We start from the raw sequence: 127,857 nt of genomic DNA, 5'->3' as shown, positions 1-127,857 counted from the left end.
CATGATCAGTTATTAGCATATATCTTTTCCACAATGAATTTTAACTTCATTATAAATTCTTTACCCATCAAAAAGCATTTTAAACTAAGCATTTGACAAAAAAATAATTAACAGAGACATTTCTAACACTTTCCCAGATTTAAGAAGTGCCATTTTGAAAGTTCAAGATGCCCCAATTTGCAGAGGAAGTTTACTAACTAAACCTAGTGTCTACTAATTTGCCTGTGGTTAATGAGCATCAGAAACACACACACACACACACACACACACACACACACACTCATTTGTTATTCCAGCTTCCTAAATATAGAAAATCTTTTCGGCCATTAAATTATCTTATCATAGAAAAAAAATTAAAACCCTCTGATTAAAGAGAAATTAGGTTTGCTTTTTCCTTCTCTTTTTCAACATACTTATTTGAAAATATTATTGTAATAATCTTGTGATTGTGATTGGAAAAATTAGAATTGATTTTGACCCAGCTCTTTCAAAAAATTGTGTGTGTGTGTGTGTGTGTGTGTGTGTATTTAATATTAACCAAGCTCTCAGGTAACATATGTATTATGACTGTGTATGCATATCACCATAATACTTAAGAAAAGTAAAGCAAATTGTTGGCCAATGAGTGTACAGATAAGTCAGTAGGGATGCAACAGTGCAGAAAAGCTTTCCATTAGTCATTCCAATACAAACCTCTCAAACTTTCTTACACTTGATCATGGACAGTGTGAACTTGGAAAAACCATGCCATTTATTAGAAGAAAGAAAATGAGACCATGGGCAGATAAACACATAGAAAAAAACCATAAAAAATACAGATCTTCTTTAGGAGCTGGAATTATGGGTGACTTCATTTTTCTTCTTCATGTGTTTCTGTGTTTTCCAAATAATATGTAATGGGTCTCCAGCATGATGCTTACATGAGTGGACACTGGAGCCAAGCCACCAGATTGGGAGCCTGGCTCTGCGGCTCATTGGCTCGTGCAAATCACTTTCCACCTTGAACTCTCAATTTTCTCTCCGCAGAATGGAAGCCATTATAGTAACTACTTCACAAAGGTGTTATGATGCTTAGTGAGATAATACTCACAAAGTATGTAGTGCCTTGCACATATAACTGCAATAAATGTTAACTACTTAAGGGAAGTCCTTATGCAGCCCACGTCGGTACTTGTTCTTACAGTAACAGAAAAAGTGGAAATCCTGAGTGTCATTGATAAAGTCAATATAATTTTCATATGCCACATTGCTGGATCGATCACCGGGTGTAAACAAGCACCCTCCAGTTCCTTCTCTGCCACACTCCCCTCTGTTTTTTAATTTATAACACTCATTGCAACCTGAAATTAGTTTATTTGTTTATATTCTAGAATCAGTCACCATGGTTGATTTTAAACTCTGAACGGTTTAACAAATGGCTTGGTAAACTCCTGAATATGTAACAACCGGCTCTCACGAGCCAGCATACCCCCAGCTAATCTCCTCTGACAATTTCAACATTTTAAATGGTAGTTTGGGTTTGACAATGAAGGAAAAGAACCCCCTACCCATGTCCTCAAGCCAGCACAAATATGACAATTAATTTGTAAGCAGTATCATCAGTGGGAGCTGTTAGCTGTAACTAAACTTATAACCAAGTGGACCATTTTCTGGGTTGATTTTTTTTTTCTTGGATTTTATTTTATTTTTTATTTTATTTTATTTTTATTTTTATTTTTTAATTAAATCTTTATTGTTCAGATTATTACATTTGTTCCTCTTTTTTCCCCCCATAACTCCCCTCCTCCCAGTTCCCGCCCCACCCTCCGCCCTCACTCCCCACCCACTGTCCTCATCCATAGGTGCACGATTTTTGTCCAGTCTCTTCCCGCATCTCCCACACTCCTTTCCCCCCCAAGAATAGTCAGTCCATTCCCTTTCTATGTCCCTGATTCTATTATAATCACCAGTTCATTCTGTTCATCAGATTATTCATTCACTTGATTCTTAAATTCACTTGTTGATAGATGCATATTTGTTGTTCATAATTTGTATCTTTACCTTTTTCTTCCTCTTCCTCTTCTTAAAGGATACCTTTCAGCATTTCATATAATCCTGGTTTGGTGGTGATGAACTCCTTTAGCTTTTCCTTATCTGTGAAGCTCTTTATCTGACCTTCAATTCTGAATGATAGCTTTGCTGGATAAAGTAATCTTGGTTGTAGGTTCTTGGTATTCATCACTTTGAATATTTCTTGCCACTCCCTTCTGGCCTGCAAAGTTTCTGTTGAGAAATCAGCTGACAGTCGTATGGGTATTCTCTTGTAGGTAACTGAGTTTCTTTCTCTTGCTGCTTTTAAGATTCTCTCTTTGTCTTTTGCTCTTGGCATTTTAATGATGATGTGTCTTGTTGTGGTTCTCTTTGGATTCCTTTTGTTTGGAGTTCTCCGCGCTTCTTGGACCTGTAAGTCCATTTCTTTCACCAGGTGGGGGAAGTTTTCTGTCATTATTTCTTCAAATAGGTTTTCAATATCTTGCTCTCTCTCATCTTCTGGCACCCCTATAATTCTGATGTTGGTACGCTTGAAGCTGTCCCAGAGGCTCCTTACACTATCCTCGCATTTTTGGGTTCTTTTTTCATTCCGCCCCTCCGGTTGGGTGTTTTTTGCTTCCTCGCATTTCAAATCATTGACTTGATTCTTGCGCTCCTCTGGTCTGCTGTTGGGAGTCTGTATAGTATTCTTTATTTCAGTCGGTGTATGCTTAATTTCTAGTTGGTTCCCCATCATAACATCGAGGGTCTCATTAGTTTTCTTGTAGATCTCATTAAGTTTATCGGCGGCTTCTGAACAGTTCTTGAGAGACCTTAAAAGTGTGGTTCTGAACTCTATATCTTCCATTGACAATTTTGTCCTGTTTCTTTGTCTCCGCATTTTGTTATGCTTTCTTGGTGCACCCCCTAGTGGTCTTTGTGCGCAGTCTTGTAGTTAAGCCTTGATTGTTGTAGCTAATACCAGGGAGGGTTTGACCTCCAGGCCAAGTGGCTGTGAGAATCAGCTGTGTCTGCAGTGAGAGAACTTCTGTCCTCTAGGGAGGTGCTAATCTAGCCTTTGCCTGAGGCTATCCGGCAAATGCCTCTGTGCAGGGCTTGGGCGGGGCGGGTCGCACAGGATCAACAGGGTGGGCCAGAGAGAGCAGTTATGGCGGCTCTCAGTCCTGTCCCCAGGGGCTCTGCCTCTCTGAGTCCCAGCAACGGCTGCAAACCTCGGAGAGAAAGCTGCACTCGCTCTGACCGAAGCCAGACAGTCCCGCTTCTCCCGTTTGAGTCTGGGTCCCTAAAGACTCGCCTGTATCTGGAGCTCAGAGTCTGCGACTCCCTCCCGATTGAAAACACCAACCGCGCCCTCCGCCGCCAGCCTGCTCCGTGCACTCCGCACCTCAGAATTTGACTTCAGCACTGCGCCTCCTCTGAGTGTCCGTATGCATTTCTCTTTCCTCCTAGTTGTATGACTTCCACTCAGCCAGTGTTCCTGTGGTTCTGGGTGATGTCCATTCCGTTTTTTAGTTTCACTTTTGAAGTAGTTGTTCAAGGCAGCAAACTCCGGCGTTAACCTATGCCGCCATCTTGGTTCTCCAAGGGTTGATTTTTATTATAGTGGTGGTAAATGTTAGATTCTTTGGAAACTGATGAAACTGCAAAAATAGTATACATTGTTATTTTTCCAAATAGCTCCAGCACCCTAAGGAAATGAGCAAGATTGACATTTTTGGAATTAAGATCCAAGTATTTTCTCTTTCAATTCATTTTGAAAATCAAAATAATTTTAAAAGGCATACATTAAGATGTCTCTCTCCTACCTCTGCTCTCATTCCACCCATGCTCTCATTATTGACTATAGGCCCAGTGCATGAAATTCATGCACGGGGGGGTGGGGGGCAGGGAGTCCCCTTCAGCCCAGCTTACACTCTCTCCAATCTGGGACCCCTTGGGGGATGTCCGACTGCTGGTTTAGGCCTGATCCTGGGGCAGTTGGACATTCCTCTCACAATCTGGGACCATTGGCTCCTAATCGCTCACCTGCCTGCCTGCCTGATCACCCCTAACTGCCTCTGCCTGCTGGCCTGATCATCCCTAACCGCCCCTCCTGCTGGCCTGGTCACCCCCAAATGCCCCCACTTGCTGGCCTGGTCGCCCCCAACTGCCCCCCCCCCCCCGCTGGCCTGGTCACCCCTAACTTCCTCCCCCACCAGCCTAGTTGCCCCTTACTGCCCCCCTCTGGTGGCCTGGTTGCCCCCAACTACCTCCCCCCGCCCCCCATGGCCTGGTTGCCCCACACAGCCTGATGTTTGGTTGTTACTGTTATTGTGATGGCGTCCTGGACAATTTGCATATTCCTCTATTATAGATAATCATTTGTTTGATTTCTTGTGTACATTCTTCTTTTTTAATATTTTATTGATTTTTTACAGAGAGGAAGGGAGAGGGATAGAGAGTTAGAAACATCGATGAGAGAGAGAAACATCGATCAGCTGCCTCCTGCACACTCCCTACTGGAGATGTGCCCGCAACCAAGATACATGCCCTTGACTGGAATCGAACCTGGGACCCTTGAGTCCGCAGGCTGACGCTCTATCCACTGAGCCAAACCAGTTAGGGCTTGTGTACATTCTTTATAAAAATAGAAGCAAACACCATAGGTATTTTTATTCCTTGCTCCTGTTTTGCACAAAATATTTTGTTCACATTGTTTCATACTTAGCTTTTTTCACTTAACAAAACTAATGTTAACCATGTCAGTGTATAGAGAACAACCTCATTTTTTTTTTTACAACTGCATATGTTTTTATTATATAGCACATTTAAGATGACCCCAAATTCTTTGCTCCTCTTCCATTCAGAGGTAGATTCTAGTTCCTTCCCCTTGAGTATGTGCTGGCCTCAGTGACTTGCTTGACCAGCAGAGAACAGTGCAACGGAGGCTATGTCAGTAGGTCAGGCATGAAGAGGCTGGCTACTTGTACTTCCTGCCACTTCGGACACTCCCTGGGGCAAGGAGGACAGATGCTTGGAGAGAAAAGAAGTCTTACTCCCCTGAGACCACCATGCTGTGAGGAAGTCCAAGCTAGCTATGTAGAGAGACCTTGGGCAGAGGGATGCCTGACCAGCCCCCAGCCATTTCAGCCATGTTGGCCTTTGCACCAGGAATGGCAATGAAGACAGGGGAGGCTTCAGATGATTCCAGCAAGCCAACATCTGACCGCAATTCCATGAGAATTCCTAAGTGAGAAGCACCTTGCTAACCCACAGAACTATGAGAGAGAATAACCCACTGCTGTTCTAACCACTATCTTTTGAGGTCACTTGTTACATAGAAATTGATAACCTGAATACATTATGAAGATACATATAGTTTGTTTAATTAGCCCTTTATAGATACACATTCAAGTTGCTTCCAATCTTTTGTTATTTCAACCAATGATTTAATGAATAATCTTGAGTATAAATTGTTTTGCACAGTTGCAGATATATACATTTCCAGAACTATGTTAGTCAAAAGAAAAATGCAATTGCATTTTGGTGTACTTCCATTCATTTAGTGCCAATTTCCTTGCTTATTTTTCTATTGGCTTATTCTTTTACTTCTCAGTTTCTAGAAAATTAGTTCTTTGTGACATGAGGTACAAATATTTTTTCCCAGTTATCTTGTCTTTGGATTTTGTTTATGATGACTTTCCATGAAGACTTCTATTTTTAAGACTCCTCTATATTTTCTTCATTACCTCTATCTTTTAACATTTAATTTTTGATCCATTTGGAAATTGTCCTGATGAATGCATCTAACTTTATTTTTTTCAAAATTGCTATTTAATTGTCTTTAAATCATTTATTTAATTAATCTATATTTTTGATACTGATTTCAAATGCTACTTTTATCACATACTAACTTTTAGTATGCATGAGTCTATGCATATTTCTACTGATTATCTATCTTAATTTCTTTATGTTGAAAATATATTTTAACATGTGAGATGGCTAGTGTATGCTTGTTATTCTTGTTTTAAAGAAGTCTCCTGAATATTTTTCCTAATTTTCTCATATGAACTTTAGAATCAACTTGTTGAGTTACAAGAATATCCTGGTAACGCATTAATTGAAATTACACACAAGGAGATTTAACATCATTATGATATTCACTCCTTTTATCCAAAAATATGGTATGCTTTTGCATTTAAGACTGCTTTTTTTTTGTAATCCTCACCTGAGAATATGTTTTTTATTGATTTTAGAGAGAGAGTGGGAAAGAGAGAGGGAGAAAAAAAACAAACATCGATGTGAGAGAATGTGAGAGAGAAACATAGATTGGCTGCCTCCCACATGTGCCCTGACTAGGGATCAAACCCACAACCTGGGTGTACTGGCCAGGAATCAAACCCGTGACCCTTTGGTGCGTGGGATGACACTGCATCCAACTAGCCACACCAGCCAGGGCTGTTTAAGACTGCCTTTTGTCTTTCAGGATCAATTTAAAGCATTTCTTATATAGATCTGGAATAATTACTAAGCTTATTCTTGGTTATTCTAGCTTTTTTAAAAAATTATAAGTGTGAAAGTGTCTTTTCATTTTTTATATCTTCTAATTATTTGTTTAAATATATGAAAGCTTTTGAAATTTATATATTGATTTAATCTTAAGCCACCTTACTGAATTCTTATTTTTTAACCTTTTTCAGATCATTCTCAGATTATTCAAGTATAGAAATAGGTATTTTGCAAATAATGATAATTGTGCTTCTTTTCAATTTTTGTATGTCCAATTTCTCTCTTTCCTGTTTATACATTTATATTTTATCCCTGACTTAGTAGGAATGCTATTGGAATTTCTCTTTTAAACATAATGTTGATTTTCAACTAGTTTTATGTTAGGAAAGTAAACATCTATTGTTTTTTCATTAAATTTTTTTAAGATCAAAAATGGAAGTTACATTTTACTAAGCATTTTTAAGCATCTAAAAAGATAAGTACATATTTTTTGTAGTTATTAATATGGTGAATTCATATAGACTTCCTAACATTGAACCACCTTTGCATTGAATAAATCTCACGTTGTTACACTGTATTATTCTTTTATTGAGTTGCTTGGGTCTATTTTATATATTTATATATATTATTATTATTTTATTTTTTAATTTAAATTCTTTATTGTTTAAAGTATTACATAAGTCTCCTTTTTCCCCCATTGACCTCTCCCTGGCCGCCCCCAACCCCCAGCATATCCTCCCACCCCTGCCCCCGTCTGTGTCCATTGGTATTTTATATTTTGTTTTGTATTTTTGCATCAGTATTTTTAAAGTAACTTTGATTTTTTAATAGCACAATTATTACTAGGTTTTTCTATCAATATTATGCTCTTTTTGAGTCTTTCCTGTTTAATAAATCTTTCTTATATCCATTTCATTTTGCTTGGTCTTCTCATTTTGATCCTCTAAGCTCCTTCCTGTGTTTTTATTATGGTCTATTTCCCTTCCAATTCCTCCTGTTTCTTTGATGTTTTATATTTTCTCCCAGCTCTACCCTGAATCTCGCCAGCTCACACATTGTCTCTTGTCTCACTATCACTGACAATGGCCTCTTTGCTTTGTGCCCAGGCTTCGTCGAGGTAACTGATTCATTAAATATTTTATATTTGTAGTAAAATACTTTTTGCTATTTCCACCTGCTATTTGGCAACATTTAATCGACCATTCAATTTTCCTAATCTTTTTCTTGTTTTATTTGTTGAATCTTTCAAATGACTTGGGTTGGTACTTTTTGATGTCTCACCTTTGAGACAAGTAAGTTTGTCTTGGACCAAATATTTACAGGTCCACATCCCAGACTAGTAGGAATCCTTTTATGGGCCAGGGCTTTGTGCATGAGTTTTAGATCCATTTTTCCCCAGCCAGTAAAGATAGGCAGCTATGAGGTTTTTCAAAACCCATCTTTTTTTTTCCTGTTGCTTACCGAGGGGGCATTCCCTACAAGTGTGTGATTTTTTTTAACCCCATAACCTCTACTTTTCACAACTAAATTAGGTTCAAGAGATTCCTACTTCCTTATTTGTATGTTGTTCCTTCTGTAGAAGCATGAGACTTGGATTCTGTTCCTCACCCCATTTCTCCCCTTTAAACATGTTTTACTGACTTATTCTGATTTCTGCAGTCATGTGCTCATCTCTCCTCTTCCTCCTCCTGTATGCTCCCTTGCTTTCCGTAGCCCTTCCATCTACTTTGTTCTTTGTGGTTTTAACTCCCTCCTAGTTTTGCTGAATATGAAAATTTTGTTTTAATTTGTTATTTTCCTTTTGCTTTCCACAACTTCCAAGAGGAGAAGGGGAAAGACAGATTTCCCACCTTCCTCTTCAAATAAAGAAAGTACATGGGCACCAATATTTCATATTTCAATGTGAACAGTCGAAAGGATTGAAGTAGCGAATGCTGGAAATATTTTAAAGAAAACCAGTTTGGGGTTCACTCTCCAGAGCATATATTTTGAAGCTTCAAAGTGAATTTAGGTATTCAAGGTCTTTTCTCAGCTTGTCCCTTGGGAAAGTTATCTTATCTCTCTGCACCTCATTTTTCTAAAGAGGGGAAAGGATCTCTAAAGCCTTAAGGCAGAGTGGTAACGCCAAGAAATAAATCACTGGTGGTGGAATTTAGCTCAAAGATACTTGGATGGGAAAGAAGTATGAGACCCTGAAGTGGAAAGAGGAGACCTACCCTGTAGAGAATTACCTTGTATCGGCCCTGTGCTAGGAACTTTACATACGTTAATATACCTGAAAGACAGATATTACCGTGAGCTCCATTTCAGCCATGGAAAATGAGGTCCTAAGGGGTTAGATAACTTACTCAAGATCACAGTCAGGATTGGAGTCCTGGCCTTCCTACTTGGGGAGCCCAGTGTTCTTTCCCAGAGCAACTCTCCTAGGTGCCCAAATGCAGGGGCGGTGGTAACACTCCGGTTCCCATGGCCCACACTTCCCTGCCTTCCTCACCTCCTTGGCAATTAATTAAAAACCAGGCTTTAAAAAATGTTTATTTTTCAATTACAGTTTACATTCAGTATTATTTTGTATTAGTTTCTGGTGCATAGCACAGTGGTTAGCAATCATATGCTTTACAAAGTGACCCTCCTCCCCCCGATATTTCAAGTACCCTCTGGCACCATAGGTAGTTATTACAATGTTGACTATTATTGACTTAGTCTCTAATCATGAAAGCAACCAAAATAATTGTATGCACTCTGCTATTCATCTCCTGATGATCAAATCCAGGCCGTGTAAAGGCAACCATTTTCTGCCTGTTCAGGCTAGTGTTCTGGAAACTACACTCTAAACAACAGGATATTCATTTACTAAAACTTAGATACAATAATTTTAGGCAAATCATTCATTTAAAAAATAGACCAAATGGAAAAAAAAAAAAAGCTCTGGCTGGTGTGGCTTGGTTAGTTGGATATTGTCCCATGCACAAAGGGGTTGCTGGTTCAATTGCTGGTCAAGGCATGTGCCCAAATTTTGGGCTCAATCCCTGGTGGGGGGCATGCAAGAGGCAGCCAATCAATGTTTCATTCTCACATCAATTTCTCTCTCTCTCCCTCTTCCTTCCTCTCTCTCTCAAAATCAGTTTTAAAATTTTTAAAAAATAAGGAACTATCTTTTGACCATTTTCCATTGTTCACCAATGAAATCAATGCAGATAACCATTCATGTGTGTTAAAAGAAAAAAGGTAAACAATTCATTTCCTAAAAGTACATTTGCTTAGAAATTATTTTACTTTCTGAATTTCCTTGGCCTTATGAACAAGTCAGCGGAGCAAACTAGGAGCTCATTTCCTGCAGCCATAAACCCCACCACTCTTTTTAAAAGTCTCTACCAGTGATGGCAAACCTTTTGAGCTTGGTGTGTCAGCATTTTGAAAAACCCTAACTTAACTCTGGTGCCATATCACATATAGAAATTTTTTGATATTTGCAACCATAGTAAAACAAAGACTTATATTTTTGATATTTTATTTATTTAAATGCCATTTAACAAAGAAAAATCAACCAAAAAAATGAGTTCGTGTGTCACCTCTGACACGCGTGTCATAGGTTCGCAATCACGGTGTCTAGTCTTTGGAAGTGTAAACACTTGTGTTGAAAAGCATTCACTGGGAAGATAAACGAGCAGCAAAATGATTAGTGTCCACTTAGTGATTAATTACCCCTGGTTGGCTTGTTAACAATGAAAAACGGACATGATGGGCTTTGAAAGCTGACGCCTTTCTTCACCCCTGGGTAAAGGAGGTCTCCTGACTTTGTTCCTCCCTGCCTGGGCCTGCCAACCGCGGGGCCCTGGACAGGCCGAGTCCTTGCAGGCCTGTTCAGTCAGCTTCTGTGGAGTCAGTCTCCTTGAAGCTGAGGTTCTAATCACAATTTAGCTTGGAATTCTACTGCAACCTGTAGGCCACAGCGCCAGGCCGAGAAAAAGTACAATTATATCCTAAAGAGATTCTCCAGCCTCCTCCTGAGTTCTACTCCCTTCTAGGTCTGAGTAGGGAAGTTGGGGTGCACGGGAGGTGCATGAGCTGGTAACTCCCTTTACCCTCTTGGGTCACACCTGTCTAAATCCCAGTCATTCCAGCTCAGGCCAACCTTCTCCATGGAGCCCACCCTTCTATACCTGGCAACCTCTATTCTCTCTCTCTCTCTCTCTCTCTCTCTCTCTCTCTCCTCTTCCACTCTGAGAACAAAACATTTCCATTTACTAAATAGATAACCTTACCTCATCCAATTATTAGCCACTGCTCCTGGATTCCCTGAGCAGCCATGCAGGTGCTACAAAGGAGATAGATCACAGCTCTGCCAATTAACAGCTGATGCATCTCAGAGTCCTGTCTTCCCTAGAGAAGGGTTAAAATGGAAATGGGTGTGCTCACATTTATTGGAGGGGGAAGCATCCCTAAGACAGTAGGTAACAGATGCATCTTCATCATTGCTAATGAGCTCTTACCAAATATTCAAAATAAAATTAATGAACTTCATCTTATATATAAAGTGAAGTGTATATTGGGGGTGGGGAGGGCGGGGCTGAGTGGTGGTGTAGATTGCTAGTCATCGTTAAAAACAACATTCTCAAGAATGACTTTGTTCTGCACCACAGGGATGTTCTTACCAGTGACCTTTCTGAAATTGGCCTCCTTCTTATACTGTTCAGATAAACGGTGTTATTTCCTACTCTTATCAGTGTGCCTGCCTAGTAGCTGTGAGCCAGGAAACCAGAGTGGAAGCCTGTGAAATATGATTGTCAAAGGCGGGGATTGGATGGTGCTGGAGGGATGGCGGGTGGGGGTGTCAGCAGGGGCTGCACAGTGAAATCCCTGTGCCCAGACTAATTATATCAGAATCTCTAGGGCTGAGGCCTTGCATCACAATAGTGTGGTGAAGGCCTAGTGGGAGGGGAGCCAAGAGGAGGGGATCAATGGGGGGTGGGGGCGCGGGGAAGGGGGGAAAGCTGTAATACGTTCAATAATATTTCCAAAAACAAAAACAACCTTCCAGGTGATTCCCAATGTGCCACCAAAATGGAGAAGCACTCACTGCTCTGAATACTGGGTGTCACTATACATGGAACTGGCCAACACTGCAGGGTGGTGGGGTGGGGGAGGGGTGGGCAGGAAAGCCAGGGCAACCTCCTGTGGGAGAGTGAAGGTCCTGCCATCTCTCCACCCCTCCCCCAGCCCAGATACAGATTCATCTTCGTGAAAAAAAATTCTGATAGGCTTTGACCTACTAGATTTCCTGACTTTCTTTTTTTTAATTCTGCCTTTTTCAGAAGTATGTACATTCTTTATTTGGGTGATTAGGATGTAGTTGATAAATAATAGTATTTCTTAGTTCTGTTGAAAATTTCCACAGGACATATTTCGCCTTAGTCCTCAGATCATTTTCATTTTCATTTCAACAGCTAGGTAATGAACCACTTATTAAAGGTCAAATACTGTACAAGGTTCTGGGGATATGATGGCGCAGTGAGGGTCCCCAAGACCACTCCCACGCTTGAATGCCTGCTCTAAGGAGTCTGTGGGAGTCGGCACATAGTTATATTAACAGCTAAGATTTACTACAGTGGTGTATGTAGTAAGGATACACAGTCAAATCATAAGAGAAAAGACATCAGTGGAGTCTGGAGAAATCATGCGCAAGCTTCCTCACGCTCCCTCCTCCTGTGAGGGCCACAGAGTGCACCTCAGCAGCAAAGTGCAGCAACATGCATGCAGTGTTTCTGCCCAGGGCCCATTCGAGACTCCAGCCTCAGGTTTTCACGGAGGCCTGGTCACACTAGCACCCTCTGCCTAGCACGTTCCAAATGTCTAGATCCCAGAAGGAAAGCAGGTGTTCAGCATAAACCACATTGTTTGTATAAGCAGTTTAGACACAGTGGGCTACTCAGATCATATCAGTGTAAAGAGATGTTCACCAGCCAAGTTCTCAGGCCAAGGGCCAACCTTGCAAGCAGGCAATGACAGCCGTCTCAGCCCCGCTGTGTTAACTCTTCTGCACGAATGGTAAGCTGAAAGGGTCTCTGCCTTTTTGAAGTTCTGCTCTGTGAAACTGGGGAGAGAAACTTTCATCCAATCACTATCCCTGCAGACATAAACATGTCTCTGTGACCGTTTCAGGAAGAGAGGTGCAGGGTGCCAGGACAGCTCACACAGGAAGGTCTGCCCTGGCTGTGAATTTCAGGGGAGTCTCCCTAAGCCTTCCAGATGGTGGACCAGGGAAGATGAGAGGCGAGGGAAGAGCAGGGCATAGGGAATCAGCGAGGGGCTTGAAGAACAGCACAGTCTAACAGCCATAAGCCAGTCAGAGAAAGACAAGTATCACATGATCTCACTCATATGTGGAATCTAATGAACAAATAAACTGATGAACAAAAATAGATCCAGAGACATAGAAGCATGGAACAGAGTGTGGAATCTCAGAGGGAAGGCAGGGGAGGGCCAGTGGGAAGAGATCAACCAATGAACTTGTATGCATATATGCACAATCCATGCACACACACACAGTAGGGTGGTGAATGCCTGGGGTGAGGGGTGAGGGGTGGGGGTGGCCTAGAAGTCAATGTGGGAAAAAAGGAGACTTAGGTAATACTTTCAACAATAAAGATTTTTTTTTTTTTTTTAAAAAGGCAAGTGTGAGAAACTGTCACAGCCTAGAGGAGCCTAAGGAGACATGAGGATTAAGTGTAATATATCCTGAGTGTGATATGGTAACAAAAGTACCATCTTACTAATGTAAGATGTTACTAATAGGGGAAACTGGTTACAGAGTATATGGGAGCTCGTGTTCCCAATTTTTCTGTAACGCTAAAACTATTGTAACATAAAAAGGCTTATTATAGAAAAAAATAAGTAAATCAAGGCCATGCAGCCAGAGTAGGCAGGGTGCAGCGAGGACCTAAAAGGTAGTGTGGCTCTAACAGAGAGGAAGGCTGGAGCTCCGCGTGGCACGGCACAGAGGCCACGGGGCGGAGGAGGCTTCCGCCGAGAGCAGGAGGAGCCACTGAAGGTTTCACGGGAAGCTGGTATGTGTGCGCGCGCGTGCATGTGTGCGTGGCGACTCAGTTATTGTTATGAAGTTGAACAGTTTCGTCACTATCTGCTAGAAGGAAAAACAACAGCAAAGGCTGCATAGTAACAAATGTGAAACCTTATTTCCTGCTCTCTTCCTTCAGTCCTGTTTTTTTTCTCACCTGAGTTTTACAGGAACAGTACTTCTCAGGTATGGTGGTGAAATACCCCAGAGCATTTGCAATGATCTCTAAGGCTCTTAGTAAATCTTCAAAGCAAAATTAATAAACTTCACCATTTATACTCATGTCAAACACACACAATTTAAAGCAAAACACATATTTTTGACCAGGAAAGGGAAGTCAAGGAATCAACAGCAGGGGTCTGGAACCTTTAAGTGTCTGAGGACAGAAGAACAATTACTTGATTACTGGTAGTACTTGGTCAGCATCCGCTTGAATACCAAGCACAGAACAGTAAAACATAGATTCTTCCTCCAAGAAACTTACTAAATCAGAAGACTTTTTTAAATTATAATTTTGAGAAAAACTATTGACATAAATTAACTATTTTTCTGTATTAACATAATAGTATGTGTTTATCATGGGAGAATCCTAACATCAGAGAGAGGCAGGCAGAGGGCTGACATCGTTGATAAATGGAGCCTGTAGAAGATGCAGGACTGTCCCAGCAAGCCCTCCTCAAACTGGGGGAGCCTCAAACATGTGGGAGCATGGTGTCACACCAGGGTTTCCCAGAGTTAAGTCCTCCTGGAGGAGGGAGATAAGGGACAGCTATCACACTAGCAGCTCTCTGCCTGAGATGTGGTCCTGAGAGGCTGACCAATTTGCTTACGGACACACAACATACTGAGCAGGAAAACTCCAGTGTTGGCAGTTGCTTTGGGCCAAAATATACAGACACCTGCAAGGGCAGTGTTTGGGGCTGTGCAAGGTGAAGACAGAACAAGCCAAATTTTAACTCCACATCTGTATATAGAACTATGTGTCAGGCTTTTGATTACGCAAATGGCCTGGATTTGAAACAGGTAATTTCTGGGGAGTGCTCCCTCTTGAAAGCCTGTAATATATCCTGAATTCCACAACTGATTTCCTAGAATTGGGTTTTTGGAGAAGAGAATTCACTTATCAACTATAGAAGCACGGAATGTTAAAAGTCCCTCCAGATTAAAAATTTCTACGTGTGAAAGGAGGTGTGTAAAAAAACTACAGAGTACTTTCCAGAACCAGGTCCTACCACCTGATGGTGTGAATAATCAGAAACAAAAATATTTCCCGAAGAAGAGGTTTGGGATCCCGTTTAAATGCAGGACGATCACGGCACGGCTTCTACTCCATTCCTCTTGCATGTCAAGTGGATGAGCCAGCTCAAACAAACCCCTGAAGATGTCTGCACAACCCCCACCCCCCACTACCCCCTAATACATGTTCACTATGTGTCAGAACTCCCCACACTAAATTACTGTTTGGTATCTACTTCCAACTTTCCCCCCATATCTTATGCCCTCACTCTAAAAAGTAATACTGCACATACTGGATAAAGCTTTTAAAAATGAAGCAATGTTTATAACTCCAGCAGGTAATAAAATGCACATGTTTGGTATTGTTATGAATTACAAGCAGCCATTTAAAAAAATACGCCATTTATCAGTTCATCAAAGCTTTTAGTATAGAATCTAGCACTTACAATCACCAGGTATGCATGGTCACACATGGTCACCACACATCCACCACATGCTCGCCTAAGCCCAAGAAAGCAGCACAGGCCAAGGTGGTCAGGCTTAAGAAATGACCTGAATTTCACAATGAGCCTTCTTCTCCCAATGTTTTGAAGTCTGAAGCACTGTACTGTAAAAATCCACACCTTTATGGGACAGGTCTGGGGCAGAGGGGTGATGTGGCTTAAATTTTAAGATTACAGACAGGCTCACACTCTGGGAGTGCCACTGCCTACCTAACCATGCAGTTGATCAAAGAAATAGAGCATTTGTGGTTAGGTCTTTAATGTACATGTTTGGCATCTGGTGATTTTCTAGAAAGTGCAGAAGTAAAAGCTGTAGCCCTTTGGGAGAGTCTTAAATTACACGCGCAGCAGCCGAGCCTTGAGTGAACTTGCTGTCACTTGTTCCTTTTCTGTCTTTGTGCTGCCACCTATAGAGAAAAGGAAAACATGTTGTATCGCACAGAACGAGTCCCCTGAAGTCCCAAGCACCATCTGCACCTCCTAGAACAGAAAAGCAATGCTGGCTGGTTTAGTCCTCTAAGAACCAGCCGTGTATTTTTGCTCCTGAGAGAAGACCTCAGGTGAGGGAGGGGTTTTGGTGGTGGCCAGCCTTGGCGATTTTCTAGGGCTCCTATAGAGTGGATTGGTAAGAAACATATTTTTTCCCCCAGTGTTTAAAGGAGTGAAATACAAAATAATGTTAAGGTTGCCCCAAAGTTATGGAGCAAATACCATCATTTTAGGGGGGGGGGGAAGAAAGAAAATACATGAAACACACAAAAAGGAGATTCTAACAAATAATTCTTAAACCATTTTTCTCTTTTCCTTTTGTTTTCTTTTTAAAAAGTGGATCCTTTTTTTTAAACAGTAGGACTTCCAATGTATAAAAAGTATAAATATAGACTTGCTGAAGTAGTAGTCCCTAATATCCTCTGAAGAATGCCACCGAATTAGGATAATCACTATAAGCTGACTTCTCACTAAGTACAAAGTCAAGCATACTTTATTCTGAAGCTAAAAGTTACCAGGGAAAAAGTGGATGGAAATCAGATTCCTATGCCATAGTGCAGATAAGATGTGACAGAGGTTAGACCTATCTGACCACCCACACCCCCAGGGCTCTGTCCACTTCCTGGCCCAGCCCTTCCCCACGGCCCCAGCACTACCCGACATGTCCATCTACCTGCTCTCTAGAACAGAAACTTCCTGAAGGCAAGTAGATTGTCTGCCATGTTGACAGCTGCATTCCTAGTGCCTGGAACATTTGGCACATAGCAGGTGTTCTTAAAGCAACTAATGGATCTAAGCCAGTGGTTCTCAACCTTCTGGCCCTTTAAATACAGTTCCTCATGTTGTGACCCAACCATAAAATTATTTTCGTTGCTACTTCATAACTGTAATGTTGCTACTGTTATGAATTGTAATGTAAATATCTGATATGCAGGATGGTCTTAGGCGACCCCTGTGAAAGGGTCGTTCAACTGCCAAAGGCATTGCGACCCACAGGTTGAGAACCGCTGATCTAAGCTTATTCTTTGTTTTCTTTTGAAAGAACTAATAACATGACTAATTTTCACATATTCTGATTAAAACAAGTGTAAGATAACAATTCTTTTAGTGTCTGTGAAGAAGCTGACTCCTCTGTAAATCACATTTGGTGTTTTTCCCTTCTCAAACAGGCTGGATTAATGTGAGGCCATCAAAATACATGTATTAACGAAAGCACAGTAAATGCAAAGAAGCTGACAGCTGAATTAAATATTTGACATGTGAATGCACCAGCTAAGTAGAAGCTTTACTGAAATTCTGCTCACCACTGCTGAGGATAAACTGACCTGCAGAATTCATTGTGAATAGAGCAAGAAGATGAAGCAGAAGAAATTTGAGTTTTCTTTCTTAAAATAAAATTCACAATTAAATCAGACTGCTGAACAGTAAAAGGCCATGGAGCCACATAATCAATGGCATGGATAAGAATCCTGAGGAGGCAAAAAGGAAAGGGGTCTGGACCTGAGGGGGATGGGCAGCACAGCACTGCCACCGCCAGTGTGTGCGAGACCTCACTGTGACCATCTCTGAAACAGGAAACTCCTTTGTGGTCTGCCTTAAAGGGTTGTTGTGAAGATTAATCTAGCTGCTGATGTGGGACAGCGGCAAACACTGTAAAGTACTATTAAACATAAGGTAGGAAACCTTGTTGTAAGCCTAAGGGCTCTGAGGACTGTATAAATCTCTGTATAAAAAGTGTATAAATCTGCCAAAACTGGTTTGGCTCAGTGGATAGAGCGTTGGGCTGCGGACTGAGGGGTCCCAGGTTCGATTCTGGTCAGGGGCATGAACCTGGGTTGCGGGCATATCCCCAGTGGGAGATGTGCAGGAGGCAGCTGATCGATGTTTCTCTCTCATTGATGTTTCTAACTCTCTATCTCTCTCCCTTCCTCTCTGTAAAAAATCAATATATTTAAAAAAAAAGTGTATAAATCTGAAAATTTCTTCCCATTATTCAGACAAGGTCAAAGCCTGTAGACATCTTCCAAGGACACCAAGGAAATAACCCTCACTCGGCCTTCCTACACAGGGAGCTCTCTGTCTTCCATGGAGAGGTTTGATGCCGCTCACTTTGGAAATCGCCACATTTTTTATTAATCCTGGAGAAAGAGCTGTTTGGGAGAAAATATGTGATACATGGCTGCTAGTCAAGCAAGATTAACTTTAAGAACAGAGAAAGTCAACCCTCACCTATGGGAAGAGGCTATCTTTCAAATCTGGTGAGGGTGGCTTTCCAGGATGTAGCCAAAGTTAGAGCCTCTGAGAAGGGGAATTTGGAGCAGAGAGTCTGGGAGTCTGAGGTCCTGAGTTTAAGTTCTGGCTCAGTTCTTTAGTAGCTATGTGACCACAGGCAAATAAACTGACTTTACATTTTCAACTGAAATAATTCAATAGTAAAATAAGTGTCATATGGTTTCTGGAAGTATTAAACACATAAGGTCATGTGGAAAATGCTTAAAAATTGCAAAGCATTTTGTCAGTCTTTATTATTTTCCAATAATTGTGCTCTTTGTATTTCTTTCCACTGCAAAGTAATATAATCTATGGGAAATAAAGAAAAGAAATATATGCCCTGAAAAACACAAGAGCCAGTATGGGCATGCTGATGTATTTCCTTCAGGAGAAACATATGAGATAACCCATCTAGAGTTAGAGGGGGACCTGGTACACAGTAAGCCCTGGTGGATGTTAACTCTAAAAGCATTTTCCTCACAGGTGCAAAGGAGATGATGCTCCCCCAAGTAGCGACTCAGGGAAGGACATAAACAACTCAATGGTCAGGTCTCATCTCACACAGATGACTGCTGGCCAGCAATGCTGGTGACTTGTTCATGGATCAGGGAATTAAGGTGGGCCTGGGACTACTGCCAGGTATAATCCAGCTAATTTAAATTGGCCTTTTTAGACCAGTTACTTCTTCCCTCCCTCCCTTCCTCCCCCTCTTTTAATTTTAGAGAGAGAGGGAGAGAAACTCGATGTGAGAAACATAGATTGGCTGCCTTGCACACACACCCTGATTGGGAATTGAACCCGCAATACAGGTATGTGCCCTGGCCGGAAATTGAACCCAAAACCTTTTGATGTATGGGGTATACAATATAGACAACACTGTACATTTAGTATGCAAACAGGTACATTTTAGTTTCTCATTCCAAATTGCCTTTGTGCACTGCTAAGGCCCCAAGTAAGAGAAATATGATCCTGGGAATGGTCTGCAGCACACTAAAAATAGACCCTGATCAACAAAACATAATTCCACTTAACATTCACATTAAACCTGATGGAGGAGCATGTCCTTGGGAGTGCGGAAGTATAAATCTTTGAAGATTAAAGAGTCTGAGCTAAAATACAAGGAAAATTTAAATGGAAAATAATCCAGACTGAAAAAGTAAAGAATATTGGTAATCTGAGATTAATTTCAGAAATATATACTGTTTGATGAAAAAGACGGGGGCTCTTTTATATGTACAGTAGTTTTATACTTTGCAGATAGTTTTTGAAGCTTTCCCCAAACTCAGCACAATCCTATCTAATAAAGAGTAATATGCAAATTGATCATCACTCCAACACACAAGATGGCTGCCCCCATGTGGACACAAGATGGCCAGCAGGGGAGGGCAGTTGTGGGCAATCAGGCCAGCAGGGGAGGGCAGTTGGGAGGGACCAGGTTGGCAAGGGAGGGCAGTTGGGGGGAACCAGGTCTGCAGGGGTGGCCAGTTGGGGGGACCAGGCTGGCAGTGGAGGGCAGTTGGGGGCAATCGGGCCAGCAGGGGAGCAGTTAGACGTCAATCAGGCTGGCAGGGGAGTGGTTAGGGGGCAATCAGGCAGGCAGGCAGGCGAGCGGTTGGGAGTCAGCAGTCCTGGATTGTGAGAGGGATGTCCCAGATTGGAGAGGGTGCAGGCTAGGCTTAGGGACACCTCCCCCCATGCACAAATCTTGTGCACCAGGCCTCTAGTTAATAATAAAAAAAATGATGTAAGAGAAGCAAAGGGCCAAAGGATTTGAATAAGCTCAAGAGTCCTTATGTTTGGTATGATAAAGTCTAAAAAGGCGCTAGTTTGAAATTCCTTAAAGAGTTTGAAAACATGGATATATATGCGCCTGTGTATATGTGCATTTATATGTATATGTTTGTGCATATAAATGTTGGGTGTCACTATCCTGGCTTTATGGCACACTTCCCTACAACTATAGCTGTTTTGGGAATTAAATAAGTTATTACATGTAAAGTGCTCATAATAGTGCCAAACACATAAATGCTATATAGTGTTAGTATTATTAGTTATTGATATTATGAAATCAGCACATGAAAAATGGGAAGTTAGCATAGTTTCAAAGTATCTCAAAAAACTGAGGGGCATTTTACAAAATAATTGGCCTGTATTCTCAAAATGTCAAGGTCATTGAAAGACAAAGGAAGATTAAGAGACTCTGACACATTAGAAAAAAGAGAGGAGCTATGACAAATAAATGCAATATAGGGTAATGGATTAGATTATGCAACAGAAAAACATTAGTATAAAAACAAACAAAAATCAAATAAGGTGGAAAATTAATTAATAGTATTGCATTATTGTAAATTTCCTGGTTTTGATAGTTGTACTATGCTTATGTAAGGTGTTAATGTTAGAGGAAGCTAGATGAAGGGTATATGTAAACTCTATGTTGTTTTTGCAATTTTTCTATAATTCTAAAAATATTTCAAAATAAAAAAGTAAAGAGAGAAATAGGCCCAGAAATGAGAGAGATGATGAAACTACCAAGCAAGGACATTTAAGCAGCTATTATAGTTATAATGAAGTATTTAAAAGAAAGTGAGTATAATGCGGAAAGAAATCGGAAGACATACAAAATAACCAATGGGTGAGACCCAAGATGGTGGCCGACAGGACAGCAGGCTACAAGATAGTGTGTGAGTGAAAGAGCTAAAGGAGAGTGTGTGGACGTGCAGGGAGTGTCTGTATTTGAGAGGGGCAGCTATATTCCACAGGACTGTTGGGGACTGGTGGACAGGCTCCCCTGGACGGGCAGCCTCTACTACTGCTGAAATCTCTCCCAGAACAGCAGGCTCTGCCACAGAGACTGCTCCATCTTAAAGGGGAGAGCGGCTGTAATTGGAAGCCCAGCCTTACCTTCAACCGGGGAGACCTCGGGTACCTCCCAGGACCCTACAATCACATCGCCCAGGGACCAGCTGCCTCAGCTGCGAAACCACAAACACCGAGAATCCAGCCTCCCTAGCTATGGGCACCTAAAAAGAATGTCCAGGGGGAGACAAGGTGGCGGCTGAATACATGGATGGGTCCTGCGCCTTCTCACAGAGCAGATAGAAGGAACAGCTGAATCAAATATCATCCACCTGGAATTGTCGAATTAAACACAGCTGGTGAGGCAATCTGTGGATGGAAAGGTCAGAGATCCCCTAGAGCAGTGGTTCTCAACCTTGGCTGCACAGAGCATGATTTCTGTTTCTTTGTTACTAATGTTGTGGCCTCACCCCATAACAAAGAAACAGAATTTCTGGAGGATGAGGCCCAGAAACCAGGATTTTAAAAAAATTCCCAGGTGATTCTAATGTGCAGCCAAGGTTGAAAACCACTGGCCCAGAAAGAGGTGCGATCTGGGATCCAGGCCGGAGGGAGAAATATGCACAGCAGGGACTAGAGTCTCAGAGGGAGACTGCGCCCCACCAAATCCATGGCCCTTGGGGTCACTGTAGCCCTTGAATGTGGAAGGAGGTCCATAGGGCTGCTGGCAGAGGGGGACTCTAAATATAAGCCCACAGCTGTAGGAGACTGTGCCAAGAAAGGCAGCCTGAAGTTCTATACTGGCCACGCAGTGCCTAGTGGAGAAAGACATGAGGAAGTGCGGTTGTTTTGTCTTTATAATTTCCTTGCTTTTATTTGCAAAACCCAGTGCATAGGATCTTTCCATTAAAAACACTCACTGAGACTGAGGGGAAAGTTGTTTTTGTGGAAACTGGGGATCAGAATAAGGAGAGACAAGCAGGAAACCAGCTCTGGGTCAGTCCGTCCCTCCAACCCAGTATTAAGTGTGGCAAGGAAAGAAGAATCTAAACACTAGGTTGAGGGTCCATTTAATCCCGGAAACTAATACAAAAACACCACCACCCAGGGGTTGTGTCAGAAATTGATGCTTGTGTAAATAAAACTGAAGGCAAGCAGAGAAACAAAGTGAGCAGAGAGATCCCTCCTGCTTGAAAACAAGGTTGTGGCTTATGACACAGAGGAGTGGTGGATCGCAGGGAACTTCAACACTGTGCCGACTACCTGACAGGAAACAGATGTGCCAGGCAGAACATAGAGAGGGGGTCTTAAAACAGCCCCCATAGGTCACTGAAGCTCCACTGAAGTGAACGACCTTCACTACTTCATTTTTATTTTTATTTTTTTACTTAAGAAACTAAATTTTTTTCTGTTGATTTTACTTTTTATTATTATATTGTTATTTTTAATTATTATTATTATTATTAGAGGCCTGGCGCATGAAAATTCATGCACTGGAGGCAAGGTCCCTCTGCTTGGCCTGCCCCCTCTCACAGTTCAGGAGCCCTTATGGGTCAGAGGCGACCCGACGATCAGGGGAAGGTGACACCCCTGTCACACCTCTGCTGCTGCCACAGCCAACAGTGCAAGCCTCTGCTGGCCTTGGTTACCTGAGCCTCAGGTGGCCCTGGGTGGCTGGGCAGCCACTATCCAAGGCTTACCTGTGCCTCGGGTCGGCCATGGGTGGCTGTGAGGCTGAGGGGACTGGGGGACTCCGGAGGCACGGCCACGTACCTGCTTCCCTGGCGGGGCTGAGGGAACTGAGTGCCGCCATCTTGTGGCTGTGGGCACCACCATCTTTGAGGGTGTGGCAGTTAGCATATTCCCTCTTTATTAGATAGGATTACTATTATTTTACTTTTTAAGTTTTATTTTATTTTTTCTTTATTTTTGGATTAGTGTTCTACATATTATTTTTATTTTTACTTTTCTTTTAGCATTATTTTACAATATCTCAATTTTTCCTTTATGCCAACACTTTCTTCCCCACTTTTCCCCTTTTCAGTCCTGTTTCTCTTACCCAGTTCCTGCTTTAGTTTTTCTCTATCCTTTCTTTTTACTCCCAATTAAAATCTGATCTTACTCATATATCTAATTTCCTCTCCCTCACTCCAAGTCCATACACACTTCTTTATTCTCTTTCTTCACTAGCCAAAAAAATTTTTTCTTTTTCTTTTCCTTTTATTTCCCCTTTTTCTTCCTTTGTCTTCTTGTTGTTGTTTATTTGACTGTTCGTTAGTCTTTTTTTCTGATTTTCTTTTTTTTTTGCTTCTGTTTTTCCTCTCCTCACTTGTTTTCTTCTACTAACAGCTTAATTAGTTTCAATTACGAACTCAGGCCTATCTACTCTTTATAAATTTTCATATATATATGAAATTTTCATATATATATATATATGTCTTAATATATATATATATATATATATATATATATATATATAATCTTTCTTTTTATTTTTTTACTCTTCTTCTTATACACTCATTCTCATTCTACGTCCTCTATACTGAATTGTGGCCATTTCCCCATTCATTCAATTCCTTGACCTTACCTTCTGGAAATAAACTCTGCCTCTTCAGATTCATCTGGGTGTTTGTTGTTTGCATTTTTTGGATTAGTTGTTGGTTTTTTGGAATTTTATCTGCATATACATATATTTTCCCCCTTCTTTTTTCTTCTTTCTTTTCTCTCTTATATTTTTTTCCATTTCTCAATATCATTTTTGCACTCCTTTCTCTCCCCTAATTCTCTTTTCTCTGGTGGTCACCTTTATTTGGGGTTATTGGTATCGTCAATACATTTGTGTTTGGTGCCCTGTGTATTGTGTTTTGTTGTGTTGTAAAGAGAGAAATAGGCCCAGAAATGAGAGACCTTTAAGTCAACACAGGAGAGAGAGAGCTACATAACCAGACACCCTGAGGAGAGAGAACATAAGGAGACAAAGAAACAGACCCCATATGGAGGAATCACAGGAAAAGGAAGTAAACGAAATGGAAGCAAGCAGTATGCCAGAGAAAGAATTCAGAGCAATGGGCATAAGGACGCTGAAAAAAAAATGCAAGACAAATTCAAAAATATGCATAAGAACCAAGAGGAAATGAAGAAAAACCAAGAAGAAACGAAGAATGACATTGCTGCAATAAAGAACACAATAAAAAGCATCAACAGTAGACTACAAGAAGCTAAGGGCTTCATCAGTGAGCTAGAAGACAAGGTAGGAAGAAATACCCAAGCAGAGCAGCAACTGGAAAAATTTAAAAAAAGAAGGAATGCCTAAGGGAACTTTGGGACAACACGAAACAAAACAACATCCGCATAATAGGGATGCCAGAAGGAGAGGAAACTGAGCAAGGATCAGAAAGCCTGTTTGAAGAAATAATGACAGAAAACTTCCCTGATATTGGGAAGAAAAAACTCACACAAGTCCAAGAAGCTCAAAGACTTCCAAAGAAGATGAACCCAAAAAAGTTGACACCAAGAAAAATCATAATTAAACTGGCAAACACCAATGACAAAGCAAGAATCTTAAAAGCTGCCAGAGAGGGACAGGGAGTTACCTTCAAGGGAAGGTCTCCTATAAGACTATCAACTGATTTCTCAACAGAAACACATCAGGCCAGAAGGGAATGGAATGAAATATACAAAGTCATGCAAAGCAAGGGTCTGAATCCAAGAATACTGTACCCACCAAGGCTACTGATCAAAGTTGAGGGTGAAATCAGGAGCTTCACAGACAAAAAAGGACTAACGGAGTTTATTACCACCAAACCAGCAATGCAAGAAGTGCTAAAGGGACTGCTATAAAAAGAAGAAATAGAAAAGGAAGAAGGAACACAGGCATAAAGAATAAAAATGGAAACAAACAAGTACTTATCAATAACTTTAAATGTAAATGTTTTAAATGCCCCAATCAAAAGACATAGGGTAGCTGATTGGATAAGAAAACATGACCCATATATCTGCTGTCTACAAAAGACCCACCTCAGAAAAAAAGGACTCACACAGACTGACGGTGAAGGGATGGAAAAAGGTTTTTCAGGCAAATGGAAATGAAAAAAAAAAGCTGGGGTAGCAATACTTATACCTGACAAATTAGATCTCAAAGTGAAGGACATAAAAAGAGATAAGGAAGGCCATTTCATAATACTAAAGGGAGCAATCCAACAAGAAGAAATAACTCTGTTAAACATATACGCACCCTATGCAGGAGCACCCAAATACATAAAAAAAACTGGAGGATATCAAGGGAGAGATTTGACAGCAATACAGTCATAGTAGGGGACTTTAATACCCCACTATCACCACTGGATAAATCCTCTAAACAAAAAATCAGCAAAGAAACAACAATCCTAAATGACTCACTAGATCAGACGGAATTAATTGATATCTTCAGAACATTACACCCCAAAGCCACAGAATATACATTCTTCTCAAGTGCACATGGGTCATTTTTAAAGATAGACCACATATTGGTACACAGACAAAGTTTCTTCAAATTCAAGAAGATAGAAATGATATCAAGCATCTTCTCAGATCACAATGACATAAAATCAGAAATCAACTACAATAAAAACGATGTAAAAAATCAAATACTTGGAGGCTAAATAGCATGCTATTAAACAATAATTGGGTTACTAAAGAGATCAAAGAAGAAATAAAAAGCATCATGGCAACAAATGACAATGAAAACACAACAATCCAAAATCTATGGGACACAGTGAAAGCAGTCTTGAGAGGGAAGTTCATAGCTCTACAGGCCTACCTCAAAAAAAATGAGAAAAAAATGGTAATAAATGATCTAACCCTACATCTCAAAGAGTTAGAAAGAGAGCAACAAGAAAATCCCAGAGTAAGCAGAAGGAAGGACATAATAAAGATCAGAGCAGAAATAAACAACATAGTGACCAAAACAAACAATACAAAAGATCAACAAAACCAAGAGCTGGTTCTTTGAAAGGATAAACAAGATTGATGAACCTCTAGCCAGGCTCACCAAGAAGCAAAGAGAGAGGACTCAAATAAACAAAATCAGAAATGAAAGAGGTGAAGTAACAACTGATCCAATAGAAATACAAAGGATTATGAAAAAATACTATGAACAACTATTCCAACAAAATGAACAACCTAGACAAAATGGACATATTCTTAGATAAATTCAAACTCCCAAAACTCAATCAGGAAGAATCAAAAAACCTGAATAGTCCAATAACTACCGAAGAAATTGAAGCAATGATCAAAAATCTTCCAGCAAACAAAAGCCCTGGTCTGAATGGCTTTAAAGGGGAGTTCTACCAATCATTCAAAGAAGAACTAAAACTTATCCTCCTCAGATTATTCCAAAAAATTCAAGAGGAAGGAACACTTCCAAGCTCTTTCTATGAAGCCAGCATTTCCATAATTCCAAAACCAGATAAAGACACCACAAAGAAAGAGAACTATAGGCCAATATCCTTAATGAACATAGATGCTAAAATCTTCAACAAAATCCTAGCAAATCGGATTCAGCATTACATTAGAAAGATCATACACCATGACCAAGTGGGATTTATTCCAGGGATTCAAGGATGGTACAATATCCACAAATCAATAAATGTGATTTATCACATAAACAAATTGAGAGGAAAAAAAAAATCACATAATCATATCAATTAGTGCAGAAAAAGCATTTGACAAAATCCAACACCCTTTCTTGATAAAAACTCTCAGCAAAGCAGAAGTAGAGGGATCATACCTCAACATAATAAAAGCTTTATATGACAAACCTACAGCCAACACCATACTCAATGGGCAAAAACTAAACTCATTTCCCCTAAGAACGGGAACAAGATAGGGATGCCAACTTTCACCACTCCTGTTTGATATAGTACTAGAAGTGCTAGCCATAGCAATCAGTCAAAAAGAAGATATAAAAGGCATCCAAATTGGAGAAGAAGAAGTAAAACTGTCCTTATTCACAGATAACATGATACTATACAGAGAAAATCCAAAGACTCCATAAAAAAACTACTAGACTTAATAAGTGAATTTGGCAATGTAGCATGATACAAAAGCAACATCCAGAAATCTATAGCCTTTTTATACACCAATAATATCCTTAATGAACATAGAATCCTTAATGAACATATACACCAATAAACTCACAAAAGAGAAACTATGAAAACAATCCCATTTACCATTGCACCCAAAAATTTAAGATACCTAGGAGTAAACTTAACTAAGAAGGTAAAAGACCTGTACTCAGAAAACTACAGGACATTGAAAAAAGAAATACAGGAAGACATAAACAAATGGAAGAACTTACCATGTTCATGGATTGGTAGAATCAACATCATTATAATGTCCATACTACCCAGATTCAATGCAATCCCCATTAAAATATCAAGGGCATATTTCAAAGATTTAGAACAAATTCTCTACAAATTCATCTGGAATAAAAAAAGACCCCGAATAGCCACAGCAATCCTGAGGATGAAGAACAAAGTTGGATGGATTATAACAGTAGATATCAAGCTGTATTACCAAACTACGGTTCTCAAAACTGCCTGGTACTGGCACAAGAACAGACATATAGACCAATGGAAGAGAACAGAGAACCAAGAAATTGACCCATGCTATTATGCTCAGTTACTGTTTGACAAAGGAGGCAAGAGCATACAATGGAGTCAAGACAGTCTTTTCAATAAATTTTGCTGGGAAATTTGGTCAGATACATGCAAAAAAATGAAACTAGATCACCAACTTCCACCATATACAAACACAAATTTAAAATGGCTAAAGGACTTAAATGTAAGACGGGAAACCATAAAAATCCTACAAGATTCCATAGGCAGCAAAATAGCAGACATATGTCATAGCGATATCTTTACCAACACAGCTCCTAGGGCAATGGAGACCAAGGAGAAAATAAACAAATGGCACTACATCAAAATATAAAGCTTCTACACAGTAAAAGAAACCATCAACAAAACAACAAGAAAGCCACTGCATGGGAGAACATATTTGCCAATGTTATTTCACATAAGGTTTTAATCTCCAAAATTTACAGAGAACTCACACAACTTAACAAAAGTAAGATAAACGATCCAATCAAAAAATGGGCAAAGGACCTAAATAGACACTTTTAGAAAGTGGACATACAGAAGGCCATGAAACATATGAAAACATGCTCAAAGTCACTAATCACCCAAGAGATGCACATCAAAACAACAATGAGATACCATTTCACACCTGTCAGAATGGCTATCATCAACAAATCAACAAATGACAAGTGCTGGCGAGGATGTGGAGGAAAAGGAACCCTCATGCATTGCTGATGGGAATGCAGACTGCTGCAGCCACTGTGGAAGACAGTATGGAGCTTCCTCAAAAAGTTGAAAATGGAACTCCAATTTGACCCAGTAATCCCACTTCAAGGACTATATCCCAAGAAAACAGAAACACCAATCAGAAAGGATATATGCACCCCTATGTTCATAGCAGCACAATTTATAATAGCTAAGATTTGGAAACAGCCTAAGTGCCCATCAGCAGATGAATGGGTTAAGAAACTATGGTACATATACACAATGGAATACTAGGCTGCTATAAAAAAGAAGAAACTTTTTCCATTTGCAAACATCATGGATGGAACTAGAGAGCATTATGCTAAGCAAAATAAGCCAGTTGCAGAAATATAAATATCACATGATCTCACTCATATATGGGATATAATGATCAACATAAACTGATGAGCACAAATAGATCCAGAGACAAATGGCAGGGGAGGTGGTGGGGGGCTTTAGAGAGCAACCAAAGGACTTGTATGCATGCATATTAGCATAACCAATGGACACAGACACTGGGGTTGGGGGGCTTGCCCGGGGTGGAAATGGCTGGAGGGGCAGTAAAACTATAGACAATAAAAAAAAAAAGAACCAATGAAACATTTAGAACTAAAAATTACAATTTTTAAAATAAAATTCACTCAGGTTAACAGAAAATGAAACACTACAAAAGAGAATTAACCTAAGTGTTCATCGACAGATGAATGAATAAGATGTGGTATTATAAATATACAATGAGATTTGGAAACAGGCCAAGTGCCCATCCACAGATGAGTGGATTAAAAACCTGTGGTACAAATATACAATGGAATACTACACTGAGGTAAAAAAGAAGGAATTCTTATGATTTGCAACAGCATGGATGGAACTGGAGAGCATTATGCTAAGTGAAATAAGCCAGTCAGAGAAAGATAAATATCACATGATCTCACTCATTTATGGAATATAATGAACAACATAAACTGATGAACAAAAACAGATCCAAAGACAGAGAAGCATTGATAAGGCTGTCAAACCTCAGAGGGAAGGTAGTTGAGGGGAGGGGTAAGGAGGAGAGATCAACCAAAGGACTTTTATGCATGCATATAAGCCTAACCAATGGACACAGACACCAGGGGGGTGAGGGCATGAGTGGGGGCGTGGGGGAGGCAGTTGGGGGGATGAGGACACATATGTAATACCTTAATCAATAAAGAAAAAGATAAAGAAATAAATATACAATGGAATACTACTCAGCCACAAAAAATAATTAAATATTGCCATTTGGGACAACATGGATGGATCTGGAGAATATTATGCTAAGTGAAGTAAGTCAGATGGAAAAGGACAAAAATAAAGTAGGATTTCACTTATACGTGGAATATCAAACAAAAAAGGACCAAACATACTAACAAAATAAACAAAAACAAACTCATAAAAACTAACAACAGAATGGTGATTCCCAGAGGGAAACAAGCCTGGGGAGGAATAATAATTGGGCAAAGGGAATCAAATATATGATGATGGGAGACTAGACTTTTGGTCAATAGACTATAAAAATATTGAAATATAATGTACACCTGAAATTTATAATGTTATTAACTACTGTAACCTCAATAAATTTAATACAAAAGCAAAGCAAAAAGAAATAAGACATTGATAAAAACGATAAACTTAAAAATATAAGCAAGAGAAACTGTCTACAATGGAATATTAATAAAAAAAAAACAAAGTCAGTGAAAAGACCTGTGGTCCAGGGTAAAATTCCCAGAAGCTGATGGGGGGAGGGAAAAAGGCAGGGGAGGAAGAACAGGAAACCACTTGAAGAAATATTGGACAGAAATTTCAAATTTCTATGAAAATTATAAATTCAAGATTCAAGAAGTTCAATGAACCCACAAACTAGATAAACACAAAAGCACATCATCAAATCATAATCAACTTGCTGGGAATTAATAATAAAGAAAGAAAAACTCGAAAGAATTCACGGAGGAAGGAGACACATTATATAAAGTAGAAGAAATACAAGAATTATGACATATCTCAATAAATATTATACAAGCCAGAAGAAAATGACTATTTAAGAGTAAAAGAAATTAATAAATCTTTATCTGGATTAATCAAGAAAAAAAAAAAAGAAGACACCAATGACCAATATCAGATATAAAAGAGGGAACATCACTACAAAGCCACAGATATTAAAAGGATAATAAAAATATGAGGAACAACTTCTGACAATAAATTTGACAATCAAGATGAAAAAGACACATTTCTTGAAAGATGTAAATTACTAAAACTGACACAAGGAAAAGAAGAAAATTAGAATAGCTCTGTATCTATTTAAAAATAAATTAAAAACTTTCCCAGAAAGAAAATTCCAGGGTCAAATGGCTTCACTGGTGTATTCTGTCCAACATAAAAGGAAGAAACAATACTGATCTCACACAAACTCTTCCAGAATATAGGTGATGAGGGAATAATTCTCAAGTCATTTTATAAGGTCACTTTACTCTGATGCCAAAGCTAGACAAAATCATTAAAAGTAATGAAAACTACAGGCCAATATCCCTCATGCAGAGATATAAAAATCCTTAACAAAATACCCTCCTATATAATAAAAACCTAACAAGCTAAGTGTCCGGTCATCCGTTCAGCCAATCAAAGTGTAATATGCTAATGATATGCTGAGGGAGCTCAGCCACTTGCTATGACGTGCACTGACCAGCGGGGAGCAGACGGTCGACTGGTCTACCAGTTGCTATGATGTGCACTGACTTCCAGGGGGCAGATACTCTGACTGGTAGGTTAGCTTGCTGCTGGGGTCTGGTGATCGGGACTGAGTGAGATGGGCCAGACATGCCCTGGAGCCCTCCCATGGTCCCTCCCAGGCTGGCTAACATCCCGTGTCCCTCCCCGGCCCTGAGATTGTGCACTGGTGGGGTCTCTCAGCCTGGCCTGTGTCCTCTCACAATCCAGGACCCCTTAGGGAAGCAGTTCTCAACCTGTGGGTTGCGACCCCTTTGGCAGTCGAATGACCACTTTCACAGGGGTCACCTAAGACCATCCATCCTGCATATCAGATATTTACATTAGATTCATAATAGTAGCAACATTACAGTTATGAAGTAGCAATGAAAATAATTTTATGGTTGGGTCACAACATGAGGAACTGTATTTAAAGGGCCAGAAGGTTGAGAACCACTGCCTTAGGGGAAGTTGGAGAGCCGGTTTCAGCCAGATGCCACAGGCCAGGCCGAAGGACCCCACTGGTGCATGAATTTGTGCACTGGGCCTTGAGCATACAATAAAAGGCTAATATGCAAAATTTCCCCACGGGCAGGAGTTCAATGTGCGCTCACCACCAGGGGCTGCGCGGAATGATGGAAGGCCCCAGCAAACAGCTGGTAGCCAGGGGAAGGATGGTCCCAGCTGGCAGTTGGCAGCCAGGGGAAGGAAGGCCCCAATTGGCCCTGATCGCTGGCCAGGACTATGGACCCTACCCATGCACAAATTTCGTGCACCAGGCCTCTAGTTAGAAAATAAAACACAATACTACCTATGAAAATAGTAATACACTGTGACCAAGTAGGATTTATCACAGGAATATAGAGTTAGTTTAACATTAAAACACCAATCATTACATTGCACATATTAAAAGTATTCCTTTATTGCCCTAGCCAGTTTGGCTCTGTGGGCTGAAGGGCCCCTGGTTCAATTCTGGTCAAGGGCACATTCCTGGGTTGTGGGCTCGAACTCCAACAGTGGGCATGCAAGAGGCAGCTGATCACTGATTCTCTCTCTCTCTCTCTCCCCCTTCCTCTCTGCAATCAATCAATATGTATATATACAATATTCCTTTATTAAAAGAGAACTACACGATCATCTCAATGGATGCAGAAAAACTGACAAAAGTCAATATCCATTCATCATAAACATTCTCAGTGAATCGGGAATAAAACTTCCTCAATATGATAAAGAAAATCTACAAAAAACTCATACATAGATCAATAGCAATGAGCATGCTTAAATACCATTCTCTACTAAAAGGAACCTAAAACATATAAGAGGAGCCTGAAATAGCCTGTCATGGAACAAGGGAGTATGAATGAATGATAGCAAACCAAATGACATAGGAACCAACTTGAAGGGGCTCTCACTGTCCCTTTTGGGACAATATAAGCATCAAAGTAAATAACAAAATAATATAGTATGACCCACTGGATAAAATAAAAGAAACACCTAAGTCCATACTGATAGAAGTTCATATATATCAGGTAAATAAACAAATGAAGGGAAAGCTCTTCCTTATAGGAAACTAGAGGCCCGGTGCATGAATTCATGCACATGTGGGGTCCGGCCAGCCCCTCCCCGATGGGGGCCATCAGGGCCGGGCTGGCAGGGGGGAGGGGCTGTGGGAGGTTGGCCGGCCGGTCCTTCCCCCGTTGGGGGGTTGGGGGCCAATCTAGGGTGGGGCCAGCCAGGGGAGGGGCCATGGGCGGTTGGGGGAGCCAATCGGGCTCTGATCAGGCTGGTCGGCCTCCCTAGTGTGCATCATAACAACCGTTCATTCCAGTCATTTGGCTTTTATATATGTATACTAGAGGCCTGGTGCACAAAAATTTGTGCATTAGCGGGGGGAAGGGGGTGTCCCTCAGCCCCACTTGTGCCCTCTCACAGTCTGGGACCCCTCGGGAGATAACAACCTACTGGCTTAGGCCCACTCCCGGGTGGCAGAGGACTGGCCCAATCCCTAGGTGAAGCCCCTTGGTGGGCTCAGAGCAGGGCCGATTGGGGAGTTGGGGCGCCACCCCCTGTCATGCACAGAGCAGGGCGGATCGGGAGGTTGTGATGCCCCCCTCAGTCATGCTCAGGGTAGGGCCGATTGGGGGGTTGGGGCGCTGCCCCCTGTCACACTCAAGGCAGGGTTGATGGGGAGGTTGCAGCACCACCCCGTCACGCACAGAGCAGGGCCCATCAGGGGGGTTAGGGATCTGTACCCTGTCACAGAGCAGGGCTGATCAGGGGGTTGGGGCGCCTTCCTGTCACGAACAAAGCAGGGCAGATAGGGAGGTTGTGGCCCCACCCCCTGTCATACACAGAGCTGCAGGGCAATCAGGGGGTTTGGGCGCTGCCCCCTGTCACTCTGCTCCAGGGGCCAGGAGGCCTCGTGGCTCCGCTGATCCCGGTGTTGGGAGGCCTCGCAGCTCTGCTGATCCTGGTGCTGGGAGGCATATTACTCTTTTATTATATAGGACAGAGGCCTGGTGCACAGGTGGGGGCCGGCTGCTTTGCCCTGAAGGGTGTCCCGGACCAGGGGGGATGATGGCTGTTCGCAGCTGGTCATATCCCCTTCAGGGTGGGGGGTCCCCACTGAGGTGCCTGGCCAGTCTGGGTGAGGAGCTGAAGGCTGTTTTCAGGCTGGCGGGTGATTGTAGCTCCCAACCTCTCCTTTTTTTCTTTTCTTTTATTCTGGGATTTATTTACCTTCTATGGCTGTCACTGGAGCTGAGAGCTGGCATTAGCTCTGAGGCTTGGCTGCAGCTCTGACACCTCGGCTGCTGAAAGCAGGTATCTGGGTTTGTTTGGGTTCTATAATTGTAACACTGTTGCGGTCCTGCTTGCTCCAGCTCTGATGGCTGAAAGCAGGTTTCTGGGGTTTGTTTAACTTCTATAATTGCAACATAGTTGCTTAGAGTGCAAGCTCAGGGGCCAACAGTGGCAGGCGGGGAACCTTGGCTTCCTCCATCACTGGAGCAAGCAAGCCTCCTGTTCGCTTCAGCTGCCTGGCTGCCGGCCGCCATCTTGGTTGGCAGTTAATTTGCATATCTCACTGATTAGCCAATGGGAAGGGTAGCGAAATTATGGTTAATTACCATGTTTCTCTATTATTAGATAGGATAGAAGATACAAATGATCAGTAAACATGAATATACAAGAAACTAAATATGTGAGAAAAACAGAAGAAATGATGGAGTTAGAAAAATCATCAATAGATTCTAAAACTTGTAGGTGAATGTTGGATGAAGAATAATTCTTCCAGATTAAAGACTAACATTAACAACAAAAAAGAGAAGGCTCAGTGCTAGACAATTTTAACACTTAAGTTCTTTAAAACTTTCCAGAAATAGAATTTTCCTATGCAATGTCATTCCTTCCAGAACACGGGAAAGATGAAAAGCTAGAATAGTTCTGATATTAAAACTTAACAGCAACATTTCTTTTGAATATAAGATGAAACATCCTAAATAAAAGCCTTGAAAATTAGATTTGACTGTGGCTAAACCAGATAGGGAAATCTATGCTGTCCTTGATCTATTGTCAGGTAGGAACTAGTAAAAAATACTTCTTAGTCCTAGGTGCCAAAGAGATAGTTAATACAACATACCCAATTACTAATTTAAACTTTAAAGAAACTATAAGTATTGAAAGTAAATATAAAAAATTTGATATATTTATCATCTTAACAGCTAGTGTCAGAATTAGTGCTAAAGTACATTAAAAAATCACAAATTAGACAAAGATGACCACTATTATTATCTACAACACTATCCTAGCTATTCTTATCATGGTAATATGATAGAAAACATGTAAAAGAGTAATAACTATTAGAAGGAATTGCACACCATTTTCTCAGAGTAAGATTGTAAACTTATGTATTATAAACTTAATATGAATATGAAAAAACTTTAGATTAATAGTTTAGTAAATTGGTTATTTAAAATATCCTATCTAATAAAAGAGAAACACGGTAATTAGTGTATGACCGCTACACTTCCCATTGGCTAATCAGGGCGATATGCAAATTAACTGCCAACCAAGATGGCGGCTGGCAGCCAGGCAGCTGATGCGAACAGGGAGGCTTGCTTGCTTCAGTGACGGAGGAAGCCAAGCTTCCCCGCCTGCCTTGCCAGCCTCTCAGCTGCGCTCTAAGCAACATTGTAACAAATATAGAAGCTAAACAAAACCACGGGCTTCAGCCAGCAGGACTGCAACATTGTTTCAAATACAGAAGGTAAACAAAGGCCAGAAACCTGCTTTCAGCAGCGGAGGTCTCATAGCTGGAGCTGAGCCTCAGAGCTAAAGCTGGCCCAGAATTAAAAAAAAAGGAAAAAAGGACAGGTTGGGAGCTTCAGTCACTCACCAGCCTGAAAACGGCTCTCAGCCCCTCACCCAGGCTGGCCAGGCACCCCAGTGGGGACCACCACCCTAAAGGGTGTGTGACCAGATGCAAACAGCCATCATCCCCTCACCCAGGCTGGTCAGGCACCCAAGCGGGACCCCCACCTGATCCAGGACACCCTTCAGGGCAAACCAGCAAGCCCCCACCCGTGCACCAGGCCTCTATCCTATATAGTGAAAGGGTAATATGCCTCCCAGCACTGGGATCAGCGGAGCTGCAAGGCCTCCCACCACCAGGATCAGCGTGACAGGGGGCAGCGACCAAACCCCCTGATCGCCCTGCGGCTCTGTGTGTGACAGGGGGCGGGGCCACAACCTCCCTATCCGCCTTGCTCTGTTCCTGACAGGGGGGAGCTCCTCAACCCCCTGATCAGCCCTGCTCTGTGCGTCACAGGGGGGAGCTCCCCAACCCCCTGATCGCCCTGCAGCTCTGTGTGTGACAGGGTGCGGCGCCCCAACCCCCTGATCGGTCCTGCTGTGTGTGACAGGGGGGAGCTCCCCAACACCCTGATCGCCCTGCAGCTCTGTGTGTGACAGGGTGTAGCGCCCCAACCCCCTGATCGGCCCTGCTGTGTGTGTGACAAGGGGGAGCTCCCCAACACCCTGATCGCCCTGCGGCTCTGTGTGTGACAGGGGGCGGGGCCACAACCTCCCTATCCACCCTGCTCTGTTCGTGACAGGGGGGAGCTCCTCAACCCCCTGATCGGTCCTGCTCTGTGCGTGACAGGGGGGAGCTCCCCAACCCCTTGATCGTCCTGCGGCTGTGTGACAGGGTGCGGTGCCCCAACCCCCCCTTCCCCCCCCCATCGGCCCTGCCCTGAGTGTGACAGTGGCGGCACCCCAACCCCCGGATCCATCCTGCTCTGTGTATGACGGGGGGGTGCCCCAACTCCCCTATCGGCCCTGCTCTGTGCCTGACAGGGGGGAGCTCCTCAACCCACTGATTGGCCCTGCTCTGTGTGTGACAGGGTACGGAGCCCCAATCCCCCTGATGGGCCCTGCTCTGTGCATGACGGGGTGGCGCTGCAACCTCCCTATCGACCCTGCCTTGAGTGTGACAGGGGGCGGTGCCCCAACCCCCCAATCGGCCCTACCCTGAGCATGACTAGCGGTGGCATCGCAACCACCCGATCCGCCCTGCTCTGTGCATGACAGGGGGTGGTGCCCTAACTCCCCAATCAGCCCTGCTCTGAGCCCGACCAGGGGCTGCACCTAGGGATTGGGCCTGCCCTCTGACACCCGGGAGCAGGCCTAAGCCAGCAGGTCATTATCTCCCGAGGGGTCCCAGACTGCAAGAGGGCACAGGCTGGGCTGAGGGACCCCCTCTACCCCCGAGTGCACAAATTTTTGTGCACCGGGCCTCTAGTAAATATATAAAAACTAGAGGTCCAGTGCACGAATTCATGCATGGGGGTTCCAGCTGGCCCACCCTGATTGGGACCTATTGGGCCAGGCCAGCTGGGGGGATGGGTCGTGGGTGGTTGGCTGGCCCTACCCTTGATTGGGGCAGGAGGCCGATCAGGGGTGGGGCCGTCCAGGGAATGGGGCCTCAGACATCTGGGAGAGGGGCCACAGTTGGTTGGCTGGCTAGCTCTGCCTCCAACCAAGGGTGGGGCTGGCCAGGGGAGGGGCCACTGTCAGCCAGGGGAGGGGCTGTGGGTGGTTAGCCAGCCAGCTCCGCCCCCTGGTCGAATTTCTGGTTGAACTCCCGGTCGAGGGGGCAATTTTCATATTAGCCTTTTACTATATAGGATGTAACACTTACCACAAAATAGCCAGTTAGTAGATCTAATTAAAAAAATATTCAATTATAGCAACAAAAATACCCAGAAAAAAAAGTATCTGCAACCTATATAAAGATGAAGAACCATATGTTATTAGTGAAAGATATGATTAGGATTTTAGTAAATACAGAGAAATACTATATTCCTGAATGAGAACACTGATTAATAAAGATGTCTGTTTTTCCCCCAAATTTTATGGGTTTAACAAAAATATCAATAAAAATCCCATTGAAACTCTTAGAATCCTACAGAACTAGTGGAAAAATAAGCAGGTGAGGAAATAAAATTAGAGCTTTGCTCACAGCATACTTAAATATAAATTCTCTAGATGATTTAAATAATTAAATATAAAACAAAAATAACTGTTAAAAAAGTAGAAGTAATGACTAGTACATTTTCCTGTAAAGAGAAACATCTAAGTATAATATTTTACAATACTTTTAGAGTCAACTAGAAAAGTACTGACACTCCAATTTAACACAGGGATAAACAGATAATTCTCTTTATAAGATGACAAATGATCAGTAAATGAAAAAACGTTCAATATCTTTACTAATCAGGAAAATGTGAATTAAAACTACAATAAAATGACTATTCCTCACTCATTTGCAAAGACAATATTTAAAGCTAACAAGGTGGCATTGAATAAAATAAGAACTCTCATCTTATTAAACTTTAATAAGATGAGAGTTCTTATCTCATCTATAAACTTTCTGTGAAATATATTCCCACAAATATATATTTGCAAAACTTAGTTACAAACCAGTAAGCCCACATCCAAAAATCCATTCTAAGGAAACAATAAAAGATGTGGACAATTATTTTCATACTAGAGGCCTAGTGCATGAAATTCGTGCAGGAAGGGGGTGTGTCCCTCAGCCCAGCCTAGACCCTCTCACAATCTGGAACCCCTCAGGGTATGTCTGACTGCCGGTTTAGGCCCAATCCCTCTCACAAAATCGCTCACCTGCCTGCCTACCTGATCACCCCTAACCCCTCTGCCTGCCTGATCATCCTAACCACTCCCCTGCCTGCCTGATCGCCCCTAACCACCTCTGCCTGCCTGATAGCCCCTAATCACTCTGCCTGCCTGATCACCCCCAAGCACTTTGCCTGCCTGCCTGATCACCCCTAACCACTCCTCTGCCTGCCTGATCACCCCTAATCACTCTGCCTGACTGCCTGATCACCCCCAAGCACCCTGCCTGCCTGCCTGATCGCCACTAACCCCTCTGCCTGATCACCCCTAACCACTCCTCTGCCTGCCTGACCGCCCCTGCCTCTGCCTGTCTGCCTGATCGCTTCTAACTGCCTCTGCCTGCCCGATTACCCCTAATCGCCTCTGTCTGCCTGCCTGATTGACCCTAACTGCTCTCTCTTGCCAGCCTGATTGCCCCTAACCGCCTCTGTCCCCACCACCGTGGCTTTGTCCAGAAGGACATCCGGAAGACATCCAGTCTAATTAGCATATTACCCTTTTATTAGTATGGATAATCTGATTCTTTAAATAGTGAACAGTTGAAAATAATCTAAATATTCAAAATAGGGTCATAGTTATTAAATAATCAAATATCCAAATAATTAAAAATTACTGTAATTAAAAGAGCATGTTAATAGCCCAGATAAATGCTCAGAAAATGTCAAGGAAAAAAAAGGTTATAAAATTATAATTCCTTTAAAAATTTATTTGCATCATATTATCTCTAGGTTATGAAAACTTGGAAGACTACAATTTTTGTTTTATACTTTTTTCTATTTTCTACAAAGAACATGTTTTCATTAGAAAACAGAAAATGCCATTTTTCAAAGCCAAAAACTAAAGGCTTTTAAAAAGTAGTTTTACAGATAGTTTTGCTATCAGATAGCTATTTCTTCTCAGTATACTGAAAACCGTATTGCTATAGCTACCATTTGGCAAAGTTGCATAAAATAACAGGCACACACTCAAATATTGTCACATGTCAGTTTATTGGGGAAATTGAGATGCTAGAGGTGGACTCTAGTCACTTGATTACTTTTCAGTATGTCAAAAAAGACTCCACAATTACTTTTTCATATTTTGTTCAGGAACATAAAATTCAAATACAAAGAAATGTTCAAGTGAATCTAAAAACTGCTCTTTTATTTTATTTCAAAGGATGGTGATTAAGGGTCAGGAAGTACAGTGACATGGAGGAAGGACAAAAGTGGAACTGTAAAAGATAAAACATTTTTGCTGGATTTCATTTTTCATTTTCAAAGTTTCAAATCTTTCCAACTTTTTTTTTATTTTTTGCACCAAAAAAGGAATCAATACTTTTCATTCCAGTCTTGTCAACTTTAGCCAACGCCTTTTGAGCTGCAGTCATTTTGCTATTTTTCTGTTTATGAAAATAAGAGAGAAAAACTGTTTCAAATGCAACATTTATAAATCACACATGCAAATCAAACCAGACCATGCATGTCTCAAGGTTCATTAAGGGAGGTAAGCATTTGCTAACATGCTCCATAAGGGAGTGTTGATTTTTAAAAAGTTCTGATTTCAATTCAGAATTCAAACCTAAGAGACAAAATATGTTAAAAGAGGCAGGAGATAAACTGCTGCCTTCTCTGAGGTGGAATGTCACAACCAATGGTTTACTATAGGGGAATAATTCTGGAGGGTGCATTAAGTACAATAACACAAACAATGGAACTGACACAGGCAGCAATTACCAGAGGAAGGAATTACAGCCCTATATTACTACATGATGAATAATTCACATCAATTTGCCATCTGATTTTATTCAGAGGCTCTAGGGAAACCAAGAACATATATGGTGATAGAAGGAGACTTGACTTGGGGTGGTAAGCACACAGTACAATATACAAATGATGTACTGTAGAACTGTATATAATTCCCTAAAGCTATATAATTTGATTAATCAATGTCACCCCAATAAATTCAAAATAAAATAAATTTAAAAACATGTTACTATATTCAAAAGATAACCAGCTAGCTGGCCCATTTTTTCCCTCTAAAAATAAAATACTTTCCAAAAAGCTGACTGCAAATATCTCTGCCTTGTAAATTGCTCTCTCTTCCTGGTCACTATTTTTTTGTTTAGTTTTGTTTTCTTTTTTGCCATGTCCTAGTAGAAGGTAAATAGCAGCTGATTTTATTTTGATGCATCACAACTTGTTCAACAGAAGCATAAATGGGAATCAGCAAAGAAAAAAATCAGCTGCCTCTCTGGGAACTATGAGACAAAGTTGTTGCCAAAGTATCTTTTAGGACACAATACATGATCCCTGAAATTTTGCTTCTTACGTTCTGTCACTTATAATTTAGTAGGGTTAGTGAAAAGTGACAGTCTCTGAGATAAGTCATCCCTGCATTTAACTGACATCCTGTTATCTCACTGGTGCTATGCCCTAGAGCAGCGGTTGCCAACCTTTGGGACCTCACGGACCACCCACGGGTTGGCACCTGCTGCCCTAGAGGATACAAGGGACAGTTAAAAGGGTGGGGCAGAAATACTTCTCACCAAGAAACTCAAAAATATCCCTGCTCACAGAAACCATGGAGATAGCCAGGTATTTAGCCATATCTCAAATTGGATTATCCCCTGATATCACATGCCCAGATAAATTATATGTAAAGAATAAAATTTATTTAAAAACTTTAAATTATGCCGAAACCGGTTTGGCTCAGTGGATAGAGCATCGGCTTGCAGACTGAAAGGTCCCAGGTTCGATTCCGGTCAAGGGCATGTACCTGGGTTGCAGGCATATCCCCAGTGGGAGATATGCAGGAGGCAGCTGATCGATGTTTCTCTCTCATCGATGTTTCTAACTCTCTCTCTCCTTTCCTCTCTGTAAAAAATCAATAAAATATATATATAAAAAAACAAAACAAAAAAAAAAAACCTTTAAATTATAAGTGGAGTAAATGTGAAAATCTAAGTGGAAGTTAACTCCATTTTGGGATAGGCAAGGTCTTTCTAAGCATAAAAATAACGAGAAAATCATAAAGAAGAGCAATTTCTATATTCAATCCTGAGAAAAACTTAAAACTATTTAAAAATGAAAAGGCTAAACACAAATTTGAAAATTCTTTGTACTTTCCTTATATGTCATGAAAAGTATGAATAGCCTTAATTTAGAACAGGCTCTTACAAATTAACAAGGAAAACATTACTATCCTAATATAAAAACAGGCATAAATGCAAATGGCCAAGAACTTTCTAGTTAAAGAAATGTAGCTTAACTACACAGGCAAACATTTTCAAGAATAAAAATAATACTCAGTGTTGTCAAGAATGGAAGATGAATACTCATCAGGAATAATGGTTAGGAATACAAATTTCTACTACATGTTTGGAAAGCATTTTATATATATCAATAATTATGGAAGGAGCTCATATTTTCTAAGCTCTTACTCTTAATTCTAAATTGTGTCTAATGAAATAATCAGATGGAGACTACAAATCAGAATGTGTATCACTTCATAAAAACAAAAAATTAAGTTAATTATGTGTTCAAAAATAGGGGAATGAATGCATAAACTATATTTCATATGGTAAAATAACACACGAGTGAATATGATAAAAAATTAATAAATTTTCAGAGCATGCTTAATAACAAGTAAACATTCTCACAATATAGTGATAAATGAAAAGGCAGAACCCAAAACTATATATCAATGCCAATTTAAAAACCTATATAAATTTATAATGCATGTATAAGATAAAACAGTAAGAAATGTTATAAAAGTATTTGTCTAGGTCAGTGGTCGGCAAACTCAGTCAACAGAGCCAAATATCAACAGTACAACGATTGAAATTTCTTTTGAGAGCCAAATTGTTTAAACTTAACTATATAGGTAGGTACATTATTATTAACTTAATTAGGGTACTCCTAAGGCTTAGGAAGAGCCACACTCAAGGAGCCAAAGAGCCGCATGTGGCTCGCGAGCCGCAGTTTGCCAACCACTGGCCTAGGTGATGATTAAATGGTGGACTTACTACCAATTTTTGTCATCATCATTGCTGGGACGCTTCTGGACAGTAGAGTTGAAAAAACATTATCTGTGGCAGCACCCCTCCCTCCCCCCACCCTACCCCTCTGAATACATGAAAAGATTAGGCACACTTTTGCCAAGTACATTGAGCCTTTCTTAGATTCCTAAAGGCTTCCTTGCTAGACATTTTCATTGTCATTCATAATTGTGAATTGATGTTTAAGTCACCGAAATAAATTTAAGTCACAAGTTAATAATTCTTCATGGTTAAGATTGTAAAATCAGCCCTAGCCAGTTTGGCTTAGTGGATAGAACGTTGGCCTGCGGGCTGAAGGGTCTTGGGTTTGATTCTGGTCAAGGGCATGTATGTTGGTTCTGGTTGGGGCATCTGCCTGAGGCAACCAATCAATTGTCTCTCTCACATGATGTTTCTCTCTCTCTGTCTCTCCCCATCCCTTTCACACTCTCTAAAAAATCAATGGAAAACATCCTCGGGTGAAGATTAACAAAAAACAAAAGAATTGTAAAATCATAATAGCATGCAATTGTTCCCAGATGTCCACATGCAGCATCACTCACTGAGTCTAAGTGTATGCCACTATGTCTGGACACACATACCTTTTCTGTCTTCATATCTTTGGTATTAAACTTAGTGTAATCTTCTTTTGCTTCTACAGGCTCATCTGATAACTTTACCTTCTGCAAACATTAGAGCAGTGAAATGGTGTAAAACGTTCCCTTGGCATATCAATCCTTTTAAAAAGAACCAATGCGCAATCTGGACCCACACTAAGGCCAAATGAAGCAGGTGACCCTGCAAATGGCTTTTTTCTTTAACAAGCTCCTTTACATTTTGATTATCTAGAGAACTAAGCCACACAGCCCTTCTGAGGAATAGTTTTGGTGATGGGGGATATAAGTAGGAAAATCCTAGCCCCAGCCTCTCGGGGTATTAATCACATACTTTGCATGCACCAGGGACAGAGACTGCTGAATTCCAGGACAGTTTAAGGGGGTGAATGCAGGCACAAAAGCAAAGACTGAAATTTCCTTTGAGGTCCTCAGCCAGAATCTCCACTTCATTCACCTCCTGGGCTGGCATAATGTCCATTCAGAAACAGCACTTATTATCATCTTTATATAGTTTCATGTTGTTACCTCCTTTCAATTCAATAATCTCATTTTATCACATAAGAACAACTTCAAAAAGCAAGCAGCCAGAGGAAGAAGGAAACACAGAGATGTTAAACAAGTAACTTAAGGCCACCTAGCAGAGGACTTAGGGTGAGATCTCAATTTTTGTACAAGTGCTCTTTCCATTAGGCACAATCCAACTAAGTTGACCTTTACTTCGTGTTTTCCCTTTTCACATTAGCATTTTGCACCAATGAGTGTGGGAATCTTGTCAATAGCTAAACTTAGCCTTAATATTCACATTATAGAGGAATCATGCCACATCCTATCTAATAAAAGGGTATATGCAAATTAACCACCACTCCATCACTCCGTCACAAAGATGGCGGCAGCCACAGAGCTGGAGCGAGCAGGAGGCTTGGGGTACCCCTGGCGATGGAGGAAGCCAAACTTCCCACCTGCCATGGCTGGACCTGGGCTCCGCTCAAGGCTACAAAGTTTCAATTATAGAAGATAAATAAATGCCAGATACCTGCCGAAAAAAAAAAAAAAGAAAAAAAGGACAGGCAGGGAGCTTGGGTCGCCGGGGGGCGTGGCCAGCCTGAAAACGGCCCTCAGCCCCTCACCCAGGCACCCCAGCGGGACCACCCCCACCCTGAAGGGGCTGTGGCCAGCATGAAAACAGCCCTAGGCCCTCACCCAGGCTGGCCACACTGCCATGGGGTGAGGTTCCCCACCGGAGGGCTTGACCAGCCTGAAAACAGCCATCAGCCCCTCATCCAGGCTGGCCAGGCACCCCAGTGGGACCCCACCCTGATCCGGGACATCGTTCAGGGCAAACCAGCTGGCTCCCACCTGTGCACCAGGCCTCTATCCTATATAATAAAAGGGTATTATGCAAATTGACCCTAACAGCAGAACGACTGGGAATGACTGGTCACTATGACACACACTGACCACCAGGGGGCAGATGCTCAATGCAGGAGCTGCCCCCTGGTGGTCAGTGCGCTCCCACAGGGGGAGCTCTGCTCAGCCACAAGCCAGGCTGACGGCTGCCAGTACAGCGGTGGAGGCGGGAGCCTCTCCTGCCTCCTCAACAGCGCTAAGGATGTCTGACTGCAGCTTAGGCCTGCTCCTCGCTGGCAAGTGGACATCCCCCGAGGGCTCCCGGGCTGCCAGAGGGATGTCTGACTGCCAGCTTAGGCCCAACTCCCTGGGGAGCAGGCCTAAGCCAGCAGGTGGACATCCCCTGAGGGGTCCCAGGCTGCGAGAGGGCACAGGTTGGGCTGAGGGACCCCCCGAATGCACAAAATTTTGTGCACCAGGCCTCTAGTTTATTATATAAGGGGCAGACAACAGGGCTGATAAGTTTTTAGCATGGAGTATTGAGTACACAGAGATCCCAACTTAGAATTTTACAGATCTTCAGTTATAGGGTGAAGAAAAAAAATAATAAAATAAAGACAAGGAAAAAAAATAATTTTACAGATCTTCAAACTCTTTGTGGACACCAGGTTGAAAAGACCCAATATGGATCTACCCTAGGAAATACATATTTGTTCCCAGCTTCACTCTTCGCACCCCAGCTTTTGCTAAATACATAACTGGGAGGGCGTTAAAAGATGCCACAGCACATGTATATCAGGGGATAAAACAACATCCTTGAAATTCTTCACTGAAACAAACAGAGGGGCATCTGGGAATATGTCACATAATGGGGAAAACCTTCTCTTGGCCACACAGTAACCTCTAGCAAATGAAATCTTCAAAAGAAAAAGACTAGTTTATCATATATGAACTATGTACCAGCAAAGTGAATGTAAGTGATCAAGCAACTTTCTTAAGAATACATGGTTCTACTAAAATTAAGACGTGTTTAGGTGATGCACATTTTTACTAGGAAAGTATCTTCAACTGGGAGAGTAGAACGCATAGGTGATGATGAAGGCTATAATAATTTCACAATGAAAAAACTTAAGATTCTGAGGATGTTTGCTTTTCTCCTATGCCAAAATGTTCTAATGCAGATGATGTCATAAACATATGGGCTTATTTGCTTTTCACTGATAAGTCAAATAAAAATGGCAAGAGATGAAGACGACAGATGTTTCTTATAAGTATTAAACATATAAAAAGATGACTGACTTGTTTAGGTACTTTAACAGCTCACTATCGTACAAGACACAAGTTATAAGTACTTATAAAAAAGGAAAATGATGGTGGTAGTCTCTGCACATAACTAGGTTTCATGTTATTCCCAGCACACTGTTGAATATATTGAAAAACCAAACAAGCCCATAATTGTTATATTGACTTATTATTTTGTTGTTGTTGTTATTTAAAAGACTGGAGTTGAGTAGTTGCAACAGAGATCATTTGCTTCATGAAGTCTAAAATACTAACTGGCCTCTTGATTTGGGGGACTGTTTCCGAAGGAAAAAAAAGTGACTCAGAAAGATGTATACACACTAGTAACAAAGGGTCTGACTAAATGGGTACAGTTCTGGAAAGAAAAGAGCAAAGGGCAGAGGACCACCAGAATTAATGCTAGGATGGATTGGTCTTATCATTCTTACAGATGATTTGCAAGAAGAAACTGAGAAACATCTCCAAATCCACTGATTGCATTAGGCTCTGCTAGCTGACAGTGTTATTTTAAAAGATGGGAGAGGATGAGGGTTGGAAGCTGTTTCAACATAGGCACACATATGATAGTAAGAAAGTAATGCAAAACATGGCTCCATGCTATCGATTTACAACATAGACACAGATACCTATGAGCCATTAGAATGAATTTTCTGAAAACAATATACTAAATTACGTAAAAATCAATCAAATCCTAGACAGGAGAGCTAGCAGAAGACATTGTCCTATGCTTGTTTAAAATGTGGTACTTCACCCAATGCAGTTTGCACTGTGCACACTGGAGCCCCAGGAAGACCCAATAGAACCGGAGACCTCAAAAAGCAGCTAAAATAATCCAGGAGGCAAGGCTGAAATTTAAGAGAAGCAGGATGCCAAGACCTAAACAGGGATTGGCAAACTACTGTCCATGCCAAATCCAGCTGGCCACCTGCTTTCATTAATGAAGTTTTTCTGGAACACAGCGCACTGGTTCATTCATGAATTGTTTGTGGCTGTCTTTGCACTTTTAACAGCAGAGTTGAGTAGCTGCGACAGAGATCATCTGCTTCACAAAGCCTAAAATACTAACTGGCCTTTACAGAATAAGTTTGCTGACCCCTCACCTAAATCATAAGTAAAGAAGTCACAAACAACTTACATTTTGGAAATTAAAATAAGAAATCAGAAAACTGGATCCAAGAAGAATAAACTTATGAAACACATCACCCAGAATCAAAGGCTAAAAGCTTCAAGGATCGGTTTAGAGCCATTCATAAATAATCTCTTAGTTACCAAGGAAGATGGATATTTGGGAGAAAGATATATGCTTCGTTTTTGGAGAGAGAGAAATAAGAAAGACACCAACACACCTATCCTCTCAATTAGACAATTATGTCTCTGTCCCCAGTGCCATTGTCAGAGACAGGGGACCACTGGACTGGAAGAAGTGTGTTTTGACTTCTGCCCAGTGCTATTCCCCCAGAGAGTGAAAGAGAAACCTCCTTTGATAATCAGCTGAAAATGGCCTACAGACGCACTGTAAATTTCCCATCCTTTCTAAAAATCAAAGTAATAAATGTTTTTAGAGCTACCACCACCTCCAAACAGGACATGATACAAAAAAGTCCCAAGAATGTTGCCACCTTGAAGGCAGGGAAAAAGGAAAGTTGTTCAACATCCACAATATGTCCACTTTACATTCTAAGGCATTTGCTATTTTGCTGGCAAGAGAATGGCCCCACTGATAGGCTGGCATGTGTGTCTATTTCTCTGTCTCGGAGGTCAGGCTGGACTGGATGCCACAGTGTGCCACCAGGTGTGGTGTGTGACTGACTTCTCTACTCTCCAATCTGGAGACAAACACAGCTGCAGTCCATGGTGCAGAGGAGCTATGGGTGGCAGTTTGAGAACATCTGAAAAAGGAAAAGGCTTTCCACTAACAGATAAATATTATACATAAATTTTGTTGATCACTTCAAGTACAGGAAAAAAAGTATGGTCATCCTTTCTCAAAGGAGTCTTTGTGTTACAGAAATCATACTCTGTGCACCTTTGTATCAGTAACAACTAGACTTAGGAAAATTTTAGTATTCCTGGTGATTAATAAAGACAATTACAGGATCTGGCTAAGAATATTTAATTATAATTATACTAGAGGCCGGTGCATGAAATTTGTGCACTTGGGGGGGGGGTGGTCCCTCAGCCTGGCCTGCACCCTCTCACAGTCCGAGAGCCCTTGGGGATGTCCGACTGATGGCTTAGGCTGTGGGGAGTGGGCCTAAGCCGGCAGTCAGACATCCTTAGTGCTACCGCGGAGGCGGGAGATCAGACATCCTTAGCACTGCTGCAGAGGCAGGAGAGGCTCCCGCGACGGCTGCTGTGCTCGCCAGCGTGAGCCTGGCTTCTGGCTGAGCAGTGCTCCCCCTGTGGGAGTGCACTGACCACCAGGGGGCAGCTCCTGCACTGAGCATCTGCCCACTGGTGGTCAGTGCACATCATAGCGACTGGTTGTTCCACTGTTTCATCGATTTGCATATTAGCCTTTTATTATATAGGATATCTACTCTATTTTTATATAGGTACCTGGTTAACCAACTCTTATTTGGGTTTTGACAGTACTTTATTATTCAGGTAAAATCTACAAAAAATAAAAAAATTGATGGTGAGCCCAGTACAATCTTTATTCCACATAACATCACTCCATGCAAGATGGATTTAGAATGTTTTAAAATATACTACAGCAAACTAAATGTATATGGTAAAAGTGTAACATTTTTCCACGTTCCCCAAGATATCTTAGTCACAGCTTCTTACCTTTGATGGAGGTTTTGGCAATGAAGTGGAATCTTCTGGAAGCCTATGGAGTGAAAAATAAGATTTTTAGTCTTGGTTTTTCCTAGACAAGCAAACAGAAAAGCTGGGCCAATTTAAGATTCCGTAAGTCTTCTTTCTTCTGACAGCTTCAGCTCTATATACTTTAATGTACAATCATTTCAGTGTAAAGAATGAAATTTGTCTAAATGAATAAATCTTCACCCTAGCTGGTTTGGCCCAGTGAATAGAGCATTGGCCTGCAGACTGAAGGGTCCCGGGTTCGATTCTGGTCAAGGGCAAGTATTGGTTGCAGGCTCCTCCCCGGCCCGAGCTCTAGTCAAGGCACATGCGGGAAGCAATCGATGTGCTTCTCTCACATTGATATTTTTCTCTGTCTTTCCCTCTCTCTTCCACTCTCTAAAAATCAATAGAAAAATATCCTTGGGTGAATAATAAATAAATAATAATAATAATAAATAATAATAATAATAATAAATAATAATAATAAATAATAAATAAAAAATAATAAATAAATAAATAAATAAATAATCAATTACAAAATTTAAATCAATCAATCAATCAATAAATCTTCATTTCACTAATTCCTTGTATGGGAATTGTCTGAACTAAAAAATAAAATTAGAACTCATTTGTTGAAATCAAATTGCTTTTCTTTAGCCTCTACAAATTTGCATTTTTGGCATTATAGTATTTCTTCTTCATAAATAATGAATCTAGCACATATTTAAAAGTTAAAATTATATTAACTGCTGACAAAAAGCCACACAAAATTTACTTTTTTTTCCACCAGAGAAAAGTTTAATTGACATATCTTTCTCCCCAAATCTTTAACCTAAGCTTAAAAATTTTAGTAGAAAGAAAGGAATGTGAAATATAATGGAGTACAAAGACATAAGGTATCTAACTAGATAAGGAGCAACTAAGTAATCCAGGGAAATATTAAACAGAAGGATATGGTTATCAATTTAAAGGAGGCTTTCAACACATTTTAACTACCACAAAAAACAATTTCTGCTAGTTGTTTTTTAAAGGAGGACCTATGCAATTTGCTAAAAACATCAACTAAAATCTATTAAAAAGTCATTTTATCTTCATGTATGAGAGGAAAATGTAATTATAGGGATGAGAAAGTACATTAACTTATCACACACATAAAATCGGAAAAAGTTACCTAAATCTAGAAAAAAAAAATTTTTTTAAGGTAAAGTCTTATATTATATTAGAAGACCAGTGCACAAAATTTGGGCACGGGGGCAGGAGGGGGACGAAGTGGTCCCTTGAGTCTGGTCTGCACCCCTCACAATCCAGGACCCCTCAGGGGATGTCCGACGGCTGGTTTAGGCCCGGCAGTCGGACATCACTCTCGCAATCCAGGACCGCTGGCTCCTAACCGCTGGCCTGCCTGCTTGATTGTCCCTAACCCCTCTGCTTGCCTGCCTGATCGCCCCTAACCACTTGCTTGCCTGCCTGATTGCCCCTAACCACTCGCCTGCCTGTCTGATCGCCCCTAACCACTTGCCTGCCTGCCTCATCACCCTTAACCGTGCCTCTGCCTCGGCCCCTGCCACCATGGCTTTGTCAGGAAGGTCGTCCAGAATGATGTCCGGAAGGTTGTTCGGCTGTCCGGTCTAATTAGTATAGTATGCTTTCATTATTATAGAAAGGAACACAAATGAGGTTATTCTTAAACCCTTCTGTCCTTAAAGACACAAGACTCTATTTTTTCCTTTTTTGGATTCCAAGTGCTGGGTGTAATAAAGTTACTCAGTGAACATCTTCTTTTTTAGTTCAGACAATTCCAATTTCAGTATCTACACTAATAAAAGAGAAACACGGTAATTGGCATACGACCGCTACCCTTCCCATTGGCTAATCAGCGAGATATGCAAATTAACTGTCAGCCAAGATGGCGGCCGGCAGCCAGGCAGCTGAGAACAGGAGGCTTGGTTGCCCCAGCGATGGAGGAAGCCAAGGTTCCCCGTCTGCAGCTGCGGGGCCCTGAGCTCCTGAAGCAACAACTCCAAAAGATACAATGTTTCAATTATAGAACCTAAAATACGCCGGTTAATTTGCATATTCAGGTTCCAAGCAGAGCGAAGCCAAACAGCCCTGAAGCGGCAGGGCAGAGAGGCCTCAGGGACCCGGGATCAGCGGAGCCCACAGGCCTCCCTCCCGGGATCAGCGGAGCTGCGAGGCCTCCGGCCCCCGGATCAGCGGAGCTGAGAGGCCTCAGGACCCTGGGATCAGCGAAGCCGAGAGGCCTTCCTGCCCGGGATCAGCAGAGCCAAGAGGCCTCCCAGCCCCGGGATCAGAGGAGCCGAGAGGCCTCCCGGCCCTGGGATCAGCGGAGCCGAGAGGCCTCCCGGCCCTGGGATCAGCGGAGCCAAGAGGCGTCCTGGCCCCTGGATCAGTGGAGCAGCAAGGCCTCCCAGCACCGGGATCAGTGTGACAGGGGGCAGCGACCAAACCCCTGATCACGCTGCGGGCTCTGGGTGTAACAGGGTGCGGAGCCCCAACCCCCTGATGGGCCCTGCTCTGTGAGTGACAGGGAGTGGCGCCACAACCTCCCCATCGACCCTGCCTTGAGTGTGACAGGGGGCGGTGCCCCAACCCCCCAATCGGCCCTACCCTGAGCGTGACTGAGGGTGGCATCACAACCTCCCGATCCGCCCTGCTCTGTGCATGACAGGGGGCGGTGCCCCAACCTCCCAATTGGCCCTGCTCTGAGCCCGACCAGGGGCTGCACCTAGGGATTGGGCCTGCCCTCTGCCACCCGGGAGCAGGCCTAAGCCAGCAGGTCGTTATCTCCCGATGGGTCCCAGACTGCGAGAGGGCACAGGCCAGGCTGAGGGACCTCCTCTCCCCACCCGAGTGCACAAATTTTTGTGCACCGGGCCTCTAGTCTAATATAAATGGTACAAATCTTTAAATGTAACTTTCAAAAATATTCTACACAACACCTACTTTCTTTGCCACTTTTATTTCTATTAAAATGATCAAAAGAACCAAATTTATTAAGTCTAAGGAGGGATAAAATATTAATATAGTTCACTGTCTAAATCACACCAACCCATACTTCCAATCCTAACACAAGTTCTCCAATCAGTATCCACTAAACCAATTCATTTCAATTAAGGAATGTCCATTAAAAATCAACTCCAAACCATACAGTTTATAACATAACTCTAAAATAATCTCTTATCAGAAACAGTGAGATGATAAGTCATAAAGAAATCATATTGCTGGAACACCAAGAAGTGAAAAGGTACTTCTTAATTATGACTGAAGATGAACAATACTCACTTTAAATATTTAGATAAGTCATCACTTAATTCTTTAGTGATGTAATCAGATATCAGGCCATGGGCATAACGAATATAGTCCTCTGAAAGAAACAGAAGAGTAAAAAAAAAAATTATAGTAATAATTATGAAAGATTTAAAGTCAAGTTGACCAGAATTCAAATTCTGACTTTATATGGTCTTAAAAATTCAAGCTTCTCACCCATTTTCTCATGTGTAAAATGGGGATGCTAATGTATATCTGTCAGAGTAGTGAGGTATTATGATGGATGAAGATATAAGATATCCAAGATATGATCATATAATACAAGTACAACACAATAGATGCCCACTAAATGACAGATAAAACCCAAATTCAGGGTTGTTTTCTTAGTTGAGGCCCTTGAATACAAATAAAGTTCAAAAATCAGTTATAACAATATGAAATATTGTTAGCCCTTTGAAAAAGACTAATTGTTTCTCTAGGTCTGTTTCAATATAGAATACATCTAATTATTTAACAGTAATGAGTATGCTCATTTAACTAATAAGCTCTTGCTTTATAAGAGTCCTGAACATTATATTATATATTCTTCCAAACTAATAAAATGAAAAAAGAAACAACACTAAACTCAGCAGAGTGTATAATCATTAATTCTAAAGCATTTGGATCCTTGGTACTGAGTATTAATTAAGTGCAGTTACATAACACAATAAAATCTGTTTTAAAGCCCTGTTCCTTAATTCAGTATTTTATGCAGGGGATAATCAAATTTAATCATAAGATAGGATAATCACATCGGGATATAAACTATCAATATCCCAGGTTTGTTGCTAAGATATTTATTAGCTTATTTTTTTCTTTCTCTTCTACCTTCAAGTTAAGATAACAATTTGCCTCAGTATTTGTTAGAAAGTGTTTGCTTCTTGGATCACCTGATCTCAAAAAGTCTTCAGTAAGAGGTTTTTACTGCCAATGTAGAAATGGAACATTTCTCAAAATGTGCTCATGGTTCTGAGCTAGCAATTATCCAATGAGTCATGAATGAACAAAATAATTTTAAGAACGTCATTTTAAGAATTTTAAGTGTTTGCATCTTTCGGTAGCATATCAAGCTAAAGATCTTGAAAAAGGAACTAGCATAAAGAGTGGCTGGGACACTAAATGGCAATATACACTTTTATGTAGAGATTAGCAAAAACACTGGATTGGGAGATGACCTGGCCTCCTAGCCAGGATGGTGACCTGGGACAGTCGTCCATTTCTCTGAGGCCACAAATTCTCATTTTGTATTTATTTATTTTTTAAAATCTTTATTGTTGAAAGTATTACATGTGTCCCCTTTCTCCCCCATTGACTTTCTCCACCACACCCACCCCAGGCCCTCACCACCCCACTGTCTGCATCCATGGGTTATGCATATATGCATACAAGATCTTTGAATGATTACCTCCCACCCACCCACCCTCCCCTGCCTTCTCTCCGAGGTTCCACACTCATGGTTCCATGTCTCCAGATCCACTCAGTTCATCGGTTTATTTTGTTACACTCCATATATAAGTAAGATCATGTGATACTTGCCTTCCTCTGACTTATTTCACTTAGCATGATACTCTCCAAGTCCCTCCATAATGTTACATAGTATTCCATGGTATAAATGTACCACAGTTTTTTATCTAATCATCTACTGATGGGCACTTGGGCTGTCTCCAGATCTTAGCCATTGTAAATTGTGCTGCTATGAATGTAGGTGTGCATACATTCTTTCTGATTGGTGTTTCTGATTTCTTAGGATATCTTCCTAGAAGTGGGATCACTGGATAAAATGGCAGTTCCATATTTAAGTTTTTGAGAAAACTCAATACAATTTTCCATAATGGCTGCACCAGTCTGCATTCCCACTACAGTATACTAGGGTTCCCTATTCTCAACATCCTCACCAGTACTTGTCATTTGTTGATTTGCTGATGGTGTGAAGTGATACCTCATTGTTGTGTTAATTTGCATCTCTGATGATCAGTGAACTTTGAACATTTTTTCATATGTCCCTTGGCCATCTGTGTGTCCCTTTGGAGAACTGTCTATTTAGGTCTTTTGCCCATTTTTTAATTGGATTGTTTGTTTTCTTTCTGTTAGGTTGCATGAGTTCCTTATATATTTTGGATATTAACCCTTTATCAGGCGTATCATTGCCAAATACATTCTCCCATACAGTGGGCTCCCTTTTCATTTTGTTGATGGTTTCTTTTGCTGTGCAGAAACTTTTTATTTTGATGTAGTCCCTTTTGTTTATTTTCTCCTTAGTTTCCTTTGCCCTAGAACAGTGGTTCCCAATGTGGGGCACATGCCCCACAGGGGGCAATCTGATTTTTAAGGGGGGCAATTTGAGAATGAGTTAACAGTGAATTTTTTGCATTTCTTATGGTTCTAGGGGCCTCATATACAGTATATGAATACATAGTGTCATATTTATGCATTTCAGTTATTATATGTTTTGAAACTTTATTTGCTATTTTTTCATATCACTTTATATTGTGGTTGTTTGTTTGTTTTTTTAAACAATTTCTAGGTGATTTCTTCCTCAGTACTTCAACTGTCCTTTTGTTCTTTTATTTTTCTCTTTCCTGGATGCCATGTTCTCTGGAAGCTTGTTTAGACCAAGTTTATGGCCTTCTAGCCTTCCTCCACCATTATTCACTCTTTGAATAATGAGAATTATATGTCACAGGGGGGCATCAGGATTTTAGAGATGCTTAGGTGGGGCATTGCCAAAAAAGGTTGGAACCACTGCCCTAGGAGATGTATTCGTAAATGTATTGCTATGAAAGATGTCTGAGGTTTTGTTGCCTATGGTTTCTTCTAGAATTGTTATGGTTTCTTGACTTACATTTAGGTATTTTATTCATTTTGAGTTTATTCTTATGTATGGTTTAAGTTGGTGGTCTAGTTTTTTTTGTTTTTGTTTTTTGCATTTACCTAATTTTCCCAACACCATTTACTGAAAAAACTGTCTTTCCTCCATTGTATACTATTGTCTCCTTTGTCAAATATTAATTGAGCATGATGGCTTGGGTTGATTTATGGGGTCTCTGTTCTGTTCCATTTATCTATATGCCTGTTCTTGTGCCAGTAACAGGCCGTTCTGATTACGGTGGCTGTGTAGTATTACTTGATATCTGGTACTGTGATTCCTCTAACTCTGTTCTTCTTTCTCAAGACTGCTGTAGCTATGGGGGTCTCTTTTGGTTTCATATAAATTTTTGGAGTATTTGTTCTAGATCTGTGAAATATGCCATTGGTATTTTAATAGGGATTGCACTGAATCTGTAGATTGCCTTTGGTAGTATGGACATTTTAGTGATGATTCTACCAATCTATAAACACAGTATGCTTTTCAACTTGTTTATAACTTCTTCTATCTCTTTTTCAATGTCCTGTAGTTTTCTGAGAACAAGTCTTTTACCTTCTTGGTTAAGTTTATTCTTTAGTATCTTAATTTTTTTTGTTACAATGGTAAATGGAATTTATTTTTTCTCTTTCTGAGAATTCATTATTGGTGTATAAAAAAAGCCATCCATTTTTTAGTATTGATTTTGTATCTTGCTACACTGCCAAATTCATCTATTAAATCTAGTAGTTTTTTGGTGGAGTCTTTAGAGTTTTCTATGTACAATATCATATCATCTGTGAATAATGAGAGTTTTACTTTTTCCTTTCCAATTTGGATGCCTTTTTTTTCTTCTTGTCTGATGGCTGTGGCTAGGACTGCCAGTACTATGTTGAACAGGAGTGGTAAAAGCGGACATCCGTGTCTTGTTCCTGTTCTTAGGGGAAACGGTTTTAGTTTTTGCCCATTGAGTATGATGTTGGCTGTAGGTTTGTCATTTATGACCTTTATCATGTTGAGATATGCTCCCTTTATTCCCACTTTGCTGAGAGTTTTTTTTTATCAAAAATGGTGCTGGATTTTGTTGAATGCTTTTTTATGCATCGATTGCTATGATCATGTGATTTTTGTGTTTCATTGTGTTTATGTGATGTATCATGTTTATTGATTTGTGAATATTGGACCAGCCTTGCATCCTTGGAACAAATCACACTTGGTCATGATTATGATCTTTTTAATATATTGCTGGATCCAATTTGCTAATATTTTGTTGATATCTCTATTTCATTTATCTTTTCTTCTGGAGAATTCTCTTGTTCTTTCATTTGGGGGTTGTTTCTTTGTCTTCTCATTTTTGCTGCCCGTTTGGGTTTGTGATTAGGTATTAGATAGATCTGCTACGCCTCTCAATCTCTAGTGCAGAATAGTGTCAAGTGCTATTTCTGACTAATTAGATCAGGTAAAGACTCAAAGACTCTAGAGACTGCCTCTGCCTACAGACTTAAAGGATTTTGTTTTGAATAGCCTTCAGGCAATCGTCCACAAGTGTAGTGAGAATTTTTTCAACAGGGAAGGGCAACTGCTTCTGCCTGGAGGCTAATTGCTATTTTCAGTCTTTTAATGGGCCTCAGATACTTTGCACCTTAAGGCAAGGTGTTTTCCAGTAGAGTGGGTCAACTTTCTTCCCCCCTCACCCCTCGAGGCAAAACCATTAGATAGCCATTGTCTTTGTGAGAAAGATGATCTCCTCATCGCAAGGGAATGACAGCAGAAGAAACCAGGGTGTCTGCCTTCTGGTTTCTAACCCCAGAGACCCTGATCCTGTCTTCTTCTCACACAGCTCCAGTCCACTATGTTCTCCCTCTGCCAGAGTACAAGGTGAGTGGCTCCAGAGGGAATTTTGTCCGTTGGCCCTTTAAATGTGTTGCATTTCTAGCCATCTCTCCCTGGTAGACAGCAACCCCACTGCTTTTCACAGTCAGATGTTACGTGGGTACCCTTCTCAGTTCTGGGAGGTCCAGCTTGGGGATTAGACCCCAGAGTTTCAGGTGGCAATCCCACATGCTGAGATATCTCATGTGAGAGCCTGGGACTTCATTGTGGGAGCCCAGCCAGCCCTTTTGTGCCTCTGTCCCTCCTACCAGTCTCTATGCAGTCTCCACTTTCTATCCTTGGTTTTCAGGGTTCTCTCCAGTGAGTCTTCAGTTGATTATTAAGGAAGTTTTTCTGTATTTTAGTTGTAATTCCACTTTGGTCCTGGGAGCATGTCCGTGCAGTATCTACTTACTCCACTGCCATTTTTACTCTTCCAATTTTTCATTTTTTAAAATGACATCTGCCTAAATAACCTCTAACATCGCTTCTCCTACTTAAAAAAAAAAATGCTATGGTTTTATCCATCTATCCATCCACTTATCTGACTGCTACAACCTTTCCTTTTGTTAAAACCAACCAAAGAACCTGACTGCAGCTGGTATAGTGAGGGTGCTGTCCACCATTCCCAGAATGGCTGGAGCCAGCTATCATCTGTCTGTACTAGGTGTTCAAGGTATATTTCTGCAAACCAAAGACTGCCTCAATTATGATAAATCACAAACAGGGCACTGTCCCTACTTTTACTTTTTAATGACTAAAGTCAGGTGTTTCAGAATTGTATACCCAGAACAGGGGAACACTGTACTGAAGGTTAAGGTCAGAATAATTTCTGCCCCACCATTTGAGAATGTTAATTGCACTATATAGCTGTTTTTATTCAACATCTATATATACATGAGTATACTACACTGGAAAAAGCACCAAAAGAATGCACGTTAATAACCCCAAAGAATAAAAAATTGCTAAATGGATCAATTTTTATCTAAAATTGAAGTACTGAGACCTAATGTAGGACAGATGCTTCTTTAGAGAAAGATGCAAACAGATGCAGCTCACTAGACAGCCTGTACCACACAATAATACAACAAGAAGCTTGAATGTGGGCTTAGGACTAAACCAGCTCCTTAGTAGCTTAGCTTCACCATTTTACCAGCAATGCAACTTTGGACAAAGCCTCAAGAATGAGACTTACTGGAGTCAGGTGAGATAATGTGTGTATACTGGCAACTTAGCAAAAGGCTTGGCATATGATACACCCTCAGTAAATGAAAGGCAGAGCTGTTAGGGTTGTTATTATTAGTGCAAAATAAATATTTGCTGAATGAATGATTTAAAAGTATCAGTTAGTGACAGATGTGACCTATGGTAGAAACATTACGTGTTTCTGAAATGAAATGCATACCTGTCACAAGATGAGAAGACATGGTAAGAATGCAAACTTCTGAAACATTAAGATTTTAAAATCATAAGATAGGCATTTATAACATAAGCAACATACTCCAGACAAAAATAATTTCTGATGAATCTATTTACTTACCTTCCTTGTCACTGGAAATATGGTGACCGGAGAAAAATGTAGTTGACTGTACACGGGCACCGACATTTATGTTATTGGCTTTTAATGCTGCCACGGTCTGATTAACCTATGAAATAACCAAAAGGGGAATATTAGGGTATTTTGAATTAACTCTAGAAATCCACAACTTTCCAGATAAGTCTTCAATTCATTTAAGATCCAGGAAGAAATATTTCTTCAGCAGATATCAAAGGAGAGACAGCTGCATATTTGGAGAAGGTTGAGCAGCAGCCATAGCATTTCAGGATGATCTCCATATACTTAAGGGCTACACAATAGAGAGCACTGACTCTGGAACCAGGCTGCTTACTTGGTTCTGCCCTGTGACCACGGGCTAATTACTTAACCTCTCAGTAAAATGGAGATAAAAATAGTATCTACCTCATACGATTGTTATAAAGATTAAATGAGTTAATATACAGGGTGGGGCAAAAGTAGAGCTACAGTTATTTGTATGGAAAATAATACAAGTTAATAAATAATAACACAAGAATAAATTCTGCTTCACATATTCATAACTGCAAACTTACTTTTGCCCCACCCTGTATGTAAAGACCCTTAGAACAGAACCTGGCATAAAGTTTATATGTAATAATTTTCTAAACAAAATAAATAATGTAAATTTCCCAAATCCTAAAATCTACGAAAGAAAACACAATAAATATAAATTTCACTTTGTTATTCATGTCATTATTATTTGTTAAGAGCAAAAACTAAACGTCAAGATTCGGTTCAGTACTTACACTCATTCTTCACTAATAGTAGACTATTACTAAGGTGAATGAAAAATGAAACATAGAGGCACCTTTAAAATTTTTTCACTATGCTGTACAGTAGGAGCCTAATTAATTTTACTCTTATAAGTTCATTTCCATGCTCCCAGGCTCCTAATATGCCCAGTAACATATAATAAACAGGTTTTTCACAAGATGGAAGACAGTAGAAGAGAATTCTAGGAATCAGTACTGTAACTGCTGGTATCACTGATTTGCAAAAACTCAGCAACAGATATCCTCTGGTAAGATTCTTAACCGATGTCAAAGTGCACTGCATCCTTAGACTAATGGGTTTCAAAGTATTTTTTGTGTTGTTGTCTTTTTAGCCACAACCCACAGTAAGAAATATACAGCAACCCAATACTAAAACACATATATAAATATGTTTCATGGAGCCATACTTAATACTTGTCCTTATTTTGTTAAATTTTAACACATCCTGCCGAAACCGGTTTGGCTCAGTGGATAGAGCGTCGGCCTGCGGACTGAGGGGTCCCAGGTTCGATTCCAGTCAAGGGCATGTACCTAGGTTGCGGGCACATCCCCAGTGAGAGATGTGCAGGAGGCAGCTGATCGATGTTTCTCTCCCATCGATGTTTCTAACTCTCTATCTCTCTCCCTTCCTCTCTGTAAAAAAACAATAAAATATATTTATAAAAAAAAAAAAATTAACACATCCTATCTATCCTATCCCATTCCAATACTGATTGTGACTTACTAAATCCAATTTGGAAACACTACCAGACCTTACATGCAGTCAGTCTACTTCTTAGGATCACTAAGTACACAGTGCGCCTGGAAGATGACTCCTCTTCAGCAGCGAGATACAGAGTGGGACACACATCCTCTAAGCCTGAATCCAGTCGGCCTCAGGCCCCTGCCTGGCTGCGTGTGAGCAACACCCACCTCTCAGACAACTGTAGGACCAACCGCAGCAAATACACATCAGGCCTGGTATTGTCTAGCTTGGAAGATTCAAGTCTACACCAACAAAGAGCAAGAACTTCTTTCATTCAGTGGTGAAGATCATGGGAAAATGGGGATGCAGGTCAAAACAAAACAAAACAAAACAAACAAACAAAAAACCCATCTAGCAAACTCCAGAGACATGAGTTAGGATGAAAAGTAAAAGATTTCTTCTCATATTGGATATCCTTACATAGTTTTCCTGTCTTAGTTAGAAATACGAGATAGTCTTTTGTTTACGACTTACCACATTCTCTAGTTTTAAAAAGATGTACTGAATTCATTCTGCCATAGGCACTGGAGGGGTACTATACCTTTTTTTCCAGCCACTTTAATGTCTTCTCTTTGCTGTACTTGTAATATTTCTTTTTGCCTATTTCTGGATTAAATTAAAAGAAAAAAGAAGAAGACTGAGCATAGTAGAGTAAACAGAAATAAAATGCATAAGGTTATGTCATATACAACAGGGGTGGGGAAAGTCTGGCCCCAGGGCCACATAAGGCCTGTGAAATAATTTGGTCTGGGCCTGTCACGGTATTAAGGGTGAGTTAATTAAATGTTTGACCAAACATAGCAGGCAAATTTTTAAGTTGATAATTTTGTATGGCCCACAAATGATGTTATAAATATACAAATGGCCCTTGGCAGAAAAAAGGTTCCCCGATCCTGACATACAAGATAATTTTAAAGTATTTTATATTAGTGTATATTCTTGAAAAACTCAATTTGCAAACCTGTGAGTGTACTTGAGACATTAAAAAAATTCCAGAACAACCCTGGCCAGGGGGCTCTGTTGGTTGGAGCGTCGTCCCATACGTAAAAGATTGTGGGTTCGATTCCCATTCAGGGCACATACCTAGGTTGCTGGTTAAGTCCCAGTCGGGGTAAGTGTGGTAGGCAACCTATCGATGTTTCTCTCTCATATCCATGTTTCTCCCCCATCCCCAATCTCTAAAAATCAATAAGCATATCCTTAGGTGAGGATAAAAAAAAAATTCCAGAACAGAATTTGGTAGGAAGTATCCAACCATTGAAGGAGTGGGAATTTAAACAAATCAGATTATACACACAAATCTGTAGAAAAGGTAATTTTTAAAACAGAAAATTAGCAAGTGAAGAAAATTTCATTCTTTGCATAATTTTAAGCTCACTTCCTTCAATGTTTTCAATGAAAGACTACTTTTCTAAAATAAAAACAAAATTCCCATAAGAGAAAATTGAAACTAAATGCAGATGCCTATGAACATTCCATTATCAAATATATATTGTTAACTACTCAGTACTGTCATGATGGGATTAGTGGAGAAAAAAAGAAAAGATAGAACTCTCTTTCACTGTATTGCAGTATAACCATTGCTATTTTGGGGAAATTTAGATTTATGATATGTTCAACCTGGCCCTTTTATATAAGGGATAAAAGTTCCATGTCTTATAAATTATACTTCCTGTCCTCACAATCTACCTAGCATTACCTACCACATCACTGAACCACTATTTCCTTGGTATCTCTTCATTCATGGGGAGTCTTGGTTTCTGTGCAATCGGTGCACTCCCACTTCCTGCCCCACACAGGAGTTATCCTGTGATCACTGGATTAGGGCAGATGCAAACACCAGCTTATGGCTCTGTCAGAGACATCCTAGATTACATAGAATGACATTTTCTCTTTCTCTCCTCTGTAATAGTAGCAGGAAATGGAAACTACCCTATTTTTTCCAGGTATAAGACACCCCCATGTATAAGATGCCCCCCACTTTGCCAACCCCAAATTAAGAAATCAGTATTTTAAACATTGTGCTGGTTTTCCTCTTAAGGCCTTCTTCTTTCTTGGCATCTTAAGGAGTTGTTCTTCCTGTTTTCTCCACTGTCTAATCATACACTCAGTGGGAGGAGGTCCAAATTATCTCTCTGCAGCTCTATTTCCATGCTCTTTTGCATAGCTGATTACATTCAGTTTGAATTTTGCAGAGTAAAACAATTGCTTACCAGTATTTATCTTTTTATTTTTGATATCTTTATGGGTTCAGAACGCTCTGTTCCCTGTTGCATCTGTGCGCTCTCCACCTCCACCTCCAATTATGGCATCAGCTGATGTCAGTAATAAGGCTCCTGATTGGAGGAAGCCTGTTTGACTTGTCAGTTTGCCTTTGTAGCTGGGATATATGAGGCACTTCATATACCCCAGCATGGCTCCCTCCTGGGCTGACTTCCATGGATAAGATGCCCCTCGATTTTCAGTCTAATGATTTTAGAAAAAAATAACATTTTATACGTGGAAAAATACGGTACTTATTCAGGGATCACTTTACTGCAGTCTGTTAATTGCTTGCGTTCCACTAAATCAGTGGTCGGCAAATTCATTAGTCAAATATCAACAGTACAACGATTGAAATTTCTTTTGAGAGCCAAATTTTTTAAACTTAAACTATATAGGTAGGTACATTGTTATTAACTTAATTAGGGTACTCCTAAGCTGGCCTTTGCTAAAAACGTCCTCAATCTGACTGAGGTATGTTCGCTGAGGTCGACCCCTTCCAACTCTCCCATCCATACTCGTCTTGTATACTTGTTTCGTCTATCTCCTTTCGTTCATCCTCTCTATATGTCCAAACCATCTCAACATACCTTTCTCAATCCTCGACACTACATCTTCTTTCACTCCACAACGTTCCCTAAAATAAGCTTAATAAACTTTAAAGTTTTAAGTCTTAGTTAAACTATAGGTACGTTGAATAAAACTTGATAGCATACTTAATAATGATATTATTTATTGATAAAATTAAATTCCTTACAATTTACCTTACAATATCGATAAAATTAAATCATGACAACAACTGACAAACACTAATGTGAACAATGGCCTTGCAACTCCTTGGAAAGTTTGGGTAAGTCAGGTTTGTTGTTTTTAATTTTAGGCACGATTCCAGGTTCTCATCAATAAGACGACTTCTCAATTTACTCTTGATAAGGTTCATGCTTGAAAATGATTGTTCGCATAAATATGTAGACCGGAATAAGGAAAGAACAGCAAACACTAGTTTTTCAGTTGATTATATGAGTCAGGAATACTATTCCAGGTGTTAAAAATCAACATATCTTCCTTCTCCAGGTCTTTCAAAGCAGACCACTTGTGCTGTGGACGAAGGACGCTAACCACTGCACAATGAGACTACTGACTGACTGGCTCACTCAATTGGTGCATGAATCAAGTGCGCCTCCCCCGCGCTGCGTATACTGTGGCCCACCTGCACCCTCTCTCCCTTCGCCCTACTGACCCACACCTCCCACTTCTTCTAACGCCACTTCTTCAAAACAGACTCGCCCAGGCCGAAAACCAACTTCTGCGCATGGGCCACGAAGTTTCAATCGCACTGTATGTGCACGCCCACATGTGGTATTTTGTGGAAGAGCCACACCCAAGGGGCCAAAGAGCCACATGTGGCTTGCAAGCCGCGGTTTGCCGACCACTGCACTAAATCAGTGGTTCTCAACCTTGGCCCAGAAATCAGGATTTTAAAAAGATTCCCAGGTGATTCTAATGTGCAGCCAAGGTTGAGAACCACTGCACTAAATGGTTTGCATGGGGAAGGGCTGGCAGGTCCCTGGCCCTAGCACAAATACATTTCCTCCCCATTTCAGCCTGTGGTTGTCAACATTGTGGGCACTAGAAAGCAGGATAGAGTGGGGAGCCACATCTATGCTCCCCTCTCCTCAGGACCTGTCAACAAATAACAAAAAGGAGGCATTGTTACAAATGGTATCCTGTCAGAAATTTGAGAATTTCAAGGTGCAAGGTCTGCTGTCCCCAGAGCTAGGATTGCCTGGGGAAACAGCCTGCTGTAGAACCAAGGTAGAGGAGACTGGACCCATCTTCCCTGGAGACAATGCCCCACCCACATACATTAGGGGAATTCTAAGAGCAACGCAGCAATCACTCAAAAATGTACACCGTTCAATGGACTTTATAAGTGCTGTTCATTACCTAAGACAAATAATCACTAAAGAAGCTCAGGTCTCTCTTAAGAAATCTTACTTTGACTACTCACTTCCCTCTTACCTCTATCTCCAAATTCCCTGAAAGAATGTTCTACAATCTGCCCATCTCCTTCCTTCCTCCCACTCCCTGTGCCCCTTGCAGGCTATTTCCTTCCCTCTTGAAAATGCTCTTTCAGAAGAAGAGTCAGTCTCTGAACCATATTTCCTGGGTTCCTATACTCGCAGAGCACAATTCACCTTGGGAAGTCACCTAATAAACGGGATGATCCATACAAATCTGATTGCACAACACCAGGCACATGACAAATACGTAATATTAGTTAAGAACAAATGAGAACTGACCACCTGTTCACGATAATAGCATCTAAAACTAAGTACATTCAGGCCTGTGCTACATTCTTTTTTCTTTTTTTAAGTATTTTTATTGATTTTTAGAAAGAGAGGAAGAGAAAGAGAGATACATTGATGTGAGAGATTGAAACATCAATTGGCTACCTCCTGCATGGCCACTACCGGTGGGGCGGGGGTTGAGCCTGCAACCCCGGCATGTACCCTGACCAGAAATCGAACTAGCAACCTTTCTGTACAAGAAATGATGCCTAACCAACTGAGCTACAATGGCAAGAGCGGTGCTGTGCTCATTATACACATTTTTTCACTGAATGCCCAGAATGAATGGCTAGTTCAAAGGCTTATTTGTCCCCATCTTAATGGACTGGGTGTGAGTGAAGTTCAATAAGTTGTTCAGAGTAAGCAGGAGCATCAGGATTCCTTTTCAAGCTGGCTGCAAGTTGTGGGTCTGACGCTCATTTTACCAAAATCAATTAGCTATTCATTCTACTGCCTCAGTACTTGTAACCCTGTTATTTGTGGGTAAAAACCTCTCCTCCAAGGTTCTATAAAACCTTTCTCTCAGTTATTCTACATCTCTGAGGACTTTTCCTCAGATTCTTTTCTAGCTCTACTTCCTCCTCCTCTGAGGCCAATTGTACCTTTCTCCTGGAGTGACTTAATCCTATCTCAACAACACTAAACAAACCCAACCAGGAAACCCACAGTCCTGAGATGAGTTCCTGAGTGCCTAAAGCCAAACTGTGCACCTTCCTCACAAACTGCCCTCCTGGACACCCAGCCTCGAATCTCAGCCAGTATTCACTCCTGCCTTCCTCCCCACATTCCATCCCTAGACTCCACAAGAGATGGGAAGGAGCCAACATTATCTTAGAGGGGACAATGGGGAAGGAAAAGCAAATAAGAAAAAAACTATGTCAGAAATAAGCAGGCTTAGCTTCTTGTGCTGGATCAGTAATCACTTCATTTAAAAAAATATTTAGTAATAATGTTTATATGATAAGTACACCCATTTTAAGTACATAATTTGAGAGTATGGACAAATGTATACATTCAGTCATGTAACCATCACCCAGAAAGTTCCCTTGAGCCCTTCTGCCATCAGTTCCCCCATCCCTACCCAGACCTCAGGTGACCACTGATCTGCTATCATCATAGAATCATTGTTGCTTTATCCTAGAACTTCATAGAAATAGTACACGGTGAGTACTTCTTTATGACCATCCTCTTTTGCTCAACATCATTTCTTTGTGAGTCTTCCATTTTGTTGCAGTTGGCAATAGTTCCTTCCTTTGTATTATCAAGTGTATCCTGTGTATGGATTCCCACATTTTGTTTACCCACTCACCTACTAAAGAACATTTAGGTTGTTTCCAATTTGGGGCTATTTTGAAAAAGTTCCTCTGAAATTAAAAGGCTGCTCTGAACATTCTTGCACAAGTCTTTGCACAGATCTGTGTTATCATAAGTCTTGGATAAATATCTAGGAAGAGAATTACTGAGTCATAAGAAATTTCTAATTAGTTATATATCATTTTATGCTTCCCCTAGCTAGGTAGGGGACTTCCAATTATTCCTTAACTTACCATATTTTTTACTTAGCCATTCTGTGAATACCGATATTTTTTTGTGATTTTATTTACATTTTCTTGGTGACTGATATTGAACATCTTTTCATGTGCCTATGGGCTATTCATAAATCTTCTTTTCTGAAGTGTCTGTTCAAACTGCTTGCTGATTTTTTACTGGGTTGTATATCCTCTTATTATTGTGTTAAGAGTTCTTTATATATTTGAGATACATATTTTTTATCAGATATGGCACGTAAATATTGTCTTCCAACTGTGGCTTTATCTTTTTTATTTTTCCCCTCAGTGGTGTCTTTCAAAAAGCAGAAGCTATTAATTTTGATGAAATGTAATTTATAATGTTTTTCATTTTGTACTGGTTTCAGGTATATGACTTAGTAGTTAGACAATGATATACTTTACATAGTGTTCCCCTTGATAATCCCAATACCCTAAATGGCGCCATACATAGTTATGGCAATATCATTGACTATATACTTTTTTTATGATTAGTGGTTTTTATGTCCTAAGAAACCTTTGCTTCTCCACACAAAAGTTTTCTATTAGACGTTTAAGTTTTTGCTTTTGCATTTAAGTTAGTAATCCATTTTGAGTTCATTCTTTTGTATAAAGGTGAGGTGAGGGTCAACGTTAATTGTTTTTCATATGGAGATCCAATTTTTCCAAGTCATTTGTTGAAATAACTATCCATGTGCCCATTTAATTATCTACTTCTGGATTCTCTAGTCTGCTTCATGTATCTATATATTTACCTTATAGCAATAACACACTTTCTTGATTATTCTAGCTTCACAGTAAGTCTTAAAATCAGGTTGTGTAAGTTCTCCAACCTTTTTCTTCTTCTTCAAAATTGTTTTGGCTATCATAAGCCCTTTGCATATATAAATCCTAGAATCATCTCATTAATTTCTGCTAGAAAAAAAATGGCCATCTTAATATTGAGTCTTCTAATTCATAAACATTATCTATCTCTCCATTTATGTAATTCCTTAATTTCTCTCATCAATGTTTTATAATGTTCAGTGTATTGGTCTTATACATTGTGTTATATTTATTCCTGGAACTTCATGATTTTTTGATGACATTATAAATGGTATGTTTGTTTTGTTTTTTAAATATATTTTATTGATTTTATAGAGAGGAAGGGAAGAGGAAGAGAGTTAGAAACATCGATGAGAAAAACATCGATCAGCTGCCTCCTGCATGCCTCCTACTGGGGATTGAGCCCACAATCAAGGTACATGCCCTTGATCAGAATCGAACCCAGGACCCTTCAGTCCGCAGGCCAATGCTCTATCCACTGAGCCAAATTGGTCAGGGCTAAATGGAATGTTTTTATTCCATTGTTCGATTATTCACTGCTAATATACAGAAATACAATTTATATCTCTATATTGACCTTGTATCCTGGTGCCTTTTTTATTAGTTCTAATGATTTTTTATAAATTCTTTTGAGATTTTAATATATATGATCATATTGTTTATGAGTAAATTGTTTCATTATTTACTTTGCAATCTATACACCTTTTAAATTTTTCTTGTCTTACTGAAACTGTTAGGACTTCCACTTCAATGGTGAATAGAAGTGGCCATCCTTATCTTGTACCTAATCTTAGGGGAAAAGTGTTTCTTTTACAATGAAGTATGATGTTAGTCTAGGTTACAGACGCCCTTTACCAGACTGAGGAAGCTCCCTTCTATTTCTAAGTTGCTGAAAATTGATATTATGACTGAATTTTGTCGAATGCTTTTTTTGTATCTATTGAGATGATCATACAGTTTTTCTTTTATGATGCATAAATATGGTGAATTATATTGACTGATTTTTCTAATGTTTAACCAACTTTGCATTACTGCAATAAACCCTACATTTTTCCTTTATCTTTTTAAATAAAATTATATATATGTTGATGTAGATAAAAATACATAAAACAGACACAATACAAGTAGAAACTGCTGTGTGGTTACTCCCAGGTCCCTGGCACCAGGAAGAACTCTCAACTCCTCCCCATGTGCGTTCCACTCAGGCCTGACTCTGCATGCTTCGGGGAGAAAATCTAATCTGTCAGGTAAGGAACTTCTGAGGCCAGTGTCTGATACCACCTGCCCCCATTACCTCCCACAAGAGCATAAAGCAGAGGTTAAGGCTTTATAATAGCGAGTTTCCCAGCTAATATTTAGTTAAAAATTTTCTGTCTGTTATCATATGAGATATTGGCCTAGTTTTTATGTATTTATACCTAGTTTTCTTTTGTAATAATTTTGATTTTTGGTATGGAGTAATTCTGGCTTCATAAAACTAGTTGGGAAATATTCCTGCTGTATCTAATTTCTGGAAGAATTTAAGTATGATTATTATTATTTTAGTATTATTTCTTCCTCAAAGTATGGTAGAATTCACAAATGAAACCAGCTGGGCCTAGAGTTTGTTTTTTTTCTAGGAAGTTTTTAAGTTAAAATTTATTTTAAATGAGACATTCCCTGGACAAGAAATATCAAGGAGAAAGAAGCAAGATGGTGGCATAGGTAGTACTTGCCACCTCCCATAGCCACATCAAAATTACAACTAAAATACAGAACAACTGTCATTCAGAACCATCTGAAATCTGGCTGAATGAAAGCCCTGCAACTAGAGAAGTAAAGAAGAAAGCACATTGAGACTGGTAGGAGGGGCAGAGGCGAGGAATGGGCTGGTCCAACACCCACATATGGCGGGTTTTTAATTAGGAGGGATATCTTGGCTGCAGAGGCCTCCTGTGAGGAGCAAGGGTTCCAGTGTTGGGAAGAGAGAAAAGCCCCCATAACTTCCAATGGGCATTGGGGCTGAGTGACACAGAGCTGCCAGAGTCCCAACAATTCCTCTTAAAGGGCTGGTGCATGAACTTACTTGGACTGGCTCCCTCTGAGCTCTGTTGCTGGGCAGTGGCTTGGGGAGATCCAGGTACCTACAGGGAGGAACTGGATTGTCTGGCATCAGAACAAGAACTCAGGGGCAGCTTTCTCCCAGACAGAGGTGCTTGCAGGGATCATTATTCCTATGCTGAGACATCCCCCATCACAGAGCCAACTGGCAGGTGACATATCTGAGTCTCTATCAACCTTAGTCACACTGTTGGCTCTGCCCTGGTAATTCCCTGAGACCCCCCGCCCCACCCAATTTGCAGCCCCACCCAAGCTATTTGCAGCAGCTTTTCCAGCTTATCTTGGCTCAGGCTTCAGACTTTTCTAAACTCTCTTAAACAAGCAACAACTGGTGACAGCATGTCCCATACCTCTCAATAAGAGGCCCCAGGCACGGCACTGGTAGCAGTCAGCCTTGCTTCACAGCTTGGCCTCTCCTGGGCACTTCTAAGCCCAACACAAGTAAGATTATCTTCAGATCCCTCTGCAGCTGCTGACAGATGGCCATAGGCAGGGCAGAGACAGTGGCTGACTTTGCACCTCCAAAAGGTCCCCAGAGCCTGTGGACAGCTTCAGACCATGCCAGATTACATCTCTACACATCCACGAGCAACACACTTAAGTGGAAGACTCAGTGAGCACCAAAGCCCCACTGAATCAAGTCTTATTCCATAGGATGTCTCCTGCGCAGCAGCTCTTCCATTGTAGTCACAGATGCTCCTCACAGCCAATTGGCCTGGGTATCAATTCCTCCCAGTGACACCAACAGCAATCAAGGCTCAACTACAATAAGACAGTGCACACAATTCACACAGGGACACATCTAGAGTGCCCAGCTCAGGTGGCTAGGGAAGCTGAGCCCCTGGGCCCTACAGGATACATATTACACAAGACCACTCTACCAAGTCTGGGAGACATAGCAGCTCTACCTAATACATAGATGTTTACAGGCATCAAAAATGTGGAGACAGTCTCTTCCCATATCTCCCACACCCCTTGCACCTATGGATGAGGACAGTGGGTGGGGAGTGAGGGTGGAGGGTGGGGTGGAAACTGGGAGGAGGGGAGTTATGGGGGGGAAAAAAAAGGAACAAATGTAATAATCTGAACAATAAAGATTTAATTAAAAAAACGTATAAAAAAATGTGGAGACAAACTTGTCACAAATGAAAGAACAGAAGAAATCTCAAGAAAGAACTAAATGAAATGCAAACAAGCAAACTATTAGATACAGAGTTCAAAACAATGGTTATAAAGATGCTCAAGGGTTTAAATGAGTTTCAAGGAAATTAGTGAGAACATCAAAGACATGAAAAAGGACCAGTCAGAAATGAAGGATATACTAACTGAAATGAAGAATCATTTACAGGAATTAACAGTAGAGTACAGGAGGCTGAGAATCAAATCAGCAATTTGGAATATGAGGAAGCAAAAACACCCAATCAAAACAGCAAAAAGAAAAAAGAATCCAAAAATATGAAGATAGTGTAAGCAGCCTCTGGGACAACCGCAAGTATACCAATATTCGCATCACTGGGGTGTCAGAAAGGGAAGAGAGAAAGATATTGAAAATCTATTTGAAGAAATAATGACAAAAAACTTCCCCTATCTGGTGAAAGAAATAGACTTACAAGTCCAGAAAGCTCAGCAAGTTCCAAATAAGAGAACCCAAAGAAGGCCACACCAAGGCACATCATAATTAAAATGCCAAAGGTTAAAGACAAAGAGAGAATCTTAAAAGCAGCAAGACAAAAGCAATTAGTTACCTACAAGGGAGCACCTATACAACTGTCAGCTGATTTCTCCACAGAAACTTTGGAGGCCAAAAGGGAGTGGCAAGAAATATTCAAAGTGATGAAAAGCAAGGGCCTACAATCAATATTACTCTACCCAGCAAAGCTGTCATGTAGAATTGAAGGTCAGATAAAGAGCTTCACAGACAAAAGAAAGCTAAAGGAGTTCATCACCACCAAAAAGATGAACAATAAAGTGGCAATAATTACATATCTATCAACAATTGAATCTATAAATCAAAATAAACAAGGAATCTGATGAACAAAATAAACTGATGAATAAAATAGAACCAGAGGCATGGAAACATGAAACAAACTGACCAATCACAGAGGGAAGGAGGGAGGGGTGGGGTGGGAAGAGATTAACCAAAGATCTTATATATATATACTAGAGGCCCAATGCACGAAGATTAGTGCAAGAATGGGCCTTCGTTCCCCTGGCTGCTGGCACCGCTTTTGCTCCGGCCAGAGCCGCCTTTCTGCCTCCGTTCTGGCCTGGAGCCACTTTTCCGCCTTCCCACGCTGCCCAGGGGCCCGGAGCAGCTGGGGTGGTGCGGAATGCCTGCATCATCGCCATGGCGACAACGCAAGCGTCCCGTTCTGCCCCTGGCCTCTTGGTGCCTGTGTATGCAAATTAACCCGCCAGCTTTGTTGGATTAATTTGCATACTCACTCCTGATTGGCTGGTGGACGTTGCAAAGGTATGGTCAATTTGTATCTTTTTGTTTTATTAGTGTAGATATGCATTACCTATGGACACAAACAATACGGTGATGAAGGCCTGGGGTGGGGTGGAACTGGGTGGAGGGGGGCAATGGAGGAAAATGGAGGACATCTGCAATACTCTCAACAATAAAGATTTTATAAATACATACATATATAAATATCAAGCTTTAATATCCATAATACTACATAAGGACCAAGTCAAAAACTACAGCTCACCTTTATTTGTTTGTTTGTTTGTTTAGTCATTCATTTATTTTACATTCCATGCTTTTATTTATTTATCTATCTTTTTTTTTCAGTGTTTTTATTAAATCTATTGAGGTGACATTGGTTAATAGGATCATGTATATTTCAGCTGTGGATTTTTATGTTACAAGATCTGTATATTACACAGTGTACCCACCACTCAAAGTTAATAATATTTCATTACTATGCTTAACTTTAAAATTCACAAATTTTTATAAGGTTTAAAATACTCATGAAGGCCACAGATTACCCATAATTATGAAAAATACCACATCTTTTCATGTCCTAAATTTCATACTTATGAGAGTTAGTGATTAGATAATATGCACATATGTTGGAAAGGTTTCTTTCCCTAATGTGTCTGGTACCTATAAAACTGGTTTCAAAACTTCTTGAAAGATTGGGCTTACAAAATAAAGACAGAATAAAAGTGAGCTCACTTTTAAATAACATGTTCAGCAACTGGGTAATCTGTTCACAAACTTGAATTTTCCTGATAGATTGTAGAACAAACTGCCTAGAGCACATTTTTACATCTACTTTCTCAATGTTTCCTACCACTGAGAAACTCATATGGCCTCTTTTTTCCCTGCCTCCTGGGGAAAGAAACTTGGCAACTGTACTCGGGACATTTTAATCAGGTAAGTTTTCCTGACTTCCTGTTAATCACACTGGACAGCACAGTGTAGCTTTTGCTTGAAGTATGAAACAGTGTTTACACTCAAGACGAAGTTCATAACCCTTTATTAGTCTTTTCCCCTGTCATCTCTCCATGACTGTGAGCTTCTTTGGCAAGAAATGTGCTGAGCCTCAGAGCTAGCAAACAGAAACACATAATTTCCTTCACTAATAAAGCTGGTGGTGCTAACTAAGGTCACCGCCATCATCATTCAGGATACAAACAACCGTAGCAAGGTTTATTTGGCAAGGAGAAGGCAAGGGAGGAAGGTTTTCATAAAACTAGAAGATGTAACCAGATCTTTAATGACATAGTCTTTTAAGACAGCATCTGGAGTCCAATATCAAAATAGCTGGCTAGGTAATTCGAGTATTTGAGCTTTTACTCTATCTGCACAGTGCCTGTGGAGAGGATGGAAGTTAAAAAACAGCAGTTTTCCTCTTTATCTTTGCTCCTTGTCATGGACATTACCTGACCACTCTTGGGGCAGTCTTCTTTGTTTCTTATTTAAAAATCCTAGCAATAAAATACAAAGAATGGAACCAAACAACTTATAAGTGGACAATCACCCCAAATCAAATAAGCAGCCAGCACCCAAGGCAATCACTAAAACAGGCTAATACAGTGCCTTGAACACAGAAAGCTCATTGCTGGGATTAGAAAAAATGCCTTTCCATTAAAGTTCTGTCTCCTCTCCTGTCCCTCTCTTTTTGCCTCACAACGGGAAATTAAGAGGGGATACAAGATTTTTTAAAAGTTTCTATTTTTACATATGACAATACCTACATTCTAACAGAGCATTATGGAAGTGTTAACACAGTTGTAAGAAGAAAGGTTGGGGAGCAGAAATAAAGAATTCACAAGTTCTCCAAGGACAAAGATGAAGGAATTTATTCACTGATATATTTTAAGCTCCTAGCATAGTCCCTGCCATAGGATAAGCTTTCAGAGAATATTTGTTAAATGAATGAATGATAAATAAATTAAAGAAAAAATGCTATTTTCACATACAAATTAACCTAATCTGGACAATCTGCTGTGATTTTGCTTTTCTGTGTTTGTAAAGAAGTTGATGACCTGATGCCAAATAAATGCATATAAGGAGGCACCTTTAAAAAATAAAGAAAAAAGGGAAAGAGTTACTGTCATACAGACGTGAATTCATATCTCAATTCTATCACTTCAAGTTCTATGATGTTAGTCAACTTACACCCTGTGAGCCTCAGTTTCCTCATTTGTAAAAATGCAGGTTATAAAAACAATGAAAGGAGATTACTGTAAGGATTAAATAATATATATAAATTAATAAGTATAGATATGGTATAGAATAATTTCTTAATATATGGAAGATATTTTTATTATCTGACTAGAGGCCCAGTGCATGAAATCTGTGCACGGGTGCAGTCCCTAGGCCTGACCAGCAATCAAAGTGTGAGCGTCTGGCATGGAAAGGCAGGTCCCAGCTGACCTCTGGGCCCTGGGCAGCACCTGGGCCCCCAGGGCCCCCACGCACCCCTCTCCACCTGTGTTATTGGGCCCCTGCCTGGCTCCCTCAGCACCTGGGAGATGGGCAGCAGCCCCGCTCCCCACGCCTGCCACTGGTTGCCGTCTGCAGGGTGATCAGTGGGGCAATCCAGCCTGCTTGCACCGGCCTTGGCCTGGAGCCGCCCACTCACCTGCCTCACCATCCCACCATGGTCCCGCTCTCATCGGGGCCTATCGGGGCTGGCAGCACCTCTACTGCCGCCTGCTGCCAGCGCCGCGTCGCCAACACCCACCATGTTCTGTGTCGCCCCCTGGAAGTCAGCACATGTCATAGTGAGTGGTCGCACTCCTGGTCGACCTCCCAGGCGAGGGGACAATTTGCATATTAGGCTTTTATTACATAGGATTATCCTCACTCTCCTATTTAAACCATTTATATATAAAAAAGCCTAAGCGACAGTTCAACCATTAGCTATGACGTGCACTGACCACCAGGGGGCAGACATTCAATGCACAGGCATGGAAACATGGAACAGACTAATGAATCTCAAAGGGAAGGAGGAGGGGGGTGGGCGGGAAGAGATTAACCAAAGATCTTATATACATACTAGAGACCCAGTGCACAAAATTTGTGTGGGGGTGGGAGGAGAGGAGGGGAGCCCTTAGCCTGGCCTGCACCCTCTCTAATCCAGGACCCTCGGGGGATGTCTGACTGCAGGGACCAGGCGGAAACCAGCAGTCCAACATCCCCCAAGGGGTCCCAGATTGGGAGACGGCGCAGGCCAGGCCAAGGGACCCCACCAGTGCACAATTCTGTGCACCGGGCCTCTAGTTTGAATATATAATAATAAATGGACCATCAAATGTGTATTGGTCACCTACTGTGTACCCAGTACTTAGACATCAGCAAAGAATTAAAAATTTCTAATTTAGAAGCCTTAATAGTACTAACATTTATTGAGCATTTACTATCTATAACTAACACTCTCTGGGCATCCATTTAGTTATATTATTTAAGTCATGAAGCATCTGTTCACGGCAGACACTAAATACAGTATAATGCAATACTTAAATAATGTTCAGATGTTGGTCATTCATAAATCTCAACACTTTGAAGTTAAGAGAGTGAAAGTTTTATTTTATGATTTAGAACAACTCTGCAGAATACTAATTATAATGTGTGACAGAATACAGAGGATACTCTCAACCATTCAAACTCTTCATGTGACAGATAAAGGATGCTGAAAAGTTTGAATGATTTGTTCAAAACCATATAGCATATACATTTTTAATTTTCCTTGCAGGACATCAGATCCTGAGATCAGATTACTCAAGAGATATGAAGCAAATATAACAAAATATTAACTTTTTTTATTATTGAGGTTAGTACAAATATTTATGGTGTTTTCCTCTGAGTTTTTCTGTACCTTTAAAATTTTTAATTAAAAAATTGCTTCAGCTGCTTATGTACTTTCATTTTCAAAGCAGATATATTATCAACCTTTATATATACCAGATTTATAAAGACTCTAGGTCTCAAATTTTTCTTTCTTTTTTAATGACAGTACGGCAAAGCACAAAGTAGTTCAAACAATAAAAGATGCATACAATTCTCTAGAAGTCTTGGCAGTTTTCTCCATAATCAAATTCTTTCCCTAATGAACTACAGTCTGCAAATCTTAAAATAATAGAAGGTTTAAGAACAAAATCAAAACAAGAAGAAAAAGAAATATCTTTCATGCCTCATACTCAGAAAGGCATCTTCATCATAATATACATAAGCAATTCCACATTACTTGCTTCAACCCTTGACCCAAAACACAAATATGTACAGTATTTTTCTTTATGTGAGTTCTATATTCAAGAACAGCATGAAGCTCCAAAAGAAGACACACAGTATTTTGAAGTGTACAACTGATTATTTAGAGCCAGTCAAACAGGGTAAATATAGCGTATGCACTTCCAGTGCAGCAGAACTTCCAAACCCAGGCAATGTTGAGAAGTGAAAGACATTAGGACACGAAATTCAGATAATGATTCAATAAGAGGCCAAGGATTTGGTGTGCAAGAAGGAAGGAATGAGAAAGGCGGAAGCTCTTGCTTTGAAATGGAGTCTGTAAGCTAACAAATGCCAGTGCATTAGCACTCTTTCTGAATCTGTGTTTCTGGATTTGGGTTTAGCTGTTCATATACAGCTAACACAAGAATTTTGGATAATAAGAGTTAATTGTATTTTCAACTGTGTTAACAAAATTAAAATGAATTGTAATTATTCCTCATTACTTTAGCTTTCAGAAATGGTTATGAGCTACACATTTGTCACCAGAAAAAGACTGCTATCTCCTGCCAAACTCAGCATCAGGGAATGTGTTTAATGGACTGCTTTGATAAAGCCTTGGCACCACACATACCTCAGATACAAAATGGAACGTTAGGTCTGGCCAAGTGTGAATTTAGTAGACCCCTCAAATGTAAGATGCAATCAATGAGGTTCTCCTCTTTCCCACTGTAAGCTTACACTTCTGGGAATCACCACTTTCTTGGTCCCAGAACTATCATAGTTGGCCAAACTGTCTGTGACCACAAACAACCACAACTTATCAGCCTGTTGTCGTGGTCCCTGTACGGTTTCAACATTCACCCTGAAACTACTTGGGGCACTGATGCTAAATTTGTATAGTATTTCTAACTGTTCAAAACACATTCACACACACTGCCTCACTTCTTCCTTTCAAAATTCCAGGGAATAATACCTAAAATTCAACTCTTCATTACCCCCAGCCTGCTCCTCCCACCATGTTTCCTGTCTCCAGGATGCTACCACTACACAACCTGCTGGTCAAGAGACAAAACCAGAAGTCATCCTTGCCTCCTCCTTCTCCTTGATTACCATCCAATTACCAAACGAAGTTGGTTCTACCTCCAAATTGCTGATTATCTCTAGTTCCATCTCGTAAAGTCAGGCTACAATCATCCTCTGCTTTGGATCACTGCACTGGCCTCTGTGAATCTGGCCTCAGCTTCTCCAATATACTCCACATTATTGTACTTTCTGCTTAAATTTTTGCTGACACTCCAGTACCATTAGGTAAAGTCCAGGCAAATAAAATGCCCTTCACCATCTGAACCCTTGCCCAATATTCCACCCCATTTCTTCCTTACTAAATCCGTCCCTGACATCCTATAGTTTGGCCACACTGAACTCCTTGGAATTTCTTGATTGTGACACATTTTCCATACACCCATGCCTCTTTTTTGCTGCTACTCTGATGGGTGTCCTTCAGGACTCCACTTAGAGGTCATTCCTTCCAAGGAGAGAAACACAGTACTCACTGACCTGCATTCCCACCCAGCCCAGGCCGGGTTATAAATCTGTCCTGTACATCCCAGACACCCCAGAGTTCACTTCCATTAGTCCCTATTGTTTGCTTTACTTGTCATTTGCTGCTATCAAACTCAAAGCTAAATGAGAGAAAGAATAATGTCTTATTTATAAGTAAGTATTGCCAGAGCCTAGCACCAGTGCTCAATGTATGTTTCTTAGTAGATGCTCAATAAATGCTTCTTGAATCAATAAAAGTATAGATATTATGTCATTTTACAAATTAGAAAGCTGAGTAACAAAGCAGTTAAAGTCACAAACTAATTCAAAGAACTGAGACCAAAGCCCAAGCCTTGCGAATCCTGGCCCTGTAAGAGACAAGCCACCACATTTTGCCTGTTGGAATGTTAACAACTGGGAGCAAAATCTGAATGATAGTTTCCCCTATGACCCACACAGAGTAAGCATTACACTCAGTGGGCCTTCACACAGCTCCATTCTCAGACAGGCGCCCGCCTTTGCAGTAGCCATCAGCCTGATTTCAAAGGCTATATACTACCTTTTCCCTCTGTCACATGTTGAAGTAACTTCTCAAGTTCAGGAAGTTTCAGCAACAAGATGCAATTCGGAAACATATCATCCACCACAACTTGATCTAGAGGCTGGAACTTTCCCTGAAAAAAAGACTTTAGTCGGTAAGAATGCAAGCACACCAGTCAATAAATCCACACATTAAAAAAAAAAAAAAAGATGCATTACCTCATAACTGGACTTTTAAACTAAGTTCAAAGTCACTTGTTCACCTAAGGAATCCCTAAACTGGGACAGGCTCCAGAACTGACTCTCAGCTCCCTTTAGGAAGCCCTTAAAAGAGTTTCTACCTCATGAGTACAATAACTGGATAAAACTGGGCAACAAAATTCTGGAAAAGTACTGGAAGTTATGGAAACTTGCAAAGATGGTAGATTACCTGGGGCTGGTCTAACCCATTTAATTTGAAAAAGAACCAGCTGATGTTACAGAGCAGGAGTCCTGACCATAATCCAGAAATAAGCCTAGATCAAGCCCAGCACGTACATCTCCTCTCCCCTCCTCACATCTCCAGTGCTTTAAATACAACAAAAAAAAAGAAACATAGCACAAGTGAATCTACTCCTGTCACGGCTGTCTGACAATGCTTCCAAATTTAGACCATAAGGAAAGAAGAGATAGGAGGATGAATATAAGAACTTGCAGACACATTAAATCAGGCTCAGCTTGATAAGTGTATGTGGCCTGGTAGCCAAGTGCAGGACACAGAAATCCAGATCCTCCTTCTTCTCAATCAGATTTAGTTTTTCTGAACTTCACTTGTGGCCTGGAGAGAAGTCTAAGTTATTAGTCACCTGACTTAGGGATATCAGACTTTGTAAAGGTATATGGTTTTGCTCATGTCCCACAAATACAGCTTTCTTTGTTTTAAGGGTAAAAGCTTCTCATTCATTCAGTAGCATGTGTGATAGTTTGTCATGCTGTCAGTTAGGTTAACAAGTGGCAAGAAGTGCCTCAATTTAAATGTCCTCTTCTTCTTTCAGACAGTAAAAATAATTCACAGATTTCCTAAGTCGTACTGTCTTTAGATTTCTATCTTAATTTATATTCTTCCATGATCAACATTTTAAATATTTACCTTAAAACAACATTCTACATATATAGAATGGACTTCTACACAGTCATAATATAATTTCAAAATTAATGTTTCATTTCTTTACCATCCTATATAATAAAGAGGTAATATGCAAATTAACCCTCATGCCATCACAAGATGGCTGCCTACGACCAGGCCAGTAGGGGGGTTAGTGAGGGACAACCAAATGACTGAACAACAGGGGGCAACCAGGCTAGTGGGGGGGGCCATGAGGGGCGACCAGGCCGGTGGGGGGGGGGGTAGTTGGGGGCCACAAGGCCAGCAGAGGGGGGCAGTTGGGGGCAACCAGGCTGGCAGGAGGGGGCAGTAAGGGGTGACCAGGCTGGCGGGGGGGGGGGGGGGGGCAGTTAGGAGTGACCAGGCCAGCAGGGAGAGGGCAGTTGGGGGCGACCAGACCAGCAGGGAGGGCAGTTAGGGGCGACCAGGCAGGCTTCGGAAGGTGAGCGATTAGGAGCCAGAGGTCCAGGATTATGAGAGGGATGTCCGACTTCTGGTTTAGGCCCGATCCTCAAAATTGGGCCTAAACCAGCAGTCGGACATCCCCCAAGGGATCCTGGATTGGACAGGGTGCAGGTTGGGCTGAGGGGACCCTTCCCCCATTCATGAATTTTGTGCACTGGGCCTCTCGTCTATATATATACTAAAAGCCTAAGTGACTGTTATGACCGGTCAACTGAATGACCGGTTGCTATGACGCACACTGACCACCAGGGGGTAAATACTCAATGCAGAAGCTGCCCCCTGGTGGTCAGTGCACTCCCACAGCCAACCTACCTCCCATGGTCCCTTCCCCCAGACAGCCAGCTGGCTCCACTCAGCCTGGATTGGGACTGGATGAGACAGCCCTGATGCCGGCCAGGCCAAGGGACCCCACCCATGCATGAATTCGTGCACTGGGCCTCTAGTATATACATAAAAAGGAAATGTAATAAGTAACTTGCTTTGAATACTTGCTTTGGGATAGCTAGAATAAAAAAGTATTTCTTCTGATGCTAAAATAAATCTTATGATTAAAAAAGAATAAGTCAACATTTTAAAAGTTTTTACCAATATATTTTTTTAGTAAAATAAGAAAAGATCATGTCTAAAATGTAGGGAAGAAAATGCCTAAACACCTCATTGGTTACTTTAAAAGGCATTTTTAGTATTTGAGAAAAGATAGTTTATAATGAAAGCCATAAGCATTTAAACTATATGTAAACATTAGAGTGAAAAAAAACACACACAACAGATTCTTCTAAGCAGTTTAAATAACACTTATTCCTTAAAATTGTTCAAAGACTTTCAAATTGAGGGTTGGTAGAACCCTGGGAGTCCCCTGTATCCTTTCAGAGGACACATAAGCTCAAAGCTATTTTCATAATATTGCTACGATGCTATCTGTGTTTCCACTGTGTTGACATTTGCACTGAAGATTCCAATGCAAAGGTGGGTAAAACTGCTAGCTCCTCAGCATCCATTGGTTAGGGTGGTGAGAACAAACTATCCTGGTAACCACTAAATTCTTCACTGCCGTACACAAGCAGTTAAAAACTGGCCAGTTTCACTTAAGGACATGCTCGATAAAAAGTAGAAGCTTTTATTTAAATCTTGACTCAAGTGCAAATCTTTTAAATACTTGGTGTGATGAAAGTAAAGTTTTGGTAAAGTGCTAAGGCTGCCAGGGAAGGTGCAGGACTGTTGCAAGCTGAAGTAGCTGCTTTTTTCATGGATACCATTTTTACCTGAAAAAAACAACAACAACAAAAACCCGCTACCAACTATGGTGATTCAGATTTGGATATTTGGTAGAACATAAATGAAGTGAACCTGTCACTTCAAGGGAAGGACTGACAGTACTTGTAGCCAATGATAAAATGTTAACTTAAAGCAAAAATTGGAATTGTAGAAAATTTGTATCTGCCATTATGACAGCTTCCCAATACCTAAGTTTTCTGATAAGATCAGTGATGCTATCAACAAAGGTTTATGTGTGCGTGTGTGTAATGAGATGTGTCAACATTTGGAAAATCAGCATACTTCAGTGAAACAATACTTTCCAAAGTTACACATGAGTAAAAGATCCATTCTTAGTGCAAGACAGACCAATAGCTTTTCATGTAACAGAGCATGGAGAGTTACTGACAAGGTTTCAGATTCCACACTGCAACTGACTTTTAAGAAATTATGCCTTGTTGATTTCTAGAAGAGTGTCAAAGAAGAACAGCCACAATGATCTGAAAAGGCTAGTATACTATTTGTCCCTTTTCTGACTACATATCTGTGAAAGGCTGCATATTCATCATATACTTCCACCAAAAGAATGTAACAGAATGCAGAAGCAGATATGAGAATCCAGTTGTCTTCTTTTAAGCCACACATCAAAGAGACTTGCAAAAATGTAAAATAATGCCACACTCGTCACTGAATTTTATTGAAATTGAAATTTTGTTTGTTTCATTGAAAATGTGTTATTTATGTTAACATGTACTGGGCTTGTTATTTTTATTTAAAAATAAATTAATAACATTATTTTCTAAATTTCTCAGTTTTAGTTTCTAATTTTTTAAATATTAATAGATAAAACCCACAGGAACAAAAAGCTCTTTGGTATCCTTAATAATTTTCAAGAGTGTAAAGGCATCGTAGATCAAAATGTTTCAGAACCTACGGCTGAAATTATTACTATTAATAAACCCTGTCTCAAGGTAAATTTTAAGGTAAATCTGAATTAAGTCTCAACTAGAGTTTCCCCATTAACGAGGTTTTTTACTAAACATGCCCCAGTTCACCTAATTCGCGGTCTCTCACAAATAAGAAAATGAAAAAAGCTATTATCTTCTTTCTTCTCTTAAGACTTGAGATCAATTTCTTAACATTTGTACTATGTTTAAAAACTACTGAGTACTTAATAAAATCTTCCATTGCTAGGTTGTGCCAAACAAGTAAGGCACACAGACAGCATTAGAGGGTCAGGCAGTGCTTAGAAATCCCAGATATACTGGTCCAAGATTAAGGTAGCAGTTCTCAGGTCTTGCTAATCCATACCAGCACACGTGATACACATGTTCTATATCAACCTATCTAAATCTGATTGTGAGGAATCTACATTTTGATCATTAAAAGGAGAGAGAGGAGATCAAGCAAAAAAAAAAATCTATTCTGTTTCCTCACTGTTATTTTCTCAAACTGGGAAACTTACCTCTTTATCAGCCTTTATAAGGTAGTGGAGGAGCAGAAATAGAGGGTCCATGGGTGTAACAAAGTGGAGAAGACCTCCTATAGATTAAAAAGAGAACAAAGGAAATTCATGTTTGAAAAAACAATTTAGTCATTTCACCTTAATCCTAAAGTAGAAACGATTTATTGAAAACTATATGTGAAATTCTAAATATAGAAGCTCTTCTTACACAGGCCCAAGATTCTATGTGTCTCTCAAAAGACAGAACGTGGCCCATAAAATTTTACTCTAAAGACCTTCAAATTTCTGTGTGTAGATGAGACCCAAGACACTGAAATCAATCTTTAACTTTCCATTTCTCTTTCAAAATAACTTTTAACAGAGGTCCTCCCCACTGCCCTCAAAAAACAAGGATTGGGGGAAATATAAATAGAATATGAACCATGCAAACATAGGAAACCTATACAAGTCTATTTGTAAAGCTGCAGTAAAATGTAATTTCCTGTGCTTCTGAGGATAAAGCCATGGGAAAGCAATATTCTCTCTATACAGAGCTTCTTCTCTGGTCTGTGGACTCACTGCTCTGCATTGCTAATGACTCAGAGCTCAGAAGGTTGTAACACACCCCAGACACTACGCCATCCCTTACTCCCCCCCCCCCCCCAAAAAAAAGGTAAGAGGGCAGGAGTCTAACAAGATTGCACACCAGAAACTGGAAACTCCAGTAAGATTAATGGTGCTCTCCAAGCTGAAAGAAAAAGGCAAATCACTCAAACTAGCATAATTACTCCTTGCTTGTCTTTCCTCTATCACACTCCTCTCCAAGATTCCCCAACTTCCTCTTCCACAGACATGAATCAGAAGAGGAATTTCATCAAATGGAACAATAAACAATTCATTATCTCCTTACTTACTATTTTGGTTTTAGGAAATACAGGTACTTACTTTTATTCTCTAACAGAGCAATCTAACTATACAGACAAGAAATTCTAACCCCCAATTATATATATATGAATCCATTTCATAGTAAGAAAAAATTAAAGAAGTAATTTCATATTATGATATTAGTTGACTATTTTTTTAAAGTAAAAGTTTATAAAAACAACCCATTGGGTTCTCTAAGTTCATTTTATGAGTAGGTTTCTAGATCCAAAACAATATCCTGGTGACTATTCTTAAAAACAGCTCTTTAAGGTTAAATTTATAAAGAAGACAATAATGAAAAAAGCAGGTATTTTTGCTGTGAACCTAAAACTACTAAACAAACAAACAAACAAACAAACAGGTTAACAACTCAGTCTAGGGGAGATGAGCAATATTTTCCAGTTTTACCTGGATACTACTCTGTCTATCTAGCTAGACCCAACTGCAAATATATGTATTACATTAGAAATTGGAACTCTCATATACTGCCAAATGAATAGCATAGCAGCAACAACAGAAGGGAATACCTATATTCCAACTACCAGACTATACACAGACTACCATTGCATTTTGGCAACTAAAAACCACTTTAATTCTTCTCATACACATAGGTACTTGAAATTTATCAGCAGCATGAAACCCTTTTTTGGAATGTCTTAGAAGAAAGGCAAAGTGACCTTTCTACCTTAGCAAGGCGTAGCCACGTACACAGTCAACAGAAAGCAGCACTCTCTGGAAACGATGAGAGAACAGGCAGGGAATGCAGAGTGCCTCAACTATCCCATGGCTCCCCACACCACTCCACATCCTCCCTCTCAGAACCATCAAAAAAACATGTGGTATCCTTTTTCCCTCTGAGTCAATACTACTCCAAATTAAAGGAACATTAAAAAAATATATAACTTTGGTGTTGGGTGTGTGTGTGTGTTTGGGGGGAGGGGTGGCAGCAGTAATTTATATAATAAAGCATTAAAAAAACTTTGTTAGATTCTATCCTATTTTAGAAGCTATATCAGTATCCATTTTCAAGGAAATAAGATGTTAAAAACTCGAAAAGCCACAAATGTGGCTAAGAGAAGAGCAAAGAGTTTCTGGTCAAGACAATGTGCACTCCATGGTACAAAGGTCACCTACCTTCTGAAAAGATGTTAGTGTTTTAAATTCGTTGGGTAAAAAGTACCTATCATTTAAGATACATAGGTATTGATATAACTTGCTCAAATTATCTTTCCTTTCTCCTTGATTAAACCCTGCTCTGGTGCCAAAAAAGAAAACAACCATTGACCAGACTCTAAAACAGGAGGACAGACTTGTTCGCCTGTGAAGGATAAAAAAGCTGAAGTATATTGTTTAGTTAAGGGAAATATATACATTAGTCACTTACCTGATTGAACTGATTGATTTATAAACCAAGAATGGTGTTTTTCCTTGAAAACTTTTATTTCAAACAGCTGTTGTAGACACATATTGAACAAGTAAAGGGCTCCTTCCCCTGTTAAGACAAATGTTTTTTATTTGCACGTTTTCACAAAAAAAAAATCAAAAGACTACCCAATTGTTTTGAGGAATGTCCCTAATATAAACATAAACATACATAGACATATATTCTATACAAACTGACTCCAAGGAAAGCTTACACTATTATATACAAATGCTTGTTTTCCAGCCTTATAATCCTTGCTGAACTTAAACCAATCCTATATAATAAAAGGCTAATATGCAAATCAACTGGTCGCTATGACATGCACCATGCACTTACCACCAGAGGGCAGACGCTCAACACAGGAGCTGCCCCTTGGTGGTCAGTTTGCTCCCACAGGTAAAGTGCCACTCAGCCAGAAGCCGGCTCACAGCTGGCAAGCGCAACAGCGCTAATAATGTCCGATTGCTGGCTTCGGCCCGCTCCCCCTGAGGGCTCTCCGACTGTGACAAGGCACAGGCCAGGCTGAGGGACCTCCCCCCGAGTGCAAGAATTTCATGCACTGGGCCTCTAGTAAATAATAAAAGGCAAACTATTTATCTTAAACTGTTAACCAGCCTCTTACTGAATCCTCCATTGGACCAGGAAGGAAAATCCATTCTCAAACTACCCAAATCTAATGGTTCAGCAGATGAACTGAGCTGACACACTGGTCCCAGACTCTAGGGCAGCGTGTGCCTTACATTACACAAAGGGACCAAGAGTGGGACTGAGTCTGCCGACCCTGAAGGCCAGCTCTGTGTGAGAAAGGCAGAGGCCCTTTAATGCATGAAATTTTTTTTCTAAACACAAAGAAATCAAGGACTTTGAATCTATCTCTATCACATGCTGGGCCTGTGCCCTTGGTGAAGTTATATAAACCTTTCTGCACTGCTGTTTCCATATCGGTTAAATGGGAGCAACAGTGAGCCTACCTCACAGGGTTTTTTATAAGGATTAAAAAGGTAATACATGCGAAGCTCTTAAAACAGTACAGTACTTAGCACAAAATAAATGCTCAACAAGTCTTAGCCTTTCTTTTTCCCTAGTCAATGCAACAAATACAAACATTGGTTCAAACTTCTGTTGTCTATGCACATTTAGATAACAAAGAAATTTTACAAGAAGCCTGGAATTTTTGAATCTTTACTTTTGTTAAATGCTTTAGAACTTTTGCTACTACCTAAAACTTCTCTTGAAAAAATTGTTTCTCACCTTAACTTATGCATAATAGAGAGGAAAAGTTATATTCAATTTCACTTTGAGAAGAAAAGAAAACTGGAGGAAGCCAGAAATTTTTTCCTCTCTTGTTGCTTCTATCTTATATTTTTCCAACAACAATAACAACAGCAAAGTACTATCCACTGGTTTCCCCTTTCTTTTACTTTTATATTCAGTATTACAGTCACTAGGAGAATCCTCTAATTTACTAGGTATCAGGCATCTACTCAAACATAAAATTAACAATAACCTTTTAACGTAAATCTTATAAAATACATTAATGGAAAAACAATTCCATATAGAGATAAAAAATATGGTAAATTTTACTACACATCTATTATATAGTTTAATATTTTTGCCTAAAGATTAGAAGATAAAACAGAAAGTACACTGAATATAAAGTTAAAATAAAATTACTTCTGATAAAATATGTATCTCTGTAATATATAATTGTTTTGCTACAAAAAAATCAACCCTTGACAGGAAAAAAAAAAAGTACTATTTTCTGGTCAGAACAAAATAAAGAAAGTACAGCTAAAAATGAAACCACTGTAATCTTGGCATTTCAGGTAAAAGCCTTTTTTGAACCCCTATATATTTTACTGTATAGGAGCCTAACTACTCTAAGAAAAGTTCAGACAGAAATCAAATATGCTACTATGTTTTGCCATCATTTCTGATAAACAGGTCTATGGATTCAAATTATAAGGATAAATAAAAAATGTTTAGGTCCAGTGAATCATCTGGGGAAGACTAGTAATGTCAATAGTTTACTTTGGTCACGAGGTAATGCCATTTTACATTAAAAAGCTATTAAGTTAGAACAAAATACAAAGGCAAATAAGTACATACATTTTTTGTCAATAACTTACTTTGTTCACAAGGTAATGCCATTTTACATTAAAAAGCTATTCAATTAGACAGTGGTTCTCAACCTTCTGGCCCTTTAAATACAGTTCCTCACGTTGTGACCCAACCATAAAATTATTTTCGTTGCTACTTCATAACTGTAATGTTGCTACTGTTATGAATCATAATGTAAATATCTGATATGCAGGATGGTCTTAGGCGACCCCTGTGAAAGGGTCATTCGACCGCCAAAGGGGCCGTGACCCACAGGTTGAGAACCGCTGAGTTAGAACAAAATACAAAGGCAAATAAGTACATACAATGTTAAAAAAAACACACAAAAAACATTCAAGTTACTATTATTGCAGGGGAGGGAAAGGGAGCTTACCTGAACATGGGTTAACCAATTTTACAAACATAAGCCCACTTTTCATCTTCTTGGAAGCATCTTTTAAATATTCTGAAAAGAAAGGGTGAGCTTGTTAAATAAGATATTTGCTTTTTGTTCTTCTAATTTACTTCACCCTGATTTTGTTTCTTCTATTTACATCATTTTTCTTTCTATTATTTATAACTCAACTAGAGGCCCAGTGCATGAAAATTCATGCACTGGAGTGGGGGGGGGTGCCCCCTCTCACAGTCCGGGAGCCCTCAGGGGTAGGAGGCGACCTGGCGATCAGGGGAAGGCGACACCCCATCACACCTCTGCTGCTGCCACTGCCAGCAACGCAAGCCTTAGGCAGCCCTGGTTACCTGAGCCTCGGGTGGCCCTGGGTGGCTGGGCAGCCACCATCTGAGGCTTGCCTGCACCTCGGGCCGGCCCTGGGTGGCTCAGGGACTGAGGGGACTGGGGGACTCTGGAGGCAGGCGCACAGAGCGGCTGTGCCCACCTGGGAGCAGACCCAGCATTGCCGTGTGCCTGCTGCCCAAGTAGGTCTGAGGGGACTGGGCGCCGCCATCTTTGAGGGCATGGCAATCAATTAGCATATTCCCTCCTTATTGGCTGTGGGCACCGCCATCTTTGAGGGTGTGGCAATCAATTAGCATATTCCCTCATTGGCTGTGGGCGCCGCCACCTTTGCGATGGCATGAGGGTTAATTAGCATATTCAATCTTTAATAGATAGGATTCTATTGTTTAGGAGCTGTGTGATCTTGAGCAAATTAACAATTTCTCTGAGAAGTGCAGTGGGGTTTTAGGTCATTTTAATTTATTTCTTTGAGAAGTGATGAAGAACAGGACTCTAAGTCAGATGGCCTGAGTTATAACCTTGACGCAACCACTTGATAACTTTGTTGCTTTGGGCAAGGTTCTTCATGTCCTGTCTCAATTGTCACATTAATAAAATGATAACATATATACTTGCCTTTGAATGGATTAAATTAAACTAATCTGCTGAAAGCTCCTAACATATTCAAACAGAAACATATAATATAGTTATGATAATTATTATTTTAATTATCATTATGAAATAAAACATTTTAAAAATAAATATTTCCTGAACATTTATATTTTTTGCCCCTAATTGTGATTACCTAACCTTGTCCTCTGCCCACTTTTCTATTGGGGGTACTCATCTTTCTTCTACTACTTTATGAGGAGTCTTTATACAGTAAGAACAGAAATTCTGTTTATGTCATACTTAGAAAGGCCTTCTTGATTTCAAGATTATATTTTCTTTCTTTAACATATCTGGAACATATCTGGGTATACTGGTAAGATATGGGAAGGAGATCCAAATCTAATTTTTTTTCCATGAGTTATTCAATTATAGCAACACCATCTACTGAATGACCCACCATTAAAATAATTCCTTTATGCTAAAACACATTTATAAGTCTGTCAATGTATCTTCTATTTTGATCCATTAATTTGTTTCTATATTAACATTAGTACTTCAACATTTTAATTATCATAGCTTTAAAATACATTTTAATATCTTGGGAGGCATCAGGCTCCTCATTATGTTTCCTCTATAATGTTTCCCTTCAAAGTTTTAATCATATAGTCCTATCTAGTAAAGAGGGAATATGCTAATTGACCCTCACATCAATGCAAAGATGGCAGCACCCATAGCCAATAAGGAGGGAATATGCTAATTGACTGCCATGCTCTCAAAGATGGCAGTGCCCACATCCACAAGATGGCTGGCAGGGGAGGGCAGTTGTGGGGAATCAGGCCAGCAGGGGAGGGCAGTTAGGGGCAACCAGGCCAGCAGGGGAGGGCAGTTGAGAGCGACTGGGCCACCAGGGGAGGGCAGTTGAGGGCGACGGGGCTGGCAGGGGAGGGCAGTTGGGAGCAACTGGGCTGGCAGGGGAGAGCAGCTGGGGGCGTCTGGGGCAGCAGGGGAGGGCAGTTGGGGGCGTCCGGGCCAGCAGGGGAGCAGTTAGGTGTTGATCAGGCAGGCAGGAGAGTGGTTAGGGGGTGATCAGGCTGGCAGGCAGAAGCGGTCAGGGGCAATCAGGCAGGCAGGCAGGCGAGCGGTTGGGAGCCAGGAGTCCCGGATTGTGAGAGAGGGATGTCCGACTGCTGGTTTAGGCCTAAACCCTTGTGGGATCGGGCCTAAACCAGCAGTCGGACATCCCCAAGGGGTCCCAGATTGGAGAGGGTGCAGGCTGGACTGAGGGACACCCCCCCCCCCCAGTGCACAAATTTCGTGCACGGGGCCTCTAGTTTAAAACATAAAGACCATGACAACTTTATTTTTAACAGCCTCTACACATTTCGAAGGGCATATTCATAGAACTAATTTAAAGAATCTCTCTCCAAAAGAAACCAGAGGCCTCTGACGATTAAGGGAACAGAACTACCTACCAAAGAGCAAATCAGAAAGCTTTGGGTAAGGAAGGGAACTTATAGTCACTTTTATTCTATGGCCCATTCCCTTCACCCTGTTCAGATCTTCATAAAATCATATAGAGCAAGCATGTTTAGAAACTGGCTTACCCAATAGTTAAAATAGAACATTTTTTCTGAAAATAATAGTGACATTAAATATATTTCTTAAAAAAAACAACACCCAAATTTAGAGATTCCTACTTACAATCAAGTGAAATAATAGGAACCCTCCTCCCACCTGATGCAACAACACCAAAATAAAGACAAAATATACAAAACAACTACTTTCAAGAAGATGGACATTGAGCCATGCAGGATGGTGGTCTCTGAGGGATGGGAAACAAATAAGGTGAGCCCTGTGATTGCCCAAGCTTACTGTCTTGAGAGAGTTTCCAGGCCATGGAGCAGAATAGGAGAACCCAGGTGAAGCCTGGTGGACTCCCTGAGCTGAACAGAGGAAGCTGAGAGTTCTGGAGATACCACGGTTAGAGTTCACAGGTCATCTACAGGAAAGGAAAGAGCTACAAAGAAAGAAAACCCCAGAGGTCTGCAAAGGGTGCTGATCAGTGCATTGCATATAACCACTTGAGGGCTGGGAGAAAAAACAGCTGAACTGATTAGATGGAGAAGTACCTCACATTCACTCAGGGCCTTGAATTGGGCCTATCCCCAGACAGACTGGAAAACCTCATAATTCAGAGAGCATTGGGTAAAGACCTCAAAAGGGTCTTGCCTCAATAATATGGAACAAATAACTGTAGACTAAAAGCTGCTTGGGTTCCACTGAACTGATTATAAAAATAAGACCTAAAGAATCAAACTGTTTCAAAGGACTTTCACTGTGTCCCAGAACAAAGCTCAAGATTATTCATAGGAATACAAAAATATTCATCAGCCAAAAAAGTAAAATTCACAATGTCTGGCATCTAATCAAATATTACTAGGCATTCAAAGAAGCAGCAAAATATGGCCTAAAATGGGAAAAATAGAGAAATCAATGACTGAGAAATGGATATTGATATTAAACACAGATGTTAGAATGAAAAGATAACATTAAATACAAAAAGTTAAGTAGAGACATAGTCAAAAGAAACAAGTTGAGACAGGATTAATGGCAGAAGATTAATGAACTTGAAGACATAGAAATAGAAACTATCTAAAATGACAACATTTATAAAGTAAAAAAAAGAGTATCAGTGAACTGTGGGACACTTCAAGCATTCTAACAATGTATATGTAATTGGAGTTTCGAAAAGACAGGGATGGAGACAGAAAAAATATTTGAAGAAAGTATGGTTGAATATTTTCAAATGTAATGAAAGCTATAAGTAAGCCCACACATCCAAGAAGTTTAATAAACCAAAGATACATCAGAATCAATAGTTCAAAAGTAGTAATAAAGAGGAAATCTTAAAAGCAGAGAGGAAAAAATGACTTTATGTACTGAAGCATAAGGCTAACAATGACAGTAAATTTCTTATTGGAAACAATGCAAGCCAGAAGACAATAGAAAAACATCTTCAAAGTACTGAAAGAAAACATGATGAACCCAGAGAAAATACTCTTGAACAATGACGGTGATAGACTTTTTCAGACATATAAGAACTGAAAGAAATAATCACCAACAGACCCACACTACAAAGAATGTTAAGGGAAGACCTTTTGTAAGAAGAAATATGGCACCAGATGAAAATATGAATCTAAACAAAGGAACACTGGTAATGGTGACTGCAGGGGTAAATAAATAGAATTTTATTATTATTTAAATCTCCAACAAAAATAATAATAACTTAGTGCAGGGTTTATAATAAGTATAAATAAAATGTATGACAACAATAGCATAAAGATCAGGAAGGGAGAAATGAAAGCATGCCATTTTAAGTTTCTTATTCAATATGTGAAGTTGTGTAATATCACTTGAAGGTAGATGTGATTTAAATATGTGGACAATAAAACCTGTAGCAGCCACTAAAATTCTAAAACAAAAAAAGCTGTCACTAATAAGACAACAAAAGAGATGAAATAGAATCATAAAAAATATGCAATCCAAAAAAAGGCAGAAAGAGGGTTACAGAAGTACAAGGAACCAATGAGAAAAATAGAAAACAACCAGCAAAATGAGACTCAAACCTAACCATGTCAATAAGCCTATTCAATGTAAATTGTCTGTACACCCAATTAAAAGGCAATAATTGTCAGGTTGGATAAAAAAGTAAACTAAGCCCTAACCGGTCTGGCTCAGTGGATAGAGCGTCGGCCTGCGGACTGAAGGGTCCCAGGTTTGATTCCAGTCAAGGGCATGTACCTTGGTTGCGGGCACATCCCCAGTAGGGGTTGTGCAGGAAGCAGCTGATCAATGTTTCTCTCTCATCGATGTTTCTAACTCTCTATCCCTTGCCCTTCCTCTCTGTAAAAAAATCAATAAAATATATTTTTTTAAAAAGTAAGCTAAAACTACAGAATGGGGCAAAAGTAGCTTTACAGTTGTTAATATGGAAAATAATAATTAATAAAAATAATCTATACTAATAAAAGCCTAGGTGGCCCTCGTGTGACACCCTCAAGTCATCACAAGATGGCTGTCCCCATGTCATCACAAGATGGCTGTACTCAAGTCATCACAACATGGCCAGCAGGGGAGGGCAGTTGGGGGTGACCAGGCCTACAGGGGAGTGCAGCTGGGGGCGACCAGGCCTGAAGGAAAGGGCAGTTGGGGGCAACGAGGCCTTCAGGGGAGGGCAGTTAGGGGTGACCAGGCCAGCAGGGGAAGGCAGTTGGGGACCATTGGCTTGTAGGGGAGGGAAGATGGGGGCAATCAGGCTGGCAGGGGAGCAGTTAGGGTGCGATCAGGCTGGCAGGCAGAAGCGGTTAGGGCAATCAGGCAGGCAAGTGGTTAGGAGCCAAAAGTCCCGGATTGTGAGAGGGATGTCCCACAGGGATCGGGCCTAAACAGGCAGTCGGACATCCCCTGAGGGGTCCCAGATTGGAGAGGGTGCAGGCTGGGCTGAGGGACACCCTCCCTCATGCATGAATTTCATGCACCGGGCCTCTAGTCCTATATAATAAAAGCCTAATATGCAAATTGACCAAATGGCGGAATGACCAGTCATTATGACGCACACTGACCACCAAGGGGCAGACACTCAATGCAGGAGCTGCCCCCTGGTGGTCGGTGTGTTCCCACAGGAGGAGCGCCTCAGCGGTGGCAGGAGCCTTTCCTGCAGACCTAAGCCTTTAGTCAGACATCCCCTGAGGGCTCCCGGGCTGCCAGAGGGATGTCTGACTACCAGCTTAGGTCCAATCCCCCAGGGAGTGGGCCTAAGCTGTCAGTCGGACATCCCCCTAGAGCTCCCGGACTATGAGATGGCGCAGGCCGGGCTGAGAAACCCCACCAGTGCATGAATTCGTGTACCGGGCCTCTAGTATAAGAATAAACTTTTGTGCACTCAAAACTGTAAACCTACTTTGCCCCACCCTGTATATTCTGCCCATAAGAAACACACTTTACATATAAAGACACAGTAGATTAAAAGTATAGTATGCTTATCATGCTAACAGTAATTAAAAGAAAAATGAAAAGGCTGTCAATAACAAAGATTATTTCCAGGGATAAAGAAGGTCATTTCATAATGATAAGAAGGCTAAAGAAATAATCATAAATTTATGCTCACAACTACAGAGCTTCACTATGTACAAAGTAAAAATTAATAGAACCCTCTGCCCCACCTCTAACCCCTGGCAACCACTAATTTGTTCTTCATTTCTATAATTGTCATCTTGAGAATCCTATATAATAAAAGGCTAATTAATATGCAAATCAACCAAATGGTGGAACGACCAGTTGCTATGACCCACACTGACCACCAGGGGGCAGACGCTCAATGCAGGAGCTTCCCCTTGGCGGTCAGTGCGCTCCCACAGGGGAGGGGGAGTGCCTCTCAGCCAGAAGCCAAGCTCATGGCTGGCCAGCACAGCGGTGTCTCTCCCGCCTCTGCAGCAGTGCTAAGGATGTCCAACTGCTGGCTTAGGCCCACTCCCCATGGCCATCAGTCCCCCAAGGGCTCCTAAACTGTGAGAGGGTGCAGGCTGGGCTGAGGGACCCCCCTTCCCAAGTGCACTAATTTTGTGCGCTGGGCCTCTAGTGTTATATAAATGAACCATACAGATTCAGTTTTAAGAATCTTTTAAGACTTTCATTTCTGCAACTTATAAATATGTAAAGGATAAAGTTTAACTCTTTTAAAAACTTTCCCCTAAAACTAAAACAGGTTCTGGTTCTCTCTCCTTTTCCCCCTGGCTGTTTCTCACATATCCAGAATCACATCTTCATCATTCAAGGCATAGAAAAGGGGACTTCTCTCTTCTTCAGCAATACACTATTTTATTTTGGTACTACTGTAAATCTTTGAACTTTAAATTGGTAAATTATTCATTTTTGTTTCCCTTTTTTATTTTGGTAAAAAAATTTAATTTTAGTGATTCTTGCCAGTTCTCCTTCAGCATTCCCATTCCTCCACAGCTTAAAATAATTAAAATTTATAAATGCCCAAAGTCTAAAAATATTTTTAATAACTACACAAGAAAAGCAGTGTTTCCATTTTTCCCAGGAAGAGCAATAAATCCAGAGGATAGGCGATAGCCTAAAATGTCAAATTCTAATAACTTTAGAATTACTAAGTACAAATAAATATTGACATTAATGTGTTCTGCTGTAAATGCCAGTGTTCTCTGAAATACGCCTAAAGATACGTTAGTGTAGGTAACACTGAAATGTCTATGTAGTAGGGGGAAAAGTCATCTTTCTCACATTGTGCTGACAAAAGAACATTGGACTGAATCTTTGAACACAGATTTTCTAGTGAGATACTATACTCAGATTGTTTCTGCCTCTCTTTAACTATAGAATGCATTTCAAAATTACTCTCCTGCCCACTTAATTAATTAATTACTGATTAGAAAATATATAACTATCCGTTACCCTTGGGGAGCTTTTGGATGGATATTCCATGGTAGAGCAGATATTGAATTAAATAATCACACAAATGTAGTCTTGCCAATGTAACAACTGCTATGAAGAAAAAATACATGGAGTATGAGACCTTATGACAGAGGATATAATATAGATGAGGAAGTATGGGAAGCCTCCCTATGCCTAGCATTGGTTAAGTTCTTTGCTTTGATGTTAAGGAGTCAAGGGAATTATACATTCGTTTCATTCCTGAGCCAAACTCAGTCCACAGAAGGGTTTTGTTTGATGTGCACATTTTAAAAAATTTGAATTAGGTGCCAATATTTGGAAATCGGTTGGTTTTTACATAAAGTACAGACTGCAAGTATATTTCCCTAAATATGAAACACAATTAGGCAAAGATTTTGCCTTGCACAATCAAAAAACGTGGCAACAAATTCACTTTGTCCAATAATAACTACCACTCTCTAGTTGCACTTAGTCCTATAGCATCTTGTATGCTCAGCTTATGGTTGGATGATTATCAAATGCCATGTCTGTCCTTACCAAACTGCCTCCTCACTTGCTACCTTCTAGGTACCCACTTGATCATGGTGTATAATCCTTTCTCCATACTCCTGGGTTTGGTTTACTAGTTGTGGAAGATATTTGTATCTATGTTCATAAAGGAAATTGGTCTGTAGTATTCTTTTTTTTAATCATGTCTTTAGGGATGAGGGTAATACTGGACTCATAGAATGAGTTTTCTTTTTTTAGGAAAGTTTGTAGAGGATTGGTAGTAATTTGTTCAATGGTTAGTAGAATTAACCAGTGAAGCTATCTGAGATTGAGTTTTTTCCTATGGAAAGATTTTATTTTATTAATGTAATCTCTTTAATTGTTATAGATCTATTCAGAGTGTCTATTTCTTATTGAGTCAATTTGGTAGTTTATGCCTTTCTAGGATTTTGTTCACTTCATCAAAGTTATCTGTCATTCATGATTTTAATAATTTGAGTCTTCTCTCTTTTATTTAACAGAAATGAAATGCATTCCATAAATGTGAGCCACATATGTCATTTAAAATTTTCTAGGAGTCACATTACAAATAGGTCAAATAAATTTCAATGCTATATTTCTTAACCCAATGATAAATTTCTTGAGTCTTCTCTCTTTTATTCATGGTCTAAAGATTTGTCAATTTTGTTTCAAAAGGGTCAACTTTTGTTTCATTGATATTTCTCTGTTGTTTTACTGTCCTCTGCTTTATTTCTGCTTTAATATTTACTTCCTTCCACTTGCTGTGGATTTGGTTTGTTCTTTTTCTAGTTTCTTAAGGTAAAGATTAGGTTATTGATTTGAGATCTTTCTTCTTTTTTTACTATAGGCATGTACAGCTATAAATGTTGTCCTAAACACTGTCTTACCTGTGTCCTTTATGTTTTTGATATGTTTTATTTTCACTCATTTCAAAGTACTTTCTAATTTCTCATGTAGTTTCTTCTTTAATCCATTAATTATTTAGGAGTGTATTATTTAATTTCCACTTACCTGTGAATTCCCCAAATATCCTTCTATCATTGCCTTCTAATTTTATTTCACTATTATTGAGGTTTGTTTCATGGCCTAAAATATGGTCTGTTCTGGAGAATGTTTCATGTTCACTTGAGAAGAATGTGTAGTCTACTGTTGTTGAATAAAATGTTCTATAGATGTCTCTTAGGTTTCTTTGGTTTAGGCAGTTGGACATCCCCCAAGGTGTCCCAGATTGGAGAGGGTGCAGGTCAGGCTGAGGGACACCCCGCCACCCTGCAAGAATTTGTGCACCGAGCCACTAATATATATATATATATATATATATATATATATATATATATATATATGCCTAAGCAACCGTTTTATCATTCAACCAGTGGCTATGATGCGCACTGACCACCAGGGGCAGATGCTCCAACTAGTAGGTTAGCTTGCTGCTGGGGTCCGGCCCATTGGGACTGGGCGACACGGGCAGGCCGGACACGCCCTGGAGCCCTCCCGCAGTCCCTCCCCGACCCCAATCAGTGGGGTCCCTTGGCCTGGTCTGCACCCTTTCACAGTCCGGGACCACTTGGGGGATGTCCACAAGCTGGGCTAAGGGACCCCACTGGTTCACAAATCCGTGCACCGGGCCTCTAATATGTTTATAATTGTTATATCTTCCTAATAAACTGACTTTGCTATCGTTATAAAATCTCTCTTTATGTCCAATAACAATTTTTGTCTTACAGTCTATTTCATCTGATATTAGCCACAATTACTGTTTGCATAGTATATCTTTTTCCACCTGTTTATTTGCAACCTATGTGTGTCTCTGAATCTAAAGTGTTTGTCTTATTGATAGCATATAGTTGGATCATGTTCTCTTCCCCACCATTCTGCCAATTTCTACATTTAATAGGAATGCTTAATGCATTTACATTTTATGTAATTACTGGTAAGGTAGGATTTACACCTGCCATTTAACAATTTGTTTTCTATATTCATATATTTTGTTCCTCTAGCCCTTTACTCATGTGTTCTTTTGTATTAAAAAGATAATTTCTAGTGTACCATTTTAACTTCCTTGTTTCTTTTACTATATTTTTGGGAGAGTTATTTTCTTAATGGTTGTCTGGGGAATTACAATTAACATCTTAACTTACAAGTTAGTTCAGATTAATACTAACTTGAAAATTTCAGTAATATATAGACACCTGAAATATATTCCTTTTCTTCCTACCTCTTTGTGCTATTATAAATTACATCTTTATATAAGCCCATTAACAGTTTTATTATATTGCCTTATGAAGTTGTATTTTAAATCAGATAGGAGAAAAGAGTTACAAACAAAAATACATTGTACTGCTTTTTATATTTATCTAGGTATTTACCTTTATCGGTGCTCTGTATTCTTCATGTGGCTTAAAATCACATCTAGTGTATTTTCTATCTGAAGGATTCACTTTATGATTTTTATGGGTGGGGTCAGGTCTACTAGTCATGAATGAATTCTCTATGTTTCTTTATCAAAAACGTCTTTGCTTCTCCATCAGTTTTGAAGAAGAGTTTTGTCATATACAGAATTCTTTGTTAAGTATGTTTTTCTTTCAGCATCTTGAATAACTTCTGGCCACTATGGTTTTGAATGAGAAGTCAGCTATTCATCTTACTGAGTATCCTTTACTTGATACACCATAATCTATTGCTGCTTTCAAGATTCTCTCCATTGTCTTTCGCTTCTGACAGTTTCGGTATGGTGTATGTAGGCATGGATCTCTAGTTTATCCTACTTGGAGTTTGTTGAGCTTCCTGGATGTGTAGATTAATATTTTTCATCAAATTTGGCGAGTGTTTGGCTATTAATTCTTCAAATATTCTTTTTGTCCTTTCTCCGTGTTTTGGGACTCCTGTTATACATGTGCTGGTGTGCTTAATGGGGTAGTACAGGTCTCTGAACTATGTTCACTTTTCTTAATTCTCTCTGTTCCTCAGGCTAGATAATCTCAATTGATCTATCTTCAAGTTTGCTATTTCTTTGCTCTGCTAACTCTTGAGTTAATAGTGGATTTTTCACTTCAGTTATTGTAGTTTAACTCCAGAATTTGTATATTCTTTCATCATTTTTTATCTCTCTTTATTGATATACTCTATTATGTGAGACCTCATTGTCATACTTTCCTTTCATTCTTTAGACAGGGTTTTTTTGAGTATACCTATAATATCTGATTAAAATCTTTGTTGAATAAGTCCAATATCTGGGCGTCTTCAGGAACAGTTTTATTGACTCTTTTTTTCCCCTGTGTATGAGCCATACTTTCCTGTTTCTTCACATATCTCATACTTTTCTTCTGAATGCTGGACATTTTAGATAGCATAATAATTAATGTAATAATTCTGGATATCAGACTCCCCTCCCCCAACTCACCAATATTTGTTGTTGCTGCTTATTGTCATCACTGCAGTGGCTGCTGTTTGTTTAGTGACTTTCCTGGACTAAACCTATCGTCTGTATTCCCTGTAGCATGCAACCACTGATGTCTGTTATTTTAGTGGTTAGCTAGATCTGACATAGGTCAGACATTTCCTTAAGTGTTTTGAAGCAGTAAGTCTCCCAACATTTGCTGAGGGGTTCTGCCCCTGTGTTAGGTCATACCTTCAACACTGAATCACTTTAAATTTCTGCCTTAGCTTTTAAAAAAATAAAAATACTTTATTGTTGCGAGTATTACAGATGTCTCCCCTTTTCTTCCTATTGCCCCCTCCACCCAGTTCCTGCCCTGCCCCAGGTCTTCACCACCTTATTGATTGTGTTCATAGGTAATACATATATGCATTTAAATTCTTTGGCTAATCTCCTTCCTCCCCCCTTAGCTTTTAATTATTGCTTGCCTAGGGCCTCAAAGTCAGTCAGAAATGAGTGATTAGGGCCCTCTCAGGTCTTTTCTGGGCATTCACATAGCCCTGCATAATTCCCTAGGAATATGTCAGAGCTCTTCAAAGCCCCTTGTGAGTATTTTATTGTCTTATCTTCCTATTAACTATTGTCCCCTCAGCAGCTGATATGTTAAAAAATTGCCACTGATTGTTTTTGACAAAGGCCCCGGGGACAGGGCTTTCTCTGCAAAGGAAGTTCTGAGCTCCAAGGAGGGCCAAGTGATAGCAATACCCTGTTGAATGGGGCTTTTCCAATGAGCTGTGAGACAGTCAAATAGGGACGTGTACTGAGAATGGGACTTTTTTTGAAGAGTTCCAAGCAAGGCCTGCCCCATCCAGTGGTTGCAAGGCAGCTGGTTTTTACAAGCAGTACCATGTTTTCAAAACTGCTGGTTTTCAAGGCTACTGCAGACCTGAGCAGAGGGAGATGGGAATAGTTCAAGTTATATGCCACAAACCCTGCTTAATGAGATTCAGAAGTTTTTCTTGAATAAATATTCCTAAGATTATTGGAAGCCTTTGGCTAATATCAAGAGTCTGAAAAAGTTGATTTTGGCCATCTTTGTCAATGTTTTCATTACTTTTATGAATTTAACCCTACCAGATTTTGAATGCTTAGTATAAAAAAGAACTCAGATTGCTAAAATACTTCTGATAAATTTCTTAGTCTATACTTGGCCTTAGACACACAAGATTACCTGTGATTATAAATTAAAGGCTCTATGAAAAAGCTTTTAATTTTCATTTAAATTTTGGAAATCCTGGGTCATCCCACCAGACTTGGAAGTGCCATCTTTTTTCTAACTTTTATCTGCATTAATTAGGGAAGAAAAAAATCTGCTTTTAGAATAATGAGAAAGAATCAGAAAAGGAAGAGAATGGGAGTGTGGAGGGGAGGGGTCTCCTCTATAAGTTTACTTTGAGCTGATGCCTATTTCTTTGATAATATCAGCACAGGAAGTACATAAGATCTAGAGTCAGACAGATGCATAATCCAATCCCAGCTTTTCTCCTTACACAGCAGATATCCAACCTTTCTGTCCCTCAGTTGTTTCATTTATAAAATCGAAATAACAGTAATTATTTTATAGGCTTTTGTTAGGCTCACTTCCGGGAATGTTAATTTCAGTTACAACTATATGCCTTCTCTTCCTCAGATGTTAGCACTGCCACATGGTCTGAGTCATTTTCCTGACTCTGAAGCTCTCAACTTTCTCAAACATGACAAGAGGCAAACCAAGAAAGCTAGAGAAAGGCATACCCTAGAATAATAATTCCCAAGTAATAGGTTCTTCTACGAATATCTTTTTATTCTGAAGCTTTGAAGAAAAAATAAAAACCGGCCTTAATCAAGACCATAGAAGATAAAATCTCCATTCTTCCAGGGCTGTCCCTATCAACAGATCAACAGCTTTATTTCTAGGAATGCCCTATACCAGGGGTGGAGAATCGTCTGAGGGCCATATAAGGCCCACAAAATCATTGGGTCTGTCCCTGCCAAGGCATTAAGAGTGAATTAATGAGATGTTTGACAATATACAGCAGGCTAATTTTTAAGTTGATCATTTGGTATGGCGCATGAATGACGTTATAAATATCCAAAAGGTCCTTGGCAGAAAAAAGGTTTCCCGCCCCTGCCCTATACAGTCAGAGAACGAACTGATGAAAAACTTCAGGTTTGCAGCCAACTCAGAGCCACAGAGACCAGCAATATTAGAGATGGCACGAAGGCCTTGAAATATCTGGGAAGCAGGAAAATTCTGAAAAGGTAGAAAGGACAGACCTGACTGGCGTGTCAATAACAACCGAGGCTGGCTCCAGGAAAAGTGTGCCCAGTGCCTGGGCATTGAACAGAGGGAACCCCAGCCCTTTCTGATCTTCCTACCTCTCCAACAGTAGCAACTACCACCTTCCATTCAGCAGAGTGGCCACTGGCACATAGGAGTTCAGGAGGACACAGAAGAGCCACTTAATTCCTATTGAGTGTTGGACAGATTATTTGATTTCTGTGAATCTTGTAGAATGGTCATAATAAAGTCTGCCTTAACTACTTCCCAAGGTCAAATACAATAACTTACACCCACATGCATTGTAAAAGTATAAGAGCTAGATGATGGGCTTCCTAAAACTTACATAAACCCTGGCCAAATGAAAGGGAGTATAAATTACAACCAAAATAAAATTCTCCCAACAAATAAACCTCTTCCATAACTGCATGTCACCCAAAGAAACCACCAATAACTGAGAAACGCAGAATGCTGGGCTGAAACAGGCCTGGTCATGAGTGGCTCAAGCTTTTGCCCGGAGCTCAGTCACACTGGTAACTAACTGAGCACAGTGGCTGTCTGCTGTGCTGTCTATTCCCACTCTTCCAGGAACACTCTCCACTCTTGCATACAGCTCCTTCTGCTCCCTCCCACCCTGTGCTTGCAGTGGAGTCTGCTCCTCCCTAGATACAGGTAACAGGGGGTCCAGGGTGGGGTTCATGTGATCACAGTAGGGCCATCAGAAGGCTATTTTGAAAAGGTTAAAACTAGAATTAAAAGAAGAGGGGCAGCTTCTCCCAGCAGACACCAGGAGATTTGAAGCTTGGGTGCAGTGTGCAGCCAGGTTTCCACTAAACAGAGGAAGTTGGTTTGAGAAGCAGTTAATGCTCAGAGAGGCAAAAACCCTGGACCTTCTGGTGCTGCAACACCTGAGTTCCAGATGTCTCTCCCACAACACCCGTCCCGTCCCGCCGCCCACCCAACCCTGCCCCCAACACACAGCAGGCTCTTCTAGGAATATGTTGATCCCACTATGGAACTCCTAACAAAGTGTTAAGTCAGGTTTTGTAACACAATCAGGACTCACTGGCCACACATTAAAGCAGTGGTTCTCAACCTTCCTGATGCCACGACCCTTTAATACAGCTCCTCATGTTGTGGTGACCCCCAACCATAAAATTATTTTCATTGCTACTTCATAACTGTAATTTTGCTACTGTTACGAATCATAATGTAAATATCTGATATGCAGGATGTATTTTCATTGTTACAAATTGAACATAATTAAAGCATAGTGATTAATCACAAAAACAATATGTAATTATATATGTGTTTTCCGATGGTCTTAGGCGACCCCTGTGAAAGGGTCGTTCGACCCCCATAAGGGTCACAACCCACAGGTTGAGAACCACTGCATTAAAAAAATACTATGCAGACTCATGGTCCATTCAAACTGGCATCCTATTTATTCCAAGGGCTGTTTGCAGGAAGCCATGGTTGTCCTAAATAACTTTAACCTCAAATGCCTTTCAAAACACCCTAGCTTGCCATGTGTCCACTATAGCTCTGTGAATTTATCTTTCCCTGTCTTGCATCTATTTGTATTTTCATTCTCAATCCACTCTTAAAGATAATCCATTCTAAATATGTAGTCTACTCTGTGAAAGCAATGCTTATGTGGTATATTTGTTACAATATAAATAAATTCATAATAAGCCTTTTGAATGAAAAAAGTATGACCTACAAATCTCTTTGTCAACTTTGTTCATATGGCTATGTGAGTTTCTATCTTTCCTAAAATTAAGAGAGAAAAAAAAATCTCAGTCCTTTACCTCTCCATTAAATCAACTTAAATGTCTTTCTCTAATTCCATGATTAAGTATAGCAAATAAAACTATATAGCACTCTGGTGAAACTACAATATCCCTGAGAATTTTATTGAGTGTTAATAGTAAATAAGTAGAAAGAGTAAATAGTGAAACAGAGGCAGAAATACAAAAATCAGGAAACAATTTAAGAACACGTAATTCATTCTGTGATACATACAACATAAAAAGACTGGAAAAATATATTTCCAAATTGTTATCTCTAGGTGGTAAAATGGACAAATTCTTTCCTTCTTTATATATTTTTTGCATTACTAAAATTTCTTGATGGAGTATTGCTATTCTGATAAAAAAATTTTTAAAAATATATGGGAGAAAAATGTGTAAACAAAGAGATAACTAGTCAAAACTGAGCAACTGATCATGGTGGAGCCTCACCAAATGTTGTTGGGACTTTAGGCCCTCTGCAGGGAAATCAGCTCTGGCCAGAGAGACCTCAGCCAGCTGGGCTCTCCTTGTTTCAGAGGCAGATAATGAAACAGGCACCAGAACATGCAGATCTGACCCTTTTACCAGGCAGAATGGGCTACTTTCGCAGACAGAATACCTAGAAAAGAAAGTCACTTTTAAAGATATTTTAAAATCAAATATAAAGGATCTCTGAACAAAAAGGCTGAAAAGTCCTAAGTAGCATGCTCTAGTTTCAGAGGCACTGAGCAACTTTGGGCTCTGAAGCTTAAGGCCAAGGCTCCACCACTAAGAAGCTAAAAGTGGCTACTCAGAGAGAATGGACCTGGATTCTCCCCAACCACTGGCATGTATTGGGCATTCAATACATACTTATACAAAAATGGTACAGTGAACTGAATAATCATGAGGAAATGTGTAGGTGACTGCAGAGGTACCATTAACTTGCACACTAACAGGAAAGGCCAAGAGGGAAGGCTTCCTGGAGGAGGTGACATTTGCATGTGTTTACCAGCAAAGGATAAACAGGCATTTGGCAGGTAGAGAACACGGAAGAGAGCTGGCAGGTAGGGGTCCAAGCAGACACAAAGTCAAGGGTATTAAGAGAAAAAGAAGTTGGATTGGGGCAAATGGATTATCTTCAAAGGAAATAAAGTTGAAGCGAGCCTTGAAGAAAGAGTAGAATTTGGATAGAAGTGAAAGAAGAAAAAGGACGGTGTAAGCAAAGAACACTGCAGGAAGAAATGAAATGTGAGGCATTTGTTCTTTCAATAAATGTTTATTAAATGCCTACTCTGTCCCAGACCCCAGGCTAAGAACTTGGGGTGCAAAAAAAGAGCTTCTGTGTAACTCAAACCAACAGACAGCAAACCCATGAGACTGGTACTGCTCTCCCCAGTGTAAAGATGAGGAAATTGAGGCTTAACACTGAGAACACAATTTCTCCAAGAACCTAAAGCTAATCAATAGCAAAATCTAGTTTTAGGTGTGTGTTTTTATAGTCAGGCTTTACAGAACACTGGTGAGTTGTTTATTTCTTATCATAGTTAAAACTGAGGATATGGGGAAAACCCATGTAGCTCCTATTCTGCTTTCCAAATAAAAAATTACGAATGTTGCTTACTTTCCTTTTATGATTTCTCTTCTGCCCTGGAGGATGAACATGAGGGACTCACAAGTTCTTATAAAACGTACTTGGTCATTGGAACAATTACTAGCAGGGCAATATCAGGCTCCGGAAACAGCCTAATTACACCAGCTGGCAAATATTTAAGTCCATCCACTTCAGAACGTGCTCAGATAGCAAGGGGAGCAGATCCAGTGGCCTTCTGAGAAAGGTCAGTCTGGTTCCCACCAAAACACTTTCATAAAGGCAAAGCCAGACTCAGTATTTGCGCGGAAAATATTACACATGCCCCATGCTAGAAAGCTCAGAGACCCCCACTGCTGAAGGCCTACAGACCACTATTCAGTAAATGTCATATTTTCCCAGAAGCTGAGCTTAATTATTCAGAGGTTTTCTAAAATCAGCACTTGAACTGGCCAGACCGCCCCATGCCTCCCTGATCCCCTCTTCCCACCTCCCCGCAAGGCTAGCCAAACTATGCAGGTTCCTCTCATGTGAATAAGCTCTTCTGAAAGTAAGGAAGCTTTCAGCCCACAAGGTATGTTTCTAAACACAAACAGACAACCGGTGCATGCAAACAGTTTGACAAAGAACAAAAAACCTGCTTAAATATTCTTTCTGAGATTAACCATGTGCACTTATGGAGAAAAAATGAGTTTTTGTATTTTGTTCATTTGTTTTCGGGTCACTGAAAACTCATTTAGGTGTATAGTAATTATTCTTTCAACACATATTTTTACTTTTTTTCAAATAAGAGGTGTTCTTGGGGGCTTATTACAAAGCTACACGCCCTAGCTGGGTTGATCAGTGGTTAGAGCATCAATCAGCCTGCAGACTGAAGGGTCAAGGGTTTGATTCCCAGTCAAGGGCATGTTGCAAGTTCAATCCCTGATTGGAGCACATGTGGGAGACTACCAATCCATGTGTCTCTTTCATATCTATGTTTCTCTCTCTCTCTCTCTCTCTCTCTCTCTCTCTCTCTCTCTCTCTCGCTCTCTCTCCCTCTCCCCTCCCACCCTTTCTTCCTCCTTTCCACTCTCTCTAAAAATCAATGGAAAAATATCCTTTGGTGAGGATTTAAAAAAACACACAAACTACAAGACTCTAATCAGTAATAGCACTGATATGAACTTTCTCCATCATTAAACAGGAAAATGAGTTCTTTTAAAGTTTATTTCTCTTTAATTTTTAAATTAAGAACATAGTTCTAAAGTTTACATTCACACTATGCTTTCAAATCTATCTTTGCATTCCATTTGGAGAGGCCTATCATTATTTGTGATTGTTGTGGTGCCTCACATGAAAGATTTCTTACTGTATTTGGAGTGTCTAAGGTTGGCTGGCAAGCCTGGAATTCTTATCTCCCAAAGTCTATCTTCTACCACCCCACCTCCCCCCACAAAAAAACTGGCATTACTTATGATGGCTGTGGGGAAATAAATAATACAACCCTTCCTAAAATACTTTTTAACAAGTATATGCATAAAGGGGAATTACTTTATTGCAAAACTTGTCTATGGTTGAAGTCCAGTTTAATCAGAGGGCTGATTAAAGGACCTTTTCAGCCGAAACCGGTTTGGCTCAGTGGATAGAGCGTCGGCCTGCGGACTGAGAGGTCCCGGGTTCGATTCCGGTCAAGGGCATGTACCTGGGTTGCGGGCATATCCCCAGTGGGGGATGAGCAGGAGGCAGCTGATCGATGATTCTCTCTCACCGATGTTTCTAACTCTCTATCTCTCTCCCTTCCTCTCTGTAAAAAATCAATAAAATATATTTAAAAAAAAAAAAAAAAGAAAAAGAAAAGGACCTTTTCAGCTTAAGTAGACCCAAAGGAGTTTCTTAACTGGTCCTGAGATCATTTCTGTCCTTGCTTTCCCCCCTCACATTAGGGTTCCCCAATGCTTTAACATTTTCTTGGAGATGGCTAAGTAACAGGGTTCAGCCACATTAACAATAAGCGCAGTCTTCTATCCTACACTTAGTGAATCTGTTCCCGGCTGGTCTTTTACACTAGAGTCCATTCAAACTTAATAGAACTGACAAGCATACAAAACTTGGACTCAAGAGAAATATTTAAAATATGACTTAAACATTTACTTTTAGGGTAGCAAAGAGGGATGAAAACTTCTACCATATTCCAAAAAGTAGAGATGTTAACAATCTCTCATAGTAACTGAAACTGCAAATACGTAGACTAGTATTCCCAGGCCATGTTTGAGAAATGTTTAAGACCGTCCTAAACTACAAGACATGCTTACTCTGCTGAAAAGGAAGGCAGTTCAGTCTTCACCAGCGTATGAAAACGAGACTCCAAGACTGATTGCCTCACAAGTATCCCTTCTAAGTCCCAGCTTTTTTGGGGGGGAGGGTGTGGAGGATGTGGGGGGAAGATAATCTACTTCTTCAGGAAAATGAGAGGCAAAGATACCTAAATAGTACTTTTAAATTTACCCTCCAACATGTAACACAATACTGTGGTAGGCAACTCCATAAGTAAAGTAAATTAAATGTTGTGGGGAAAAGAGTCATCTCAAGGTTTCGGTGCCTGTACATTTGTCTCATGGATAAATCTCTAAAGTTTTGTTGGCCTGATTATTAACTTGCTCACTTTTTTGTATGTAGAGTAAGCGCTTCAAATCCTTCTGCCAGAAGTTTTCCAAAACTGAGCACAGACTGCTTCCATCTAATACTTTTGAAAAATTTCATACAATTTTTGTTTCTTTTACGAAGGGCCCAACTTTACTGTAGCTAATGGTGCCCACTCAGCCAAGGGTACAGTCTCCTCCTTTCAAATGCATAACTTACTAGAGCTGATTTCCTAACAAATACCAGGACATGTCATACCCTGTGCTTACACGCACTCCCCTGACCATGCACATTCTGGCCCACTCCAAAGAGAGAGAAACCTCGAGATGGCCATTCCTATCTCCCAATCCAGCTCTCAAGGGCTGGTCTCACTGCAGTGGTTCTTTGTGTGGTCCCAGGCCAGCAGAATCAGCATCACTTGGGAACTTGTTAGAAATCCACATTGTCAGGCCCATTCCAGGCCCACTGAATTAGGAACTCTTGAGGTGAGGATCAGCTCACCTGGTGACAGATACCCCCAAGTCTGAGAAGCACTGTTGCACTGCAGTAATTATCAAGCACCAGTGTTTGTACCCTCAGAGCCTGCAGGTGGCACTAAAGGCCGGCTAGAAGAATTACATGAGCAGGAAGCTGAAGTTGTGTTACAAAACCTGCTGGTCTGACAGTTCCTTCTAGCAGTTCCTGAACAGCTGCCTCCAGCTCCTCCAGTGAGTCATAGCACATCTCAGTTTTGAACAGGAACAGGACTGAAATTATTCTCACAGCCCCAGCAGTAGATATAGTAAACCTGCAATTTTATGGGATGCAATCAATACTTAATTTTTCTGAAGGTCTTGTGTTTAATATAATGAAGATACAAACAGACTTTAAGAATGAATGTCAATACTGATTAAACAGAAAAAAATAAGAAACTTACATTACCCTCAGCCATTGTGTGTCTCTGAATAAAAATAATGCATTTGATTTGAAAAAATAGAGTCCCTACCCTTAAAATCTCATTGAATTGATGTAACAAAAGTGAGAAGATGATTTTTCTAACGTAAAGCATGAGCACAGGTAGCCCTTTATTAGATTCTGTCAAAACCTGAATTTTGCATTACCTGTTTTACTACACAAGCATCTCTAGTGGGGATGTGGAGCAACAGGAACTCTCACACACTGCTGGTCGTAATGGAAATCCGTACAACCACTTTGGAAAACTGTTCAGCAGCATCCACTAAAACTGAACAAACAAATACCTAGGACCAGCAATTCCACACCCAGGTACTGCACCCTACAGAAACAAATTCCTCTGTCTGTCCTAGATGTGTAATTCATAATAGTTACCAACCGGAAATCCAAATGTCCATCCACAGTAGAGGTAAACATTATGGATATGTATACAATAAAATATACACAGAAATAAAAACACAAATCAACCAACAAACTGCTACACCCAATGGGGATGAATCTTACAGGCATAATTCTGAGTGAAAGAAGCCAGACACAGAGGAGCACACACTGACCTCAACAACTGAAATGAACCTCTGGTGACAGCAGAGAGGTTACTGGGTATCTACCAACAGGCATGAGGAGCTTGAATAAGTTCTACATCATGACCTGGAGGATGGTTACAGGGGTGTATACATACGAAAACCTCATTTTGTTGCACACTTAAATATGTAGATTTTATACTTTTCAATATCCACCATAAAACCTACATAACTGGACAACTATATCGTCATTAGGAAATACTTTAGCATTTGCTGAACTGAAATTCAAACACAAACAACGTATTTCCCTTATTTTCTGTTGTGCCATCATATCAATATATTCTACAGAAGTGCCAAACTTTCCTGGCTTTCACTTCTTGTCCCAAACTCCTCCTTTTATTCTGCCATTTCAGGGGCCCATCACCTGTGGCAACTGGCCACCACGCCAAGCCCCTGCGGGCCTGGATGGCTGATGGTCAGGGCGGGGCGAGGGCGGGGCCGGGAGACCTGCCGCCCCCACTCCTGCCCTCGCCTACCCAGCGGCACCTCCCCACCCTGGTCCTGGCCGACCACCATCCAGGGTTTGTCCCAGGACAGGGGCCAGTGCAGGCCTCCTGGACCCTAGCTTCCGACCCAGGAAGAGCCCGGACCTGGAGCCAGCTGCCGGGAGGGGGGGGGGGACTTACACCCGCGGGCAAGACACCCCCGGCGCCGCCCGCTCCCTAAGGCCCGTGGATCCAAAGAGAGTGCGAGCGGGGCCGGGGGCGGGGGCCGTTTGGCGCTTCCGGCCGGGGCTTGGGAACCCGCGCTGCCGTACGTGACCAATACGAGGGACGATGTGCTCCGGGAGACCATCGGGTCTGGCTCGGGGCCCGGGGGCGCAGCGCGGGCCGTGGGTCCCGCAGGGGAGCGCGGGGGCCGCGGGCGCGGGGGCGGCGGGGCACCTTCCGGCGGGACGCTCCGCGCGCCGGGCCGGGCCGCGGGGCTGCGGCCGGGGGCTGGCGCCGGGCGGCCGGGTTACCTGGAAGCAGGAACACGTGCTGCCGGGCGCGGGCGCCGTCCCCGCAGTCCTCGCGGCGCGCCATGCAGCCGGCCTTCTCCGCCCAGCGCGGCGCTGCGGGCCGGCGGGGGCGGCGGGAAATGGCGGGAGCGGGCTGGTTCCGGTGGCGCGGCGCCGAGGGCCCGGCGGGGCCCCGGAGGCGGCCCGCGGGGCGAGTTTGGTTTCGTTTCCGGTGCCAGCCGCTGTCACGTTAACTTTTTAAACTTAGCGCCAGGCGGAGGCGGAGGCGGAGGCGGCCTGAGCACCGGCGCCTCGCCGCCCGCGGGGGTGAGGCCGCGGCCGCTCCCCCCTCCCGTCCCCGCCCGTGGAAGGTGCCCAGTTTAGGCGCCGGCGGCCGCTCCGGGGCAGGACGCGGAGCGGGCGGGGTCGCCAGCCCCTGCGGCCCTCCCACCCGCTGGTAGCGCGGCCGGAGGACCCCCTCCGCGCGGGGGCGGCGGGGCGGCCGGGAGGGGACGGGCCCCCACGGGAGACGTCCGCCGCCTCGGGAGCAGGTCCGTGTCAGTGACACCCGCTGCCACATCGGAATCCTCTGCCCTCTGAGCTGTCAGTGTGTCTTGACCCTCAGTTGCGTTCTGCGCAGGAATTAATGTCAGAATAGTGTGCGCTCTGTGAATCATAACGCATGCAACAAGTCCGCACATTGGCGGAGGCCTCATCACTAAAACGAGGGTTCACGAGGTGATGCTTGGTGTACATGGTTTTAAAAAAGATAATAGCAATTTCTTTCATACTTTAAAGGAAAGTATGTCTCCCTCCTACCCCAGCTCCCCAATCCCGCTCCCCAGGGCATTTACTGTTTACAATATCTTGTCTGTTCTTCCAGAAATTTTCCATTCACTTACAAATTCCTATGTCTTGCTTTTTGCACAAATGGAATAATAATATATATATAACTCTATGCACTTTGCCTCTCTTGTTTAACCTTGAAGATAGTTAAATTCGACAACACTGGGTCTATCTCAGCCTTCTGAAAGGACTTTTTATTTTCAATCCTGTTTCCCGTGGGAAAGAGACAGCTGAAGTTCAATGCAGGACACAGGTGGTGGAGAGGAAGACTTTCTGGCTGAGGAGGGGCAGGGAAATGCCAACTCTGGGGCAGGCAGAGATTAATCTTGCCCTGGTCTCTTCTGTCCCCTAAGATTATACTGGGTAAAGCTCTAGTGTGTAGGTCAAATCCCCAGGCACACCATAATCATGATTAACAGCTACAAGAGAAATGTTACACACAGTTCCCGTGTTCCAACATGAAGAGCTGTTTTTATTTCCTCTGCTCCTTTCCAGCCATTGGCTGTATGAACATGTATTTTTACTAGTATGTGGTTGTTTTCACAGGATAAAGACAATTGTGTTTGCTTTTCTCCCTTTACATTGTCATAAAAACATATCCCATAGCATCCAGAACTGTCATTCTTAATGGAGGCATGTTATTTCACAGTAGTAATGCACCAAGATTACTTAACCATTCCCTATTGTGCAATATTTAGGTTATCTCACAGTATTATTATAAACTAGAGGCCTGGTGCACGAATTCGTGCACTGGTGGGGTCTGGCGGGCCCACCCCAATTGCCTGGCTGGCTTAGGGGGGAGGGGATGAGGGAGGTTGGCCGGTCAGCCCTGCCCCTGATCAGGGGGTGGTGGTGGGGTGATGGGGGGAGCTGGCCTGGGGGAGGGTCCACAGGCAGTTGACTGGCTGGCTCTGCCCCCTGGTCAAACTCCTGATTAAGGGGACAATTTGCATATTAGGCTTTTATTATATAAAATAGTGCTACAAAGTATACAATATATGGATTATGCAGCAGTTAGAATCAATGAACTAGATGTATACATAACAACATGGGTCCTTTATATCAAGAAAAAAAGTTAGGCAGAGATTTATAGCAGAATACCATGTAGGTAAATTAAAAACACACATTAAAAAACATGTTTTATAATGATAAATGCACAGTGAAGGCCATGTATCAAGCACATAAGAAATGGGTGTCTTAAAATGGAGGGCAATGGGATAAGAAATGAGGGGACAAGGAAAATCAAATAAGAGAGAAACCAAGACACATATGGACCACTGTCAGTATGTCCTATTAATGAGATTATAGCAAACTTTCTCATGTTTAGATCCAAGAGCAAAAACAAATTTTTTTAATGTGCTGCAACAAACATCTCTGAAAATTTCCTTTATCCACTTAAAAAAAAACAACAAAAACCTTCTTGGAAGGGGGACCAGTGGTGATGTTGGAGACGGACTCTAGATCCCTATTGCCCTCAGGGTAAGGTCCAAGGTACTGTGCTTTGGACAAATGGCCTTGAAATCTGGTCCTCATTTGCCCCTCCAACCACAGGTCCCACCACCTCTCTCTCTCCCTACTCTGCCCACAGTCTGGCCAGGAGGAACTGCCTTCTGTCATGTGAGCATTGTGTTCCCAAGCTGAGGCTGCCCTGCTCTCTACTAGCCTCATTCCTCTACCTCCTTCCTTCCCCTCCACCGCTGCCTTCAGACCTTCTTTAGACAATGCCTTCTCCATAGCACTGCTCTTGCTGCCTCCCAACACCCTCCCCAAGAATGAGTGCGATGCTTCCAACCTTCTCAGTTATCTTACTAGGTAGGGAAGCTCCTGCTTCTCTTCAGTTCCTTGAGGAAGTACAGCATCTAGTAATTCACTTTATCCTTAAAAAATAAAAATGGCTTTAACTGAGTACTGTGACAAGCTCTTTCAGTCCTCCAGTAGCCTTCAGGAGAAGTACTAGTATGATCCCCACATTTTACAGAGGAAGAATGTAAATTCAGAGAAATAAACTAATTGTCCAACATGCAAAATCAGCAAGTGGCAGAGCAGGAGGTCCAACCCAGAGACTGGGCTCTTAATCACCCCTTCCTCCTTCCCTAATGTTCCAATACCTAGGACACATCATGTGCTCAGCAAATATTTTCTAAATAAATGTATATGTGTGTAGATATGTAGGTAGATATGGCAGTTATGGTAACAGTCAGTGTGGCTTGTGGTATTCCTAAGTTTTATAAACAAGAACTAATGGATTATATCTAGTATATCATAAAATATGCTATAAATTAATTTTTAATCTAGTCTCACTAACTTGCAAAAAGATAAGCAAGTCATTCCAAAAAAAAAAAATAAATAAATAAGGGAATAGCAACCTTAATACCTGTAAGTATAGAATCATAGAAACTTTTCTAAAGGTAGAAGCAAGAGGTAGTCATTTTCTAGTAAAAACAAACCAAAAAGAGGGAACTGGGGGAAAAACAGTTCAGTGACAAATGACCTTTAGCAATGCTTAGTGATCGGATCAGAGCAGTGGTTCTCAACCTTGCTGCACATTAGAATCACCTGGGAATCTTTTTAAAATCCTGATTTCTGGGACTCACCCTCCGGAAATTGTTTCTTTGTTACTAATGTTGTGGCCTCACCCCATAACAAAGAAACAGAATTTCCGGAGGATGAGGCCCAGAAATCAGGATTTTAAAAAGATTCCCAGATGATTCTAATGTGCAGCCAAGGTTGAGAACCACTGGATCAGAGAGAGCTTGAACTAAAGGCAGTGAATTTTTTCTCTCTTATAAATTACTAGAGGCCCGGTGCACAAAAATTTGTGCACTCGGGGGGCAGGGGGGTCCCCCAGCCTGGCCTGTGCCCTCTCGCAGTCTGGGACCCCTCGGGAGATAACGACCTGCTGGCTTAGGCCTGCTTCCGGATGGCAGAGGGCAGGCCCAATCCCTAGGTGCAGCCCCTGGTCGGGCTCAGAGCAGGGCCTATTGGGGAGTTCGGGCACCGCGCCCTGTCACAGTCAAGGCAGGGTCAATGGGGAGGTTGCGGTGCCATCCCCTGTCACGCACAGAGCAGGGCCAATCAGGGGGTTGGAGTGCTGCCCCCTGTCACTCACAGAGCAGGGCCCATCAGGGCGGTTGGGGCGCCGCACCCTGTCACACACAGAGCCACAGGGCGATCAGGGGGTTGGGGAGCTCCCCCTATCAGGCACAGAGCAGGGCTGATCAGGGGGTTGGGGCGCCTTCCCCTGTCACGAACAGAGCAGGGTGGATAGGGAGGTTGTGGCCCCGCCCCCTGTCACACACAGAGCCGCAGGGCCATCAGGGGGTTTGGGTGCTGCCCCCTGTCATGCTGATCCTGGTGCCGGGAGGCCCCGAGCCTCCGCTGATCCCGGGGCTGGGAGGCATATTACCTTTTTACTATATAGGATGGAGGCGTGGTGCATGGGTGGGGGTCGGCTGGTTTGCCCTGAAGGGTGTCCTGGATCAGGGTGGGGTGCCTGGCCAGCCTGGATGAGGGGATGATGGCTGTTTGCAGCTGGTCACACACCCTTCAGGGTGGGGGTCCCCACTGGGGTGCCTGGCCAGTCTGGGTGAGGGACTGAGGGCTGTTTTCAGGCTGGCGGGTGACTGAAGCTCCCAACTGCTCCTTTTTTTCTTTTTTTTTTTATTCTGGGCTAGCTTTAGCTGTGAGACTTGGCTCCAGCTCTGAGGCCTCTGCTGCTGAAAGCAGGTATCTGGTTTGTTTGGGTTCTATAATCAAAACACTGTTTCAACTCCAGCTCTGAGATCCCGGCTGGCTGAAAGCTGGTTTCTGGGGTTTTGTTTAGCTTCTGTATTTGTAACAATGTTATAAACTGCAAGCTCAGAGGCCAGCAGCGGCAGGCAAGGAACGTTGGAGTCCTCCATCACTGAAGCAAGCAAGCCTCATGTTCGCTTCAAGCTGCCTGGCTGCCGGCCGCCGTCTTGGCTGGCAGTTAATTTGCATATCGCCCTGATTAGCCAATGGGAAGGGTAGCAGATGTACGGCTATTTACCATGTTTCTCTTTTATTCGATAGGATTAAAAACATGAGAATTCTTCTGTAATAACAAAATAAAAATGAGAATCCACACTTATCATCACTTTTATCATGTTTCCAAATGCTCATCTAGAGACAACAGAGAAGGCAAAACAGTACCCAAAGCATATGCTGAGAACAAGAAAGGATAACCTCTTGAAAGGGCCAACCGTTCAGAAACAAGACCAATGGATACTACTGAACCATCCTTTCTAGAAGGAGAGTATTTCTTTTACATTCACTCTCTTAAGCCAGCCTAAAATTGGATTGTACTTGTTGCAAAAGGGGCAGTGTGACACATACCCACATATAAATGTGTAAGATCTGCCAGTTATAGAATAAGAATGGCTGAAGCTTTTGAGAAAGAAAAACAATCCCTGACAGAAACTGGCTCAGAGCTCACAGCCAGACCATGTCTTTCCGAAAAAACATAAAAACATTCTCCCAGAATACCAGTCTCAGATAAGGCTGCTCTCTGCTCTGAGACCAGGAAATAAATGAGACAAAACAAGTACGCTTCATGATTTTGCAAAGCAAACACACACACAAAAAAAACAGGTCATTTTGTCACTCATAAAATACCAAACACACACTCTCTTGGCCAAAATAAGTGACTGCTACTTCTTTATCAGTTACAGCTTTATCCTCATCCCATCTTCCCCTACCTGTAGATAAGATTTATTGAGATATCCCATCAGAATTGCCTCAATTTCTAACAGCACCCAATCTAGAGTGAGTTCCTGCTTAGATCCTCCTCCAGTCCCCCAACCAAAGCCCAAACCCTTGAATGTTTCCTTCTAGCACCTTACTGAGACATCCATGATTTCCCATGACCTGTGTTCTTCTCTGCAACGAGCAGCAAACCCAACTTGTTCAACTGCAGGCGTGTTCCAGGTGGTGTTTGGATGAAGCATTATACATTTCTGTGTGTGTGTGTGAATTTTTAAACATAATATATACTTATTTAATTTGGGTAATTTAGGCTCCAAAATATGTACTTTTGTGCCTGCACTCTCTGTAGAGATACCATGATCAGATGAATCAGATAATCATATAATCATATAATTGCATATGTTTCTGCATGTCAGCCTAAGCAATCTCCATACACTTCAGAAATTGTTATAACTTTTAGTTATCCTGACTAATTTGCTTTATATATGTTTTTAATATTTCCTACATTGCAGTACTTTATAGATGTGTTTTTAAAGCAATGCATTATGTAACAAGTTAATAAACTGAGAAATGCCAAAATGTTGGCTTTTTAAATATTTATTTTCAAAATCAGGATACAAACTTATATAGATAGTATGAACCCAACTATGAAGAAAAAGGAAAGATTGGTGATTAAAATCTAACCATAGTAGTTCTATGCAGGAAGCTAATTCCAGCATGCCGTATTCAGCAGGGCTGAATCATCTGGAATGGCTGAGGGCATTTCCCCAAACCTGAAAAGGATGCATAAATGATTGCTTGCTGCCAGACACCTGAGAGCATTTTAATCTACATGTTATTGCCTCCTGCTGGCCAAACACCTGAACAGCCATAGGCAGTTCCCACAATCTGACAATGGATTCTGTATACTAAACCTTGCCTTTGATATGTATATCTACCTTGCTTTAAGACAATTTGTGTTGATAAAAAGCAAGGGGTCCAGAGAGACAGGAGGACTTGGTTTCTTTAGCTAAGTCTCTGCTGGCTCCCCAAAATGCTTTCCAAATTTATGTTTAATCTCTGGACTCTTTAATAATTTACTGCAGCCCTTCTCCAGATTCCTGAACCCTTCCAGATGCTGGACAAGACCCCCAGAAGTTCTACTTATATTTTCCAAAATTGCTCAGTTCATATTTTTAATTTGATGATAGGAATATTATTAATTTCTAGTTTTATTTTACTCTGTGCTTCCTCCTAGATGCTTAAACAATAATATTCTGGTTTTCTTTGGTAAATCCTGATTACTTTTACCAATAGTATCACAATTAAGAGGCTTAAGGATACACATTCATTTATAATATCCTAGTGGTACATTTCTTTTTTAAAAAATCATTTTTGAATTTTCAATTACAGTTGACATACAATATTTTATTAGTTTCAGGTGTACACGCCAGTGATTAGACATTACATAACTTACTAAGTGGTCATACTGATAAATCTCATACCCATCTGACATCACACACATTTATTAGAATACTAGAGGCCCAGTGCATAAAAGTCGTGCTGGGGATGGGGGGGAAATGTTCCCTCAGCCCAGCCTGCTTCCTCTCACAATCCGGGACCCCTCGGGGGATGTCAGGCCTAAACCAGCAGTTGGACATCCCTCTCACAATCCAGGACACTGCATGCACCAGTGACCATATTTTTCATACAGGTGAAAGGCATCTTGCTGTTGTATGGGCAGCTCCATTTTTTGCCCTGATTATAAAATGTAGTACATAACATGATCCTTCTGAGGCAGTAGTACCATTTCCCCATCTTATGGGTGGAAAAACTGAAGCAGAGAGAAGTTAATTGGCTTTGTCACACAGTTATAAGTGTCAGAATCAGGGCTGACCACAAAATGTGCAAGCCAGAGTCTATGCATGTTATCACTGCATCATCCTGTTTTTTCAGTTTTAGAGTAGCCTTGTGAGGTTTTAATTTTTAAATCTAACAGATTGTTCCTAATATATAGGGTAGGGTCCCTAGGCCTGGCCGGTGATCAGGGCCATCTGTGGGGTCACCAGCGGGCAGGGCAACTGGGGGGCTCCCACTGGCACCAGCTGTGGCTGGTGGCCTGGTGCCACCCGCTGGCCAGCCCCACCCCTCGATCACCGCCACTGGTTGCCTCCCTCTTGGGGGGCAGATGCTCAGTGTAGGAGCTGCCCCAACTGGGTCAGCTCCTGCATTGAGCATCTGCCCCCTGGTGGTCAGTGAACATCATAGTAACCGGTCGTTCCGCAGGTTGTCCTGGTGTTTGGTCAATTTGCATATTAGGGTTTTATTATATAGGATTATTGACCATATTCCCTGTGCTCTACTTTACATCCCTTGATTATTCTGCTACTACCAATCTGTACTTCACCTGTTTTACCCATACTCCTAACCCTGCTTCCATCTGGCAACCATCAAAAAGTTCTCTGTGTGTTTGAGTCCGTCTTGTTTGCTATTTGTTTATTTAGTTTTTTAGATTCAATTGTTGATAGATACATATTTATTGCCATTTTACTGTTCATATTTTTAATCTTTTCTTATTATTCTTCTTAAAGAAGTCTTTTTAACATTTCATGTCATACTGGATTAGTGGTGATGAACTCCTTTAGCTTTTTCTTGTCTGGGACGCTCTTTATATGTCCTTCCATTCTAAATGACAGCTTTGCTGAGTGGAGTAATATTGGTTGTAGTCCTATCACTTTGAATATTTCTTGCTAATCCCTTCTAGCCTGCAAAGTTTAGAAATTTAGAAATTCTCTGTTGAGAAATTAGTTCACAGTCATATGGGAGCTCCCTTGTAGGTAACTAACTGCTTTCCTCTTAATGATTTTAAGAATCTCTCTTTGTCTTCAACATTCTACATGTTAATTAGGATGTGTCTTGGTGAAGGCCTCTTTGGGTTCATCTTGTTTGGGACTCTCTTTACTTCCTGGACTTGTATGTCTAGCTTCTCCAGGTTAGGAAAGTTTTCAGTCATTAATTTTTCAAATAGGTTTTGAATTTCTTACTCTCTTCTCCTTCTGGCACCCCCAGGATATAAATGGTAGTATGCTTGAAGCTTCCCAGAGGCTCCTTTCACTGTCTTCATTTTTACCTTTTGCTGTTATGATTTTATGTTTTTTTTCTTCTTTGTATTCCAAATCACTATTTTGATTCTCAGCTTCATCTACTCTACTGTTGATTTTTTGTAAATGATTCTTCATTTTAGTTAGTGTATCTTTCATTTCTGACTGGTTCTTTTTCACAACTTTCATGTCATTTTTTATGCTGTTGGAGTTCTTTCTAAGTTCATTGAACATCTTTATAACCAGTATTTTGAACTCTGTATCTAATAGATTGCTTGTCTGTATTTTGTTTAGTTCTTTTCCTGGAGTTCTGTTCTTTTATTTGGGACATGTTTCTTTGCCTCCTCATATGGGCAGCCTTCCTGTGTTTGTTTGTTTGGTTGTGGTTTTTTGTTTTGTTTTGTTTTGTTTTGTTGTATTAGGTAGAACTGCTATGTCTCCCAGGCTTGGTAGTATGGCCTAATATAGTAGGAGTCTTAAAGGATCCAGTGGCATGGGAAGGCATTGTTGACTTCATTAGCTGCAAATAGTAGACCCTCCTTCTATGTTGGAAAATTTGAGGTGGGAAATAGATGAAATGTGCCAATTATGTAACCCTCCTGCTAGAGTGGCAGATCAGCTCCACTGGGCACCTTTATTCCCTAAATTGAGCCACTCCAGAAACAAAATTTCAGGATCCATCACATTGATCCTTTTACTTTCCTACCTAAGTGTTATGTTGTAAATCATCTGACCCTAGTTATTTATTTTCTGACCTCCTTTACTATTTCATTTTCAATATTGGATAAATATTCAGTAGAAGTTGCAGCAGTGATGATCTTTCCTCCATTAGCTGTCTTAAATCTATAAATTGTAACCAGAGGCTCATTTGTTAACTTGTGCTACACTCCTCTGGGATGGATTCCTAGAAGTTAGTGGAAGCTCTTCCTCCAACATCTTGTAGAACCAGAGGAGGAACAGGCTCTATAAGGAGAAAATGTAAAATAGACTTGCTGCTTCTGAGAAGTTAGAAGTTTTTGACAAAAGGCAGGAAATAACCAAAAAATGCAATAACAACCTCCTGATAACTTTGTATTTAATTTTTGGTCTCTCTCTCTCTCTCTCTTTCTCTCCATCCCTCTTTTCCTCCCTCCCCCTCATGCATGTGCAATGTGGACCAATCGTAATATTTATAGACACTGACTCTGTGCCAAACATTGTCCAGTTGATTGGTTGATTGGGCTATATCAGTAAATAAAACAGAAAGATATCTGCTCTCCTGGAGTTTACATCTAGTAGAGAGAGACAGACAAACAATATACACAATAAATAAATTGTAGAATACAGTAGAAGATGGCTAGTACTATGGAGGAAAGAAATACAACAGGGAAACAGGGTTTGTGAATATGAGAACAGTTGCAATTTAAATAAAGCAGTCAGGGTGGGCTCAATTAGTAAGTTAACATCTGAGCATAGACTTAAAGGAAGATAAGGAGTTAGGTGGGTACTATCCTCGTGGTAAGGGTTCCAGGCACATGGAACAGCCAGTGCAAAGGCTCTGCAGCATGGCACATTCAAGGACAGCAAAGGAGGCTGTGTGGTTTGAATGTAGGAGATGAAGCTGTGAAGCATGGTGGCAACCATGCTTGGGTAAATGTTTAATATTTTAACCCTGCTGACTTGGCTTCTGTCATTATTTGCTTGCTAAAATAATAGAAAAGTTATTTTGATTTTCTGAATTATATAAATCATCCCATTTGATTGAATACCCTATTAATTGCAATGTGAATACCCCATTGATTGTGGTCATACTGGTTTTAGAAACCACATTCCTCTGTACCTGGAGGCCAGGACTGCACAATTACTCTAAATTGCCCCAGTGGCTCCAGATAATGTGTTTCTGTCAACTCAGTGGTCCGAAGACCCAAAACTATAATTAATCTTTGTAGATAACTAACTCGCTCAATTTTGCTTCTGTAACAAACTGCTTTTTTGCAAAACAGGTTCCTCATTCCAAACCCCGAGATGTAATCAATACCTTTGCAATTTTTGCCTATATAAATCTGGTGTTGCAGCCATCTTATGACTACGAGATTTGAGAGAGCAAAATGCCCCCTCGTAGTGCCGGCTTCGAAATAAATGTGACTCCTTAATTCGATTTCTTGTGTGATTCGCAGGGTACATTACAACAGTTGCAGCAGTGAGGACCTTGCATACCATTGATGGGCATAAAATGGGATTCCCCCAGAGGACTGACTAAGGAGTGCTGAGATAGTGTAATCATGTGTAATAAAAGGACTTTGATAGATATGTAGCCAAAAGAAAAAAGTAGACCAACCAAGAGTAGTTGCAACTAAAAACCTGAAAGATGTATTGCATAAAATATTTTCACTGTAATCCACAGTAAGAAATACATTGTATAGCATGATGCAGCACTCACACAAAGGACATGCTAATAGCATTGAGTAAATTTATTTCACAGCCTAGTAGTAGGTTGTGATCTGCAGTTGAAAAACATTGCTATCAGTAATGTGATCATTTTGGTTATATACTAACACTTGGATAACATAATCAAGAGTGTTGTCAACTCTGAGCATGCTTTGACTAAACACCACATAGGGCCTAATGACTTTAAACAGGGACCCACCATTAGCCCATTAGTCAAAATCCAATGTATGTATAAGATATTCTGCTTTTATGACAGCGATCATGATATAAAAATATTGTGTGGGTTGGGGTCACTATTAGGAAATTTAAAACATATGAAATCTGTGTATATCATTTTTGACAAGCAGCCAGTATTTATGGTAGTTAAAGAAATTTTATGTCAAATAAGCAATTGTTTTATGTTTTCATTAAGGCATAGACCTGGCCCTAATTAGCAAATTTGCTAATAGATTTTTGCTCATTATCTCCAGACCAATCGTTAGATATATTTGTTTTTAGGGAACAGTGCAGATTTTAGAACTGTATCTCAACATGTTTGTGAGTTTCTCAAAAGGTTTGGGAATAACTTGATTTTATAAGTATGTAAACACAGATACTTTTCTAAACTGTTAAATCTCCCTTTCAAAACTCAAAATTCACTTTCAACTAGATTATAATTTAAATTTTTTTTCATTTCAAAAAGTTCTTAGATGTACTATTATATACGTTCAAATTTTATAGACACTGGAATTGTTCCTACTGACATGCTTACCATACAGTTGAGTGTCCAATATTTTCAACAGTGTTATCCAATGGATCTTTCTGCAATGGTGGAAATGCTCTATATCTGTACTTCCTGTTAACGAAGCTACTAGCCACATGGGGCTTTTCAACACTTGAGATGTGGATTGTGACTGAGAAACTGAATTTAAAATTTTATTCAGTCTTAATTAATTTAAATTTAAATAGTCATGTGGGGCTAATGGCTGCCATATTGGACAGAGCATTTTCAGAAAGAAAATTTAGCAAGTCACTTTTCTGCTTAAACCCCTGCAATGGCTTCTAATGGCCCTTCAAATAAATTTAAAATCTTCAGTTTGGCACTCAAAGCCAAGACAAACTGACCCTGCCCACCCCTTAGTCACTGCAACTTCAGCCTCTTGGGTCTTCTTTCTGCTCCTACAGCATGCCACCTCCTTCTGCTCCCAAGGACCTGACACAGGTGTTCCCTCTACCAGGAAAGTTCTTTCCGCTCCCACCCAACATTCCTCTCATATCTGGTGAGTGATAGCAAAGACAACAAGACAGAAAAGCTCTCAGTCATTGTGCAGCTCACAGTCTAGTTAGAATGACAGATTTTAAAAATTAAATGAGCAAAATAGTGGTAAATTGTGATAAGCATATCAAATCAAGGCTCTGAATTGGACCAGAGAATAACGGCACATGGGTGGGGAGAGGGTTACCAGAGGATATTACATTTTATCTTATTTTTAAATATATTTTTATTCATTTCAGAGAGGAAGGGTGAGAGAGAGAGATAGAAACATCAATGATGAGAGAGAATCATTGATCAGCTACCTCCTGCGTGCCCCCCACTGGGGATCAAGCTTGCAACCTGTGCATGTGCCCCGACCGGTAATCGAATTGTGACCTCCTGGTTCATAGGTCAACACTCAGCCACTGAGCAATACTGGCTGGGCAGAGGATATTACATTTTAAATGAGGCCCTAAAGGGAAAGAAGGAGCCACATATGTGAACAGTAGGAAGAAGGGCACTGAGGAGAACTTATTACGGCAGTAGTTAAAGCTTATTGCTGTAATTATTTATTTAATGTCGGTATGCTGCCTATCTTACCTTATTTCTCATAGCACAGAGCCTGGCATGGAGTCAATGCTCAGGATATTCTCATTAATAAATAAATAAGTAAATAAATTGAATTCTAAAAAATAAATTTAATTCTAAAAAAATAAAACAATTGCTGTAGAATAACGGGAAGGGAAAAATCATTAGTGATTATTAATTATGACTTCCTTTGGTGTATAAGGCTAATTTTATCCAAAGGTTTTGAACCTTTAAAGTATAGCTTGTAAAGTACAAATAATAATAATCAAGAATCAAGAATTTGTTGATATTCCACAAAATCTCAGAATACCTTATTGAGGCAACTGTTTCTTGTTTCTCATCTGTAATACCTTAGTTCCTACTAGTTACTGTACTAATCACAAAGTAAGCGTAAGTGAGGCATGCCTTCCTTTTGTGCTCAGGATCCTTTCCCTCTTGGCTGCTCAAGATAAGGAGCATTTCGGCTCAAGACTGCACAGTAAGTTCATACTTCAAGTCCCCACCTACACCAGTACAAACAAATAACATATATAGGTATGATACAAAGACTGAAAAAGCAAAACCATGTTGTATATCAAGACAAGCATCTGTATGAACTCTAAGTAGAGAGAAAACATGGAACAGTAAGTTGTGGCTGGTGCTCGAAGGCAGGTAGAGGCAGCTGGCAGTTCCACGGTGATGGTTACCAGAATTAAGGGTATTCTATGTGAGAGAGGAGTCAGGACAGGCTCATTATTTCACAACAGGAAGTGAGGTAGGGATGATAGGGAGAATATTTATAAGAGGGAAGGTATAGACATAACCTCTCAGGCAGGGACCTGTGCAAGGCCATGTGTGACTCGGTGCCTGGATCTAGGTGTTTCCAATATGACCAAGGATAGGATCCAGGAGCTCCAGATATAAGACTTGGCTTTGAGTTGGGAGCTGGGTAAAGGTGATCAAAATTTCTAGATTAGGGGCATGAGTGGAGCAGGAGGTAGGGGTGAGGGGGACAAACAAAAACTATATTCCAAAATAAGCCTGCAACCTCAATTTCTAAAAACACATGAGGAAGAAAGGACTGCTTAAAACATGGCCCACAGAATCTGCAAGAGTTAAATGGATTCTTTGTTCCTTCTTAACAGAGTAATCTGAAAGTGATGCTAAAATATTTGTTTCAAAGCCCCTAAGAGATAAAGAAATACCCTCATAGAAAAGACAAGGGATTATAAAAATAAAAACAAATGGAAATAAAGTGAGAACAAGGTTATATTAAAAAACAAGTCCAGTTGGATTCCTCAAAATGAAAAATACAGCCATTGAAATAAATGCATTAAGTAGAATAAATTCTAGACTAGACATAGAGAAATGGTCAGAAGATGGTAATGAGGAACTGGCGGATAAAGCAGCATACATAAGGAGGTAGAAACTTGAAAGAGCAGTTTGTAAAAGTGGTGACTAGACTGAGAGGCATCAACAAGAGAATGGAGGGAATGGCAGAGAAGTTAGACTTGGAGAAATAATGAAGAGTCGCAGGTTGATTCCTGGTCAGGGCACATACGCAGGTTGTGGGTTCAATCCCTGGCTGGAGTGGGTACTGGAAGCAATCAACTGATGTTTTTCTCTCACATGGATGTTTTTCTTTCTCTCTATTTCCCTCCCTCTCTCAAATAAAAAAATACATATCCTTGGGTGAGAATAATTGTGCTTAATCCCTGGATGCCCTTGCCTAGAGGACAATGTAAACACAGGTGTCCTCCCAAGATTACCCACTCTACTGATTGTATCTAAAGATAAAAATTCCAATAAAAGCCTATTGAGGCAGGCAATCAAGGCTGCCTGGCTGCTATCAGCCAGGTCATTCCTTAGCTTTCTCTTTCACAGTGAAACAATGTCAGAGTAATCTGTTCATCCATCATTCAGGGGTTGCTGGTCAGCCCTGGCATATATGATATGTGTATACAATTTAAAAACTGGACAGGAGGAATATACACTTAGCTTAAGATAGTCAAACCCTTTAGGGAAAAAACAGGCAATTGTACAAAGGAGGCATCACCTATATGTGTAATACCTTAGTTTTTAAAATCAAATATTTAAAGCAAATGTGACAAAGTTTCTCTGTACTTTCTGAATGTTTGCAGAATTACAGAGCTTGCCTAATTATAATCAGTATTGCAGATGGCCTTTTACTTTAAAACAGACCAGATAGAAAACATAACACCACATCCTCAGCTTGCGAAGAAGATAGGCTGATAAATATTCTTAAAAATCAGTTATGTGGTGCTCAGCAAAGATAGCTGTAATCTCTGTGTCCATTTAGGATTGTGATAAAGAGAACAGACTTGAATTGCAGCCAAAGAGATTTAGATTAGACATTTGAAATAACTTCATGTCTCTGCAAAACATTCAAGACGGCCCGGGAATTTTTAGAACAAGAGCTTTGTTGAAACAGCTTAGATCCTAGCCTACTTGGAAATAGAAGGTTTATCAATGTCATAGATGTCCTTTGAAATTTGAGATTCTGTCTGCTAACTCTGTAGATATAAGGACTTTAATTGCTTTACTTGGAATCTACAGCAAGGCAGAAGGGTCACCGAGGAACAAAACAAAGAAGCTTGCTCCTCAGTCCTCATAAGAACCTAGCTTAATCTGAGAAGCTAATGGTATCCCAGTAGAACCATTACTGGGGGCCAATGATGGATTGTAAGGCACTGCTTCACCTGTACTCCACCTTATTTCTACCTGTCCATCAACAAGCATTTGTAGAAGAGCATTCAAATTCCACACTGTGCAAAATGCTTAGAAGAATGAATACAAGAAGAATAGCATCATTGCTTATACTTCAAGTTTGCAATCAAATTGAAAAGACTTACACAGATTAAACAACTAGAAAAATATAACTCAACAACTGATAATTACAGTAAAGAAAGATCAGCATGGACTGGGCTCATTGTGCATGAGAGGGTCTATAATGAGCCTTGAACAGTCACAGACAAGTTGAAGTGCTGGGCGCCAATTGCCGGGGTCCAGCCCCAATGGTCCAGGGGTTCCCAAAAGTGTGGGTGGAATCGGCAAAGAATGAAGGACACGGAAACAGCGTTCAGATGATCAGCATAGCTAGGTTCTCTCTATTGTCCTGTTACATCTGTATTTATACCATTTGATCCTATAAGCATGCCTCTATAGTTACACCATCATATGTTTTGGGTCCTCCTTTGACCTTCTACAGCTCCTTGTTTTATGTTTATAGTTTCTTATCTGACCTTTGATAAAAATCTTATCTCCATCTAGCTCTGTTGATTTTAATCTTGTCTAGGTTAGTCTCTGTGTTCCATTATAAGGGCTAGTTTGTTGTCTCTATTCCAAGGTCATTACCCTATTGCTATAAGGAGATTTTCCTCTTCTATGGCCTGAGTAAGAATTGTGTAGCTTAAGCATGATTGTTCGTAGTTAAGGTGATTAACTACCCGCCTGGCACTTAGTTAAGGGGTTTTACTGATTTATTCCCTTCCCTAGCCCTGTTAATCCCTAACTCCAGGGAAACATTCTCACCTGGGGAAACAACCTTTCTTGGGGAGGTGGCTCTGGTTATAAGACATATCGCTAAAAAGGGGGAGCAAACATATTAAGAACAGTATGCCATATACACCAGGTCCCTTGAAACATATGCTGTGCGGATGTTTCTTCCCTGCAGCGACTGTGTCAAGCAGCTAGGATGGACCAGCTTCTGGTATTAAAGGAGTTCCAGATGCTGGCTAAACGTGGACTAAAACCCGAGGGAGGAATATTCATGAATATCAGAGAATGTTTGTAGAAGTTTTGTAGAGGTAATGAAGTAAAATAGTTGATTAGTGGTGTATAGTCACAGGATGCTTTAAAATCAGCGAGAGAATTTTAGACTTTAGAATGGAGGAGAGAGAGAAGCCAGTGTGTGTTCTTGAGTAGGACAGAAATATATTGAAAACCACTTACATATCCAATATTTGTTTGGCAACAATTTTCATAATTATTATATACTAGAGGCCCGGTGCACAAAAATTTGTGCACTCGGGGGGGGGGGGGGGTCCCTCAGCCAGGCCTGTGCCCTCTTGCAGTCTGGGACCCCTTGGGGGATGACCACCTGCTGGCTTAGGCCCGCTCCCCGGGGGATTGGGCCTAAGTTAGCAATCAGACATCCCTCTGGCAGCCCAGCAGCCCTCGGGGGATGTCCACTTCCCAGCGGGGAGCAGGCCTAAACTGCAGTCGGACATCCTTAGCGCTGCTGAGGAGGCAGGAGAGGCTCCCACCACCACCGCTGTACTGGCAGCCATCAGCTTGGCTTGTGGCTGAGCAGAGCTCCTCCCATGTGAGAGCGTCCTGACCACCAGAGGGCAGCTCCTGCACTGAGCATCTGCCCCCTGGTGGTCAGTGTGTGTCATAGTGACCAGTCATTCCTAGTCTTTCTGCTGTTAGGGTCAGTTTGCATATTACCCTTTTACTATATAGGATAGAGGCCTGGTGCACGGGTGGGGGCCGGCTGGTTTGCACTGAAGGGTGTCCTGGATCAGGGTCGGGGTCCCACTTGGGTGCCTGGCCAGCCTGGATGAGGGGCTGATGGCTGTTTTCAGGCTGGCCACACCCCCTTCAGGGTGGGGGTCCCCACTGGGGTTCCTGGCCAGTCTGGGTGAGGGGCTGAGGGCCGTTTTCAGGCTGGCCGGTGACTGAAACTCCCAGCCTCTCCTTTTTTTCTTTTTTTTAAATTCTGGGATTTATTTACCTTCTATAATTGAAACTCTGTTGCCATCCTGCTCACTCCAGCTCTGAGGTCGCAGCTGACTGAAAGCAAGTATCTGGGGTTTGTTTAGCTTCTATAATTGGAATTTTGTTGCTTTCGGAGCTCAGAGCCAGGCCGCGGCAGGCGGGGAACCTTGGCTTTCTCCATCACTGAAGCAAGCAGACCTCCTGCTCGCTTCAGCTGTGTGGCTGCCGGCCGCCATCTTTGTTGGCAGTTAATTTGCATATCTCACTGATTAGCCAATGGGATGCGTAGCAGAGGTATGGTTAATTACCCTTTTTGTCTTTTATTAGATAGGATGGATTATGTGTAAAACAAAAGATCAACATACTTTTCTGTTCCTTTTTTATATTAAAATAAAGGATTTTTATTGTTAAAAGGGGACTGTTAATTATTTCAGAACACATTTAAGAAACAAAGACTATGTATAATTGGATAATCTTATAATTAATCAGACAATTATGTTGAGCTTTAACCTGGAACTTAAAACCCTTTCCCAATGGTTTGTTCTTCTTTAGATTTTTCACTGCATCTAAGTACTATTTTTCCAAAAATAGCAATAACAGTATTAACAACTAATATGACTAATATGAACAACTAATATTCTTTTTTCTTTTTTATTTTTTTATTGTTTAAAGTATTACATGTGTCTCCTTTTCCCCTGATTGACCCCCCCTTGGCCACTCTCACCCCCCCAGGACAAGCCCCACCACCCCAGTATCCGTGTCCATTGATCATGCTAATATGCATGCATACAAGCCCTTTGGTTGATCTCTTACCCTCCTCCCCTGCCTTCCCTCTGAGGTTGGATGGTCTCTTCAGTGTTTCTTTGTCTCACTAATATTCTTAAATATAGAATTTCAGCCTGGCTGGTGTGGCTCAGTGGGACTCTCAGAAATTTCATTTCAGATTCCCAGCATAATGCTTATATAGTGCTCGCTCCTATGGCCTTGGGAGCAAAGTATTAAGAGCTAGGCTCAGTGCACAGAGCAGCAGGCTGAGCCCTGAACTGAGAGCAGGACACTTGTGTGTGGTCTTATCTCCATGTCGACTCAGTCAAGCCATTTCCAAGTCTAGGTTTCATCTAAAACTGAGAGGGAAAAATTAAAAAAAATAATACTAAATAAATAAAATTTCCAGTCAAACCTTATATAAAAATATATTCATTTATGTATAAGGAATTCTGGTTTGATCCTAGCCTGACATAGTTTAGGGTATATTTGGCAGGTAAGTAGGAAAAGTCTAGTTGCATTGAGTATAGAATTGTCTTGTGAGTATAACCCATTCTTAGAGAGTCACACACACACACACACACACACACACACACACACACACACACACGGTTGAAAAACAGTTTTCTAGCACTAGAAAATGGGGGGCAACAGTGAATATATTGTCTACTATTTAGAGCCTCTTTGGCCCAGTACCTGTGGACTGGTAGTTGAATTCTAGGATAAATTCAGAGACATTGGAGGACAAATTGCTCAACAAACCACATAGGTCAGATGAATATTTTCAGCTGCAAAGACAAAATTCCTGACTCAAGCTGGAGTAAGCAATTGGTCTATATGATCAGATTCCAAAGCTAGACCATTAGTTCCATCCTGGGACTGGTTCTTTGCATGTTCCCAATTTGGCTGCCAGTGGCAGTGGGAGTTAACATGCTCCTGCTGTACATAGAAGTATGAAATATAAGTCCTTTTTAT

General features: G+C 40.9%; 1 protein-coding gene across 3 annotated transcripts; it reads right to left on the bottom strand.

Annotated features, from left to right (window-relative positions):
* Positions 1–15,218: 15,218 nt before the first annotated feature.
* Positions 15,219–108,744, bottom strand: RNASEH2B (ribonuclease H2 subunit B). Of its 3 annotated transcripts, XM_081082810.1 has the most exons (12): positions 108,520–108,613; positions 89,231–89,375; positions 86,405–86,476; positions 83,872–83,979; positions 81,585–81,661; positions 77,276–77,390; positions 59,943–60,007; positions 57,848–57,953; positions 51,570–51,651; positions 48,246–48,288; positions 42,792–42,872; positions 39,142–39,552 (listed from the first exon to the last, which is right to left on the bottom strand). In XM_081082810.1, exons 2-12 carry the CDS (start codon positions 89,253–89,255, stop codon positions 39,436–39,438), a joined length of 891 nt encoding a protein of 296 aa, XP_080938936.1. In that variant the 5' UTR covers positions 89,256–89,375; positions 108,520–108,613; the 3' UTR covers positions 39,142–39,435. The 3 variants fall into 3 exon arrangements, with proteins under 3 accessions (XP_080938937.1, XP_080938936.1, XP_080938935.1); XM_081082809.1 differs by lacking the exon at positions 89,231–89,375 and having other exon boundaries at positions 108,520–108,726; XM_081082811.1 differs by lacking the exons at positions 39,142–39,552; positions 42,792–42,872; positions 89,231–89,375 and adding an exon at positions 15,219–15,743 and having other exon boundaries at positions 108,520–108,744.
* Between the last annotated feature and the right edge of the window lie 19,113 nt (positions 108,745–127,857).

The sequence above is a fragment of the Myotis nattereri genome (assembly GCF_964212035.1).
Source record: "Myotis nattereri genome assembly, chromosome: 2".
Taxonomy (NCBI): Eukaryota; Metazoa; Chordata; class Mammalia; order Chiroptera; family Vespertilionidae; genus Myotis; species Myotis nattereri.
Note: the sequence above shows the minus strand (reverse complement) of the source record. Positions and strands in the feature narration are given on the sequence as shown.

Bases quoted from the DNA above. Each gene is read 5' to 3' on its own strand.
- RNASEH2B (XM_081082809.1), bottom strand. From the start codon at position 108,583: ATGGCGCGCCGCGAGGACTGCGGGGACGGCGCCCGCGCCCGGCAGCAC. The intron at 81,662-83,871 runs GTAAGTGACTAA...TTTAATCTATAG, and splicing joins AAATCAATCAGTTCAATCAG to GAGGTCTTCTCCACTTTGTT. The intron at 42,873-48,245 runs GTAAGAAGCTGT...TAATGTTTGCAG, and splicing joins TGCCAAAACCTCCATCAAAG to AAGGTAAAGTTATCAGATGA.